At 58.0% G+C, this 119,248-nt stretch overlaps 7 protein-coding genes across 17 annotated transcripts; 3 read left to right on the forward strand and 4 right to left on the reverse strand.

Moving 5' to 3' along the window:
• The first annotated feature begins 1,380 nt into the window (after positions 1-1,380).
• NPPB (natriuretic peptide B) lies at positions 1,381-9,386 on the forward strand. The gene is made up of 4 exons (XM_026011870.1): positions 1,381-1,753; positions 1,976-2,231; positions 7,705-7,943; positions 9,240-9,386. The coding sequence occupies exons 1-4, from the start codon at positions 1,601-1,603 to the stop codon at positions 9,384-9,386; spliced, it is 795 nt and encodes a 264-aa protein (XP_025867655.1). The 5' UTR covers positions 1,381-1,600.
• Positions 9,387-11,476: 2,090 nt separating this feature from the next.
• On the forward strand, positions 11,477-13,174 carry NPPA (natriuretic peptide A). Its single transcript, XM_026011900.2, has 3 exons — positions 11,477-11,695; positions 11,796-12,122; positions 12,877-13,174. Exons 1-3 carry the CDS (start codon positions 11,579-11,581, stop codon positions 12,880-12,882), a joined length of 450 nt encoding a protein of 149 aa, XP_025867685.1. The 5' UTR covers positions 11,477-11,578; the 3' UTR covers positions 12,883-13,174.
• Positions 13,175-16,179: 3,005 nt separating this feature from the next.
• Positions 16,180-51,620, reverse strand: CLCN6 (chloride voltage-gated channel 6). Of its 3 annotated transcripts, none has more exons than XR_003236986.2 (23): positions 51,343-51,504; positions 50,474-50,533; positions 43,372-43,437; positions 42,948-43,013; positions 40,565-40,631; positions 36,988-37,094; positions 36,265-36,391; positions 35,554-35,621; positions 34,249-34,307; positions 33,309-33,441; positions 32,193-32,306; positions 31,705-31,871; positions 31,034-31,160; positions 27,208-27,334; positions 26,763-26,916; positions 26,499-26,658; positions 26,302-26,408; positions 25,120-25,306; positions 24,148-24,305; positions 23,808-23,930; positions 22,310-22,417; positions 22,034-22,159; positions 16,180-19,072 (listed from the first exon to the last, which is right to left on the reverse strand). XR_003236986.2 is itself a non-coding variant. In XM_026011929.2 (23 exons), exons 1-23 carry the CDS (start codon positions 51,427-51,429, stop codon positions 18,992-18,994), a joined length of 2,613 nt encoding a protein of 870 aa, XP_025867714.1. In that variant the 5' UTR covers positions 51,430-51,620; the 3' UTR covers positions 16,180-18,991. The 3 variants fall into 3 exon arrangements, 2 of the variants coding, with proteins under 2 accessions (XP_025867714.1, XP_025867715.1); XM_026011929.2 differs by having other exon boundaries at positions 23,808-23,964; positions 51,343-51,620; XM_026011930.2 differs by lacking the exon at positions 51,343-51,504 and adding an exon at positions 50,850-51,258 and having other exon boundaries at positions 23,808-23,964.
• LOC112929753 (large ribosomal subunit protein uL16-like) lies at positions 29,344-30,967 on the reverse strand. The gene has a single exon (XM_026011931.2). It carries the CDS (start codon positions 30,071-30,073, stop codon positions 29,429-29,431), a length of 645 nt encoding a protein of 214 aa, XP_025867716.2. The 5' UTR covers positions 30,074-30,967; the 3' UTR covers positions 29,344-29,428.
• Positions 51,570-64,845, forward strand: MTHFR (methylenetetrahydrofolate reductase). 4 transcript variants are annotated; one of them, XM_026011926.2, is made up of 12 exons: positions 51,570-51,787; positions 53,771-54,016; positions 55,755-55,993; positions 56,737-56,847; positions 59,295-59,488; positions 60,181-60,431; positions 60,706-60,840; positions 61,053-61,233; positions 61,491-61,673; positions 62,614-62,715; positions 63,527-63,646; positions 63,903-64,845. In XM_026011926.2, the coding sequence occupies exons 1-12, from the start codon at positions 51,585-51,587 to the stop codon at positions 64,116-64,118; spliced, it is 2,181 nt and encodes a 726-aa protein (XP_025867711.2). In that variant the 5' UTR covers positions 51,570-51,584; the 3' UTR covers positions 64,119-64,845. The 4 variants fall into 4 exon arrangements, with proteins under 4 accessions (XP_025867711.2, XP_072607282.1, XP_025867712.1 ...); XM_072751181.1 differs by having other exon boundaries at positions 51,576-51,787; positions 53,774-54,016; XM_026011927.2 differs by lacking the exon at positions 51,570-51,787 and adding an exon at positions 52,141-52,421.
• Positions 64,846-65,195: 350 nt separating this feature from the next.
• Positions 65,196-82,776, reverse strand: C2H1orf167 (chromosome 2 C1orf167 homolog). The gene is given in 19 exon segments (XM_072745291.1): positions 65,196-65,536; positions 65,609-65,712; positions 66,034-66,424; positions 66,427-66,564; positions 67,002-67,574; positions 69,009-69,228; positions 69,743-70,132; positions 70,588-70,732; positions 71,634-71,842; positions 72,214-72,407; positions 72,471-72,627; positions 74,291-74,477; positions 74,942-75,304; positions 77,277-77,459; positions 77,873-78,015; positions 78,992-79,128; positions 79,755-80,057; positions 80,565-81,787; positions 82,629-82,776. Coding segments are annotated over 19 exon segments (5,397 nt in total). The 5' UTR covers positions 82,654-82,776; the 3' UTR covers positions 65,196-65,224.
• A 15,975-nt stretch (positions 82,777-98,751) lies between these two features.
• AGTRAP (angiotensin II receptor associated protein) lies at positions 98,752-111,964 on the reverse strand. 6 transcript variants are annotated; one of them, XM_072751186.1, is made up of 6 exons: positions 111,167-111,250; positions 110,672-110,813; positions 104,712-104,746; positions 102,398-102,503; positions 101,488-101,683; positions 98,752-100,212 (listed from the first exon to the last, which is right to left on the reverse strand). In XM_072751186.1, exons 3-6 carry the CDS (start codon positions 104,744-104,746, stop codon positions 100,097-100,099), a joined length of 453 nt encoding a protein of 150 aa, XP_072607287.1. In that variant the 5' UTR covers positions 110,672-110,813; positions 111,167-111,250; the 3' UTR covers positions 98,752-100,096. The 6 variants fall into 6 exon arrangements, with proteins under 6 accessions (XP_072607287.1, XP_072607283.1, XP_072607286.1 ...); XM_072751182.1 differs by lacking the exons at positions 110,672-110,813; positions 111,167-111,250 and adding an exon at positions 111,837-111,964; XM_072751185.1 differs by lacking the exons at positions 110,672-110,813; positions 111,167-111,250 and adding an exon at positions 111,837-111,955 and having other exon boundaries at positions 101,509-101,683.
• Between the last annotated feature and the right edge of the window lie 7,284 nt (positions 111,965-119,248).

Consider the following 119,248-nt stretch of genomic DNA (forward strand, 5'->3'; position numbering starts at 1 on the left):
GACTGGCGTGGCACCTCTACAGAGCCCTTACCCTCCTCCATCCTCATCTGCAAAATGGTCATCTTGGCCACGCTTTACATCCTTCTCCTTGCACACACAGCCACCAACTTACGCATCCCTCATGCCACAGCTTTCTGTACCTTCAGAGACGACAGTGGATTAATCTAATTCTGTCTTGCAATCACCCTGGCAGTGATTAAGAGCATCAGGTCTGGAGTCAGACTGCCTGGGTTGCAACCCAAGCTTTACCACTTGTCAACTGAGAGCGCAGATTAATTCCTCTGAGGATCAGTTTCCTCATTTGAAAAATGAAAACCGGTAACAGTATTTCTTCTCACATATTTGGCAGATGCTATTTTTCTAAGGAAAGATTTGCTTCGAGGCCATAGCTTCTGCCTCTTGCTGCCTTTTCTCCGTCACCCATATCTCACTCTCTCATCCTGCTGCTTGTCAACACAAGGCATCTGGAAGGGGTGGTGACATCAGTCATGCGTGCTTTAGGGGAGATTTAATCTGCTGTGTCTCTTCCCAGGGCCATTTTTCTTTGCAGCCTCATTTGTGATCACAGACAGGAGGTCGGGACCATCTGCTAACGGGAATTAGGTCATGGATGGTCAGATGAAGGAGGCACTGGGGAGGGGTGCTCCCCACACTTCTAGTGTCCTGCCAAATAGATAACCATCTTCCGGTCATCTTTGCCCTTTTTCCTGTCCTATGTTGGCTTGGTGGGGGGGTGGGGAGAGGAGGCGTTGGCACCTGGAGGAGGTTTGATAGACGGCATTCCTGGGTGACTTCATCTCTGGGCTTTGCCTCTCAAAATTCCAGCCAAATCAAGCCCTACCGTTTAAGGGATGGAAGCAGGGTCAGCATTCCAGAAGTTCCTTGTCATGCTCAGGCTTTTAATCAGATGACATTGGAAAATGAGCATCCTTGTGCAGGCGGTGGGTGCGGGGGGGGGGGCGGTGTCTCAGGGTCTCGTCCCTACTCCATGCTTGTCTTCCTGGCTGGACCTGAGTGGGGAGCTAGGCCTGAGGGGAGAAGAGCCAAGACCTTTTGGGTTGAGTTTGCTCAGATGGCTCAGCACCACGGACAGCGGCCGGGCCCGGAGCACAGCGCAGAGGAGGCGAGGGGGGGACGCGGAGGGGGGCTCGCCGCGGGTGGGCTGCGGGCTGGGGCTCCTCTGCTCTGAGTCACCCGGCGCCCCGCACTCCTGGAGCTGTCTCTCCGCGCTCCAGGGATGCTTGGGGGCGGAGGAAAGGCAGGGAAGGAGGGAGCCGAGGAGGCCAAGGACCTGTTGGTGTCCCCCTCCGGCCCCACCCCCGGGGGCCAGGCCCATTTCTATACAAGGCCTGCTCTCCAGCCTCCACCCCGCGGCATGGTCGCAGGCGCGGAGGGGCGCATTCCCCCGCCCTGAGCTCAGCCGGCCGGAATGCGGCCGATAAATCAGAGATAACCCCAGGCGCGGGATAAGGGATAAAAAGCCCCCGTTGCCGCGGGATCCAGGAGAGCACCCGCTGCCCCGAAGCGGTGACACCCGACCCTGGTCGCAGCGCAGCAGCTCAGCAGCCGGACGTCTCTTTCCCCACTTCTCTCCAGAGACATGGAGCCCTGCGCAGCGCTGCCCCGGGCCCTCCTGCTCCTCCTGTTCTTGCACCTGTCGCCACTCGGAGGCCGCCCCCACCCGCTGGGCGGCCGCGGCCCCGCCTCGGAAGCCTCGGAAGCCTTGGAAGCCTCGGGACTGTGGGCCGTGCAGGTGAGCGCTCAGCCTGCCTGAAGGCCGCGGCGGGTGGCAGCAGGTCACAGGGGCTTAGCCACTGTCCCAAGTCCTCAGTCTCCCTTGGGAATTAGTGATAAGGGAATCAGAAAGTGACGAGATTGGGTGCCAGGACTCCATACCCAAGGCGGCGGCTTCACTTGGGTGCAAGGGTGGTTCCGCCCCGGCGTGGGTTCCTGAGGCTCAGGCCGTCCATTGCAGGAGCTGCTGGGCCGTCTGAAGGACACAGTTTCAGAGCTGCAGGCAGAGCAGTTGGCCCTGGAACCCCTGCACCGGAGCCACAGCCCCACAGAAGCCCCGGAGGCCGGGGAGGAACGCCCCGTGGGGGTCCTTGCACCCCGTGACAATGTCCTCCAGGCCCTGAGAAGACTACGCAGCCCCAAGATGATGCACAAGTCAGGGTGCTTTGGCCGGAGGCTGGACCGGATCGGCTCCCTCAGTGGCCTGGGCTGCAATGGTAAGCTGCCTCCCTGCCGCCTTGGCTCCCCCTCCCCAGGCCCCTGGGTTCGACCCTTGGAACCCCTTCTGGGTTTGTTGTCTCGGGGGATCACACTCTGAGGAAAGGACATCTGGACATCGCTCCTTCTTGCTGACAGTCCTAAGGGCCAAGGAGTACGTTTCTGGAAATACTATGTGTGGACATCGTTGTCCAGGGTCCCTACCCACCTCCTAGCCCCCTCCTGCCTCTCGCACCCAAAGGGGCAGAATCATCTTAGGATGGAATCCAGTCATTGTCTGGAAGCGTCTCCTTGGAGCAGAAAGAGTCCTAAACATCGTCCTCGTAGCTCTCTCTGTCTGTCTGTAGCCACGAAGGCAGAGGTCAGGGTCACCAGGGCAGTGATGATTCCCAGTTAACAGAGGAGGAGACTGAGGTCTAGAGAGATGGATTATTCCAAACCTCAAACATCCAGATCGGCTGAGGGTGGGGGTTGGTGGCAGGGATGGCCCCTGGGGTTGGGAAGCTCAGATCCTGCCTCAGTCTCCCACCTGACGCCATCATCCCCCTCTCTCTCCTCCCACAGTGCTGAGAAAGTATTAAGAGGAAGTCCCGGCTGCAGACATCTGCATCGGATTCTTCAGCAGCCCCCTGAGCCCCTTGGAAGCAGATCTTATTTATTCGTATTTATTTATTTATTTATTTCGATTGTTTTATATAAGATGATTCTGATCCCTGAGCACGGATTTTCCACGGTGAAATAAAGTCAACCTTAGAGCTTCTTTTGAAACCGATTTGTCCCTGTGCATTAAAAGTAACACATCATTTAAAAAAACGAAACCCCCAAACCGCAAACCCTTTTGTTTTCTTGAAGCTTCCAAGGATGTCTTAATGGCGGGGTGGGGACACGGCGTCAGGGCTGGTCAAGCAGGAGCGGGGGCGCCTTCCTTCTCCTGAAGAGTTTTTCATGCTCTGAAACGTCTATAAATACCCCAAGCACTCAAGACACTGCAGGAACTGCTCTTCAAAGCTGGTGGTTTCTCCCTGGGAGTGGAAATGGGCCCTGATACGTTCGTTGGTGCAAGCGAGGGTGTGTGTCGGCCTTTGCTTTACTAGTTTCCCCTCTGCCCGGAATTGTGCGATCGATCGATCGGACGCGCTCTCCCCGGTGGTTTTGTTTCCAGGGGGGCTAAGCGGAAATCTCAGAGATTAGGGGCCGTGTGTGTGGGTGTGAGACACGCTGGCTTGCACGCACCTCTAAATGGGGGTGAGCTCTCCACTCTGCCCCAAACCTCAGCTTCCAGTCTTCGATTCCTGATGTCATCCTGAGAAGGACTTTAAAACCCTGAGGTTAATGGTGTTCCCATGTCTCAAGCCCAGAGGTGTAGACGTGTCTGACAAAGGCCCAGCGTTCCAGGGCGCCCCTCTCTGCGGGCTCCGCATCTTTACTTCTCTGCCTCGGAGAGAGAAACGTCTCCTTCTAGGGCAGGAAAGGAGCAGCCACCAGAATCCTACTGTGTCGCCTTATTCAGCAGGGAGTCCGCGGGGGTCACTGTCCTGTCCTCTGTAGCCCCCCTCACCCCCGTTCCCATGCAACCTGCCTCCCAGGCATCCGGGGCTGCGCTCCCCTGCTTTCGGGCTTCCAGGACTCGGCTCACGCAGCCCATCTGCGCAGAATGCCTTTTGTGACCCTAGCTCTGCAGAGGGCACAGGACCATTCTTATCTCCATTTGGTGGGTGAGAAAACGGGGACCCAGAAAACCGAAGCCTCGTACCCGGCAGCGGGTGGCCACAAACACCAGCCCCGAGATGTGCGTGGAGAGGCAGAGACTCTGGAGCCTGTGCTCTTTCCTGCGCTCCTGGCCTTGACCTTCACCTCCTGACCTCTCTGCTGCTCTCAGCAGATGTTTCTCCGAGAGTGAGCAAGGGGAACCCCGAGTGGCGTGGGCTCTGTGTTAGTTCTCATTTCAATGCAGCGCCTGCCAGAGGGTATGGATAGCCAACGACATCAGCTAAGATTTTTCTTTTTTTTTTTTTAGATTTTTCTTTATATTTTACTTTATTTTTATTTATTTATTTATGATAGTCACACAGAGAGAGAGAGAGAGAGAGAGAGGCAGAGACACAGGCAGAAGGAGAAGCAGGCTCCATGCACCGGGAGCCCGACGTGGGATTCGATCCCGGGTCTCCAGGATCGCGCCCTGGGCCAGAGGCAGACGCCAAACCACTGCGCCACCCAGGGATCCCTTTTTAGATTCTTCAAATGAGGTTTAGGAGTGGGTTACTTTCTAATAAGACCTCGAGCCACCGTTGCCTGGCGTCTCTGACCCGGGGAAGGCGACGAGTGCTCGGTGTAGTCGACTTTCACAGGGGCCTCAGTATGCCACAGGTACAGTTCTGCTAACTCGTATAGTCCTTGCAACAAATCCTTTCTTTAAAAAATTTAATTAATTTATTTATTCATGAGAGGCAGAGACACAGGCAGAGGGAGAAGCAGGCTCTTTGTGGGGAACCCGAGCCTGGGACCCCAGGATCACGACCTGAGCCAAAGGCCGACAGATGCTCAACTGCTGAGCCTCCCAGAAGAACTCTCCCTCTCCCTCATTTTAACAGAAGGGGAAACTGAGGTACAGGGAGGTGATGCAACTTGCTCAAGACCATGCAGTGAGCAAGTGGCAGAGCCAGAGTTCAAGGCCACACAGCCCGGCTCAGCACCCAGGCCCCTAATCCCTGCACTCCTGGCCCCTCCCAGGTCACTGAATCAGGCTTGCGGGTGGGAGGGCAAACTGCCCTCCTAAGGGCCTCATTCAGGGCAGCGTTTGGCGCCCCTGCCTGCGGGCAGCCTCCCCCCTTGCTCAGGGGATGAGGGCAGACCTCGCCCAGAACACCCGCGCCCCCGATCCAGCCAGCACGCAGAGTCCTTGCCGTCGAGTTTGGCTCATCCAGGTGGGAGCGTCTGTTGTTTGTACCTTTTCCCCAAGCAAAGGTCTAGGGAAGAGGACCCCAGAGAGAACTGCGAGGGAGCCAAATGTGTGTGCCTGAGATGCTGGGAGCCTGCAGTGCCCGTGGCGTCACAGCTCACCGAGCTCCCCAGGTGTCTGGTGTTTGTGGGAAGTGGCACACGTGCACCGTCTACAGATGCCCTTAAACCCCGCCCTCCCTCACCGTGACCCTGGCACAGCCACAGCCATGGCCTCGACCTCCCTGGCTTCCCTATTACCAGTGTCGCCCAATGAAGCTGCCAGAGTTCGTCTCTCCACAGATGCTCGTCGCTACAAGCGTCCCAGAAAGATGGGCCCGTGAAAATAGAGCCCAGGGGGCCCAACCCCAGGCTTCAGAGCCGGAGGGACTCTCCGCGGAGGGTGGACGAGCTTTCCCGGGGGCCAAGTGTTGAGGCTACAGGAGTCAGGACAGCGCTGGGACTAAATGCCTTCTTGTGCCACCGAATCTGCACCCGTGACATCCTCCAGGGACGCTGAGCCCGCTCCATCCGTCTTGTGGCAGCTTCGACCCTCAGAGAAACTCTGACTCTCCTCCTGCAGAGCCAGACGTGACCAAGACCACAGACTCGGCCTCCTGGCTTGGTTCCCGCGGCAGGTCTCAGGCTTCTGCCTCCGCCTCGGGAGGACTTCTCATGTGCTCCCTTAGCTTGCACAAGCAGTCTTGTGTCACTAGGTGACCCATTTCTCCCATCGGGGCAGGGACCAGCCCCCTGGACCTGCCTGGATGTTCCGGAACGTTTCCGGGGTGCTGGCTCCCACCCTCACCAAGAGACCCTGGTGGCGTGCGTCTTCCACCTCTCCCGGGGGTTCTCTGTGGGACGAGGGCTCGAGCCCCGCTTGGCCATGGTGGTCATTTCCTCCTCCTCCTGCCCACGTCTCCTGGGATTGTGTCCAAAGTAAACTACTTGTGCTTGGATCCTTGTCTCTGGTTCAGGAGAACCCAAACCTAGATACTCCCCAATGATTAAAGCTCCTCCAGGAGCTCCACCCTGGGTGATTAGAGCCCCTGGACTCTTCCTTGACGTCCTTCCTGCCGGACCACCCAGGCAGGCGCCGGGGTCCACTCGCCTCGTTCCTAGCATCTCCTACACACAGCCCTTCACTTCCATTCCTGGCTTGTGTCCTCATCACTCCCGTTGACGTCCGCTCACCAGCCTTCTAACTGGCCTCTCCACTCCAGGCTCCCTCATCTGGTTCTTCCTGCATCAGGGGAGAAGCGGAACCTTCATGTTTTGGCCAGAGAGTGACGACTCCTCTCCGTGAAGGCCCCGGGGTGGGCGAGGTTCAGTCGTGGGCGCTCAGGCATGTACCTCGGAGGCCTGGGTGCGTAGGAGAGGCGCTGAAGGCACACGCGTGGATTCCACCGTTCGGAAAATATTTTCTTAAGAATCCGGATGCGTCAGCTCCGCGCTGGGCGCTGGAACAGCACGGCAGGGGCGTCCTGCGGCGACAAGCGCACTGCCGCGTACTCGGCCTGTGTCTCTGGCCTCCCAGAAATGCAGCCTAGGCATCGGCTGCCCGGTTCTCCGCGCTGCGGTCTGACCGCCTCTCTGCCTCCGTGTGCCACCAAGCCCCGTCCCCCAGCAGGCAGGGTCACCCGGAGAGATTGCCAAACCAGTTCCCGAATGGATGGAATCTCGGGTTCCCCCGCTACCACCTGAAGGAGCTCGGTAGTGCAGCCCAGAGGGAAGGGGAATTCCTGGCCTTGGGGCAGCGGTGGGGTGCGGGTACGGAGTTAGAAAGGAGCCCACGGATAAAGTGTTTGCAATGGGCTGAATCCCCTCTCCCTAAAAGACATGTTGAAGTCCTGAACCCCCGGAACCTCAGAATGTGACCTTATTGCAAAGTAGACGGGGTGAGTTAACGCGAGGTCAGACCGGAGCAGCGTGGGCTCCCAATCCAGTAGGACTGGTGTCCTTATACGAAGAGGACAGAAAAACACAGAGCGAGGATGGCCTCTGAGGGCAGAGGCCGAGCCTGGGGGCTGCATCCACAAGGCGAGGACGCCGAGGGCCGGCAGGTGCCGGAGGTGGGAGGAGGCAAGGAAGTCTCCCCATCACAGGGTTCGGGGGGAGTGTGGCCTCCCCGACACCTCGATTCTGGACTTCTGGCCTCCAGCACCGGGAGACAACAGGCTTTGGGCACCGGAAGGCCTCCAGTCTGTGGCACTTCGTTAGAGCCGCCCTGGGCACCTAACGTACTGCCCTCACCCTGCTCTCCCCTCATGCTCCCCCGGGCGCCGGGCTCCAGGAAGCTCCGTGGGGATGTCCGGCTGGACCCTCCGAACACTAAGGTGGCCAGCTTGGGAGCGTATCACCTTCTGTTTGCTCTCCCTCTTCTTCCGTGATGGGCAGCCTCTGAGGGGGCCCCGCAGCCCCCCACCTCCTGGACCCCAAGCCCTTGTGTAATCCCCGCGCAGCACGACAAAGATGTTGGGATGCCGCTTCCAAGGCGAGGTTACCGAGACTTTCCATAACCTCTGTCTCTACCAGAGGAAGTCAGCTGCACGGCTCCAGAGGGGCCCCGACTGCTGAGTAACGGGCGTCTCCGGCCAGTGGTCACCCCGGAGCTGAGGTCCGTCAGTGGACGGACGGGTGACCCCGAGAGAGATCGTCCAGCCGAGCCTGGCGCTCACTGCAGCCCCAGCCAACACCTTCCCGTAGCCCGTGAGAGCCCCGAGCCGGGGGCCCGCAGCTGGGCGGGCCTGATTCCTCACCCACAGGACTGGCAGGTGAAGGGCGTGTGTCCTTTCAGGTTGCTAAGGTTCGGGGTAACTTGTTACACAGCAGGAGTTAACTAATACCCGGCCTCGTGTCTCTTTTCTCCTCGCTCTCGCTTTCCTTGAACTTTGGCAACTGAACTTTGGCCTTGAGCCTTGCTTTCTAGGGAACCTGCCGCCAACTTCCAGTCCCGGTGACCTCCACGCTGTGCCAAAGAAACAGAACATCGTTTTCAAAGTCAGAAACAACCATCCCTAAGTATGCACCGGGGCCTTACCGACTTCTCCCAACTGGGGCTTCTGCTTTAGACCACTTGCGTCCGACACCATCACGCCGTGCCCGTGCCGGGTTTCTCACACCAGCCTTGTGCAAGTGTTACACTGCTGGGGTCTCACGGCCCCGGAAGCAGCCCGCGGCATCCCCACGGAGGATCCTAAAACAGAAACCCTGAGATGGAAACTAGAGACGCCCCAATTCTGGGCTCCCCCACCCATTTGCAGGGCTCATTCCATCCTATGACTAAGGCAACTTCTTTCCAGTGATCGGGAAATAAAGGCTCTTGACTTTTTGGCTAATGAGGGAGGTGGGGGTGGGAGGTGGATCTGGTTTTCTCTGCTTTTTGCTTTTCTTCCGTCTCACTCCTCCAGGCTGGCTTCCCAACGCTCTGTTAAAGATCGACTCCTCCCAGCTGAGGAGGGGCGTGGGAAAGAAGGGAAACTTGACGTCAGGCCATTTTCGGTTACAGGCACAAAGCAAAGCTTTGCGAGGGTCGGGGTGATAAGGGTATTTGAGGCTTGTCTTCCTACTAAGCCTTGTCAGGGCAGGAGCTGCTGTTGGTTCTGCGTGAAGTCCTCGGGGCAGCAAAACCAAATATTCTTTTTCTCGCCACCCCCCTTCCACACACACACAAAACCCCAAAACCAAAGCAAACAAAAACCCCCTCGCTAATAGAAGAAAGTCAACCACTGGGGCACCCGGGTGGCTCAGTCGGTTGAGTGTCTGCCTTGGGCTCAGGTCACGATCCCTGGTCCTGGGATGGAGCCCTGCATCGGGGAGTCCGCTTCTTCCTTTGCCCCTCCTCACCCCCCACCCCGTGCTCCCTCGCTCTCTTACACAAAAATAAATCAATAAAATCTGAAAGAAAGAAAGAAAGAAAGAAAGCAAGCAAGCAAGCAACTCAACAACGGGTACTAATGCCCTGCTCAGGATTCCGCCTGGAAGAGGATCATACAAGGAGCTGGGAAAATTCTGAGGTTCTCCTCCTGGAGCCCTGAACAGCATTTCCGCTTCCCTCGGGCCGCCGCCAGCCTTCAGAAGAGGCTCGGGGCAGAGGAGCCGCAGCGGCCCCCGGGGCCCAGCCTCCCCGGAGCCCACCTGCCCCGCCGCCCTTCCGGAAGCCGCCGCCCGCAGCCAGGCCTGTCGGAAAGGGCATCTCCAGGAGCCGGGCCGCGTGACGCACCCAGCAAGGAGCGTCAGTCCCCCCAGGAGGCCGCTCATGAATCCTCTGCTAATAATAACCCTGCCAACCGCGCCGTTAAGCTGTGAGCACATTCCAGGGACTCCTCTGCATCCAGGGGTTTGGCCCCCAGAGCTCCTCTTCGGCCTTGCACCCACTTTGGATTTGAAGCTGAGGTCAGCTGACCCGGATAAGGTTACCGGACAGGGCTCCTTTCTCCTTCTGCGTTAGAGTAACGTCACCCTGGGTGCCTCTTGTGACCCCCGGCCGCGTGCTGCCCCGACGTCCTGCCCCCACTTCCCCGCCCCAGGGAACAGCCTGTGCACCTGATCGGCCAGCGGGGGTCTGGCTGGGGCAGAGTGGGTCATTCCACGCACTTTCCTGAGTTCCGTGGGGTACGCCGAGGCACGGCAGGTGCGTCAACAGGTTGTGGGGCTTGGACGACCCCCTCCTTGGGGTGGTCCACGCACACTCACACACACGCTTGCCAAGCACCCGAAGCTACAGCCCCTAGGAAGGGGGCAGGTGAAGGAGCTTCTTCGAGGCCACCCGGGACAGGGGGTTCAGGGGTGTGTTGAATCAGATACCGCCCCGAAAGGGCTGGTAAGGAACCATCACGCTAAGAGGCAGCAGCAGCATCTGCGAAATGGGTAGGAGTGCGGGCATTGGCGTCAGACCTGGGGTTCGAGCCCTGGCTCTGCCACTTGGGAGCTGAGTGACCTTGGGCAGGGGACATAACCTCTGCCTCAGTCTGTGCCCCCTGAATGGGCGGTGACGGCAGTTAGGTCATCCACACGGAGCTCTCGGTACAGCGTCTGGCACATACAGCTGCTCAATAAAGGCAACCGTTAGTACCATCTTGCACACAGATGGCCCTTCATGGTGCGTTCACGCCTTAGTCAGTTCACCTGACAACCTTGGTGGGGGGAGCAGGTTTTTACAAATGGGGCAAATGAGGCGGTGATGATGCGTGTAACTCGGTTTGTCTGGGGCTACGATGCAGGCCTCTCCACCCTTCACACTTAGCATTTGCCTGGGGCATCGAGTAGGAGGCAAGCAATCCATCGATGTGGAGTTCGGTGCTCAGCGAATGGAAGCCACTCGTTACACGTGGACAGGACAGTCTTGCTGCCTGTAAATTCTCTTTGGGGCCAGGAAAGCAGAGGCCTTGGTGGCTCATCACTCGTGTGGCCTCGCAGCAGGACGCAGGAGGCATTAAGGGAAACCGTGTGCCACTTCCCCACCCGCCGACTCGCCAAGGGAGCTTTCCCGGGAGGGCTGGGGGCATCGGAAGCCTCACATTCAGAGCCTGGGGTTCCATGGGCAGCGAGGTGATGGGATGAAAATGTTGGCATCTCTACGAACCCACCTCCCTCCACACCGCAGAGGGGAAGAGGAGGGGCTTGGCGGAGGGATGGCTGTGTTTCCAAAACTTTGCTTGGTGTTTATGTCTGGGAGCTGAATTCTTGGGACACTCATCACATTTGGTTCCAGGCTGACTATTTAATACTCTAAAAAATAACTCTCTCTTCACCTGACCGCTGAGAGCGAGTGCCAGGAGCGAGGGCGGCCCAGCTGGAGGGGAGGTCTGCCCCCACGGCCGATGAGTCAGGTGTGAGGCCAGCGTGAGCATCTGGACTAATTTGTCCCGAGCTGCAGGCTTCCTGCCACTTCCTCCCCTCCCGCCCTTATTTGGAGCCCCTGACAGCTGAGCAGAAAACCAACCGGGGGAGCTGGGCGCCGGCCAACCGTCACCCTCTGCCTCCCTGCGTGGGTCCCGTTGCTGAGGAGAAAGAAGCCCCAGGCATCGCTGTAAGATAACCAAGGACTCTTTTTTGCTCTTCTCACACCTTTGAAGTGGGAACCTCTTGAGGCAAATCAACAAGAATGTGGCTCTTGCCGCTGAGGGTCCGGGGCTGTTGGGCTGCTCAAGGTGGAGGGGTAGTGACAGGCTCTGCGGGCCTGATAGCTTTAAAAGGCCATCTTCTGCTGCTCCTCATTCAGCTGCTTTATCGCTGCAAGTGACAGAATGGGGAGGGTTCCGTCCCTCTTGTGCTCTTGGAGAGCCGGGGGGCTATAAAAAGAGGAGGCGCAGGGCAGCTGGGAGACAGAGGCGGACGGAGGCTGAGAGAGGGAGGCGAGAGGACAGGGGGGCAGCAAGCACCGGGCCACTCCTCGAGCGACGCCAGCATGGGCTCCCCCATCGCCGCAAGCTTCCTCCTCTTCCTGGCAGTTCAGCTCCTGGGGCAGACGGGCGCTAACCCCGTGTACGGCTCTGTGTCCAACGCAGAGCTGCTGGATTTCAAGGTAGGGCCAGAACAGGGGCCACAGTGCGGGGCCAGGGGGCCTTGTGACGCTGTGCCGGTCAGTGGGACTCTCCCTTTCCCTGTGTGTTCCTTTTGTAAAGAACTTGCTGGACCGCTTGGAGGACAAGATGCCTTTAGAAGATGAAGCCGAGTCTCCCCAAGTCCTGAGTGAGCAGAATGCGGAAGCTGGGGCAGCTCTCAGCCCCCTGCCTGAGGTGCCTCCCTGGACGGGGGAGGTCAGCCCAGCCCAGAGAGATGGGGGTGCCCTTGGGCGCAGCCCCTGGGACTCCTCCGATAGATCTGCCCTCCTGAAGAGCAAGCTGAGAGCCCTGCTTGCTGCCCCTCGGAGCCTGCGGAGGTCCAGCTGCTTCGGAGGCAGGATGGATAGGATTGGAGCCCAGAGCGGACTGGGCTGCAACAGCTTCCGGGTAAGAGGAGCTGGGGATGGATACGGGATGGGGAGGAAGTTGTGGTTTCACCTTGTCAAAAAGTCCAGCCAGGGCATGCCTCCTGCAGCGGCGACCAGGGTGGAAGCTTACTTCCTTTGAAATGCTTGCCCCAACTTGGGGCAATGACCTCATCCGCAGCTGCAGGCTGCCAAGTATATGCTAAGGGAAAAAAAGGTACTGCCATGAACACTGGGAACTTAAAATGTTCATGGGGCCAAACCACCTTCATCTTGCTGATCGGTAGTTCATGTTTCTCCCCAGAATTGCCGGATCCTAAAGGATAAATGATCATGACCAGGTTGGGGTGCTTGGGTGGCTCAGTAGGTTGAGCGCCCGACTCTTGGTTTCCGCTCGGGTCATGCTCTCATGGGTTGTGGGATCGAGCTCCAGGTGGGGCTCCAGCCCTATGTCCAGCTCCATGCTCGGCGGGGAGTCTGTTTGAGATTTCTCCCCCTGCCCCTCCCCTCACGCACACATGGATGTGCTGGTGCTCTCTCTTTCTCTCAAATAAATAAATCTTAAAAAGAAAAAAAGCAAACAAGCAAGCAAGCAAGCAAGCCATCGGGGTTGACTTCTAACGTTTACGGAGCAACTTGTGCACCCATTCGTGAAACTCCTGGCGTTGTCAGGCTGGGGTGGGGGGTGCTGGTGGGAAGTGAACACAGTCCTGTGAGAGTGACCTTTCCAAAAGAGCCAGGTCACCAAGTCAAACTTGTGTCTGTTCTCTTTGTAGTACTGAAGATAATGGCCAGGGAGGAAAAGGAGGCCCTGGCCCGGGGGCAGATTCCGAGAGACCCTCATCCCTTGGGGTCTCTCACTCAACTTTGTCCCAGCTCACTGCCATCAAGTTGAGCCGTGACGAGCACCGAGACCGTATTCAAGCTGCAGCCTCTCGGCGATGTTTCTCACGTTCTGTGCTAAATGTAGATAACTTGGCTGAATTGTGGCTTTCCCACCCCTCCCACCCCACGCGTTAACATTTTAGCATAGACACTCACCTGTCACTGAAAGGGGTTTGAAAACGAATAAACTTCAGCACCACGGACAGCAGCCAAGTCTGGGTCGTGTGGTCCGCGTGCGGGTGGCCGGGTGGCGGGTCGGCGTGGTCGGCGTGGTCTTTCTTCTCCCAGGCTGAGGACCCGGTTACCTTTTGCCAGAGAGGAGAGTGCTCGGTTTCTTTCTTCTTCCTTTTAAACACAGTACGCTCTATTTCGGGGAGCAGTGTCAGGTTCGCTGCCAAATTAAGCAGGAAGTACAGAGGTTTCCCACAACCGCCTGCCTGCACACACGCGGGGCCTCCCTCCCTCACGGCCAGAGCCCGGCCCTTGCTACACACCATGACTCTACACCGGCACACTCTTACCACCAGAGCCCACACTTGACATTAGGGTCAAGCCTTGGTGTTGTGCATTCTGCGGGTTTGGACAACTTTTTTCTCCTTTCATTCCCTCCCCAGCCCTCACCCCCAACTTTTTCCTTGGTTGGAGGTGTGGGTGGAGCTCAAACTGCAGTTCACAATCTTGTTTCTTCACTCTGGCCTCATCACAGATCCCGAAAATGCCCCAGGAGACGGACGGAGAGGGCACTTATTTTTCAGATTTTGCTCACACTCGGGGCACTTATTTATTGAAGAGGAAACTTAACAAATATCTGGGCTTTTTTCATGGTGGCGTCAAATGTTGCTTGTACTCCATGGACAATTTTTTGTACGACCAAGTTCTTTTTTTTTTTTTTTTCCAGAGACATATTTATAATAAGTGAGGACCCTAACGAAATGTTTTCTTTTCTTTTCTTTCTTTCTTTTTTTCTTTTCTTTCTTCTTTCTTTCTTTCTTTTTTTTCTTTCTTTCTTTCTTTCTTTCTTTCTTTCTTTCTTTCTTTCTTCCTTCCTTCCTTCCTTCCTTCCTTCTTCTTTCTTTCCTTCCTTCCTTCTTTTCTTTCTTTTTCTTTCTTTCTTTCTTTCTTTCTTTCTTTCTTTCTTTCTTTCTTTCTTTCTTTCTTTCTTTTTTCTTTCTTCTTTCTTCTTTCTTTCTCTTTCTTTCACCCGGGCTGCCCACGAAATGTTTTCTGATGCATTTTGAGAGAGTTCATGGCTGCAGCTGAGAGAGTTGCACTTGAAGGTTTAAGAAGAGCAGTCACTGTATTTGGGTTTGAGAGCTGAGCAAGGTGTAAAGAAACATTTGCTTTGTTGACAAATGGCATGTTTGCGTGCCTTTTGGGTAATAACACATAATTAAAAAGTAGCCACCAAAAAAATAAAATAAATAAATAAATAAAAAGTAGCCACCCCCTTGCTCTAATTCAGGTCCCAGGTGCCTAGGCTGAGGGGGAGGCACTGGGGAAGACGCCATTTCTTTGTATCTGCTTCTGAAAAGCAGAGAATACCAGCCGCCAAGTTAATCTGTTTTCCCACCCTGCACGTCCCCCTCTCCACAGCAGAATCTAGGACATTCCTCCAACCGCCCTCCCCCACCGAGCATTCACTTCTCCAGCCCTCATTCATCCTGTCCCTTCCTCTTGTAATGCCATTTATCCAGGGCTCCCGGGAACATTCTACACATTCAAGGCCCGTGGAGAATGCCACGTTGTCCCTGAAGCCTTCCCCGATACCACGTGCCTGGCACGAGTTGAGCTCTGCCCCAGCAGCATTTTCCATATAACAGTTATACAACACAACTTGCCTGGGTTTGCCATCGCGTCTGTGCCTCTGGATTGCAAACTCCCTGAAGGCAAACGCCTGTTCAGAGCCACTGCAGTGCACGGCGTAGCCCGAGCTCTGTAAACGTCGCCGGAGATCTCTTGGTCTTGAGCAGAAATTAGGAAAAGGGGGAATAAAGTAGTAATTCACTCTTTGCAGGAGGGAGGCCGCAAGTGAATTGACGGATAGGGAGTGGAGGTGGGGAAAGACCTCTAATCTACTTCCTTTAAAAAAAAAATATTTTATTTATTCATGAGATAGAAGAGCGAGGCAGATGGGATCCCTGGGTGGCGCAGCGGTTTGGCGCCTGCCTTTGGCCCAGGGCGCGATCCTGGAGACCCGGGATCGAATCCCACATCAGGCTCCCGGTGCATGGAGCCTGCTTCTCCCTCCGCCTGTGTCTCTGCCTCTCTCTCTCTCTCTGTGACTATCATAAATAAAAAAATAAAAAAAAAAAAATTAAAAAAAAAAAAAAAAAAAAAAGAGTTTAGAAGAGCGAGGCAGAGACACAAGTAGAGGGAGAAGCCGGCTCACTGCAGGGAGCCCGATGTGGGACTCAAACCGGGGTCTGCAGGATCACACCCTGGGCCAAAGGCAGGCGCTAAACTGCTGAGCCACCCGAGCTGCCCTAATCTAATTACTTTCAATAAAAATATTCTTCACGTGGACTTTGAACACAGGTGGGCAGAAAACCAGGAGGCAGAGAGGAACCAAGGCAGGGACAGGAAAAAGTGTCCAAACTGGGCTCCTGAGGCCCGGGGAGTGGGAGCTGAAAGGAGGCAAGTGTGGTGGCCTGGGCACACTCCCAGGGTGTCACTGGGACACGGGGGCACAGAACTGACCGAGAGCACTTCTAGTGCTGGCGGGATGGTGGCAACTTGAAGCAGATCGACCAGAGACAAAGAAGATCCTATTTCCGGCAAAAACAGGGAGCAATGGCAGACGGCACCATGGAAGCTAGTCCTGAGGCCTAAAGGCCTGTGGACTCGGCACGGACTTTCCGGGAACCCGTGAGTGGGGCAGATGCCTACGCACAGTGCTGTCGGGACAGTCGGGTGGCCCAAGCCCCGCTGCGGCAGCAGCCCCTGAGGGAGCAGGTGGGTTCTGACAAGCAGGAGCACAGGAAACGGGATCGCACAGCGTCTGGAGGAGCCCGAGGCCTGGGAACCTCGTGAGGTTTGTGAAGGACTAAGCTGGTGGCAGGTGGACCCCTGGGAATGAAGCCTTGCTGGCGAAGCTCTGAGACTATGAATCTACTCTCCCGCTTTCCAATTTTTACACATTAGAAAGAGGAGCGAGTCGCTCTAAAGCAAGCACCGTGGAGACGTTGAGACGGAGGTTAAAGGAGACAGATGAAGACATTTTATTCCGACAGGTTACGGTTACAATGAGAACTTCCAAGTTCCAAAAGTTCAAATAAAAATAGAACTTTACAAATTAAAAAAAATACAATGTATGTACACCATAGAATTAGCTAGTGTTACCATATAAACCAACAGTGCAAACGGAACAAGGGAAGCCTGCGACTGTCGGGGTGGCCGTGTCCACGGTGCCGTGGGTAATACTGCACGTCAACACCACAGGGCCCGGGACGGGGCTTCCGGCCTTTCCAGAGGCTTTCTAGTCTCCAGCGGCTGCGTCAGCAATGTCATATAGTTGGTTGGATCAAGCAAGCGAGCGTCCATCCCAGCCAGGAACCGTTAGTTGAACAAGCTCATGAGCAAATCACTCCCGAGTGCCGAGGCCCCACGGTGGGGAGGGACCTCCCAGTCACCCCAGCTGGGAGCCTGACACCGCAGGCAGGAGACCAGCACGCGGAGAACCGTCCCCAGCCAGCCCCAGCGCCCCTGTGGCTTGTGTGTGTGGACGTACCCTATTGCCAGGGGGCAACGGGGCTGGAAATAGGTGGGACGTGGACACCGTGGGTTTCTATCAAGGGGGTGAGGCTTCCAGTTATTTTGTTACAAGTGGGGCAGTGGTTGTCTTTGGGCTTATCTGGTAAGGGCAGACACCCACGGAGGACAAGAAGCCATGTGCCTTTCCAGAGGGGCCTGAGTTTGGGTCCTTGGCGGCCGTGCGGCCGGTTCATGCGGAGGGAGGCGCCTGCCAAGCCAGCTACCTGTGGGCCGCACCAGAGGGAACGAGCATCCGGGGATTGCATGTGCACGACGGGAAAGTCCCACAACACTCACCCGGGGCCGCCTGGAGGCAGGCCGCTGCTGACCCAGACCCCGGAGAACTTTCCTTCTGCCAGTTTCAGGGACGGGCAATCCCGGTGTTCCCTGACCTGGGCGACTGGAAGGAGCAGCGCGGCCAGGCTCCGAGTGCCGCCGCAAGTGGCAGCTGGCGGAACATGAGCACGCGAGCAGGGCCTGCCTTTTTGGTCCTTGTGATCTCCCCAACTACTTGCCGGGGGGTCCCATCCACATTTCACAAGCCAAACGCATTCAAGGGAATTGAGACATTTAGAAGTCAAAGTATTTTTGGTCAGAGATGAGAAGTGGGAAGAACGGAGGCGGCCAGTCAGGAGGCAAAGAGCCTGAAGCAGCCCCTCACTGAGCTGAGCAAGCACGCCGAGCACGAGACTGGGCGGCCGCGCCGGGACGGGCGCCCACCCCCAGGCTGCGTGCCAGACTCGGGACGGAAGTCAGCCCGAGGCAGAGGGCGCGGGGACGGAGAGGCCGGGTGCCCAGGCTCTCAGGCGACTGCCAACAGTTTACACAAAAAAGCCCAACAGGAACTTAAATGCAGACGGATGCCGTCTTGGTGCGCCGGGCGCATCTGCCACGGGCTGTGCCGGGCCCAGGGTGTGGCTGCAGTGGGGGGAGAGCACAGAGCTCGAGAGAGTGAGTGCAAAACACCCGACACCGCGTGTTCACTTTGGGGGTCTAGTCAGAGGCCCTCCCGCCTGGAGACACCGGTCACGGACACACCGGGGCTTCCTTCCTGGGGTCAGTGCCGAGGCTTGGGCACGTGCGGCCAGCTCTCCCGCCAGCCCAGGGCCCCGGCGGCACAGTTTCCAGGTCTGGGCCCCTCGGCGGGCTGGGGACGGCCAGGACGGGAACACCCCTCCCCTCCTGGAATAAGCCACCTGCTCCATCCTGACCCGGGCTTCTCAGGCCGCGTCACGTTCCTACAGTGGCCACTGGCTCAGGACTCGCTTCTGCCCACCTTAGAGGTAATGGTACCATTTCCCAGAGTTGGGTGGAGCAGTTTTATCATGGGATGCTTAGCTTGTAGCTAACTTGGTCGGGGGGTGGGGGGACATACGAATACCCTCTGGGCTGTGGCTGCTTCGCCAGGAAGACACGTGTAAGAACTCGAGGGAAGTTATTAACTGCGCAGAGGGCGGGAGGAGGGACGGACCTCGGGAAACCGGAATCACCAGGAGAGAAGCTGAGATGCTCAAGACTAGGGCGGCTGTGAACCGGACGTCTCGTCAGACTTATCCTTCAGGGCCGGTCAGGGGGACATGTGCTTCTGGAGGGTGGCGCTTCCGAGGAGGCTGTGCCCACGGCGGCAAGCCTGAGCAGCAGCGCCCCCCGGGAGCAGTGTTTCCCTTCAGACGAACCGCTGAGCATGGCAAGAGCCCAGCGAGGGAAGGCCTCCCCGACACACGGGCAATCGTCTCAGCGCTCGGTCCCTAAATTTGGTGATTCACTTCAGTTCACAACTGGCCTTCCCCCCAGCGCTTGCCTTGGCAAAGCCTCCCCCATTGCGGTTTAAGGCAACAGCTGGGTTCCCTAGGAAAGCAGCAGGAGGGGCATGAAAAGTGCTCCGGGTGTCCCCCCCCCCGCCCCCCCTGGTGGCTGAGGCCTGGTGCCCCCTCTGGTCCTGGCACGAGTGGGGTGGAGGGGCCTGGGGCCTGAGCCCATGCTGGACGGCAGGAAAGCAGGGAGCAGGAAACAGGAAGATACTTGCTGAGAAAGTCAGACAAGTCCAAGCTCTTGCGGTTCAACACCATCCCCAGGACCTCTGACCGGCGGAGTGCTGGATGACTGTAGGCTTTCCGAGCGAGTGGGTGAGTGGGAATCTTCCGTGTCCTGGAACAGCCCCAGCCAGCCGTGGCGGCGGAGCACGAGCGAGCTGCCTCCCCGGGCAGCTCCGGGACAGGGAGGGCCGGCGTGTGGCAGTGAGGCCACGCCGGGCCGTCAGATGGTCTGGTAGTGCTGCCGCAGCCGGGCCTGCAGAAATTCGTAGGTCAGGTTGTGCCGAGTGATGATCCCCACGATCTAGGACAAGAAGAAAGAGATCCACGTCACCTGCAGGGAAAACCCGCTGGGGCAAGAAGGGGAGCGGGCTCAGCTTGCCTCATCCACCGCAGTAAACGCCGGGGACGGACACCCGGCCCACAGGGCGCTGTGACAGATGCCGACAAGCCGGTCACGCTATGTGTGTCCAGGCCACCCTGGTTTCCTGAGGAGGAGGAGATCCACAGGGAACTAGGGCTCCTAGAGGGCAATGGGACAAATCCAGCTCCGAGAGAAAGTTCAGGAAGGCCAGCTAACTCCGCATCGGAGTGTCTTTTTCAGCAGGCACACGCTCTCTGGGCTTCTCCGTTCCCACCACCTGCCCCCTGCTTCACACGTGTGTGCAAGAGACAGCCCAGTGCAGGCTCTGAGCCACTGAGACCCCTGAACCTTGCTGTGGTTCACGAACACCGTCTCTCCGCACTACCTGGGTCCTTGTGTCACGGTGACTTTTAACAGGAAATACGCATCCTGTTCTGGCACAAGGCCCTCAGAACTCTTGGGATGAAGTGATAAAGAGCGAGAAGGGTGTCCTTTGCCGTTCATGACAAGCCCCTTTCAGCTACATGAATGACAAACTTCTACAAAGCCCCTAAGGATGGAGGCTAGTTGCCAGGGCAACCAACCACGTGAGCAGAGGCCTGGCTGTTCCAGCCCCGAGCCCCATCTGGGGGTGGGGAGCGGCCGGAGGTCAAATCAATCACCAAAGGCCGCCATGTCTTCAATCACGTGTACGTACGTAATGAAGCTACCAACACTGAACAACGTCTGTGCGGGCGAGCACGTAAGGTGCCAGGAGCATCGTGTGCGGGAGACGGTGTGGAAGCTTGGCATCCCTTCCCCACACCTGCCCCAGGCCTCTTCCACCTGGCCGTTCCCGGGCACACTGGGAACCTGCTAAGGACACTGTTCTCCTGAGTTCCAGGAGCAGAAGAGCACGGGAATCTCCAATTTACTGCCACCTGCCCAGAAACACAGGCAACAACCTGGACTTTTGATTGACGTGCAAAGTGGCAGCAGCGGAGGTGGGGGTGGGGGGGTGGCCCAGTCCTGTCCGGCTGAGCCCCGAACGTGCGGGGTCTGGTGCCGTCTGCAGGCGGATGGTGTCAGCGTGGAGTCCTGTTGCGGGGCGCCCACCGACGTGCAGTCAGAACCGCTGGCGCAGGGAGCAGCCTGGCCCCTCTGGTGACAGGGCCTGTGTGCGCAGAAGCTGAGCTGCTCACGGCGGCCACTGACTTGGCGCTTCACGCCACAGCCTGTTAGAACCGTCAGCGGGCTCGTGTTTCGAGGAACCAAGTTTGATCGGCACAACCAGGCGCCCAGGAGAGCAGGGCAGGCTGCGCTGTGCCCGCGTCCTGCTGGGCGGCGCTTGTTTACTGAGGTTTCACTGCCCGGAGGGAAGACTGGCAGCGTAAGGGCATCAAAAGCCTCACGAGGGTGATGGCGACCCTTAAATTCCGCCCACCAGAGGGCTGTGGCCAGCAGGATGCCGGCGAGCCCACTAAGACACCGTCAGCGACTACTTCCTGCCGCGGAGAGGCATCTCCCGCAGCTCGCCCAGACCAGGAGGGTCTCCGTGCACACAGCGGTGACGCTCTCGTTAGGTCCTGACACGTAAAATCTCTCCTCGACGCAGAGGGAAAAACACCAAAGGATCTACCTTAGGAGGACTGTGGCTACCTGTGCGGTGTGCGCTTCGTACTGCTCTTTTGTTCATATTATCCTGCCCCGTATTTTCTTTTTCTTTTTTAACACCTAAACAGCCATGTGATGAGGAAAAAAGGAGTTCCAAGAAAAAAACCCAGGAAAGTCTGTAGCACTGACTGCTAGTTGTATCTAATTGGATCTTCTAAAATTCTGAGCGCCCTGCTGGAAATTCCCTCATTTACTGTCCTGGGTGCCCAGGACGGGTGGGGAGCAGCCCCTTCCTCCTCCAGGAGGCGCAGGCCCAGGGAGGCCCGGCGAGGCCCGGCGGGAAGAGCAGGAGCTGGCGGAGGACTGGAGGACGGAGGACGGAGGACTGGAGGACGGAGGACTGGAGGACGGAGGACGGAGGACGGAGGACTGGAGGACGGAGGATGGAGGACTGGAGGACTGGAGGACGGAGGACGGAGGACGGAGGACTGGAGGACGGAGGACGGAGGACTGGAGGATGGAGGACTGGAGGACAGAGGACGGAGGACTGGAGGACGGAGGACGGAGGACTGGAGGACTGGAGGACGGAGGACGGAGGATGGAGGACTGGAGGACAGAGGACTGGAGAACGGAGGACGGAGGACTGGAGGATGGAGGACTGGAGGACGGAGGACTGGAGGACTGGAGGACGGAGGACGGAGGACGGAGGACTGGAGGACTGGAGGACGGAGGACGGAGGACTGGAGGATGGAGGACTGGAGGACGGAGGACGGAGGACTGGAGGACGGAGGACTGGAGGACTGGAGGACGGAGGACGGAGGACTGGAGGATGGAGGACTGGAGGACGGAGGATGGAGGACTGGAGGACGGAGGACGGAGGACGGAGGATTGGAGGACAGAGGACGGAGGACTGGAGGACGGAGGACTGGAGGACGGAGGACTGGAGGACTGGAGGACGGAGGACGGAGGACTGGAGGACGGAGGACTGGAGGATGGAGGACTGGAGGACTGGAGGACGGAGGACGGAGGACTGGAGGACAGAGGACGGAGGACTGGAGGACAGAGGACTGGAGGATGGAGGACGGAGGACGGAGGACTGGAGGACGGCCAGGGACGCCCCGGATGCCCCGCGCTTGCGACACTGGCGACACCTGCTGGCCGAGCTGAGGGCGTGCAGGGGGCAGCGGCGGACGGGGTCTCCTGGGTCCTCTGGGGTCCTCCTGGGTGGGAAGCCCTGACTCCCACAGTGGGGACGGGCTCCTTCCAGAAGCAGGCACAGCCGCGGGCACGACTGGAAACCAGACTCACCTCTCCCACGGCATTCACCACGGGCAGGTGCCGCAGGCCCATCGTTCTGAACAGGTTGAAGACTTGGGAGACGTGGGTGTTGGGTGAAACGGTGAAGGGCGAAGGGTTCATGTATGGGGTGACATCCTGCAGAGAAGACAACACAAGTCACCTGTGGCCACTCACGCCCTGCCCTGGACGAGGCGTGAACACACGGACGAGCAGCGGTCAGCTCCGTGCAGGACAGGCTGCTGGCCACCTCCAGGGGCCCGGCCCCACGGGGACAGCCCTGCTCACCACAATCATGCGCGGGTTTAGGAGCGTCAGGTCCAGGTCGTGGATGTCGGGGTACCGCGGGTAATCCTCAGCCATCTCGGCGTAGGACAGGCGCGGCTGGCTGGCGCTCTGCAATCCCAACCGAGACACGTCCTTGTACCCGGTACAGCCACCGTCGGGGACGTTTACAGCCCCTCCCTCTCCACGTCCACAACCCCACCTGGTGCGAGGTGGTACAGAACGGGGGCTCTGCCGTGAGAGGCCGGGGGCCCAAGGCCAGCTCCCAGCCTCGCTGTGCCCCTCGGCGAACCTCCTACTCTCTCTGAACCCGCTTCTCTCCGTCTGTGAGGTGCACACGGCTTGCCCTGGAGTCTACATGAGAGCAGAGCTACCTACCAGCTCCCATGGGTTGACGTGTCTCTCAAAAGACACGCCTGACTAGCGCTAACTCCTGCTACCCTGTGGGTGAGGCCATGTCAGAAGCAGGGTCTCTGCAGACAGAAGCCAGTTCAGAAGAGGGCAGGCAGGATTGGGGTGACCCCCAGTCCACCGACAGTATCAAGAGGAGAGGCGCACAGGGAGCACACCACGTGACTCGGGAGCAGAGGCTGCAGTGGCAGATCCACGGTCAAGGAGAGCCAGGCATGGCTGGCAGCCTCCACGCACGAGGAAGCCAAGGCCCCGCTGAGGTGCGGGCTTTGTACTCCGGCCTTGACAACTACGGAAGAACCCGTTCCTCCTGCTTGCAGCCACCTGGTCTGTGGCAGTTGGACACAGCGGCTCTGTTCCTGCCCCTGCATCCCGCGTCTCCCGCATTTGCCCTCAACCCTCCAAGGGCACCCGGGCCACACCACAGGGTCTCAGGCTGGGCGCAGTGGCCACAAGTGCTGGTCACTGCTCTGCCCTGGTCACTCTCCCCACGGCTCCACTCTGCACGCTGCATTCTCCGCCCACCGCCCGCCCAGCGGCACGCAGCTCCCGCTGCTCCATCAGGCCAGCACTGGCTGGTTTCTGCCTCCAGACAAGGCCTCTAACGCAGCCCACCTCGGCCCTCCTGTGCTCCTGTGGGCAAGAGCTCAAGCAGGACAGTCTGGAAAGCAGGCCTCTGGGCAACTCTGCAGGCTTTGTCTACAGGGGGTGACGTGTGTGGGGATGGCCAGGCCTTCAGGTCACGAGAGGGACCACTTTCAACAACACACCCCCCCCCCCCCACTTGTCTCTACAAAACCCAAATGAAAGAAAAAGAAAATTAGTGGGGAGAACAGCATTTAAAAAAAAACTCAAAGTCTATTAAAAGCCTACAGGCTACAAGGGCAGCGGTTGTCAGGGGGCCTGGGGGAGCCCCCCACCGCGTGTCACCTGACAGGCACCGGCCACGGCCGAGGGGACCATGGGGCTGGCTGCACAAGCACGGGACAGCAGCCCGCCGGCACACAGACTCCCAAAGGTCCACTTCTGTTCCCCGTGCTCCTACCACCCGGTGCCTTCCAGAATCCCAGCGCAGACCAGAGAGACTCACTGATTGATTTTCAGAGTAACAAACTCCTCGGACGAGCAGGGTGACAAGCTGTGACCGCAGGATCAGGCCGTGGAAGGTCAGAGGGCGGAAGCGCTCCTCCATGGTCCAGTCTTCGCTCGGGGACTGGTCAGGGTATAGGTTGGGGTAGGGAGTGTATCTGTTATATAAAAACCAGACACTGCCTAGCACACCCTCAGCAGGATTGCTTCTTGCTTTGCCCCCACATCCCTGACCAGCTCCCCGAATCCCCAGGGAGCTCGGGAGCTGCCTCAGAGCAAAGCGCTGGCCCTTCCTGAGCCCTGTGAGCAGGTGCCTGTGCGGCGGGGGGCTGTGCTCTCACCTTCGCTCCAGCATCTGCTGCAGGAGGTCCTCCTTCTCGGCGGGCTCCTCGGAGGCGAGGTGCTCGTCACACACGTTTCGTAGCTCACTCGACGGGTACGACTTCATGGACTGGCTCCGTCTGCGCTGCTCGCCAGCCCGGGTGAGGATGCTGGATTTCTGTGCGTGGGAACGGGTGATGGGGACAGAGGTTTCTACCAGGGGGGCCACGGATTGCTGGGCATGGCACGCCACCGCGGCACCTCCGTAGCTTAAGGATGCGGGTCCAGTGGGGCCAAGCCTATGCCGACACAGCAAGGGCAAGACGTCTTCGCCGTGGCTCACGGGCCGGGGCTGCAGGGAGCCTCTCCGCTCTCAGGGCGTGCAGACCAGCCCAACGTCCCCCCTCCGTTGATTTGAGAACAGCACCTCGACTCTCCAGGGGGAGCCCTTTCCCATGTGATGTCATGGTGGGACCGTCTATGTGCCCGGCCCCCAGAGCCAACGGTGGGCACACGGGACTCTCCCTCTGCCTGGATTTCAAATCAGGAACAAAGGCTGGTGGCCACGCCTCCCAACACCCTCCGGGGTCTGCCAGACGCCTGCACACCCAGCGCACCGCTTCTGGCCCCCCAGCTCCCCGGTCAGCCCTGCAGCTTCCAGCTGATTTCTCTTTGTCTTAAGAAGGCCAGAGTCCCTTTCTGCCTAGGCAACTCTAGAAAGCTCCTGAAACCACTTACACACCACAAACAATGCCGACTAAGACAAAAAATTCCATCCACGCATTTACTTGGGTGAGAATGGACACGTGCCCTGACGGCCAGCAAAGTCCACACTTGCAGTCACGTCTACACTCACTGCCACACAAACAAGGAGGCAGATGCTCCCTGAGAGCCCACCAGCGCCCCCCATCTACGGGGTGTGGCAAGTACTAGCAGGTGCGTGCGTCAGGGAGCGCCTTATTTCTCGTCCACCGTTCCCTCCGGTGCCGTACCTTGAACCTGATGTTGTTACTGATGAGCTGGTTGCCCTTCATGAACTCCTTCTCGTTGCCCCGGTTCTCCGTGACCACCGGGAAGGCGTGGTGGACCGTGGTGCGCAGGATGCTCACTAGAGACTGGATGCGGGTGTGTGGGTAGACGTAGGTGAGGTTGGGCTCCATGATGTCACTGGCTCTCAGTCTGGGGGAGGGAGGAAAGCCGTCCAGCCTCACAAGAAGAGCCCACAGTGCCCCAGGAGCGAGTCCTGGCTCTCCCGCACACCTTCTGAGCCTCCTCTAGCAGTTACTTGCACACGCGCGTTCCTTGGTACTTCTATCCTTTGGCAAGTGCCCTTCCCCGTGCCTGGAATGCCCTTCCCTGCTCTGCCAAGCCGGTGGGCCTTTCCTCACCCCTCAGCTCAACACAAAATGTCCTCTCAGCACAAACTTCACCTACTTGCCCGGGTGACTGGCCATCCCTTCCTCAGCCCTCTGTGGCAATTCCTCATGTTATCACGGATTGCTAATGGTACTACCAGAATTCATTAAAAAAAAAAAAAAAAAAAAAAAGGCAGGGGGGCTATCCCTTTAGACCAGGGGGCAACCGCAGGTCCCAGGTCAAATCTGGCCTCTCCCGCTCATTTACCACGTCCACGGCTCTGTGCACTGCGGTGACAGAGCTGAGGAGTTGTGACAGAAACCACGTGGCCTGCAAAGCTGAAAGGATTTACCAGCGGCCCCTTTACAGAAGTTTGCTGATCCCCCTGTTGGACTGTAAGGGCCTTGTGGGATCCCCAGACACGGGAGGCCCAAACCATTTGCAAGCTGATGGATAAATCGGCGACTGTGCCCAGAATAGTCACTGCTGATGGCATGACACTTCCTTGGGCACGCGTGGGGCAGGCTGGTTCTCACTCACAGGGCTCAGCAGACCCTTAGCGGAAACATCCGGTCGTAACGCAGACCTGATCAGAACCTGCCTTCATGTTGAACCAGGCGGCCATGGGAGCCACACCAAACCATGCAGCAGCTGCCCACCTCTGGCCCTCAGCTCCACCACACTTCACTGCTTCCATAGTTACCTACCAGTTCACTGGACTCCCACCCCACTCCCCACCCTGATGCACACCACTCCCCACCCTCGGGCCCGAGGTCATACATTCTGCAACCAGGACAGAAGAGAAGGGCGAGCCTCACTTGTCCATTTCTGCCTCCGTCTCCCATTCCAGGAGTGGCACGCCCCGCAAGCCCACGTGGATATCATAAATGCCTTTGTTGAAAAAGTCCCCTGTCCATTTGGCCACCTGAAACACAGAGGAAAGACTTGAAAAGAGGCTGCTGGGGGGCTGAGCTCGGCCCTGTGCCTGAGAGAGGCCCAGAGGGGGAGTACTCACCATCAGAGTGATCATAATGGGGAGCCCGTACGTAATCTCGTTGGTGGATTCGATCAGGATGACCGTGAGACTGATGGTCATGCGGACCACCCCGCCCAGGAAAGCTGCGGCACCAATCAGGGCGAAGGTCCCCGAATAGATGTGGCCCAAGCCGATGTAGCTGGGCAAGAGAGAAACCAAGACCACGGCTTAGAGTGACAAGGTTTGCACACGTGTGCACATGCACACATGGCCATGCTCGCACACACACATGCACACACTTACCTTTTGAGGACATTGGCCACTAAACGTCCAAAAGCAGCTCCGCACAGCAGGGAAGGCACAAAAAGGCCACTTGGAACAGAAATGCCATAGGTCCAACATGCGAGCAGGAAGTAGAGCACGAAAAACAAGGCCAGAGTGACTGGGCTAAAAGTACCTGCGAGGCAAGAACCAACCTGAGTTCCACTGCCAGGTGCCACCAGGTCCACCGGGCTGCCCTGGCCCATCCCAGGTCCTTCCCCACCCCAACCAGTTCACTTCCAACACTGGAGGCAGAGACTCTAGCCTTGTCTGGGTTGCTAGTACAAAAGAAAAGTCCTATTTTGATCAGAATTGAGGGCAAGCCTGGCTGTGTCTATGGGCCAACAGAAGGTGTAGAGGAACCATCATCTGTTCCCTGCAGAAAGAAAACAATCACCCAAGAACGGGCAGGCTCCCAGATACTCACCATCCTGGTGGAAAAGCTGAAGGATGGCAGACTCCTGGGGATTGAAGAAGAGTGTGGCCATGTCATTGTAAGTCTCATTGGGGCAAAAAAAGGTCTTGATACTTGAATTGACATTTTCTGACGAGACCTAAGACACAGGGATCAAAAAGTCAGCACAAGGGCAGTACAAAGTCCGCATACGTGACCAGGGTGCTCAAAGTCTTGGAGTGGCAGGTCTCTGCTGAGGTGGAGAAAGTCTGGCTTGCAAGCTTTACTGGGAGATGAGACAGGTGGCAAAAAAAATACATCTCTAGCCAAGAGCAGTCAACCATGAGACTATATTCCTTACACTTTGAGGAAGAAAGACCTGGGATGAGGGCGCTTGAGTTATGACAATGCAACACCATGGATCTGGCTCTGCTTCCCCTCCCAGTGCTAATTTTGTAAGTGATACCACTGGAAGTCTGGCCCAACAGCCCTGTGCACTGTGGGGGAGACGAGGCAGGTGACAGGTGAGTAGCTGGGAGCTGACAGGTGATGGTGGAGGACAGGCCCGGGTACTGCCTGACCCCACACCCCAACTTTGGCTCCAAATGGAAAAGGCCTCTGCCCTGAATTTTCTGCAGAAGAAAACACTCCCACATGGGGCCTGGATGCTCCTGCCTCTCCCTCCAAGGCCCAGCTGGCTGAACAAAACCCAACCTGGGAAAAGAGGTTATTTCTCCATATCTCAGACCTCCTGTTCTCTCCACCATTTTGTGTAGGACAATGGAATACTGATACTTGCCTGACTCATCAGAGGCAAAGGCGCTGGAGTAGGACAGTCCTTATTTTTTATTTTTTTTATTTTTTGCAAACACACGAGGGCTTATTTACAAGCTCGAGCTTGGGTCCAAGTGTACCCGACACAGCAGAGCAGGACAGTCCTTATCTTGTAGCTGACAGTGTCCTACGGTGGAGCTGGTATACTTCACATTTACCACAGCGCACACACACACAGAGTGTTACTACACGGTTCACTAAAAGGAATGGACTTTCCTGGATTCAAGTCTATCGGGGACACTGTAGAGATACCCTTATGTGGACACTATCACCACACTAGGTGATGGGGGTGCAGGCCTGCCAGGTGGGCCTGCCTGGGCAGGATGGCTGAAGACCACCAAGGGAAGCAGGTCAGTGCCCCCTCCTGGTGGAACCTGGCAGAGACGAGCAGCCAAAGGAGAAACGTGTGTGGCTCGCAATGAGGCGACCACGGGATGATCCACACGTGCAGGGTTTCCCAAACCACGTTGGGGGGTACACCAGGCCCAGGGGCTCCCTGGAAAGAGTCCTGCGTCGAATGCGCAGAGATGCATCACAGCACTTGCTGGAGCTCACTTGAAGGCAGAGCAGAGGCTCCAGCATCAGACGGCTGCTCTACAGCGACCGTGGGAGCGGCACTTCATTCTGCAACGCTCTGGCTGCCTCACCTGTGAAATAGGTTAATGCTGACCTCATGGCATATACTATCCCCTGTGAGAGCAGGTCAAGACCTCACTTTGTGGGGCGCCTGGATGGCTCAGTCGGTTAAGTGTCTGCTTTTGGCTCAGGTCATGATCCTTGGGTCCTAGGATCGAGTCCCACATCGGGCTCCCTGCTCAGTGGGAAGCCTGCTTCACCCTCTGCCGCTCTCTCATGGACTCTCAAATAAATAAAGAAAATTTCAAGAAAAATAAAAAGAGAGGCCTCACTTTGTTTTCTCCTCTGTAAACGTGGATAATAACAGCAGCCAACATGGCGGTGGTAAAGACCACACGAAGTCATGTACGCGAGTGCTTGGTGGGACAGCTGGCGCACGAGAAATACTCCAAACACTTGTAACACTTACAGAATTTTAAAGGCCCTAGAACGTCCTGTATTAAAGCAATTCGTTTAATTTTGGCTAACCCCTTAGACCACAGGATCCTTTTCCATTTGTTTTTGAATCATATGCATCAGGGTTCCACAGAACGCGTCTAGGAAATACTGCTCTGTAATGAGGCAGCCTCAGTATTAGCAAGTAACAGGGGTTGGTGAATTTTTTCCATAAATAGCCACATAGTAAGAATTTTAGATTTCATAGGCCACAGAGTCTCTGCTGTATATTCTTTTTTTCCTAAACACTCTTTAAAAATGTGAATACCATTCTTTCTTTTTTTTTTTTTTTTGACAGGAAGCAGGATTTATTGGTGGGCATGAATAGGGTTCGGGTGGTGCAAGGTTCTCATGAGTGGAGAGCCCTCCATTTGTCCAAGGGGCCACGATTAGGGATGTATTTGACCCCACAGCCATCTGGGATGAGCCGCTTTTCGGCCACCATATCTTCAAATTCGTCCGCATTAAACTTAGTAAAGGCCCACTTCTTGGAAATGTGGATCTTCTGGCGGCCAGAGAACTTGAACTTGGCCCTGCATAGGGCCTCAATCACATGTTCCTTGTTCTGCAGCTTGGTACGGATGGACATGATGACTTGGCCAATGTGGACCCTGGCAACTGTGCCCTGGGGCTTCCCAAAGGCACCTCGCATACCTGTCTGCAGCCTGTCAGCTCCAGCACAGGACAACATCTTGTTGATACGGGTAACATGGAAGGGATGGAGCCGCACTCGGATGTGAAAACCATCTTTGCCACAGCTTTTCACCATGTACTTGTTGGCACAAATATGGGCAGCCTCCAGGGCTTCGGAGGAGAGCTGCTCATGCTCATCTGACACCATGTGGCTACATAATGGGAACTCATCCACTTTTGCCTTCTTCCGCCCCAGATCAAAGATGCGAATCTTGGCATCAGGGACACCTCTGCAGAAGCGAGACTTTGGATACGGCTTGTTCTTACAGTACCGGTAACACCGGGCGGGGCGGCGACCCATGGCGACACCAGATCTTCAGTGGTGCGCGAAGGAAAAAGAGCGTGAATACCATTCTTTAGCTAGAGGGCTACAGAGAAACAAGCAGTTGCCAAAGCCACATTTGGCCAACGGGCCACAGTTTGGCAACCTCCGATCTAACACTTGTTGCTCTTCATGGACATTCCTGGGGACACCAGAGGGGCAGCCATCCACGACAAAGTCCCCACGAAGCTCCGCAGGGGCAAGAAGATGACAAGAAACTTAGGGACCGTTCCTGAGCCTCGTCCCTAGGGGCCAGAACCACGCATCTGGCTGACCACAGGCAGCTCTCAGAGCCACTAGCTTGGACCAGAGATTATCAGGGCAGAGTAAGCTGGAATGCCTCCCTCACTGCCTCTGCTCTTTCAAGAAAAGGTTCTAGAAAGTACTACATATTCCTAGGAAGAGAGGAGAAATAGAAAAAGAGCATAGGCCAGAACCTAAACCCAGTAAGAACAAGATGCCCAGAGAGCCAGAGCACTGATCACCCTGAGGCAGACATTCCTTTCTGTCTCAAGAGTGATGCTCACAACCATGGGGGTGAGGCTGGTGGGCACCTTTCAGGGGTGAAGAGGTAAGAGTAAACTGGGGTTTGGTGAAGAAGCGGTCGTCTGCTTCCTGAGCTTGTCTCCAGTTACTTTTGTTCAACAAAGAGAGAGAACGAGAGAGAGAGAGAAAGAGAGAGAAAGAGAAAGAGAGGAGCTTCCTTCTATGATGACCATGACTCTTCATAGAAGTGAAAAAGACAGAGAAAGACAAGAGGAAGACGGTCTTTTCTCTTCAGTGAAAAGGCTCCTGCGGATTCCTCTAGCTCTTAGCAACCGGATACAGGCACAGAGCAAGGAAACACCTCTCCCAGCTGTAAGCAGAGGCCAATCACACGTTTGTGGAATCATCTTCTTTGTGGGAATAGGGCAAAGGCGGCAGGTGCGCAGCGCTTACCTGGAGCTGGAAAGAGTCATTACCGATTTGACCCGAAGCAGACATCTGTCGGCACTCTCCTAACACCATCGAGGCCGTAAACACCACCACGGTGGTTACCACAGACACCAAGAGGCTCTCGAGGACTCTAGGAAGCAAAGCACAGCTGTTACTACAGAACAGAAAGACCCCCCAGCCTCGGGAACTAAACAACACAGCCTTGTCTACCCCCAACCCTCATTTCCCCCAAAGAGCATGCACAGCAGCCCGAGTAAGAGAGCACACGTGCAGAATTTGCCAGCGACTTGCTCTATCCTGGCAATTTGTACATCACCTGTGGGTACCAGTGACATGGGCTGCTACACCCACTTCCTCTCCCTCTGAGGAACACAACGGCCTTCCATTTTAGGTCCCGGGGCAAGAGTCTCGTCAACCCTTCTGACTCTGCCGTGTGTTCTCGTGGCTGGGAGGCAACCAGCACCTCTGATATAAATTAAGCTCAGACTCAGACTTTTGGCCTGTCTGACAAATAGAGTAGATCTAGGACCCGGTCTACATTTTTAGGCTTAGACATGAAATCAAGCCGGTGTGGGAAGCAGAGTCAGCTCGCACGAGTGCCTTCCTCGGGAGAGATGGCCTGGTCCACAGGAAGCTCAGGGAGCCACAGCAGGCTGGGGGAGGCGACCAGGTACCTGACGAGCTTAGGTTTCGGGTGCACGTTTCGCATACGGTACTTTGCAAGCCTCTTGTTCAGACAGTTGAATGTGGCTCCCAGGAGGCCCCCAATGACCCCCATCACGACGAAGAAACCCAAATCCATAGCTGTCCAGAGATGACATTTTTTATCAGAGTCAGAGCACTGAGAGAAGGGGCAAGGGAGGGAGAGAGAAAAACCAGAGTGCCCATGAGAACAGGAAGGGACAGAAGCAGAGAAGACAGAAATGAGAGGCGAGCTTTCCACCTACGAGAGCCAATGCAATGCTGGAAGCCTGCCCGCACCGAGCACTGAGCATGCACAGGCGTCTAACGAGGCAGAGAGGCCCCACTAGAAGCTCTACCTACCCTTCTGACAACTGCCCTCAGGTACTTTGCTTATTAATAAGAGCATTTTTCATGGGTCAAGTAAAACCAAAAAACCCCCCATGACCCCAAAAACTATGGAAGAAAGGATGAAACATACCTTAAACTCGCCAAAGTTCAGCAATCCGGGGAGCTGGAAGGAACCCCAACTTCCAAACTGAATCCCAGAACGAAAGAAGTTGAGGGTGAAGGTGGCAGACATGGAACAAAAGAGCTAGGAGACAGGTGACAAACACAGGAACACTCAGTAGAGACAAGTCCTACTTCCTCCTGGGCGCTCGGGGCCTCAGGAAACCTCCTGCTCCCCCGCAGAAACCCCGAAGAAACTCCAGGTCTGCATGGAGACCTGGGACCCCCCTCAGCGGGTGCACCGGAGGTACAGAAAACTGCGAATCAGGCTGTAAGGGGTGTGCACTCAGCAGCCTACCGGAGAGCCTATTTATCTAGAGCCTGTTACGGACTAGATCTTGTGGCCGAAAAGGAAGAGCAGCTACAAGAGGAGGAACAGGGTAGCCTCAGGTCGGGGACTGGGCAGGGCTCAAGTCCACCCTCTGCCACTGCCTGTCTGCCTCTGCCCCCAGCTGGTCTCCTGTTCTCATGCCACGTGGTTTCTCAAGAGACAACGGACGGGAGGCCTTAATGTGAAAAGTACAGAAAAGCCTATAGTTTGGACTTACTGGTCTAGAGCAAAGGAATTTTTTTTTTTTGATTTTTAAAATTCAAATTCAATTAATTAACATATAATGTATTATTAGTGTCAGAGATAGGCGAGACCCATCCGTCTTATAGAACACCCAGTGCTCCTTACATCTCGTGCCCTCCTTCATGCCCATCCCCCACTTACCCCAGCCCGCCCCCCCCTCCAATGACCCTCTGTTTCCGACGATTAAGAGTCTCCTGTGGTTTGTCTCCCGCTCTCTCATTTTTCCCTCCCTTCCACTCTGATCCTGTTTTGTTTAAATTCCACATATGAGTGAGATTGTATGGCAATTGTCTTTCTCTGATGGACTTAATGTCACTTAGCATAATACCCCCTAGTTCCATCCACATCTTTGCAAGTGGCAAGACTTATTTTTTTGATGGCTAAGTAGTATTCCATTGAACAAAGATATTTCTAACAAAGTCAACTCTCCTGGTTTCATCAAAACGAGATGTCCAGTTTCGTTTTGGAGGCAGTGGCTAATTTAGGAGAGGCTTCACTGCAAGGGCTCCTTACCACTTTCCACGTGAGCCCCTGGTTCCAGAAGGACGAGCCCTCTTCCAGACTGAACAGGGTACCCCCAATGGGAGCCCCGAAAGCTGCAGCAACTCCAGCAGCCGCCCCTGCTGATACAAAGTCTCGCTTGTCTCTGAGGGGAGAAGATGGAGAGGTGATTTACCCAGAAGAGCAAGAGTCCTCAGGAGGCAAAAGGCAGTTGTTCACTTCCTTGTCCACCAACACTGGGACCCATGACCCAGGAAGAGTCAGGGCTTACGAGGGGCAGGTGTCTGGTAGGCAGACTCACCAGCAAATATGGTTTACCCAAACCCTCCCCTTAGAGGGGCTCCCTGACGTCAGTCTGCTCTGAACGTGGGATCTCGTCACCAGAGCACAGACTTCTGGCCATGTGAGCTGTGCTCTTACCAGATCTTTCTCCTGGAGAGCCACAGCATCAGTGACAACGTCAGAGTGCTGGTTACACGCAGAGGAGTGGGTAAGTGATCTACGGGAATCCCAGTATGAGTAGGAGGACAACTCTGAACTTGGGGCCCTGATTCCAAAGGCCGAGCAGGATGCGCACGTCAGTACACACGGAAATCCCACTGGGCGAAAAAGTACCCAGACAAGCACCTTCCAACCCAGAAAGGCGGCTGACCAAGAACATCACTTTGGAATATAAAACACATTATTGATAATATGCCTGTGGACTTTCTTGGTCGTGTTTTCAATATTGGACCATCTTCATTGTCTGAGATGGTTCTAGGCCTCATGTCCTGACAAAATAGAAGCTACGATGCCAGCCTGACCCTCGTGTTTATTTTCAGAAGCATCAAAGTCCCCCCTCCATTCTGACAGGTGGGCCTTGCAAGCAGCCTGCCCAGCAGGCAGCCGGTGAGCCAGCTACTGTGTAGTCGGATCCGAGGAGCAGGAAATGAACTGGATTGAGTTTCCATACCTGTCACTTCGGAAGTAGGGGAAGTTAAACTGGATCTTCCGTAAGGAGATGCTCTGAAACTAGAGAAAGAGAAAACAAAGTGTGTGTGTGTGGGGGGGGGGGGGGGGAATGCCCACAGGGACCAGAGCTGCAGGAAGCCAAGGCACCAGAAGGTCCCCTTTGCTTGAGCACACCCAGGCAGATGTGTTGCAAGAAGGAAGAGGCCAGAACAGCAACGTGGAAAAAAAAATCGTTACTTCTGGGAGGAACTTCTTTTCTTGCCCCTCAGATTTCTAGGATCTTTGGAAATTACATTTGGTACACAGTCAACACATCAGACAGAAAAAGGGGAAACTGCTGGGTGGAAGGAGGAAATGAAAGCTGCTGCTGAAGATGAAGTGGGCTCTGATCAGGGGATGTGGGTGTGGAAGGGGCTCAAGGAGCCAGCGTCCGATGAGCCCAGCAAGTTCTCACGCTGCCACCCGTCCTCCCCTAGCCTCCCCTAGCCTCCTTCGGCCTCTCAGCCCACTTCTGGTAGGCCAGGTGCTTGACATAAAGGAGAGGATGCAGTCACAAAAGAGAGACAAACAGATGGACTCTGGACGAAAGAGTCTTCTCTCCTTTCCGTCAACGGCCCACAGCCACAGCGACTCCCTCCCATGATGGCCCGAGAACTAACCATCTACAAGGGGCGGTTCAAAGGAACAGAGACGTCTCAAACTTGCAGCCAGGGATCTGGAATAAGCCTTAAGAAGGGGCGCTCTGCAGGCCCGAGCCAGTGCTAAGCCCTGGTTTCCTCAACTGAGAATGGGGAGGATGAGGACAAGCAAACCCCTGCAGTGACTCCAAGGAAGAAGCTGCTACACGGAGACTCTGGCCCAGAAAGCACTTCAGCAAACAGCAGCAGCTAATATTCCTGTGCTCCTTCCAATGACCTCACCATAGACCCGGGTCTGGAACCGGCCCGGTCCGCGTGTCCAACCCCTTGGGGTTCGGCAGCACGTTTTGGCAGCTGAGGTGATCTATCAACTGCCTGATGGGCCGGTGCTCAGTACTGGCCTGTGGTACCAGGTGACTTTCATTTGAACACTTTCTCAGTGTCCTGTCGCCGCTCCAAGTACTCAGCAGGGCCTTGTTAAAACCCGGGGGTACCGGTAACCCACTCTCCTGGGTGACCAGAGCAGTTTCACGTCAACCCAAACCGACATCAGCTCCCGAGGCCATGTTAGGTGCTCCCCATGGATCTGTTACAAACTTAACTGTGGACCTGGCCCTGCCCAGAGACCCTTGCCCAGGGACCTGTCCTCCCAGCCCACCAGCTCTTACCTGAGGGAGGCCAGCTCCCACCACTGCTCCACTGTGGATCATGGGGCCTTCCTTCCCCACAAAGAGCCCTGGGGACAGGTGGAAAACGGGGAGACCATCAAGTCAGCACAAAAAGCTCTCTTGGTTAGCAGACCTTTGCTAGGTAGACCTTTCTCTCGATCACTATACAACAGAGGCGATGACGTGACTTTGTAAGATAAAGAGTCAAATTCTCATCAAATCAGAAGAACTACTCTTTAAAATGAGGAGTCTGAAAACTCTAGTCTGTGGGCCAAGACAGGCTCGATGCCTGTTTCTACAGCCTGGGAACTAAGAACGGCTTTTACGTCCTCACGTGGATCTATTTCAAATGGTTATATACGTTTGAGTGCCTACGTCGTACCTCCCATTTTGCCTCTTGGCCCAAAAAGCCTAAGATATTTACTATCTGGCTGTTAACACAAAAATCTTGCTGACTTTGCTAAAAGCTAACTCCACTAACCAAACGGTCATTCCACTTCAAAGCTAAGTGTGTGTTGGTCAGATATCTCTGACCGGCAACTTACTAACATTGTCTACGTTTAAAAAATAACCCATCAATCCGCAGGGCAGAGCTCTGTTTGGAGGCAGGCCTTTCAAATCCAAATCTCCTTAATTTATGTGCGCAGTACCTCTTGTCATCTTCACCTCTTGAATACTTGGAAGACTAAAGGTCAGAAAGACCCTCCTCACCTCCAGCCACACTGAACAGCACTCCAAAGACTTTGCAGAGCAGGGTCCGGAGACGGACGATCCCGGGCACCTTCACACCATTCAGATAGCACTTGATTTCGGGTATCCCGGAGCCTGCTGCCACCGGCTGATGGGGGAGAGAAGGATGCCCGTGAAGTCGAAATAGAAGTCCGCCGGTTCTGTGGCTTGCCCGCAACAACCCTGCTAACAAGGGGGAACTGCCCGTCTTCCTTAAGCATCAGCATCCCCGGTGGGTCTGTTAGACGGATGCTGGGCCCCACCCTGGGTTTCTGACTCGGCAGGTCTGAGGGGCAACAGGAACAGCTGCACCCCTAACAAGTTCTGGTGATTCGGCATCACCTGGGGGCCGTGCATCTACTAATGCAGACACTCGTGCTTCCGGAGATTCTGATCTCACTCACTAGAGCTGGGTAGCAGCCGTTTTTAAAAGTATTTTAAAGTTATTTAAAGTCACTTTAAAGTTGCCCAGGTGATTCTAATGTGCTCCTGAGGTTGAGAACCACCCTCCTAATCCAGACTTTTCCTTTGTCATTTCACCAGAGGCCGGAACTTCTACTTTCAGAAATAACTCTAAGTGCAGGAGGGGCCGCTTTCTGCAGAAATCTATATCCCAAGGCTAATTCAGTTTCCTGACATTCCAGAAGCGAAGATAGAGGAATCCCAAACCTCATCGGCCAAAAGGCAAAACCCACAGCACCTCACCTCAATCAGGACAAGAAGGCTTGCCAAGAAGACAAAGGTCAAGTTGAAACCCAAGAGCTCAAGGAGGGACAGCGCAAGGCAGCCTTTCTGGCTGCATTCCTCCACCGCTACAGACCCGGGGTTAAGGAAAACACGCTTGCCAGTCAGGGGCACCCCTCCATCACTGGTAGGAAATAGTGCAGTGTCTCTTCTTCTAAAACATGTTGGCTGCTTACTGCACATCTTCCTGTTCTCCAATGTAAACTTGAATAAGAAAACCTGAGGGTGCCTGGGTGGCTCAGCTGAGTGTCAGGCATGAGTCTTGATTTCAGCTCAGGCCATGATCTCAGGGTGGGGAGACTGAGCCCCACAATGGCTCCATGCTCAGCGGGGAGTCTGCTTAAGATTCTCTCTCTCCCCCTTTCCCACCCAGCTGTCAAATAAATAAATAAATCTTTTTTTTTTATTTTTTTTTAAAAAATTTTTATTTATGATAGTCACACACACAGAGAGAGAGAGAGAGAGAGAGAGAGAGAGAGAGGGAGGCAGAGACATAGGCAGAGGGAGAAACAGGCTCCATGCACCGGGAGCCCGACGTGGGATTCGATCCGGGGTCTCCAGGATCGCGCCCTGGGCCAAAGGCAGGCGCTAAACCGCTGCACCACCCAGGGATCCCTAAATAAATAAATCTTAAAAAAAAAAAAAAACTATCTGAGAGTTCTTCTACATCAGGAACCATTTATGTTTATTTTTAAAAAGATTTTATTTTTTAAAGATTTTATTTTAAAATAATCTTTACACACCCAACATGGGGGTTGAACTCACAACCCTGAGATCAAGAGTTAACATGTTCTACTGGCTGAGTGTTTGTCTGCCTTTGGCTTGGGTCATGACCCCGGGTCCTGGGATCGAGTCCCACATCGGGCTCCCTGCAGGAAACCTGCTTCTCCGTCGGCCTGTGTCTCTGCCTCTCTGTGTCTCTCATGAATACATAAAAATCTTAAAAAAAAAAAAATTATGACAAATACTTAGGCAGGCAGAGTGACCTTTCTTATGGAACTCAGCGGCCTCCATGCTAATGCTTTGCTAGCTAGAGGGGGAAAAGCAGCTTTAGCTTGAAGTCAGTGGATCCCCAGGATCCCATAAGTTGTCTTTAACATATGAAAATCCCTTGGAAACTTCCTTTATCTCTATCCACTGTGCCCCTCACCCCCCTCCCCACCTCATCAAGATACAGGTTAGCAATCATCCTCCAAGCACATGGCCCAAGTGATATCCATCTGACTAGGATTTTACTAGACAGTACTAAATAATCTTATCTTAGCAGCTAGCCCCGCAAGGTCCTGCAGACCTTGCTTCTAAATTCCTTAAAGACTTAACACTATCCCTAACCTCTCCCAAATTAATAGAATATAATCAATCACTCCTCACAATCCTGGTACAGCTCTTTTTACCCACGGGTCCTGTCCCTGTGCTTTAATAAAACCACCATTTTTGCACCAAAAATGTCTCAAGAATCCTTTGACCATTTGCTCCTGGACCCCAACATTTCAAATCAATACTTCAAATGGTATAAAAAGCAACAAACATCCTTCCCCCTACATGCCTCTCTTTAACAAATCTTGACGTTATGCCGTATTTGCCCCAGATTTTTAAAAAAAATTAACATGTTAGATACCACAAAACAAATCCTGTTTCCCTCCCTCTCTTCCCTGGGAGAAACCACTAACCTAAAACTATGGTAGATCTTCCTTATATGTATTTAAAATTTTATTTTTAAGTAATTACTACACCCAACATGGGGCTCAAGCCCACAACCCCAAGATCAAGAGCTGCATGCTCTACCGACTAAGTCTCATTCCCTGTGCATTTTTATACATAGCCGTATTGTTGTGTCTCTAAAACTAAAATGGGATTGCACTTTATGCACATTCTACAATTTCCTTTTTTCTCCTTCAACATCAAGTTTCTGAGAATTAGCCATATTGATCTACACAGTTCTGGTCCATTCATTTTAACTTCTGCATAGGGGATCCCTGGATGGCTCAGTGGTTTAGCACCTGCCTTTGGCCCAGGGCGTGAACCTGGAGACCCGGGATCGAGTCCCATGTCGGGTTCCCTGCGTGGAGCCTGCTACTCCCTCTGCCTGTGTCTCTGTGTCTCTCATGAATAAATAAATAAAATCGTTGAGGAAAAAAGAAATTATACTGTATGTGCACACTACAATTTTTCTGTTGTCCCATTTGGTGTGATTTCACCTTTCTGCAATCACAAAGCTGTAATGAACATCTTTGTATATGTCCAAGGTCCACATGGGAAGGAGGGCTGGGGAGTCAGAAGGGGTGTATCTTGCTATTTAATTTGCATCTCCTTTGGTTAGTGGTAAGAGGGCTCCCCTTACCTCTTCTACAGGTTGATTTACTGACCATTCCATTTCCCTCCTCTGAGAATTGCCTGTTCACATCCTCTGCTTATTTTTCTATTGGGCTGTTTGGGCTTTTTTCTTACTGATCTGTAGTTCTTTTGGTGTTCTAGATACTAATTACTTGTCTCTTAAATATACAGTGAGTAACCTCTCCTAGGCCGTGGACTTGTATTTCACTTTCTTTATGGTGTTTTACTGCTGTGGTTTGGGTTTTTTGCTTGTATGAAAAACAAACTTAATTTGACATGGTCAAGTTTATTGATCTCTTCCCTTTCACTTTGTGCCTCCTGGAGTTTTAAGAAACTATTCCCTACTCTTGACATCACAGTCTCTGAAAGTTTTGTTTTGCCTACTTACATCTTCAATCCATCCGGAATTAATTTATAGTACAAAGTAGGAATCTATATTTTTCCAGATGGATCACCAAAACATCCCAGCATCTTTTATCACGCCCATCTCTTCCTCACCGACTTAATTCTGTCATTCACCCTACTTCTTCATATGCACAAGCCAATTTCTGCTCCTCTGTTATCTTCCATTGACCTAATTGACAATTCCTGCACCAATAGGGCAGTTTCAGTGACCATATCTTGAAGTATGCAGGCCTTGACATTGAGTAGGGCAAGCGCCCGTGCTTGTTCCAAACTGTCTCAACTACTTTTGGCCCTTTTGCTCTTCCCAACAAATTTAGGAAGAGAATTTTCTGGTTCCATGAAAAACTCGATTGGGAGTTTTGATTGGAACCACACTGAGTTTATAGGTAATTGGGACAAACAGGCATTATTGTGGTATAATGTGAGTCTCTTTCTATTAAAGTCTTCCTCTTGTGTCCTTTTTTTTTTTTTAAATAAAAAAGATTTTATTCATTTATTCATGAGAGACACAGAGAAGGGGGGGGCACAGACACAGGCAGAGGGAGAAGCAGGCTCCATGCAAGGAGCCCAACGTGGGACTCAGTCTCGGGATCCCAGGATCATGCCCTGGGCTGAAGGTGACGCTAAACTGCTAGGCCACCAGGGCTGCCCCTCTTATGTCCTTCAATGGTAACTAAAAAAAGAAACCGAATGATTAATAAATAGCTCTTCACTAGATCATGTCTACTAGTCTCTGGACAAGAAAGCAGAGGCAGAAACTGCTGACTTCTGGGAACACCAAGAGCCATGAAAAGGATACATGTCTGTACCACTCCAAACTTGAGCTGGGTGAAGAGGCGCACGAAAAAGTCCACAAAGAGACCCACCTGTGAAGAGCAAGTGAACCGTCATACAGCTTTTCCTCACCGTGGTGCAGACACTTCACTCAAAGGCTGTGATGTCCCCCTGGCCTTTCCTGGCTGGTACATGCACCCGTGTTACCAAGAGACAATGAGTGAACAGGTTTCTTGCTCATCACTCTGACTCACCAGGAGACTTCCTGCCAGCCTGGCCCCACCGCCCTCCAGAGGACAAAGGAAGAGGGCATAGCTAAGCTGAGAGAAGGAGAGTAAAACACAAGGAAAGGATGCAGGAAATGCTGTGAAAGCAAGGAAGACCATCCGGTGCCTAGGAAAATAATCTGGAATCAAGTGAGGAGCTGCTCAGCATTTTCCAAAGGCAGTTTCAGAAAAAGAACTCCAGTAATATCTTCAGTGATGCTTAGCTGATTAAGCATATAGCTTAGGATGTTACTTTGAAAGACAACATTTACTCAGGTATATATGGCTTTTGCATGTTTGTTATTACTATTTTATACTTTGTAGGGCACTATTCTGATTTGCAGCCAATGGTTACACCCTGGTGAGTAGAGAAAACCACTCAGCCCACCTGCCCACTTTAAGACCCAAGTCTTTGCTCTGGGCTTAAGGGAGAACTGGACAAACCCATGATTTGGCGGATTCAGGATCAAAGGCTTCAGGCCTTTATCTCCAACCTTCCCTCAAGCCAATGCCCGGAGGCTTTTAAATACTGAATGAAGCAATAGGTTGTGACAGATGGAAGGATAAACGAGCCAGTAGCAAGAGGAGCTAGTTGCTAAGGAATAAAGGGAAGTCGGCCTTCCAGCAACGTGAGGGGATGTGAGGGGATGATGTGAGAGGACTAGTGAAGTTGCTAGTATTGATAAATGGCAGTTCCAAGGAGTTTGGTATGAAAGTAGCAGAAAGACTAACAAGTAGACGGCTTGTGATTATGCTTATTACAGGGAAATTTGCAACCAGAAACCTATATATAGCAAAACAAACACTGAAATTTCAATAAAACAATTAAACCAACCCAAGTTTTAACCCACAACAGAATGTTACCAAAGAGGCCTTCTGAATGCCATTTGTCTTAACTAGTAGAATGTTCCTTGACCTCTGAATTTACTACAGTAAAAATCTGACAAATGCCAGGAAAATAAAAACTGGTCAGCCTTTGTGGCTATATTATACTAAATACGTGCTTACAGTTTATGGGTATTATCACACAGAATCAAGAATGAGACTTGTAGTCAGTTCCGGTGAGATAAACAGGCTGCTGCTTAGAAATATATATAACCCGTTACAGGCCGAACACTGTGTCTCCCTCAAATTCATCTGTTGAAATTCTAGCCCCCACTGTGATGGCATTAGGAGGTGGTGCCTTTGGGGAGGTGATTAAGTCCTGAGCATGGAGCCCTCATGAATAAGATCAGTGGCCTTATGAAAGACCCCAGAGAGCTCTTGCCCCCTTCTGCCCTGTGAGGATAAAGCCAGGAGCCAAGAAGCAGGCCCTCACCAGAAACAAATCTGTTGGCACCTTGATCTTGAACTTCTGGCTTCCAGGACTGGGAGACATAAACATCTGTTGAGTAAGCCATCTGCAAGTCTACGGTATTTTATTACAGTAGCTCGAATAGACGAAGACCGCAGAGTTGAACACTGTAATCATGGAAAATCAGATCTGACGTGGATCATTCTGACTGCTGACTTTTCCAGTTTCTCTTCCCCAGCTTTAAGTGTGGTTAGGTCAGCAGTGAGGACTCTGGGCCGTGTGCTACTACACAATTTGGCAGTGTTTCATAATCTTTTCTTGTCTGTGATTCATCTGTGAGCAAGCTGACCCCAGAACCCTGTGCATTCAGGCTATCCACAGCCACCAGCTCTACCTTCTAGATAAAACAAGCAATGTGCAGGAAAGCAGCCGAGGACATTACAGTAAATTGACATCTACGGTGTCCTGTTTACTGGCATGCCATACTAAAGGAAAGGGTGTAATGGCTGGTTTTATCCCACAATTTTGTTTTTTCCCTACAGAATGACCTCATTTTCCACGAAGTGCTCCCCCCACTTTATTGTCCACCTGACAGGACCATACTACGTCATAAGAGCTAGGTCCTGACCAAGCCTTTGAGAGCTTAAGGAGTACCGGTGTTGTATGATTCACTTTCATAAAGCAAAAGTAAGGTAAATACGAAACAGTATCAGGATTATTACTTTAAAAAAAAAAAAAAAAGGAAAAAAAAAGAAAAGGCAGTCTCTGTTAATCAGGACAAATAACCTGCCCTCTGACTCACCAGGCCCCCACCCACCCATCATGCCTCCCGTGTGCCCTCTGCTCACCAGCCCAGTGCAGACTCCAATGGCAAACACCATCATCCACTTCACCGCCTCATACTTGCGACCTTTCTGTTCACATAGGGAAAGACAGACTCAGCTTGTTACACGGTTTTCTTGGCAAGAGGGAAGGAACACATCTCGGCCAAACAGTTTTAGATTAAATTCCACAGGGACAGCAAACACGACAATGGTGTCTGGGATGGCAGGTGCTTTATAATGCCAAATGGATGAGCTCTAAGAGCCTGGGCCAGGTGCAGTGACAGTGGGTACTTTGGTTGGCAGGATGAAGATCTAAGGAATAAATGCGGATTATCTCATGAAACGGGTTAAAAGCCATGGGGTATGGCTATTTACAGGAGAATTTGGATGGGAAAAAGAAGCTGCTGGTAAGATCTATTCGGTCTCAAGAGATCAGTAAGGGACTCACCTTATTGTCCATCGTCTCCAAAACTTCCAGGTAAGGGTCATTGATACAACGATCATAATCCAAACTCTGAAAGAGAAATGAAGAAAGTCACAACCAGATAGGAAGAATTATGGAAACCTGGAAAGCATTGAAACTTTAGGTTGCTGTTACTTGAAGTGTGGATGGGCAGGGCAGTGGACCTGCAGCACCTGAGACGAGTTGGTTAGAAATGCACAATCCCAGACCTTCTGACCTGCCACATTGGCCTGCACTTGACACACATGAACATCTGGGCAGCAGTTCATGCTTTGGGAGAAGCTTTCAATTACCTAAGCCCTAAAGCTTCTGCAAAACATGAAAAGACTGGTGACCCGTGGGTGGCTCAGCGGTTGAGCACCTGCGCCTGGCTCAGGGCGTGATCCCCGAGTTCCACATCAGGCTCCCTGCCTGGAGCCTGCCTCTCCCTCTGCCTGTGTCTTGCCTTTCTCTCTGTGTGTCTTTCACGAATAAATAAATAAAATCTTGAAAAAAAATAAAACATGAAAAGACCTTTGGCTACCACCAGTGTTACCCAATTAACTTACCCTTTACGGGAATAAAAGTTTCAATTATCCAGAACCAAATTAATTCAGAAAATCAGTTAATCCTAAGTATCTTCTGTAGTTAGCTTCTATGAATAAGTGGTTAGTCACAAGACTAACCAACATGGACACTATCTTAAAAAGCAACTTTCAGTTTATGTTAGGAAGAGGCACGATGCAGCATAGCTCCTAAAACTACGTCTACAGCAAGGTTCCTTCAACTAGAACATAGAACATAGAACACAGCTACTCTGGAAAAAAATCTGCCTGTGTGCCAGAGACATCTTGAGAAATAATTCAAAGGAACTAATTTTATTTCTTCTATGTTTTGTAAGAGAAGCAGCAGTCTGGCAACAGAGGAAAATGGTCTGCTGTGTGCTCTCTCCTTCCTAAACCTGTTGCTACCTACATATCAGCTGGCAAACAAGCTAGACACTGGCCTGGTGGCTGCACTCCCATGCAGGAGCTAGCCGTCAGCCAAACACGGGTGGGATGCGTGACAACTTATTCCATCTATATCTATATTCAAAGTCCAAATCCCTTCTGTAAAAGGGTCCAAGGGACATCAACAGGCAATTTATTAAATCAATGATCAGACATCCAAATATGGAAGGCTATATAATAATAAAATAATTACAAGTCCACATAGATAGATGTGGAACAGATATAACTATTAGGAAAAAAACAAACAAACAAACGGGGCACCTGGGTGGCTCAGTTGGTTAAGCATCTGACTCTTCGTTTTAGCTCAGATCATGGTCTCAGAGTCATGGGACGGAGCCCTGTGTCAGGCTCTGTGCTCAGCAGGGGATCTGCTGCAGATTCTTTCTCCCTCTGCTCCCCTTCCCCCAGACTCTGTCTCTCTCTAAAATAAATCTTTAAAAAAAATAAGTAAAAAAAGATACAAAATAAAGCCAGATGCAAAATAAAATGTGTAATAGGATCCTATTTTGATTAAACAAAATTAAGATGATTTGGATGTCAGCATATAACGTAAAACATCTGGGAAAACTGTTAACAGTGCTTATCTCCGAAGTGATACTTAGGAGTTATTTGCGTCTGGGTGTTGTTTGAAATTCTTACAGCAAACATGGTGTACATTTTATATTTTAAAAGAATGGGGTTTTTCTGATTATGAAACAAAATACCACAGTCAGTAAAAAATACTTCTGCTGGAAAACTGGACTCATCCATGAATGATTAAAAATATATATGTATTTAGTGATTGCATACATATAACATACTATCCATATGTTGAGCTTTTTTTTTTTTTTTTAATCTTTTTTTAAAAATTTTTTTTATTTATTTATGATAGTCACAGAGAGAGAGAGAGGCAGAGACACAGGCAGAGGGAGAAGCAGGCTCCATGCACCGGGAGCCTGATGTGGGATTCGATCCCGGGTCTCCAGGATCGCGCCCTGGGCCAAAGGCAGGCGCCAAACCGCTGCGCCACCCAGGGATCCCATATGTTGAGCTTTTAATAACAGATTTGAACTGAGCAAGTTCACTTATACATAAATTTTTTTTCTCTTTATTTATTTATGATAGTCACACAGAGAGAGAGAGAGAGGCAGAGACACAGGCAGAGGGAGAAGCAGGCTCCATGCACCGGGAGCCCGATGTGGGATTCGATCCCGGGTCTCCAGGATCGCGCCCTGGGCCAAAGGGCGCCAAACCGCTGCGCCACTCAGGGATCCCTACATAAATTTTTTTAAATGAATACAGTACAGTACTGTATGTATTTTCTCTTACGATTTTCTTTTCTCTAAACTCACTTCATTGTGAGAATACAGACTACTACACATAACACAAAATATGGAATAATTGACTGTTTATGTTGTCAATAAGGCTTCTGGTCAACAGTTGTCCATTAATTCAGCTTTTGGAGGGGTCAAAGTCATATGCAGATTTTTGACTGTGCAGGGGTGCGGTATACAGTATATACACATAACATATATTTTATCTCTGTGCTTATAAAAATATACACATATTTTTATTTTTATTATTGGCATTGTATATACATTTTTTAATGTAAGCTCTACATCTAACGTGGAACTTGAACTCATAACTCTGAGATCAAGAGTCACTTGCTCTATGGACTGAGCCAGCTAGTCACCCCACATACACTTGTTAAATTATTAAAATGACATCACATTCTAGGAACGGGACAAAAAAAATAAAAAGGTTGAAAAATATGAATCCTTCTTATCAAATACATAAAGAAATTACTGGTCAATTATTTGCTTGCTGGCTTTGTCTAATAATGCTATGGCTTCATAAACATTGAAGAGATTTTTAAGATGTCCAGAACAGGCAAACTATAGAGACAGAAAGTAGATTAGTGGTTGCTTAGGGTAAATATACTAAATATACTAAAAAAAAACCCATTGCACTGTATACTCTAGATGGATATATTGTATAGAATATGAACTACAGCTAAAAAAAAAACTGTTAAAAGGGACATTTTGAAAACAATTCTAACACCAGAACATCAATCTATTCTTTTTTTAAAACTGAATTTGAGGGCAGCCCTGGTGGCTCAGCGGTTTAGTGCTGCTTTCAGCCCGGGGCCTGATCCTTGGAGGCCCGGGATCGAGTCCCATGTTGAGCTCCCTGCATGGAGCCTGCTTCTCCCTCTGCCTGTGCCTCTGCCTCTCTCTGTCTGTCTCTTGTGAATAAACAAATAAAATCTTAAAAACAAACAAACAAAAAAAACCCCTGAATTTGACACTTTGAAAATACGTACCAATCATACAATGTTCTTAAAACTGAATTTGACGCTTTGTAACTATGTGCCAATGGAGTACATAACCTGTTTTCAAATCCAGATACTGCTTACTTCTCCTTTGTGAGGACTAACTTCCCTTTGTTTCTGCTGTATTGTGCTATTTGGCTGGAGGGTGGCTAATAACGTTTTTTTGTAAAATACAATTTGTGTAAGTGTCCTGCAGGCCTGCTGCCCAAGGTTACCACCCAAACGGCATGTGGCCACGGGGTAAGTGGGGCTGAAAGGCCACCCAAGTTCAACCAAGAAGGGGACCTCAGTGCTCCCATAAGCAGCACCTTCAATGGGCCCTGAACTAGCAGAGTTGCAGATGCCCACAGAGGCCTTTTATTCCAAGTCCTGTTCTGAGGGGTGCTGAGCAACACAGGCCTGAAAACATCACCGTTAACAGCCCCACCCCACAGATAGTTATTGTTATTCAAACCATTTATTTTTTTTTAATTTTTTTTTTTTAATTTATTTATGATAGTCACAGAGAGAGAGAGAGAGAGGCAGAGACACAGGCAGAGGGAGAAGCAGGCTCCATGCACCGGGAGCCTGATGTGGGATTCGATCCCGGGTCTCCAGGATCGCGCCCTGGGCCAAAGGCAGGCGCCAAACCGCTGCGCCACCCAGGGATCCCTATTCAAACCATTTAGAATGAGAATGGGAATCAAACCAGGAATTCTAACATCTTGTAAGAACCCAGACTTATCAAAGAAACAGTCAAGTAGGTGCAGTGAATTCTTAGTAAGGCAGGAAGGAGAAAGAGCACATTTCAGAAAGATTTTAACAGAAGGGTTTTCTAGTTGACCCCTAGTAAAATCTGAGCAGACTTTTCTGAATAAGCGTCTAGCTAAATTTGCTCTTACATAAAGCAAATGTCCTGAAGCTCATACTTGAAGAATTGAGAAATATTAATGACTCACATGAAACATTAACACATAAAATTGACATAGATATGCATATCAGGTACAAGTAAATGCATTACAAATATAAGTGCAATTTAGTAAAAGGAGTGAAGGATCCTTGGAACAGCAGGGTCAATGGAGCAGAGAAGCCATGGTGAGCTCCAGGGAGTAGATGAAGGCTGCCAGAAAGTTCCAGTCAAGGTGACATCACTGGGCTCAACAAGGGAGTGTAAGGTGATAGCCCAGTATGGGGCTTCTTATACTAATTCTTGTAAACCTCTCAACTATGTGCAAGGAGACAGATATTTTAGAAATATGGGAAAATACATCAGTAGATACCGCGCTTTTTAATTCTGATTCTTTAAAAGTATTCCCATCAGTGTAGTATATTAAACTATATCATGGTGGTCCAATTGGCAAATCCCAAAATTCTGTTCTGTTAAGTAAATTGCAAGGGGAAAAAATGATGAAGGCGGAATCTAAAGATTAAAAATTTTTTAAAGGGGGCACCTGGTGGGCTCAGTTGGTAGAACCTGCAACTTTGGCCTTGGGGTTGTGAGTCTGAGCCCCAGGCTGGGGGTAGAAATGACTTAAAAAATTTTTTTTTTAATTTTTATTTATTTATGATAGTCACAGAGAGAGAGAGAGAGAGGCAGAGACACAGGCAGAGGGAGAAGCAGGCTCCATGCACCGGGAGCCCGACATGGGATTCGATCCCGGGTCTCCAAGATCGTGCCCTGGGCCAAAGGCAGGCGCCAAACCGCTGCGCCACCCAGGGATCCCTAGAAATGACTTTAAAGGTAAACAAATGCAATGTGGATTCAAACTGGATTCAAACTATTAAAAAATTATAGGACACTAAAAAATTGTATGACATAAGACAACTGGAAAATCTGAACATCAGATATTTAATATCAAGGTGTTATTGTTAATTTCTTAGGTATGAAAATGGTATTGTGCTAAAAAAAATCCTCATCCTCTGAAGATGCACGTTTAATTACTTATGGGTGAAATGATGTCATGTATAGAACTTTCTTCAAAATAATATGGGAAGGGGAGGGGATGAGAGACAGATGAGGGCTGGGCATGAGTTGAATGACTGCTGAAACTGATGAGTACAGGGGGTTTCCATTTACTATTCTGTCCATTCTTTTTTATCTTTGAAATTTGCTATAATGAAAGTTTTAAAAACAATTCCATGGTATACTAATAAATCCTAATAGCTCCACTAAATTTTACAGCAAAAAATATTAAAAAAAAAAAAGAAAATCAGCCTGAGTATGTTATTGCCCTAAAATACTGAATTGTTTTAAGTCTACTTGACATTTTAAGAAAAGCATTAAACATACAAGATTAATCACACTTTTTGAGATTGCTTAAAGAAGCAATTAAGGATGACGAAGGGAATGCCTGGGTGGCTCAGTGGCTGAGCATCTGCCTTTGGCTCAGGGTGTGTTCCCGGGGTCCTGGGATCAAGTCCAGAATTGGGCTCCCTGCAAGGGGCCTGCTTCTCCCTCTGCCTGTGTCTCTGCCTCTCTCTGTGTCTCTCATGAATAAATAAATAAAAATCTTTTTTTTTTTTAAATTTTTCTTTATTTATGATAGTCACGCAGAGAGAGAGAGAGAGGCAGAGACACAGGCAGAGGGAGAAGCAGGCTCCATGCACCAGGAGCCCGACGTGGGATTCGATCCCGGGTCTTCAGGATCGCGCCCTGGGCCAAAGGCAGGCGCCAAACCGCTGCCCCACCCAGGGATCCCAATAAATAAAAATCTTAAAAAAAAAAAAAGGATGAATAAAGGATGGTCAAAACTAGTTCATCATATAGTAAAGTCAGATAAAATAAATTGTAGCATAATAAAAGAGTATTCCTCTATTTAAAAAGATACCGTAGAAATATATTTAACAATACAAAAATTGTTTTCAAGTTGAGAAAACATGATAAAATGGTTAATGTAGCTGAATCTCACTTCTGTTATTTCAAAAAAGCAGGAATGTAAGCATGGAAAAGGATATTCAGTAAGGTTTACAGTTATCTTTTAATGAGTGAGGTTATGGATTTTTCTCTAGCTTCTTTTCATAAATGGTCTAAGAATTCTCAATCATAATCATGGCTTGTTTTTGTTATCTCAAAAATCACAGAAACAGGGGCAGCCCAGGTGGCTCAGTAGTTGAGCGCCTGCCTTCGGCCCAGGGCCTGATTCTGGAGACCCGGGATCAAGTCCCACATCGGGCTCCCTGCATGGAGCCCGCTTCTCCCTCTGCCTGTGTCTCTGCCTATCTCTCTCTCAGTGTCTCTCATGAATAAATAATAATAAAAAAAAAAAACACAGAAACATTATCAGGAACTGATTAAATGATTAAAAAGGCATACTTGTTTGGTTTTAGTCCAGCATCACTGGCCTTACTGAACACACACTCCTAGAATCCCATACTTGAACCAGAACTTGCAATCAAGAGCCCTTCAGAGAGATGCTGCTTCAGCAGGAAACAATCATCTGAAAACTAAGTTCTCCAACAGGAGAAGGAGAGTCTCCTGTCCCACACCTGTTATGAGCACAGACTGTCAGCGGCTTTGACTCTGGGTCTCCAGCTGTAAAAGCAAATAGTTCAACGGTGAACATACCCTACCCAGGTTACGGTGCCACAGATGTATGACCGCACGTAGAGACACCAGACCCTGTTTGGGCGTCAGGATGAGGAAAGGGCTTGTTGTTAAGCAGACCCTTTCGAGGGAAAGTACCTCTTACCCATTCATTCCCTGGGAGAGACATCACAGAGCATCTCCCGTTGGAACCCTAATGCTTTGGTCTGCAGTGACCGGGTCATTACTGCTCTTGCGAACCAAAGCAGCAAGTAAGAATCTCACCTCATAGTCTTTCCTCGGAAGGATCTCATCATCCTCCTCCTGGGTTTCTCCAAGGATGGTCTAGAAAAACAGATCCACAGAATGGTTAAATACTTACAAGGTTCAAAGCAGAAAGAAAAAGACATTTCTTTCTGAAATCCGTTGCTAATTTCCAAATCATCAGGAACGATGATCAAATGCGAACGAGATCTCAAAATTAAAAAATTGGGGGGATGGGGGGGGATGGCGGCGGCTATCCATGGTCATGCAGTTGAGCTCTTTGGTTCTACGGACACGTCCTCCAAACAATCAACTCTTGTCTTCAGGACACCTCAAGCATGTCCCACGCCAGATAAAGGAGGGAAAAAAAAAAAAAAAAAAAAAAAGCAGACTCCACCTGACAATGTGCTGGGTCTGAGAACAGAAGGGACCTATCAACTCTGGGTCACAGCAACTCAAGTTTTCCCAGGGTGCTTTGCAGGGAGAACCGGATTATCAATGACCCAGAAAAGGTGAGAAAGGGCTGCAGGAGCTGGACCGGCGGCTGGAGGAGCACGAAGCGCAGGGACGGGGCTCATTCTGAAAACGCCCGTTTCGGGCAAAACTCCTTTCATATGCAAATAAAACACGGATGGGCTTCGCTGCAGCGGGCCTGGCCTCTCCCTCGCCTCCCACGGAGCGGTGATGAGGAAGGACCCCGGACTCGGGCCGAGAGGCCGCGCGGATGCTGCGCCAGCCCAGGACGCGGGGCCCGGGCCCCACCCGCGGCCACCTGGGGCCCCAGCGCGGCCGGGCCCCACCCCCCCGGCAACGCCTCTCGCCGCCGCGGCAACCGCCCCCCGCCCAGCTCCCAGCTCCCAGCTCCCAGCTCGGCTCCGCCCGCTGCTCACCAGCTCCTCGGGGGTGCGGGTCTCACGCTCGCCGCAGCAGCAGCACCACCTGCAGCAGCAGCACAGGGCGCCCCTGCACCCCGCCATCTCCCTCCTTTACTGCCGCCCCGGAGCCCTCCGCCGCCCCCTCCCACCAGACGCGCGCCTCACGTGACTGGCCCCGGCCGCGTCACGTGGTGCCCCCGAGCTGGGGACGGAGACAGGGAGTGGCTGCGGGCGGGTGGGGCGAGGGCCCGCGTCACATGACGGTGGAGGGGGCCGCTTCCAACGAGGCCTCTGGGCGCCGCCATGTTGGGGCGGGAGCTTCCGGTCGCCCGCGCGGAGCGTTTCCGCCCGCCGTCTGGCCCCGCCCCCACCCCGGCCACCTGACACCTGCGCCGCGCCCCGCCCCCCGCAGGTCTGGCCGCCGCTCGGGCGCGCGCGCTGAGCCCCCCGCGTCGGGAGGGTGAGTGCGGGCGAGGCGTGGGGTCGCCAGGGAGGGGGGGACGTCCGGGAGGTGGGGGCCGCCCCCCTGCAGCGCGGTTCGCCCCGCAGGGGATGGGCTCATCACCCCTGGGGGGGGGCGGGGGGGCAGGTGCGAGCCCCGGGGGCTTCAGCCCTGAAGGGCCCCTCGGGTCAGCCCCCGGCCTGGAAGCGGGGGGCCCCGGGGAGGAGGCGGCCCTGGGCCCCGTCTGCACCCCCACCTCGACCCCGTGGCCCCGCCGCGCAGGTGTGCGCCGGGCTGCGCGCAGGTGTCCGCGGGGCTGCGGGGCCCAAGCCGCGGTCGGGATGGCGAGGGCTGCCTGAGAGCGCAGTGCGGCCGCTGGGCCCGGGGACCTCGGGGCGCCGGAGGACGCGAGACCTGGAGCCCCACGGCGACGCAGGTGGCGGGGCGCGGAGGAGCAGGTGCACCGCGGGCGGCCGCGCTCCCTCCCGGCTGCGGGCTCTGTCCTCTGTCCAGCGGACGGTGGGCCAGCCCCGCTCCCAGGGAGGACCCGGCCGGGCCGCCCGTGCCCTGCCCGTCCTCACCGACAGCCCTGCGGAGAAGCTGCACTCCGAGCCCGGGATCGAAACGGGCATCCCTGGGGAGGAGACCACTGGTACGGGTGTCATCGCCCTGGTCCTGGCCCCTCGACTCTGGACGTACAAGTCTGTGTTGTGTGCACTTGTGTCTTACGTGGGTTTCGGGCCAGCGGAGCAGCGGGAAGGTCATCAAGGTCATCTAGGTCTCGGGAGTGGAGGACCCCAGGCGCGGTGGGGACACCCACTCAGCCGCGGCGGTTGGAGTGAACTGGGCCTGGTGGCCCCTCTGATGCCCCATGTCCCCACGCGATGGATTTTTCACTACGAAAGAAGCGTGTTTGCACCCTTGTAAAAGTGTGCTTTTAAGTATTTGTCTTATTTTCCCCCACTGACTGGCCGGCCACGCCGTGGGCGTGCCCTCTGCCACGCCGGGGGCCTAGGGCGTGGGGGCCCTGCGGTCTCGGGGGTTACTGTGAGCGACCTGCGTGGCCTGAGGGAAACAGCCTGGAAGGCAGGCGCGGACGGGCCGGCTTTTGTTCCGAGGAGGACGTGAATTCGTGCCCTTACCGAATTTGAATCTGGTTACTCCCGGAAGCCAGCCAGTGTCGCGTTCTAACCCACGACAGGGTCTATTTTGGAGTCGCATGAACTCGGGAGAGACGTGGCTGCTTTGTCATGCCCACGCTCCTTCCATCCTGTGCGCAGGCTGCTCCGAGTAACAGGAGATGTGCGGGCTGGGCCAAGGCCGAGCTCTGCCTTCTTTGGAAGGAATCCGGTGACCCCAGCGTCTGCTGGCCTCCTACCCACCGAGCCCTGCCGTCCCCTGTCAACGCCCCCTCCTTCCATCCGGCTTCTGCAACTGGAGCCTCAGCCCTCCCTCTGGCCGGGCAGCCTTGCCCCCGCCCCCTTGCGCAGGGCCCCAGCCCTAGCTCTGGGCTCTTCCCGAGTCACTGCTCCCTCCGCCCAGATGAACACACCCGCTGGGGAAGTTTCCTCTCGTTTCTAACCCACCCACTCGGGGACCTTGCTGGCAGAGATGGACCAGCCAACACCCCGGGTTCTCCCAGCCAGAGTCCGCAGCTCCCGCCTAGGACTGTGGACTCTGGAGGCCGGCAGGGTCGGGTTCTCAGTGCCACCCTCCATCAGGTAGCTGTGGCTGAGATGCCAGGGCCCGAAGGAGCATGTTTCTGCGCCGGGTGGGGGCTGGTTGATTTGGAGCCAGGAAGCGGTGGAGGGCAAAGCCTCGAGTGAGGCGGCGTAGACAGGCACAGCTGTGGTAGGTGGAGCCCCTGGGCTGGGGCACTGCCACCCGACCCCCGCCGGCCCTCGCCCTCTTCCTGCGTGGAAATGCCGCATCTCTCACTTGACCCTGCCCCCCGGGACTTGGCTGCCGGTCCTCTGACGCTCCTGCCCCCGCTCTGTGCAGCAGGAGCCCGGCCATGGTGAAGGAGCCCCGAGGGGACGGCGGTCCCACTCCCCGCTCGGAGGGCAGCAGCAGCGGCAGCGAGAGCTCCAAGGATAGTTCGAGATGTTCCACGCCGGGGCTGGACCCTGAGCGCCACGAAAGACTCAGGGAGAAGATGAGGCGGAGGATGGAATCCGGTGACAGGTGGTTCTCCTTGGAGTTCTTTCCTCCTCGGACTGCTGAGGGAGCGGTCAACCTCATCTCAAGGTGAGTCGGTGTAGTGAGGGAGCAGGCTCGGAATGAGGGGGCCCGGGGGAGGCAAATTGGCCGCTCTCCTGCAGAGCCACCCTTTGACCTGGGAGGAAAAGGCAGCCAGAGAGGGTGGAAAAGAGCAGGGTAGATCATTAGAGCTGCAGCTTCTCCGCTGTGGGTTAAAGTCCCTGCGAGCATCTGGAGTTTTTAGACACACTCTTCAACGGGTTAAAAGTGTTGATTCTCTCAGGCTGCATTCTGTGGCGGAACTTGGGGTGGACAGGAACACGGTTTAGGAAGTCATAAAGCAGCAGCTTGGAGAACATTTTCACATTTTCAGCGAGTTTAGGAATTTGACTTACGCCTCTCAAAATCTAAAAATGCCGAATGAATTTTGTTAGCACATTATGTGTTGTGGTTCCCCCACCCCCCGCTTTTTTTTTTAAGATTTATTTGAGAGAATGAATGACAGAACACGTGGGGGTGCAGAGGGAGAAGCAGACTCTCTACTGAGCAGGGAGCCTGATGTGGGGCTCGATCCCAGGACCTGAGCCAAAAGTCGACGCTTCACTGACTGAGCCACCCAGGCGCCCCTTGGTTCCTTTTTTTATCTTTCCTAAGTTTATGCATTTTATCATTTGCATCTTTCGTGTGTCACCCTGAAGGTTTTGAAGTTGAAAGGCAGGAGGGTGTTTAAATGCCCTGTTATAGCTGGTCAGACAGGCAGACAGGCACGTGTGCGCACCTGGGGCTCTTGCGTCTCGTTCCGGAGCTGTGGCCGTGTTCTGTGAGATTGCTGGCTGCTGCACCACAACCCCCGGGGGTGGGGGGGGGTGGCTGGAAAGAACCGTGTCTGCTGACCCTCCTTTTTCCTCTTCCTAGGGCGAGCCTCTGCTTGCCACTCTGAGAATTCCCTGTACCTTTGACCATCAAAATATCTTATCACCTAAGATAACAAACTGCAAGCACTTTGGAAAGGCTGCAGTGCTGCTCTCACAAAAGGGTTGCATTGTTGACATCAGGTATCTCTGCGATGATCATCATCGTCATTGTCATCGTCAGCGTGGGGGGGGGCCGGGGGCTCAGTCCGTTAAGCATCTGACTTCAGCTGAGGTCATGATCCTGAGGTCCTGGGATCGAGCCCCACATCAGGCTCCCTGCTCAGTGGCGAGTCTGCTTCTCCTCCCTCCGCCCCCCCCCCCCAATCTCTCGCTCACTCTCTCAAAATCTTTATTTATTTATTTATTTTTAAATGTTTTTTGTCACAGAGAGAGAGAGAGGCAGAGACACAGGCGGAGGGAGAAGCAGGCTCCATGCACCGGGAGCCTGATATGGGATTCGATCCCGGGTCTCCAGGATCACGCCCTGGGCGAAAGGCAGGCGCCAAACCGCTGCGCCACCCAGGGATCCCTCTCAAAATCTTTAAAAAAATCATCGTAACAGCAGCTCACACTGAGTGTGTACCAAGCGCTGCTCTAAGAGATGTGGAGCCATCTATCATAGTATTTTTGGAGTTATTATTATAAAGTAAGTACTGTTCTCTGGCACATGTTTGAAATGAGGAAACAGGCTCAGACGCATTAAGTGACTTACCCGAGAGCGCGCAGCTAATAAGTAGCAAAGCCAGGACGTGAACGTAGGTCATCTGACTACAACCTGCGCGTGAGGTTTCCCTAACTCCCCAGGCCCATGGGAAGGTGGTGAAGGGCCGTGTGCTCTCAGGAGCCTTTCTTCAGAAAGAAATTACCCGCAGGTTTGATCGGATGGGCGCAGGTGGCCCCCTCTTCATAGATGTGACCTGGCACCCGGCAGGGGACCCTGGCTCAGACAAGGAGACGTCCTCCATGATGATTGCCAGCACCGCCGTGAACTACTGTGGCCTGGAGACCATCCTGCACATGACCTGCTGCTGTCAGAGCCGGGAGCAGATCACAGGCTATCTGCACAAGGCCAAGCGGCTGGGCCTGAAGAACATCTTGGCGCTGAGGGGAGGTGTGGAGCAAGCACTCTACTCCCTGGGACCTCACTCCCTCGAAGGCCTCTTCTGCCCCTGGAAGGGTCCCACACCGAGCACGCTCAGGGTCCTCTCCCTGGCAGTAGTGTCAGTGGGCATTGTGGGTAGTGGGTGCCGCAGGGACCCCACAGGAGCCACTGCTCGACCTCCAGGCCTCGAGGAGGAGTTCCATCAGGAGTGCAGCCGGTGCCTGGTGGCTCCACACGGCCTCATCGATTGCTGGCTGTATCCAGCTCTGGGTCCAGTCAAAGAGCATGGTTCTGGCGCTGATCCCAGGGCTGAGGCAGCTTCTGCAGCCTCTGGCACCTGCCATCATCAGGCACGCGAGTGTGGGAAGAGGATGTGGATGGGTGGGATTCTGTGGCCTCATGCTTCCTGCAAGGACTCCCGGGAGGGTGGGAGGGTGCGGGTGTGCGACACACCCAGATCTGGGTAGGGCAGGGATCTCAGATGCTCCGGCTAACTGAAGAACAGCTGTCCCCTGGTTATACCGGCAGCTCGTTGCCCGTGGGGCTCAGTAAGTGTGTGACAGGACGGCCACCGCTGCCCGGCCACCCCTTGCCAAGTGCCGTGCTGGGAGGAGGAGGCACATGCTTGGAGAAGCTCAGGGCCTCGTCTCTGAGGAGCCCAGGGCACCGGGTGTGGGGTAAGGACAAGGAGGAAGAAGGGCAGCTGGAACGCGGGTGAGACCCAGGGACCGTGACCTCTACCACCCCCGCAGACCCCGTGGGTGACCAGTGGGAAGAGGAGGAAGGAGGCTTCAGCTATGCCGCAGACTTGGTGAGGCACATCCGAAGCGAGTTTGGGGACTACTTTGACATCTGTGTGGCAGGTGAGTGGCCGGGCCTTCCCCATGCGTGGGGACAGGGAAGGGAAGGCGGGACACACCCGGAGAGGCACAGGAGGCCCCCACCAGCGTTCAGTTCAGGCCCCGGTAACCCAGGGCACCTGCCAGGGAGGGAGCCTCAGAGGCGCATCATACAGCGCCCTTGTTCCCGTGGGTCATCTGCTCCCGGCTCGGCTGCCGTCACCCCTTACGTTTCTGTCCCTCTGCCTTCTTGGGCTCCCAGCCTGCTTCCCAGTCCGATTCTTCTTTTTTAAACACAAAAGGGGTATTTGTTACAATGGCAGATGTGGGACCAGGGGATTTCCGAGCCCCTATCAGGAAATGGCACTGGGCCGGGCAGCAGTCTAAAAGGCAGGCCTCCCTCTTCTGTCTGGAGCCATGTAGGCCCTCAGCTCTGCGTCCACTGCACGCGTGCTCCAGGCGTCCAGCACACCCGATCTGCTTTTCCCTCCACCTGACCGGCCGCCTGCCCTGGGTGGGCACGCCCGCTTCCGGCCCCTGGTCCAGATGGTTGGCAGGTCTCAGTGTCAGTTGCAGCTTCTCCGGAGGGAGCCTTGGGCCGGCTCAGCTCCAGTGCCACGGGCCACCACCGAGAGGCCAGGTTCACCTGCTAGAAGGCGTGGGTGGCCTTCCCTCTTACCTCCACTCGCTGGGATCGGCCTCAGCTGCTCAAACCAAGCTTGGGCCTCAGACCAGCACATGCCAGGGACGCAGGAAGTCCGGGGATTAATTTGACACATCATCTTGGTGTGACAGTTTTTCTCAAGATTTTTTAGGGAAAGTCACATCATTTTTATATCAAGACAAACACGGCTGCGCTCTGGAGTAGCATGTCAAGGTGACCTGAATGCACCGCGGCCTCCTGGAAGGGAGTTGGTGGTGGTGGCGTTGAACTTAGTCCCAGCCCCCACGTACCTGGCCATCACAGTCAACGGGGGTGTTCAGGGGCGTCTGGGAGGCCCCGATGAGGCATTAGGAACAGAGCCAGCATTTCCACCTGTTCAGGTGTTCGCTGCTTGCACGGGCCACCATTTGGTCAGTTAACCGGGGAACGTGCGCAGGTGCAGTAGGCACTAGGTGGTCGTGCGTGGAGACTGGCCAAGCCGTGAGCTTGCAGCTGCTGGGGGACCTGGGGCTTGGCCTGTCATAAAACAGACAAGCAGGGCGATTGGGGTGGAGAGACAGCACGTTGGCTGAGACAGAAAATACAGTAACGGAGCAAACTCTATAAGCAAATGCTACATTTGTTTGGTGACGTTGAGGACTTACAGCCGCGGTTTGGGCTGTTAAAGCCTCCTTGTGTTGGAAACTCCTGCTGGAAAAATAGCCTCGTTATTGGAAGTGAAATTGTGGTGCTCAGTCCTTCCTCCCCTCTGCCCCTTGGGACAAGAGTTTTTATATTCATTTTTGATGACTTGGGGTTTCTTCAGAACAGAAGTGCCTTATCACAGCCAAGCAGCTTGGCCTCCCAGCAGCCCCGCTCAGGGTCCTGCCCAGGGCGCAGGCCCAGGCAGCCGGCGAGCCCCCGAAGCTTCCCGAGGGCCCGCTGTCGTCCTTTGCAAGCGCGGCTGCCCGTGAGTTCAGGCGCTCGGGGAAGCAGGCGGCCCCGGGGTTCACGGCGCTGGTTAGGAGCCGAGGCGACACGTAGTCCTGCCTCCCAGGCAGATCTGGAGCCCGTCCTCAGCCTCCCCGGCACGTGCTCACCCCGCAGCCAGTGCCGCACACTCCGGGAGCTTGGTACTTGGTGGGGCCGCTGCTTCCAGTGTTAGGCAGCTCCCCGGGACCGATCCTGCCTCTGTCATCAGAAGCAACACAGACTGTGACTAAGAAGGAAGCTGATGAAGGTCAATCCCTTTCCCCTCCGCGAGACCTCTGAGCTTTTGGAAGTAGTTCCGGTGTTCGCTCCACTCTCCCCTCGGGTGAAACATCCCCACTATCTTCAGGTCTCCCCTGGGTAATGAGGTTTCCAACTGAGTCTCTTGGCTCCCTGAGTAATTTTCGTGTTAAATTAAAAGCCTGGTTTTGAATCCAGGGCCCAGACTCCAGCCCAGGACCCCAGATGCCGCCCGACCCACGCTGAGGGCAGCATTTTCTCTTTTCTGTGGCCACAGAGTGACCAGGCCTGATCTGCCCCGGCTGCTTGCCAGGGACCTGAGGCAGAACAGCGTGGGGAGTTTGGTGCCACCCCCCGCCCCCAGCTCTTGCGCGGGTGGCCCTAAGCCACCTCTCACCAAAGGTCGTGTCCAGAGTGAGAAGCACATCGTTGTGAGCTCAGCCACTCACTGCCTCGGCCTGCCCGTGCTGCGGTATTACAAGGGCCAAGTCCAGAACCCCCGAGGCAGAGAACTCTTGGCCCCCAGCTTTCTGGTCTCTTCGTCACTCACTTGAGCACGTGGGAGCCAGCCTCTCCCTACTGTCATCCCTGCCGGCAGGTTACCCCAAAGGCCACCCCGACGCAGGGAGCTTTGAGGCCGACCTGAAGTACTTGAAGGAGAAGGTATCCGCAGGAGCCGACTTCATCATCACCCAGCTTTTCTTTGAGGCTGACACATTCTTCCACTTTGTTAAGGCTTGCAGCGAGATAGGCATTACCTGCCCCATCCTCCCCGGAATCTTTCCTATTCAGGTGAGGGTCCCAGGAGGGCCGTGGACCCCCTCGCCCCCGTCCCAGCACAGGCCAGGGCCCTGAGGCGAAGTGCCAATCTCTGATGCTCAGGAGGTTTCCCTTCAGACAGATGCTCTAGTCCTTGCAAACGTGCCACCCCATTTTGGTCACCTTTAGTCCACCCCCCCAAACAGCAGCAGTGTGTGTTGGGGGGCTTGCTGACAACTGTCACTAAAAGGGATTATGGCTCTCATTTTAAATCTTGGTTAAATCCATGTTTCCTAAACTTAACTGTTATCAAAATTGTTTGAAAAACCTTTTTGAAAGTTAGATTTCCAGATTCCCCTGTCTAGAGGTTCTGATTTAATAGGTCTGAGGTGAGGCCTGGGAGCTTACACATCACTTCTTAGGTTTTACAGTTGGTGCTGACGATCAGTGCACCTTGGGAACCACTGGCCTTGATGCTCACCAGGTTATCAGTAAACACACCGAGGGGCGGAAGGGCAGGAATGCTGTGGCAGCTGCTGTACTCTGTGGAGGGGAAGCAGCAGGACAAGGCGAGGGTCCTCCTGCAATCTAGACTGACTTTCCCAAGTCACTCTGTGAGACTGCAGTTGGCCTGGAGGCGTGGTGGGGATGGAAAGGGCGGTAAGTATTTCAGGGGAGAGATGGGCTGGGAGGTGGCACCCCACAGCCCCCCGTGTCTCGTACAGGGCTACCACTCCCTTCGGCAGCTCGTGAAACTGTCCAAGCTGGAGGTACCGCAGCAGATCAAAGATGTGATCGAGCCAATCAAAGACAATGATGCCGCCATCCGTAACTATGGCATTGAGCAGGCTGTGAGCCTGTGCCAGGAGCTTCTGACCAGTGGCTTGGTGCCAGGCCTCCACTTCTACACCCTCAACCGCGAGATGGCCACCACAGAGGTGCTGAAGCGCCTGGGCATGTGGATCGAGGACCCCAGGTAAGGCCAGTGGTCCTGGATTTGGGCCCGGGAGGCACAGAGGAAAGTGAGATGGGCGGAGAAGTCAAAAAGAGGTCATAGAACCAGCACGCCCTAGCAGTGCTGGCCACCACGGTGGTACAGACAGATGTCTGCCGTGGCTAGCAGTACACTTGCGTTCTGTCTCAGTGGGAACTCCATGCAGAGTCTAATCAGAGAACTCAGGCTGAGTGGTGTCCCCACTCCTGCTTCCTCTAGCTAACCCCTTACTCATCCTGTCTCCATTCTCACCCAGGCGTCCCCTACCCTGGGCTGTCAGCGCCCACCCCAAGCGCCGGGAGGAAGATGTACGCCCCATTTTCTGGGCCTCCAGACCAAAGAGTTACATCTACCGTACTCAAGAGTGGGATGAGTTCCCCAATGGCCGCTGGTGAGCACCTGCTGGTGGCAGCCTGTTGCAAGGGTATTCTGTTGCTTGGGGTGGAGACGGAGGGAGTTTGCCTGCTTATTTATGTGCTTTTTTGGGAGCAGCCTGGGATAGGATTCACAGGAATGTCCCCTAAGTGGGTGGGTGCGACCGTCCCTCTGTCGGGAGCCCCAGGTCAGGAGTGTGCCTTGCCCTCTGGGCACGTCCTCTGCCAGGGGCAATTCCTCCTCTCCAGCCTTCGGGGAGCTGAAGGACTACTACCTCTTCTACCTGAAGAGCAAGTCCCCGAGGGAGGAGCTACTGAAGATGTGGGGGGAGGAGCTGACCAGTGAAGAAAGTGTCTTTGAAGTCTTTGCCCGCTACCTCTCTGGAGAGCCCAACCAGCAGGGCTACAAGGTGAGTGATGTGGGCTCCTCGGTTATACTCCCCTACGCTTTCTCCCTGTGGGCCCGACCTCAGGGCCGTGGCTCTCAGTGCTCCTGCTCACTCAGGCCTCCCCTCTTTCTGCTTGAATGTGACAGAGGGAAGGGTGAGCTGGGAAGATCCCACCTAGGGCGCCTAGAAGGGCTGACATAGTCGTAGGCAGAGCCCTCAAGAGGGAGGAGCCTAGGGTGCCCTGTGTGATCGCAGCTTCAGCCTGTCCTCTCTCCCAGGTGACTTGCCTGCCCTGGAATGACGAGCCCTTGGCGGCCGAGACCAGCCTGATGAAGGAGGAGCTGCTGCGAGTGAACCGGCAGGGCATCCTCACCATCAACTCCCAGCCCAACATCAACGGGAAACCATCCTCTGACCCCATCGTGGGCTGGGGCCCCAGCGGGGGCTATGTCTTCCAGAAGGTGCGGTAGGGACACACAGGGCTGCCCCACCTCCACCGGCACCCAGGGGTTCCCTAGAGATGGGGACAGAGAAGCCTTCCTCCCTGGGGTCTCTTCATTCTAAGGGGCAGAGGATCAGAGTGGCCAGGAGCCCACACTTTGAGTCCGGCAGCCCTGGGGATGCAGGTCGCTTGCCCGCTCTGAGCTTCAACTGGCTCTTCTGTAAAATGAGTTTAGGTCACGTCATGTTCTGGGGCCAAAACATGACAGAGCACATGGGAGCAGGTGGGAGGAACGCAGGAAGCGTTCACCTACTGGAGCCGTTACTGGTGTCCTGAGTTGGCACCTTTCTCCTGGGGCTGCTAGAGTTAAGATTACATTCTAGAATCGCAGCCTGTGGGCTTGAGTTTGAAAGGCCTGGGTTTGAGGACCAGCTCTGCTGTTTACCTTCAGCACAGCCAAGTTGCTCAGCCTCTCTGAACTTAGTTTCCACATCTGTGAGATGGGGATCAGTGCGCTCCCCCTGCAGTTTATTAACGCAGCCTACTCCCTGACAGGCAGTGGGTGCCCCGAGAAGCCCTTGGTGTCCGTGTTGCCCTCCAGTGAGTGGGGAGGATGGGATGTGTCAGGCCTCTTTCCCAGGTCTCCACTTACCAAATGGGGCCTCCCGTCCGGCTTCCAAAGGGGCTTCTCCCAGGAGCCTTCCCTGGTTGGAAGAGTGGCACAGGTGTCCCTCAGGCCTGTCCAGACAAACCTCACATAGCTGCTCCCCTCCCCTCTGCTTGTATTCGCCCGCTCTGAGCTCCTGATTCTATCCACGTGGCCACACCAGTCCCAGTGTGTCGAGTCCTGCCATGCTTGTCTGCGGGGCACCTCCCCGGGACAGTCGGAGGGCAAGGGTCTAGGGTCCGGGCATGCAGGGACTGGGGTTGATGGGGCGGTGCCTGTCCTTGTCCCACAGGCCTACTTGGAGTTCTTCACTTCCCGTGAGACGGTGGGGGCGCTTCTGCAGGTGCTGAAGAAGTATGAGCTCCGGGTTAATTACCACATCGTGGACGTGAAGGTAGGCCGGCTCCCGGGGCTTAGGCGGCGCTCCGTGGCCCAGGGTCCCAGGCCGCAGGCACCGCGTGTCCTGCTCCCCTCAGCGAGCGCTGAGCACCTGGCCCTGGCCAGCGTGGTGGAAATGGGTACATGTACCCAGAGCCAGGCCCCTGCCCTGGCTCAGAGCCCCCAGTGTAGTGAGGGGGCCCGGTCAGGGGGTAATTACCAATCCAGTTGCACTCTTAACAGTAAGGCTCATTAGAGGATGCTGGGGACCCAGGGACGGGATGTCTAACCTGGGAGGCCAGGGAAGACTTAAGGGGTCCCCTGTGGCTGGAATCTTTGAGGACAGAGGGTGTCACAGGGAAAGAGCAGGGGTGTGTGAACGCATTGTCTGCACGGCCTGTGGGGGGACATGCCGAGTGGGTTCAGAGGAAGGCTGACTTGGGATTGACTGTCCTGCTGGGCGTCTGGGTTTTCCCCTGAAGGCGAGAGGGAGCCTTTCCCAGCAGTGGTGACTAGGCTCCGTGTTGTCCTAGGCGGTGGATGGCAGTGGGGTAAGAGCTCCAGGGAGGACTGGAATCAGAGGCCCTGCGGCAGCCCGAGTGGCAGAGAGAGGCCTGGCTGGGCAGACCCGAGGGCAGCCAGCAGGAGCCAGCAGGCGTGGGGGATGTGGAGCTTGGGACACATGGGGGAGGAAGGAAATGGGCAGCCCCCGGCCTTTCACGGAGCTGTAGAGCGAGGAGGGCAGCTGAAGGGGGTGAGCTGGTCCAGGCAGTGAGGGGGCTGCAGTGGCAGCGGCCAGGTGTGCTCTGACCCCCTCCTGCCCTCAGGGTGAAAACATCACCAATGCGCCTGAGCTGCAGCCCAATGCCGTCACTTGGGGCATCTTCCCGGGGCGGGAGATCATCCAGCCTACTGTGGTAGACCCCATCAGCTTCATGTTCTGGAAGGTAAGGGGCGGGAAGGTGTCGTCGGGGCCACACCCCCGGGGCCAGTGGCTCCGCCTTCCTGTCTGGGCCCTGACTGGACTCCCGGTGGATTCCTGCGGTGGAGGATGGGAGGCGGCTTGGCAGCTTGGCAGCTCGCCTGGTTCTATTCCTGGAAATGGCCTGCTGAGCAGCGGGGAGGCCCTGGGGCGCTGAGCATGGAGCCCTGCCCCAAGGGCAGCCCCGTTCACCTTGCCTGCGTGTCTGTGGGCGTGTGCAGGATGAAGCCTTCGCCCTGTGGATCGAGCAGTGGGGCAAGCTGTATGAGGAGGAGTCCCCGTCCCGCATGATCATCCAGTACATCCACGACAACTACTTCCTGGTCAACCTGGTGGACAATGAGTTTCCGCTGGACAACTGCCTGTGGCAAGTGGTGGAAGACACGTTTGAACTTCTCAAGGGGCCCTCACCAGAGCGAGAGGCAGAGGCTCTATGAGCCCGCACCCCGGTGTCCTTGGCTCGAGGCCACCTGTGTCCTGCCCTCCTTCTCCCCAGTCCTGGTTTTCTGGGGGACCCCTCCCCTCCATTTCTCCCAAGCCCTGGCCTCCACTCCTCATGTGACGGCAGCTAGACCGTGTGAGGCTTCCGGGCTCGGGCCGGACCGGAGTCGGCCCCACACGGGAGCCTGGTGTCCTTGCTCCGCCCAGACCTGTGCTCTTCGGTGAGGAGCCTCTCCCTGCTGGCGAGGACCACGCGGGTAGAACAGCGTCCTCCGCGAGGGGGAGAGGCCGGGCTGTTGCCCACTGGGCCCTTGAACCAGAGCAGCCCCAGGGAGATGCTGGCCTGGGGCTGCTGGTGATGCCGTCCCCAAGGGCCGCCCGCTGGCCTCTGAGGCGGGGGCCACCGGCTCTTCTGCCCATGACTGGAGGGGCAGAGCGCTGCCCGCCCACCTGCTTGCACAGGCCTCGGCTGAAGCCCGTCGGTGCGAGAAATCCCCGCCCCCACCTGCCCGAGAGCCAGCTGGGCTTTCACCTTCCTACCATGCTGCTCTTCGAAAGAACAGTTTCTGTATTCCGGTGGCTCAGGAGGGAAGGCGCCCCGTACAGGATGAAGGCATCTGAGCCTTTATACCTTCCCTGCCCCCCCACGCCCCACGCCCCCGGCCACGGACGGATTCCCTGCCTGTTCCTGTCAGGGCCAAGATAAGACTCCTCTGAGCAGAACTTCTTTCTTCGGGCTTATTTTTTTCTTATCAGGTGGGACCTCTTAGTACCAGCCGAGTCCTCCCCTCTGCTCACCCTGTTCCTGACGCTCTGCCCGGCACTGCTCCCTGGGAGTCAGCCCTCGAGCCCCCCTGCCCAGGGACAGGGACCGGTAGATGCATAGAAGCTGGTCTGGGTCCCTGCCTGCTGCTCTCCGCTAGCTCAGCAGGTGGGGGGGTGGGGGTGGGTAGCTGTCCAAGGAGCAGCCTGATGGCAGAAGAGGCAGGTGCAGCCGTGGGTGTACCCTCTTCACTTTTCCCGAGGGGGGCAGGGGGGGCAGTATTTAGAAGAGACGGAGCAAGGGAAGCAGCTAGGAGTAAGGAGGGTGTTTTATTGTCCTTCAGAGCTCAGAGAGCAGTCCCCTGTCACCAGGCTGTGGGATGAGTGCCGGTGGCCTGAGCCTGCACTCCCCAGACGGGTGGGGCATGGTTTCCTCCTTCGGGAGGCTGGGCTCAGTGTTGTTTTTCTTTCCATGGGAACAAGTCACAGCTGCAGCTGGGTCCCCTGCTCCGCCCCAAGTCCACCACACACACACGGGCTCGGGCAGCTTGCAGCCGCTCCTAAGACTCCTGAGGCCTGCGGTTATCAGGCTGCTGGTGGCCCCTCTCTTCTGGCCCCTGGCTGCCAGGTGCTGGCACCACTTCTCAAAGGCCTGGAATCAGGGAGGAGGAAGGAAAGGCTATTTGGCTCCCTCCTGGGCCCGCTGTATTTGCCAGGCCAACACCTGTGCCCAGCGGGAAGAGGAGACCCTTCCGTCCACCCCAGCCAGCCAGCCAGCTCTGCCCCAGGCCAGATGCACAGGCTCAGAACAGATCCGGACCTGGGAAGCTATGCCCAGAGTGGGGCAGATAAGGGAGGGGGCACTCAGGGACTTGTACCCATGGGCTAGTGTGAGTGGTAGCCGTGCTGTAGCCAAGCCTCGTTCCCACCCCAAGTGGCCAGGTAGGACTGGGCTGAGCACGTGATCACCAGCTAAGTCAGGATCCAAGCGGTGTTTTCTGTAGTGGGCCTGCCCCCTTCCCCTGAAAATGGAGGGGCCCTGGGGGTGGTGACAGGGAGGGCCCCCAGCTCAGAAATGACCAGGCCTGGTGCTGGTTTGGGAAGAGCTGCTGCAGGGGTGGGGGTAGGAGAGGGGGACACCCTCTGTACCTGGGAAAGGACCCAGCCACCTTCTTGTTGCTGTAACCGCTGAGCCACCCGCAGCTGCAGGACCCGCCGCCGCCACACACGCCAGGCCCACTTCAGGTGCCACTGCCTCAGCTGTGGGGGCAGGTGGTGAGCGGGCCCAGTGCTGCCCCCCGCCCCTCTGCAGCCTCAGGACGGAGGGGCTGTGACCGGCCGGGGCGGGGGGGGGGGGGGGGGGGGGGGGCCCTGAGGTGTGTTCATGCAGATGCCTGCGCCCGACCCCAAGTTGTTCAGACTTGGTCCGTACAGAGACCGAGATGCTTTGAGAGACCTCATTCCTTGGGGTTAGGGCTGAGGAGAGGGGCTGCGGCATCAGCCGGAGGCCGGGGGGGGGCTGGGGGGGGGCTGCCCCCACTCACCAGCGTCCGTGCCAGCTGCTCCCCGCCCTGAGCATCTACCCAGCGCTGCCATGTCGCTGCCAGGCGCCTGGCCCGCTCCGAGCCCTGGAGCCGGCGAAGCAACGCCTCGTGGCGCCAGCGCTGCCCGTACTTCCTCCTGGTGGGGGGAGGCCCTGGCGTGCACCTCGATAGCCGAGAGCATCGGGACCCCACGCCCCGGAGGAGGGCCGGAGCCAGGGATCCCCGCATCCTCCGGGAAGGAGCGCTGGCCGGAGACGGCCCCGCCCCCGGCCTGACTCGGGCCCCGCCCCCGGCCCGGTTAGGGCCCCGCCCTGGCCTTAGGCCACGCCCCCAGCCTGGCCCCTGCCCGGTTCAGGCCCCGCCCCCGGCCTGACTCGGGCCCCGCCCCGGCTCGGGCCCCGCCCCCGGCCCGGTTAGGGCCCCGCCCCCGGCCCGGTTAGGGCCCCGCCCTGGCCTTAGGCCACGCCCCTGTCTCGGCCTGGCCCCGCCCCCAGCCTGGCCCCTGCCCGGTTCAGGCCCCGCCCCCGGCCTGGCCCCGCCCCCGCCGGCCCGCGCACGCGCAGCCGCGCTTACCCCAGCCGCCTCTCCGCGGCGTCGCCCAGGCGGCGGGGGGCGCGGACCTGGGAGCCCGGGGCCGCTCGGGGTCCTGCGGGCCGCCCTCCGCGGAGGGCCCGGCGGGGCGGGGGCTGGTCGCCGCCAGGAGAGAGGGCGACAGAGGCCAGTGCAGAGGACGGCGGGCCGGGGCCGGGGCCGGGGCCGGTCTCCTTGCTGTGCGCGCGGGTCGCCGGTCTCCGCTCCGGTCCGCCGATGCTCCGGGCGGGGCCGCGCCGCGGGCCGAGGCGGGGGGTCTGGGGAGCAGCCGGCGGGGCGCCTGAGCCCGGGCCCGCCTCCCCGCCTCCCCGCCTCCCGCCTCGGCCCTGCCAAGGGAAGTGGGAACCGGGCCCACGGCCGCGGCCCCTGCTGCCCCCGGTGCCCCCGGTGCCCCCCCGAGGCCGGGCCGGCCTGTGCGCGCGCGTGCACCTGCCGCGGGTTACCCCGCCCGCGGGTCAGCGGGTCTCGGCCCCCCGCAGCGCCGGAGCCCTCCTGCCTCGCTGAGCACGCGGCGCTGACGTTCTTCACCAGAAAGGAGGTTGCCCCGACACAGACCTAGAAGTAGGATCCCGAGGGCCGCAGAAGCTGCTGTTGCCAAGGCCCCCGCGTGCCAGTACGTGGGTTCTGCAAACGGCCCAGCTCGTCGCTTTCGATTCCATTAAAAACAACAATGTAGGGCGCCAGGGTGGCTCCGCCTATTAAGCGTCCGACTCTCCATTTGGGCTCAGGTCGCGGTGTCAGGGTTGTGGGATCGAGCCCCGCGCTGGGCTCCGTGCTCAGGAGGAGGCGGCTTGGGATTCCTGCCTCGCTCTCTGCGCCTCCCAGCCCGGGCACACGCGTGTGCATGCGTGCGCTCCCACTCTCAGTAAATGAGATTGAAAAAGCCAAAACAGGGATCCCTGGGTGGCACAGCGGTTTGGCGCCTGCCTTTGGCCCAGGGCGCGATCCTTGAAGACCCGGGATCGAATCCCACGTCGGGCTCCCAGTGCATGGAGCCTGCTTCTCCCTCTGCCTGTGTTTCTGCCTCTCTCTCTCTTTCTCTCTTTGACTATCATAAATTAAAACAAACAAACAAACAAACAAAAAAAACCCAAAACACAACGTCCTCTTCTTTCTTAGAACCGTCCTAGAATCTACTATGCGCCTCCTCACATTCTGAAACAGGATTCTGAACGATTCCAGCTCATCCTCAGGAACGCCGCGTGGCCTGCCAGTAACTCCGGGGCTGCGTGTCCTCCAAGGACGCGTCACTACACTGCTCTGCGGTGTCCCTCCTTGCGCCTGGCTTTCATTGTGGCCTCAGCCCTGTTTGCCACCAAGCTCTTGTCACCATTTGCGGGTGTCAAAACTAACTGCTGCTTTTTTTTTTCTTCTTCTTCTTCTTCTTTTAAAAAGATTTTTACTTTCAAGTACTCTCCACACCCAGTGTGGGGCTCGAGCTCACAAGCCCGAGAGCGAGAGTTAACATGCTCCACCGACTGGGTCAGCCAGGCAGGCGCCCCAGAACTAACTGCTCCTGGTCCAGAGAGCGGCGGCGGGTGGTTGTCTTTGGGGAGAGGGGGTTACGAAAGGAACCTTTCGTTATATTTCCCAATGTTCCTGTGGTGAGCATATTTAATTTTTCCAATAAGGAATAAAAAGGACTTGGCAAGCAGCTGCTCCTGCCCCCTGGGCCTGCCCCTAGGCTGCACCAGGACTCCTATGTGAGTTCAGGTTGTCTGTCGCCCTAATAGCCTGTGACCCCAGCACTCGTCTCCGTGGCAGACCTGTGCTGCGCTGGCACTCAGTAGTGCTCAGTACGTGTTTGCTGATGGGCCCGGGGATGGCGGTCCTCCAGAGCCAGCAGGCTGTCCTAGGCTGCCCTTGAGGCCACTGGGCCCCACGGATAAGCGTCCAGCCACTTGCCACCATCAGCCTAGGCAAGCTGATTCTGAGGCCACCTGCCCTCGGGTCATTTGGGGAACTGGCACCCAACCTAGGCTGCCTCACCTGCTTCCGTGGGGCTGGAGTGTCCGGCAGCGCTGGGAGGCACCCCTTGTTGGCTACCCCTGGGTCCCCCGCAAGGGCCTCCTGGGTCTCTGCCTGCGGCTCCAAGTGCAGGGCCCTGTGGGTCCACAGGAGGCGTCTGGACCCAGCCTGGGGGAACTGGGTGACGGCGGCTCGCTGGACACGGCCCTTGGCTGCCACCTGGGCCCAGGCCCCCAGGGCCCTGGGAGGGAGGGAAGGAGGAGCCCTTGTCTGTGCTGGGCTCTCGGGAGCCCTGCCCGGCCGCCCCTGCGCTCCTGCCCTCATCCCTCCTCTGGGGAATCTGGTGAGAACAGGCCCGGGAGCAGCAGCACGTCACGCTGGGGGGACAAGCATCCTGTTGAGGGGACAGACAGTGTGCGGTCCTGCTGCCATACTTGGCCTCGCCCTCCCTTGTCAGGACAGTTTACGGCGCATCTGCCGTGCGTCTGACCCCCGAGCTGAGTGCTCGCAGGCCTCATCTCTGTAAGGCAGGCCTCTCATCGTCCTCTGGCCTCTAGAATCTTGCTCAGAGAGGAGTCGCACTGCTGGAAAGTGCAGGTCTGGAACGTGGCCCGGGGACCAGCGGCAGGGCCTGGGATCGCGCCCCTCTGACCCCAGCCTCCCGAGCCCCGGCACCAGCCAGCGAGAGCTCAAGGCCGCAGAAGCAGCCTCAGCTGGGGGCACAGTGGGGCTGCCCTCGGGTCACGGGCACCCACCTGGCGCTCAGCTTCCGGGCGGCCTGGGCTCGGCTGCCCCGGTGCAGGCAGGACCCCTGCGCCCTCGGTGCCCGGGACAGGTCGGCTCTCTCTTCCACCAGCTGGCGGACCCTGCAGCGCTGGCCCAGAGCCACGCGCCACGCCGCAAAGGCCTGCTGGGCCCGGGCCCTCCGGAGCTGTCTGTCTGCCCGGCGCTCCTGCACGCGCTTCCTCCAGCGGCCCACGGAGGCCCAGGCCACACGCCGCTCCCGTGCCCAGGCTTCGGCTGCTCGGGCACCCTGCCACACAGCCCACGCCGCCCCGCGGGCCTCTCCCGGGCCACCCCGAAAGGCTCCCGTGGTTGGGAGCGCCCCTGCGTCTCTCACAACTGCAGGCCAGGCCAGGGAGTGGCTGCAAAACAGGGACAGAGGAGGGGTCCAGCTGGCCTCAGATGCAAAAGTCACATTTCAAAATCGCACCCGCAAATCCCCTGCCGAGTACCATAGGTTCTACGTGGCTTGGCACACACGCCCCCCTGAAGAATGTATGACCCGCATGGAGAACGCCCGAGCCGGTGTGTACCGGGTCCAGGTGCTGGCTCTGCGGGCCTCGGCAGGGGCGGCCGGCCTGGTCTCCCCTCGCAAGCCCAGTCTGGGGCAGGAGGTCGGCCCAGGAGTCGGAGGTGCAGGGCTCCCCGGGGCACCAGGTGGGGTTGAAGGATTGCCACCCCCACCACTCCAACGAAGCAGGTCATGGAAGGTCGGCGGTCATGGCCCTGGGGCTCCGCCCTGAGGTCCCCTGGGCTCTCTCTCTACTTTTTCCAGAGTGGGGATGACCCTCACCCTCCTACCCCCAGGCCCACCCACCTGTGCAGTAGAAGCTGCTCCGGCGGGGCCCCTGGGCGTCTCCGACGAGCTGCTGCCCGCCGCCAGCGCTGGAACACCGACCTCCTCAAGCCCTGGCGGTGGACCTGCACCCACCTCTGGTACTTTCCATGCAGGAACTGCTGCCCTGTGGCCAGAGAGATGCTGAGATGCCCCCCAGGCATTCATCCCAGCCTCACCGCTCGGCCTGGGGTAACTGGGGGCCCCTCCTCGGCCACAAGTAGGGGACAGAGGAGGCCCCCCAACCATCTGGGTTTAATCGCTTCGGTTATAAGTGTCCTGTGATGACCGGGCTAACCCAGCTCATTGTTTTTAATTTCTTGGAAATGTTTACGAATCAGGAGAATTCATGCAAAAATCTAGATTTCCAGCTTTTTTTTGAAAACTAGCTCTGACAACACTGGGTCAGCTTCACTGGGCAGTGATTGGGCTGGAGAAGCAGCTGTCGCCAGAGGACGAGGATAGGAACTTTCCAGAACGAGGTCCTCGCCTGCCAGCTCACTGATCCGATGTGTTGGTGTGGTGGGAAGCCTCTAACACGGCCCCCAGAGATTCCCCACCTCCCACGCGGGGCTTTGAGGGCACCATAACCCAGAGCTCGGGCTCGGGCCCAGGGCTCCTGAAGGCCAGGTGAGGGTGAGGAGGATGAGGATGAAGACGATGCTGGTGACAGGCACACACTCTAGGAGCTGGGCTGTGAGCCAAGATGGTGGCATGGATGGTGGCATGGATGGTGGCATGGACGCCCTACAATCACCCTATGAGGCGCGTGCAGCACGATCCCATTTTACAGACGAGTAAGCTGAGCCTCAGGGAGGTTCTGTAGGCTGCGTAAGGTCCTCACGGCCGGACAGCACTGGCGGTGTCCCGCCCCGGTTCTGCTCCGTCCCACCCCGTCCTGGCGCGCCCTGCCCCTGCAGAGGTCCCACCCCCGTGCTCTGCGCCAGGGGACACAGGTCACGCTCCCCGCCCCCCCCCCCCCCCCCCCCCCGCCGGCTCACCCTGCCAGCGCCCGGGCCCAGGCTCACTCTGCCAGCAGGTGCGCCAGCGCTGCAGGGCGCCTCGAGCCAGCGCGCGACCCCGAGCCCGGACCCGCTGCTCCACCTCCAGCCGCTGCGCCAGCCGCTGCCGCCACCAGCGCAGCGCAGCCCGGCCGCACCGGCCCCGGGCCCAGCCGACGGCCACCTGTCTCTGGGCCCCTTGGGCTGAGGCCCAGCGGCTCCAGCCAACCAGGACGCTAGGAAGGGGAGCGCCCACCTGAGGAGGCTTGGCCACCCCGGGCCCGCCCGGCCACCACCCCCCACCCCCCGGGAGCTCTAGCCCGCAAGGGGCAAAGCTGGGGGTAAGCGTGGCACGGGGGGTGGGGGGTGAGTCAGCGGGCCCCCGGGAGGAGCTCTCACCCTGGAGCCCCTCGCCCCCACAAGGCAGGCCGGGGGGCAAGAGGTGTCGGAGACCTGAGTCTGGGTACCAATGGCCTGGGGGGTGACGTGGGAGCCCTGCGGGGTGCAGACCCGAACAGAGGCTGCTGTGAAGGTCAGGGTGGGCGGGAAGGGGGCTGGGAGGCACGGTGACCGCGGCGCGGCTGGCCCACGCGGGGAGGGTCCCTACCGCCTCTGGAGAGCGCGCCGGCACCACGTGGCCGCACCCCGGGACTGCCGGGCCTGCACCTGCCAGAGCCGAAGGCACCGCCCCTTCCGCCGCTGCCCAGATGCCCACCGAAAGCTCAGCCCGAGCGTCTCCAAGGGGGCGGGCACCCTGAAGGCCTGGGAAGGGGGATGGAGTCCTGCACCCCCGGCCCTGCGCTGCCCCACCACGGCCCCCCGCCTGCCCCTACCGCCCCCGCCCGTCCCCCACCTTCCCCTCACCTGCTGCGGTGAGCTTCGAAGTGGGCGGCCGCCCAGCCAGGGCTCCCCTCCCGGGAGGCTGCCCAGGAGCTCCGGGGCCGAGGCGCTCAGACCCTGCGCCGTCAGGTGCCCCCCGCTCAGCATGTGTTGAAGCTGCCGCAAGGCCCGGTCCGAGATGCTGGGGAAGGAGCAGGGGCGTCCTGCAGCCCAGCCTCACCCCCGGCGGACGGGCTGCCACGCGGGGGCCCCCAGCCGGGCCTCTGCCAGCTCGCCGCTCTGGAAGGGCCACCTCGCCCACACCGTGTTGGCCGCACACGGGACGGCTGGTGGCCGAGATGCACCCGTGCCCCTTGGGGTCCCCCCCACTTGAGCTCAACCTGGGCCTCCTCACTTTTCCAGAGTTCCCGCAGGGACTCCCACCAGTGCCTGCCTCACCTGGCGGATTGGAGCCAGGCTCCCGAGGGGAGGTGGAGCTGGGCCCCAGGCCCGAGGACCCCAGACTCAGGGGGAAGCCACATCGGTGCTCTGCCTCTGCTCGGGTGTAAAGATGGGGAAACAGGCCTGCGGGAGGTCAGTTCCCCAAACGGCAAACAGCGGAAGACGTGGGACCCAAGTACGTCGTTGAGGTCGCAGGGCAGCCCCAGCTGTGTCCTGGGTGGACGGGGACGGTTCCCCGAGGCCGGGGCGGGAGCACACACTGAGGAGGGAGAGCTACATTCCCAGGGATCACGTGAGCTCACCGACCCTCCCGGGGGTTCTGGGGCTTTCATCAAAACAGACGAGGGTCCAAGTGGACCAAGGGGGTGTGGCATGATGGATGCTAGGTATGTGGCTTCCTTTTTAAATTTCTTTAAAAAGGTTTTATTTTGGGCAGCCCGGGTGGCTCAGTGGTTTAGCGCCGCCTTCGGCTCAGGGCGTGACCCTGGGGTTCCGGGATCGAGTCCCACATCGAGCTCCGTGCATGGAGCCTGCTTCTCCCTCTGCCTGTGTCTCTGCCTCTCTCTCTCTGTCTCTCTTATGCATAAGTAAATAAAATATTTTAAAAATAAAATATTTTATTTTATTATTTTATTTTATTATTTTATTGTTTTGAGAGTGAGAGACAGAGCACAAGGGTGGGAGGGGCAGGGGGAGAGGAAGAAGCAGGCTCCTCCCTGAGCAGGGAGCCCGACGCGGGGCCCCAGGGCTGTGGGCAGGTGACCTGAGCTGAGGGCAGACGCTTAAACCACTGAGCCCCCAGATGCCCTGGTGGGTGACTTTCCCCGAGAGAATTATTGGCCTTTACCTGCTGGCGAACGTTCCACTTGTGTCCCATCAGCGCAGCGGCCCCCTGCCCCCCTGACCCCCGCCCCCCCTCACCCACAGCCACCTGGACTCTGAATCCCAGCACGACTGTCTGTGGAAAAGCACCGGGACCTTCTTGCCCGGATTCGCAGTGTGATTTGGAGCGAGCTGCTCCACCCTGAGCCTCAGTGGGCCTGGCTGCGCAGTGAGGCCGCCAGGGCGTCTACACTAGCCTGCAGGGTCTACGCTGAGCTGCTAACTTGCAGACACTTGCCGGGCGCTGGGCGGCAGCGGGAGGCACACAGGCTTCCCGCGAGGCCAGTTTCCCACACCTGGTAGAGGCCCGTGCATGTGGCCCCAGCGGCCCTCTGCTCAATCGCGTCCCAGGCCCCGGGCCACCTCCCCCGGCCCCGCACCTGCCGGGCACCGCAGCCCACGCAGAAGCCACCGGGGAGGGCGGGATGGGGCCCGTTCCCGGAGGGACGCTCTTCCCAGCGCTGAGCTCTGCCCACGGCCCGCCCCGTACGCACCCGGGTCCCAGGCTCGTGGACACCTACTCAGGCCTCCGGCGCTGGGACAGCCGCGTCCTCCAGAGCAGCAGCGCCCGCTGGAGGGCCAGTCTCCGGCAGGCTTCCTGCAGGGAGCCCCGGCCCTGCTCCTGGGCCGGCGCCTGGACCCAAGCCACCACTCCCAGGCCACGGGCTGGGGCCACCCCAGGGGCTGGGCCGCAGAGAGTCACACTCCCTGAGAAGCAGTCAGAGGGTAAACCAGCCAGGTCCCCAGTGACCCCACCTCACCCCCCTTAGGATCCCGCTTCCAGGCACTGCCCCCCGCCCACTGCCTCCAAACCCTCCCCTCCAATACACCTCAAAGATCCCACCTTCCCCTGTCAGATCTGGGGGACAAGGGATGCACATTATCCCTCCACCCCAACCAAGAGCTTCCGAGAGCAGAGGCCACCCCCCTCCTGCCGGGAGAAGGAAGTCTCTGGCCTAGAGAAGCCCATGACTGGGAGTGAGGAGGCGGCCCTGCAAGCCTGCCACCCAGGGCACCTCCTGGACCCTCCGGGCCGACACACCGCACCCCCCGAGTGCTCCGGGTTCCATCTCATCACAAGAATTCGAACCATCCCCGAGGGAGCTTTGGTGACACTGCTGGCAGGGGTGGGAGGGGAAGGGAGCTCCTCGGCGTGCCACTGGCTCGCTCACCTGCCTTCTGCCGGCAGAGGGACAGCTGGGTCACCTTGGCTCCATCGGAGGCCCGGAGCCGCCTCATCCGTAGCCACTGCTGCAGACACAGCCTGAGGGTATGTGCCCGGCGGTGGGCCAGCCACTCCCGGAACCCGGCCCCTCGTTGTGCGAACCGCTGCCAGGCCCCAAAGCACCTGGGGAGCCGGGGAGGTGCTGGTACTAGTGATGACGGCAGTGACAGCCACCTGCCCCGTGCCACCGCGGAGGCCTTGGACAAGCCACTTGGCCCTCTGAACCTGTTTGTCATATGTAAATGGGGCAGCTGTCGGGACAGCGTGGGTGCCCCCGGGCCTGGACGCCCGCGTCCACCCTGGCCCCACACTGATGTTTCTCAAATCCCAGGTGCGGGCGCTCACGGCCCTGCTGAGAACCCCCAGCGGCCGCCTCCTTGCTGGGGACAGAACGTCGCCTCCTCTGCACCTGGACTGCCGGGCGGCGTCCTCCGGGCTCCCCGAGCTCCCGCGTCACAGGCGTCGCGGGCCCAAGCAGTCACCCTCGGGTCTCGGCGGAGCCCTCAGCGGCTCGGCGTCCTCCGCCCCGAGTTCTCCCCGGAAACCACCGGGGTGCCGTCAGCGGGACGCAGGCCCCGGGGGATCCTACGGGACCAGCAACCCGGTTTCCTCCCCTGACAGGCGGCAAAGACCAGAACCGGAGGGGACCCCGCAGCTCAGACAGACCGTGGCGACTTGTCCGCCGCCGTTAGCGGGGAGCCCCGTCTGGACCCCGGTTCACACGAACTACAGCGGGATGTGCGCGCCGGGAGCAGCTGCACACCCGGGCCGGCCACAGATTTCTCGGTGTTCGGGAACGAACGTTCACTCTGAGGCGTGACCATGGCTCCGTGTGCCTTGTGGGGAGTCCCTACCTCCACAGACGCTCTAGAAGTATCTACAGGCGCAGCGGTACGAAGGGGGCCCTGCTTCAGACAACGTAGGCGGAAGCAGGTGGGGTACGTGAAACAAGCTTTTCAGGAGGTGATTGTCTTAACTTTTTTTTTTTTTTTTTATGATAGTCACAGAGAGAGAGAGAGGCAGAGACACAGGCAGAGGGAGAAGCAGGCTCCATGCACCGGGAGCCCGACGTGGGACTCGATCCCGGGTCTCCTGGATCGCGCCCTGGGCCAAAGGCAGGCGCCAAACCACTGCGCCACCCAGGGATCCCTGTCTTTACTTTTTTTTCTCTTTTTAAGATTTTTTTTTAAAGGGTTTTTTTTTTTTTTTAAGATTTCATTTATTTATTCATTAGACAGACACAGAGAGAGAGAGAGAGAGAGAGAGGCAGAGACACAGGCAGAGGGAGAAGCAGGCTCCATGCAGGGAGCCCAACGTGGGACTCGATCCTGGGTCTCCAGGGTCACGCCCTGGGCCAAAGGCAGGTGCTCAACCCCTGAGCCACCCGGGCTGCCCTCTTTTTAAGATTTTTTAAATTCATTTTAGGAGAGAGAGAGAGAGAGAAAGAGAGAAAGAGAGAGAGCATGAGAGGGAGGGGCTGAGGGCAAAGGAGAGACTCTCAAGCAGACAGAGCAAGGAGCCTGAGTCAGGGCTCGATCCCACGGGCCCTGGGGTCACTCCCCGAGGACCCTGAGGTCACTCCCCATGGACCTTGGGGTCACTCCCACGGGCCCTGGGGTCACTACCTGAGTTGGAACCAAGAGTCAGATGCTTAACCGACTGTGCCACCCAGGTGTTCCCAGGAGGTGACTTTACTGCAGCTCGGTAATGGGGACACGGGGGTCAGCATCTATTCTCTCTACTTTTGTGTAAGATATAAATGTCTCATCATAAAACAACACAGGAAGAGGCGTCTTACAGATCTGAGCTCTCTCCCTTCCCAACACGTGACTCGGGCGGTACTGGCCCGCACCCTGTGTGACCGCCACGCTTCCAGGAGGGGAGCGGGGGCACCCAGCTTTGCTTGGGACCAAACCCCAGGCTCTGGGTGGCGTCTTGGGCTCTCAGCAAACAGCAGGTGTTTTCCTTTCTTATTTTTATCATCGTTTCTTTCTAAAAAATATTTTTTTTATTTAAATTCAATTTGCCAGCCTATGTATGACACCAGTGCTCAGCCCGTCACATGCCCTCCTCGTGCCTGTCACCCAGTCACCCCACCCCCTGCCCTCCTCCCCTTCTGTAACCCTGTTTCTCAGACTCAGGAGCCTCTCGTGATTGGTCTTTATCATCCTTTCTTGACACCAGGAGTCCAGAGCTGCCTCAAAGGGTTGCTCCAGCTGCACCTCGCCCCCTGCCTCAAGGAAGGGTCCCCAGTCTCACATTCTCCACGTCTCCCTACCTGCCGAGCCAGGCTCTCCGTGGCTGAGTGTCCGGCGAGGCCGCCCTGGGTGCATCTACAGCATGAGAGCGCCAGGCTTCGGGGGGTCTCCCCATCCCCTGAGTCCTCAGTGGGACCCGGGGGTTCTCTCTCTGGGCCCCCCTGTCCTGCCTGGCCCATTTCTTCTGGTGGCACCACAAGAGGAAGACTGTAGAGCGAGGAGAGAGAGCGAGAAGAGAGAGTAGGGAGGCCCAGGACAGGAGGAGGCTATGTCATTCCCTGTCTCCGGGCCTCAGTTTCCCCGTGAGTGAGTGATGTCTGAGAGACCTTCCGGTTCACTCAAGCTTCCGCTGGGGCTGTACTACCCTCAGCGGCACACTGAGGCAGGACATGCGCCCATCCCGTGTGCCCTCGAGCCGGTCACTTCTCTGTGCCTCCCCTCCCCGTCCGTGAACGGGCACAAAGCCCTGCCCAGGTCCCACGAGGCTCAAATGAGATCGTGTCTGGGAAGCGGACCGAGTAGATGCTCAGGGAACACCCGCTCGGGAGCCCGTGCCCTGCCCGGTGTGGGTGCTCGGGTCCCCACCCCGCACCCCCCGCTTCCCGGGGCCCACGGCTCACCGGCCAGCTGTCCTAAGGCCTGCAGCATCTGCGCTCCCCCATCGCCTCCATCTGGTCCCGGCCAGGCTGCCGCCTCCTCCCTCTGACTCTCTGGACCGCGAGGGAAGTTGCCCGGAGAGAAACCGATGCCGCCGCGGGCCGGGCTGAGGGACAGCGCACAGTCCCAACCTGGCCACCCGGCGCCGGACAGGTGCAGAGGTGCCCTGAGCCGCCGCTCCCCACCCCGTTCTCCCCCAGACGCTCCGTCTCCTCCCCGATTATCTGAGTGACGGAGGGAGGGCCGCGGGCCTGCTCTTGCTTCATTCTCTTCCAACGCCGTTTGGACTCTTACAGCAAACACGTACAAACCATTGGTATTTGAATGATCGTCTTAGATACGTGGGTCTCGATTTACAAATAAGAACAAACACCACACTTTGCCGCAGTGGAAGACCGAGCAAATGGAGGGAGGAAGAGTCACCCTGAATTTCACTGCCCCAGAGATGTGCACTATTTATTATTATGTATTATTTCAGCATGGGTTGTTTTTTTTTTGGATGAACTACTTATTTATTTTCCTTTTGAACACTGGTAAAAATACACAAAACATAAAACTTACTGTCTGAACCACCTCTAAGTGAGCGGGTCAGTAGTGCTAAGTAATGGTGCCACATTGCACCATTTTTCCTTCTGTACCATTTCATGTGCGTAAAAAATATCTTATACACCATTTTTTTAGTTCCTCTCCCCCCATTTGACATGGCATATAACCAATTTCTTCTCGTCACTAAAAATTCCATGCAAATACCCATGAAACTCTTCTAGGAAGGGGGATACCTGGGGAGGGGGTGAACCTTCCAGCTATTTGGAGTGTTTTTTTCAAGTCAAGCACACATTACTGTTATAATTAGAAATAGCCCCCAAAAGTTACTGAAATAAAAAAATTAAAAAAAAAAGAATGGGGAGGAATGTTAAAATCTTGATGAACATCGTATCGAACGGTTGCCAAATGCTCATCACACTGTTAAACCATAATTTTCTCACTCGCCCCGTGGGCAGAAAGCGGGGGGGCGGGGGGGCGACCCACCAGCACTGCCCAGGCCACACTGACCAACGGACTGCTGGGGGGACCCGGACTACCTGCTGCTCCTGGCGGGGTCCACCTCGGGCCCCCTTCCTGAGGGGTCTTGGCCTCCTCCTGGCCCAGGGCGTGGGGGTCCCGGCCCAGCCTGGACGGGGCGCTGCCCCTGCTTCTGCCGCAGAGTCTGGTTTCTCCACTGGGGAGGAGGGGGAAAGAAGGCTGTCAGCTGAAGCTCCAAGCGTGCCCCCAAGAGGGGACAGGACAGGGACGTCCTACTCCGAAGCCTTGGGTCTTACCCAGATGCTTTGGGAATAAATGAATGAAAGGCGAGACGGAGCCCACGGTGCGGTGCCTTCCTCAGGAGGCAAAACCCGGGGCTGCGCCCCCCCCCCGGAGCCCCCCTTTCCTCAGGACAGAAGAACACAGATGTGTCCTGCCAGTCCCGGGGGGCCGACCGCTCGTAGGAGGTCGCGAGCACTCACGCTAGAGCGCTTGCTGTGTGCTGAGCACGGCTCCAGGTCCTTTATGCTTATTAATCGGACCTCACAGCAACCCAGAGGTATGTACTCTTAGTATTATCCCATTTTGGAGCCAAGGAAACCGAGGCGCAGAGAGGTTAAGTAACCTGCCCAAAGCCACACGTGAGAAGTTGTGGAAAAAAGAAAGTAGTGGAGGCAGGATTTGAACTCAGGCAGAGCTGGTTCAGGTGTGCGGGTGGCCCTGGACCACTCGGGAGGTAGACGACAGGTGCCCCGGGAACCTCCTCCCCAGACCTACCAGCCTTTCCTCGCCTCCCCACGCCCCAACCTGGAGGCCGCTGACCTTTCGGAAGCTCTGGGCCAGCAGGGCCCGAGTGTGTCGCCCCCACGCCGCGTCCAGCTGGGCCTGCCGGAGCCGCAGGGCCCCCCGAAGCGCCCACAGGCCTCTGCGCAACAGCTGCCGCCGGCCCCCCGCCACCACGGCAGCCGCTGCCCGCCGCCTCTGCACCCAGCGCCACCAGGCTCTGAAACATGGGGCCAGACCGGGGCTGATCAGGGCTGGCCTGGCCCGCGGCCCCAGGAAGCGACTGGGGCCTGGGCAGCCCCCGCGGCACCGTCCACGCCGGTGGGTGGGTGAGGCCTCCTGCTGCAGCAGGCCCGGGAAGCCCCACGGGGAAGCTCCCGCCGCCCGCGGTGCCCCGACGGCCGAGAGTGCCGAGCCTCAGAAGCTTCGGATCCCAGCAGCGACAGCAGCCCCCCCCCCCCCCCCCCCGTCCCTGTCCTTGGGCCCTGGGGCCCCCGCATGCCCCAGCAGGGACAGTGTGACCCCCCCACCCTGAGTCCTGCGTGGGTCTGCCTCCAGGGCCTGACCTCAGGTAGGACCATCACTGGCCCAGGAGTGTGGCCACCCCCTGTGCCCCCACAGCCCACGGCCTCACCCAGCTGTCTCAGACTCCAGGCTCATGACGTTTCGGGCTTTTTCCTTGGAAAGCAAAAGGGCAGGACAGAGTTCTCAGGCTGAGAGCAAGCAGGACAGGACACCCTCTGCAAAGCGGGCCTGCCCAAGGTCTCCCTTTCTGGGGGGAGGAGCCAGCTGGCAATGAGAATCCCAGGGTCCCCCCGGCCCCCACGCCCAGCCTCCTCTGGCCCCTACCTGCAGGCCGCTCCCTGCTGGGGCTGCATCTGGGGGCCAGGAGGCCGTCCTCTCCTCCTCCCTACTGCTCTGCTCCTGCGGGGCCACCTCCCCACCTCCCCACCCAGGTGGGGCGCCCCGGGCAGCACTGGACCGGGCCCACGAGCAGCGTCTGGCCTCCCTGCTGCCCGCCCCTGGAGGGAGCTGGGGGTCTCGCCTCTGCCAGCTGCCACGTGGAGGCCCCGGGGAGCTCTCTCCTTGCCTCTGGGGGGTGGCCGGAAGGACGCCGTCCTTAGGGGCAAGGCAATCCCCAGCCAGGGTCCCCAGCGTGGCCTCCAGTGACGACGCAGGCCGCCTGCTTGCCTGAGAGCCTGCGGGGCCAGCCTGGCTCCCTCGAGTCTCTGGGCAATCTGCGCTTCCCCCGAGGCGGCCCGGGTGCTCCTTCCTCCCACCCCAGGGAGCAAGACCAGGTCGGCCGGGCTGGCGGGGGACGGCGAGAGCCTGGCCCAAGCTGCTCCAGGGGGCCCGCTGAGCAGGGCCCGGGGCTTCCTGGGACGGTCGGCACCGGAGACGAGCTACCGCTCGCTCCAGGTGTCGCACGGAGGCCAGCAGCTGGTGCACGGCGGTGTGGGACGGGGCCTGAGCCCGGCCGTGGACAGGGACGGTCAGGTCCTCCAGGGTGAGCGGCTCCCCCGCGAGCCGAGAGGGCCCACTCCACAGGCCACCCCAGGGCCCGGAGTCCGGCTGTGCGCGCCTGTTGAAAGGGGCCAAGCCTGCCGCAGGCGGGACGTCTGGGCAGGGGGCATCTGTGGCCAGCAGCCGGGGTGACCTCAGGGTGGAGGACGGGCAGGCCAGCGAGCCTGGGGGCCAAGGGCTCCCCTGAGCCCCGATGCTCTCCTGAAGCTCTGGCGGGGGGCGGGGGCTGCAGCGCCTTCCCCCAGCCAGGCCGGCGCCCCTCGCGCTCAGGTTGCTCTGCTGGACGGCAGGGTCTCGGGCTCTCCCCTGGGGCCTGGCGGGGGGCAGCAGGTTGCTCTGCTGCTGCGGGCTCGAGTTCATGAGCCGGTCCGCGCCGTCCGTCGGGACGAGGCTGGGCACAGCCAGGTTGCTCTGCACCCGGCCGGGCTCCCAGCGCAGCACCGCCCCCGGGGAGGGCGAGGGGAACCTCTGCGCCCCGCACGTGGGCGCCCCCCGGCCGGGTCCCCTGCCCGGGCTGGCGTCTAGGCTCTTCGGCCATCGCCGCTGTTCTGAAGGGAGGAGAGACCGTCAGGTCCCGGGGGAGGACGGGTGGCCAGGGCTTGGGCGGCTTGGGGGCCCCAGGTGGGAGCGGGCCAGGGCTCCCCCCGCGGACGGAGGGGCGGTATGAGTCGGGGCCTGGCTGCGGGGTGCAGGCGCAGGGAGGGCACAGGGAAGCAGGGGGACAGTAACGAGGCCGTTAGGGCGTTCTGTCCCGGGTGAGAGGCGACAGGGCTGGGATCGGGGGTGGCAGTGACAGGGGAGAGAAGGACTCAGATTCAGATGTGCCGAGACTCAGAAGGGGCGGTGGGGGGGGTCAAGGGGGCCCGATTTCTGGCCAGGGCAGAGGTGACAGGGACAGCACCCGGGGTGAGACCCCCCGCAACCAACAGCCGCAAGGGAGTGGTCTGGGGCCTCGGGGTGGGGGTCAGGCTCCCCGCCCCCCAAGGCCGTCCCACAGCGGAGACGAGGCTCCCCGGGGCTGGGCAAGTGCTTGGGAGGACCCCGCACCCAGAGCGGGCTGCACTTGCACCTTCGCGGACACCAACCAACGCCCAGAGAGGTCTGGCCACTCGCCCCACGGTCACACAGCTAGAACCTGGAGAACTCGCCCCGAGGATCAGGATCTGCTCTGATTTTGTGTGGGGGCTGCTTCCCCTGCGGCTGTGCCAGCTCTGGGCCTGGCACAGACCGCCCGGGGCTCCCTTCTCAGCCGGGCCCCCGCCAGGCCCAGTGCTGCTGCCCTCCGTGGGGAAGTCAGTCCCCGGGACTCGGGAGGCCGGCCTGGGCTGACGGGCAAGGAGCCCCGGGCCCACGGCTGCCCAGCTGCCCCGTGCCCCCACCCAGACCCACCTGACCTGCCCGGCCCCGGGGGCATCGCGGGCCCGAGCAGCACAGGGTCCTTGCGGCTGCTATCGCGTCTCAGCTCCACGGGCTCCAGGGCGAGGCCAAGGCCACGGCGTCCGTGGTCCACGTGGCGCGTGGTCCGGCCGGTTTGATGGGACGGGTCCTGAAGGGCGAGGACGGCAGGCGCGCTCCCACCCGCCTCGCCCCTGCCCCAGGCCCCCCGCACTGTACCCCTGCACCCAGCCGCCCTGAGGCCCGACCCCCGCGGGCCTGCTCAGGCCCCACACCACCCCCTTTCCCTTGAACGTGACTCGTGTCCTCCGGCTCCGCTCCTTCCAACGCCGACCACAGCCCCCAGGGGCCCTGCTCTCGGGGTAGCCCTCTCAGGTCGGGGCCTCCCAGACTGCTGGGGCCCACTGCTGCCTGCAGCCGCTTCCCGCCTTCTCCCCGCTCCAGGGGGGAGCACTCCGCCGAAGCTCCAGGCAGGCCCTGACACCAGCCCAGGGCCTGTCCCCTCGTTCCTTGTAGGCTTCAGCCCTGGCCCCTGTTGCAGTCTCCGACACACACCTCCGTCTGGCGCTCGCACCGTCCGCATGGCCACGCCTCTCACTCCTGGCCTGCGGAGTCCTCCATGTCCTCCCCTCCCACCACCCTGGCCTTCGTCCTGCCTCAACCACCTGCTGCCATGGTGCCCCAGGCCCTGCCGTCCTAAATAACTGCACCCACCCCATAATTTCAGTTCCGGGGCCTGCTCCCATCCTCTGGCGCTCAATGCGGTGCTCTTTGTCCCATCAGACGCCCCCTTCGGGTCCTGCCACCCTCTGACTGCCCCTCACCACTGCTGGCTCACCCTCCTCCCACAGTTTAACCGTCGGGCGGGCGTGTAAGCGCCCCTTGGCACACCCCGGCCCTGGCCCCGCACCCCTGCTCTCTCTGCACACAGCTGATGAGTGGTTTTCACCCTCCTGCTGCACCGACCGACGACCTTGCTCCAAGTGACCACCTTCGATCCCAAGTGGGCGCACGGGCTGCTGGAGAATCAGACTCTACTCCCTTTCCCCTCCCTCGTAGAGGCCAGGTCACACTTCCTGGCCTGTCCTCAAACCCGGGCCACCCTTTCTCCCCTCCCCGCCCCCCTCCAGCAGACTCACAAAATAGGGCAAAATCAGAAGAGAAAGGCATTTGTTACCGCCTCCTGGCCCCTCCCCCGTCCTGTGGTCCCCTTCCCAGCTGACCACCCCCCTGCACTCTGGGCGCCATCCCAGGGCCACCACGGTCTCCGAGGGGTCCTTCTGTGAGTCAGGAAAGGCACCTCTGACCCCATGGCCCCACCGCAGACTTAGGTCTGAACCGGGGTGCAGAGCCCGGGGGTGGGACACACACTCTGACGTCCTTGCTCCAGAAACCACCCCTCCCCCCATCAAAACTTCCCTCTTCTTTACTGAATCATTCCCATGAGCACTTAAGCAGGTGGTTGTTTCTTCCAGCTTTAAAAGACGGAAAGCAAGACCCGCCACCCAGAAAACCCAGCACCAGCCTTCCTGAGCCTCTAGGTCCCCGGCTGCCTCTCCCACGGTCCCCACACTCAAATCCCAGTTCCTCTCCCATCCCCACCTCCGCTGACCTCACCACAATTGGCTCCCCCCGCCCCCACCTGCCCAGAGCTGCCTTCCTCCCTCCCGGTGATCCCCGAGATGCCACCCCCACCCCGGCCACCCCTGGGGCAGCGGCAGCACTGGGACGGTGGTCATTCGCTGGTCCCCTGGGGAACCCAACCTCCCTGGCTCCAGGATGCCCCCTTCTTGGATGTCGAACCAAACTAAAATGGAGCCCCTTCTGTCAGGGGCAGAACGGAGATGCTCAGCGCAGGTGCATAAAGGACGTTTGGCCTAAACTTAGGGGAATTTACAGGGGAATTTTTTCAGAAATCAGCACAGGGCCCCGGGGAAACCCCAAGCACCAAGCCGGTCCGCTCTCTCTGTGCTTCCTCCCTCCCCTCAAGTCCCTTGAATCAGCTCCCTCGATCCAAGTAAGAAATAAGAAAGACCATTAGGTGACCAACCGGCAACAAAAGCCAGATAACTTCTGTATTTATCCCATAAAAACCCCTTACCTGCGAGCAGTGGGAAGGCATCGCCCGCAGCCCTGAGCGGACAGCCTTGCAATGAGCCCGACTCTCTGCTTGGTTTTATTCAGTGTGCAGTTTGGGTTTTGACTGGGTTTTCCTGCCCTCCCCTCCTGCCCACCGGCTTCGTCCCTGCTCTTCCGAGCTCGCCTGAAGGCCCAGTAGCGGGGCCTGTTATGTGAGGGAAGTTCTGTTGGAACACAGCCCCGGCTAGGGATTAAGGCCTTGGTGCTTGCTTGCTTGCTTTAAGATTATTTATTTGAGAAAGACAGAGACGGAGCATGAGTAGGGGAGAGAGGGAGAAGCAGAGTCCCCGCCGCTGAGCAGGGAGCCGACGTGGTCCCTGAGACCCCAGGACCCTGAGATCACGCCCCGTGCTCCACCCACCGAGCCCCCGGGTGCCCCCCATGGCTTGGCCTGGCTACTCTCTTGGTACCAGGGGCCGGAGAAGTTAGAACAGAAGCCTCCTGGACCTCGAGGCCTAGACATGTGCTCCCTGGCCTTTAGGGATGTTTGCTGACCCCTGTCCTGTGCTATCTGGCCCCCAGTTAGCTCGTGACCTCACCCCGAGTCCCTCCCTTGCGCCGTTCCCTGCGCCCAGGCCTCTCGCTCTCGCTCTCTCCTTCCAGGCAGGCCTGCCTTGGCCCTGGCACCGAGCCCTTCCCCGACCGTCATCCCCGACGCGGCCGCTCCCTGAGGAGGACAACAGAAGCAAGAGAAACGTAGCTTCATCCGAGTCTCCAGCCTGCAGCCCCCGCGGAATACCTGAGCCAGGCAATAGGACGTTCCTGTAGGAAGGCCCGGCTGCCCTCATGGTGATGCTGCATCACAGACGTCCAACAGCCAGACCCCCAAGGTCCTGCAGACGTCGGAGGACCAACATCTCAGCGACAATTCCCGACACACTGACGTCGTCTCTACCCCCGTCCCTCCGCAAACGTAAAAGTCCGTCATCAGCCACTCCTCACAGTCCCGGCGCAGCTCTTCCTGCCATGAGTCCTGTCCCCGTGCTTTAATAAAACCGCCTTTTTGCACCAAAAATATCCCAAGAATTCTCTCTTGACTGTTTGCTCCCAAACCATATATCAAATCACGTCATTCTGGTGCCCAGCGTGGGGCCTGAGTCATCTCATCTCCACCCTGAGTCTCGGTGCCACCTTGGTATTTTCTCTTTCTTTACTTTCATTTCAGGGGCTTTCCAAGGAGGTCGGTCTTCCTGGAACACTTTCCTGTGGATTGCTCAGGAGGCAATCCTCCAGCCCAGGCCGTCCTACGCCGAGCAGAGAGCCTGCCTTCCGGCTGGGAGCTACACCCCTGGCCAGAGTGGTAACAAGACCCAGAAACTCGATGCCTTCTCTTTATTCCTATTTTTATTTTTAAGATTATATTTATTTACTCATGATAGACACAGACAGAGAGAGAGAGGCAGAGACCCAGGCAGAGGGAGAAGCAGGCTCCATGCAGGGAGCCCGACGTGGGACTCGATCCCGGGACCCCAGGGTCATGCCCTGAGCCGAAGGCAGGTGCTCAAACAGAGGCATCCAGGCGTCCCTCTTTATTCCTATTCTTCAAAGATTTATTTATTTATTTGAAAGAGGGAGAGGACACACACAAAGGGAGAAGGAGAAGCAGGCTCCCCACCAAGCAGAGAGCCCGACATGGGGCTCGATCCCAGGACCAAGAGATCGTGACCTGAGCGAAGGCAGATGCCCACCCGACTGAGCCCCCCAGTGCCCCTCCTTTATCCCTACTCTTATACACAGTTGTCTGTCTTGGGCACAGGACAGCCACCTAAGGGACCAGCACGGCAGCCAGTCTTAAGACTCCCATGTGAGGTTTCCTCCTCACCGGGGCTCACGTGATCCCCTCCGCATCCCAGGCCCAGCCACTTCTGGCTGCGAGAACTCCCCCGGGAGCCAGCTGAAAGCAGCGCCTGATTGAATTAAAACCCGGCGGGGACCATTTCCTAGGGAAGTTGGCTACAGGGACTGGATGTGTGGGGATGTCGCTTAAACCACATGGATTCCTATCTTTACCGTTTTCTCTCAACATCCTCTAGCACTTCAATTACGTTGGCTAATTTCCTCTTGTAAAACTTTTCTAGCATGTTCCACGGGTTAAAAATGGTGGGTTCTTTGTGGCACAGCATGGCAAGGCGAGGACCCATTTGTAGCCTCGGACGCAATGGGGAAGCAGGGTGGGGGGCACCAGCATCCCTCCTACAGGGCAGGGATCATAGCAATTTTGTTAGAGGGACACTTTGGGGTCGCTTTGACACCAGGTGGCTCGGATACATCCTATGTGGGATGCCACCAGGGAGTGGCGGGGGGTGGAGGGTTCTTGGTAACAGGCCTTCTAGGCTTCTTTTTCAGTTCCCAAGGACCCTCCCTTGGGAAGCCCTTTTACCCACTGGAAACAAATGGGACTGCAAGATTTAAGAAAGGAGCGGTCTTCCGGAACACTGCGTGGCCTCTCCTTAGGAGACAAGGGAAAACGGTCCGTTAATGGGACCCTGAGCTTCAACACAATCAATCTGCTGGGTCTCTTCTGCAGGACACAGGGTGAGCGGATGGAGGTACCCGGTGGCCAGGCCTTCCTGGCCCTCAGTCAGGGCCCCGAGCTGCGGGCCTCGTAGGATGTGTTTGGTTTTCTAGACTGGCCAGTCTCCTGACACACGGGATGATGTCGTCTACACAGGCTTCCTCCGACCAAACCCAGTTTGCTGAAGGAAACACGGGCAGTCGCTGACGAAGGGGACGCTGCCTCACCGTTGCTCCTGACCGTCCCAGATCCCTCCAGCGGTGTGGGGGGGCCTCTCCCCCCTTCATTGCCTGGGTCACTGGCTCTGATCATTGGAGCCAATCGTCTTGGGACAGGGCCTTCACTAATATTCCCAAGCAGGTGCCAAAATCCCTTTTGTTTTGGGGAAGTTCCCTGTCTTCTCCGGCCCGACATGGAACTCCTGTTTCCACTTGTTGGTGGAAAGAAAATCTGTCATTTCGTCCGTCCAGGCTGAGGGGCTTCAGGCCCGGGAATCCTCTTTCCCTGCCCCCTGGGCTTTCGTCCACCGCCAACCCTCCTGGAGGCGCCTTGGGGGCTCCTCTCCCGCCCTCTCCCGTTCCCCCTGGTTCTGCACCCCCTCGGGGACCACCTGGCTCCCGTGCCCTCCTGGCGCCTCCACCTCCCTGGCTCCTGCCCCTTCTGTCAAGGGGCGAGGAGCACCCCAGCCCTTGGACTTACACCACCCCCTTCAGATTTCCCGCCACGGCCCCACGTAGACCCTGACAATGGAGAACAAACTGACTTTGAAGTGGACCCAGGGGGAACATATTTGATATTTAAACTCAATTTAAGTTTGCTGGGTGAGTGAAGACGTGCCTTTAGAGCTGTCAGCACTAAACCTAAGACTTCTATCCTGCTAAGGTTTACGAAAAGTCAAATAAGCTCGTGATCTCTGTTCCAATCTGTCAGCAAAAAGAGGACTTAAAACGATGGTTGATTTTGTCTGTCTCAAGGGTTTCATGGGTAATCGTTAGGATCACTTTCAAAGGCTCTGGCGACCTGAAGCTTTCAAGTCTCGCTTGGATGAGAAATGGGATTGAATGCCCTGGACATCGAGGTCTTTTCCAAATGAGAAAATACTAAAGCAATGATTACTGGACGCAGGTTTGTGCTTTTGGCTTCATATTGCAGACAAGCTGAGGATACTTGGGTCTGTGGGTAAACACGCTTTGTGCTTTACTGAAAGATTGTACTTCGGCAAAACATGTTTTTAAAATTCTGAAAAGTAAAAATAAAATAAAATAAAATAAAATAAAATAAAATAAAATAAAATAAAATAAAATAAAATAAAATTCTGAAAAGTATGCACAAATTTGCCATCTAGAGAATTCTGGTGTAGTTCATAATTGGTGAAGACTAAAGTTCCTGAGGGTTAAAGTCTTGCTAAATGTAATTAAGACTGATTGAAATAAAGGAAACAACTATGACTAGAAGAGGTTACAGGGGGGATCCCTGGGTGGCTCAGCGGTTTAGCGCCTGCCTTTGGGCCAGGGCTGGTCCTGGAGTCCTGGGATCGAGTCCTGCATCGGGCTCCCTGGATGGGGCCTGCTTCTCCCTCTGCCTGTGTCTCGGACTCTCTCTATCATGAATATATAAATAAATAAAAACAAATCTAAAAAAAAAAAAAGAAAAGGTTACAGGGGGCCTGGGTGGCTCAGTCGGTTAAGCATCCAACTCTTGGTTTCGACTCAGGTCACGATCTCAGGCTCCACACTCAGCAGAGTCTGCTTGAGATTCTTTCCCTCTGCTTCTCCCCAGGGTGTGCACGCACGCTCTCTCAAATAGATAAAAAATTAAATCTTAAAAAAAAAAAAGAAAAAGTTGGGGCATCTGGGTGGCTCTGTCAGTTAAGCATTTACCTCTGGTTCAGGTCGTGATCCTGGGGTCCCGGGATCGAGTCCCGCATCCCTGCAGGGAGCCTGCTTCTACCTCTGCCTGTGTCTCTGATTCTCTCAGTGTGTGTCTCTCATGAATAAATACATAAATAATCTTTTTTTTAAAAAATGAAGCAGTCTAGATTTGGCTATCTTTGGTAAAAATGACAGTGATTACAGAGAGAAAATAGGTTTCAATAACATCTTTGTAGATACTAGATTTTAATATTATTTTCTGAATTCTTCTGGTTTCCTCAAATATGTAGCTGAAGGGGTCCCCCGGGCACACCCTCCCTCCCCCTGACCCGATGGTTACTAGCAACCCACCCCACAGAACCCCAGGATACATGGTTTATTTAGAGGCTTGCAAGTCTAATACAGCAGGGGATTTAACTCCAAAATGGAAGGGCCCCTACCGGGCTGTATCATGTTCTCCTATGGCCATAGAATCAGCAGGACATTCCTCATGGACTCCTACACCACGAATGCAACCCGTTCCTTCCTCGGAGGAAGCCAGAGTGCCAGCTAACGTGCCTTCTTGTTCCTGTGGACCCGTGCAAGACCTCACGCTTCTCTCCAAACAACCATGAAGGACTGGAGGAAAATTTTGGCCCACCTTGGGCTTCTCTTTCACTTAATAATATTGATCTCCTTCTCCTTCTTCTTCCTTTTTGGTGTCTCCCTGCCTGGTGCCAAGACTCCTTCACTGCCCTAACTTCCAGCCCACAGATGATCCTTTCTTTTTTTTTTTTTTGATCCTTTCTATTCAGATTCGTATGTGTTTTCTACCTTGGATTGGCTGCCTCTGCCTTTGGAACCTTCTCTATATAAAAGTTCCCCAACTGGGGCATTTGGGTGGCTCAGTCGGTGAAGTGTCTGCCTTTGGTTCAGGTCACGATCCTGGGGTCCTGGGAACGAGCCCCGTGTCAGGCTCCCAGCTGGGTGGGGAGTCTGCTTCTCCCTCTGCCTCTTCCTCCTCATGCTCACTATCTGTGTGTGTCAAATAAATAAAATTTTAAAATCTTTTTAAAAAATAAATTTAAAAAAAGTTCCCCAACTCACCAGTGTTGTCCCGTAGGGAGGGACAGCTCTATGTCCCTATTCAGCAGGAAGAAGTTACAGAGATGAGACCTTCCTCCCTCAGCAACCTTAAAGATTTAAGCGTCAAAATTGGGGAGGAAAGGATGAAGAGAACTAAAGCAAGAGAACTGTAGCTTAAATTAAATCTCTGGGCAGCGCGGCTGGCCCAGCGGTTTAGTGCCGCGTTCACCCCAGGGCGTGACCCCGGGGTCCCGGGATCGAGTCCCACGTCGGGCTCCCTGCAGGGAGCCTGCTTCTCCCTCTGCCTGGGTCTCTGCCTCTCTGTGTGTGTCTCTCATGAATAAATAAATAAAATCTTTAAAAATAAATAAAATAGGGATCCCTGGGTGGCGCAGTGGTTTGGCGCCTGCCTTTGGCCCAGGGCTCGATCCTGGAGACCCGGGATCGAATCCCACGTCGGGCTCCCGGTGCATGGAGCCTGCTTCTCCCTCTGCCTGTGTTTCTGCCTCTCTCTCTCTCTCTCTCTTTCTCTGTGTGACTATCATAAATAAATTAAAAAAAATTATTTAAAATAAATAAATAAATAAATCTCTTTACTGCTCGCAGCCTGCTGCTGAGTACGTGAGACAGAGGGTGACGTTCCTCAAGCAACTCATGGTGATGTTGCATCACAGACGTACAACAGCCAGACCTCCAAGGTGTTGCAGACGTTTCTTTCAGCCACAATTCCCGACAAACAGTCGCCTCTACCCCCTCTCCCCCGGCCCGGCCCTCCACAGAGGTAAAAGTCCATCATCAGCCACTCCTCACAATCCTGGTGCAGCTCTTTCTGCCCATGAGTCCTGTCCCTGTGCTTTAATAAAACCACACCCCGTTTTCTGATTTTTGTTTTTCTGCACTGATAACATCTCAAGAATTCTTTCTCCAGGGACACCTGGGTGGCTGGCTCAGCGGTTGAGCATTTGCCTCTGGCTCAGGTGTGACCCCGGGGGTCTAGGGATCGAGTCCCACGGCAGGCTCTCTGCATGGCGCCTGCTTCTCCCCCTCCCCCTGTCTCGGCCTCTCTCTCTCTCTGTGTCTCTCATGAATAAATAAATAAATAAAATAAAATCTTTTTTTTGTTTGTTTTTTTAATTTTTATTTATGATAGTCACAGAGAGAGAGAGAGAGAGGCAGAGACACAGGCAGAGGGAGAAGCAGGCTCCATGCACCGGGAGCCCGACGTGGGATTCGATCCCGGGTCTCCAGGATCACGCCCTGGGCCAAAGGCAGGCGCCAAACCGCTGCGCCACCCAGGGATCCCTAAAATAAAATCTTAAAAAAAAAAGAATTCTTTCTCCAGTGTTCGGCTGTCGCTCCTGAACCGCACAGGGATGACATCATCCCCACTCTGTCCTCTCTTATCCTGCAGGACTTTCTCCCCGAACAAGCCAATGCAGCGGGGCTGCGAGCCAGTCCCCCCCCCCTCCCCCGGGCCCAGCCTCTTTGCTTCCACCCTGCGCGCAAAGAGCCATCGGACGCGCCGTCAAATCCGCACCGCGCCCGAAGCCCTGGGTCCCTTGTTTTAGAGACGAGGCCCTGGGACTCCACGGGGCCACCTGCCCAGCAGGGGCTGCGGAGCGCCCAGGCCTCGGGCCCAGCTCCACGGCGCATGCTCAGAACCAGGACCGCCCCGCCCCCACCTCTTTCCGAGGGAGCCCGGAGGACCCCCGCCCCCGCGGGATCCCTTCCTGCCCTGTGCCTGCCGGCTGAGTGCTCCTCCCCCCGCCCTGTCTGCCCCCCCCCCCAGCTAGGGACCTCAGAGCCTGCCCTGTGCCCCCCTCCCCTCACCCCCGGCGCACCTGCCCGGCTGAGTGCTCCTCCCCCCCCCCCCCCGGCTGCCCCCCGCCCAGCTAAGGACCTCAGAGCCTGCCCTCCCCCTCACGCACCTGCCAGCGGAGTGCTCCTCCCCCCCCCCCCCCCCCCCGTCTGCCCCCGCCCCCCCAGCTAAGGACCTCAGAGCCTGCCCTCCCCCTCACGCACCTGCCAGCTGAGTGCTCCTCCCCCCCCCCCGGCTGCCCCCCCCCAGCTAAGGACCTCAGAGCCTCCCGGTCTTCCCACCCGAGAACCGGGGCGGTGTTCCTGGCCTCCTGGACCGGCTCCTGCGTCCGTCGCCTCTCTCAGGGCCTCCTTCACCCCCTGGGGCTTGAGCCCCGGGCGCCGTCCGCGGAGGGCTAACGACCCCGGCGGGGGAGGGGCGCCAGGGAACCACGGAGCCTGCAGGTGCACGCGGGGGCTCGCGGCGGGGGCCGCGGGGCGCGATGGGGCGACCAGCCGAGCGCCAGGGCCTCCCCGAGGGTCCCGGCCCCGCTGCACATCCGGTGGCGAAGCGCGGGGCCTCGGGCAAGGGCTGCCCTTGCGAGACGGGAGACGCTGCCCGCCTCGGGGTCCCCCTGAAACGGCCCGGAGTCCCCCGTGCCCACTCCTCCGTGTCCCAGAGCCCGGAGGTGAGCCAGGCGTGCCCACCTGCCAGGCCTTTGCCCAAGCTGCTCCCAAGGAGCCTGCCTTTCTACCCTCTGTCCAGATGCGTCGCTTTCCCGGTTCCAACCGAGACAGGTAAAGGGCACTTGGCCCGGGGTCAGAGGACCTGTGAGGCCATCGTTCTGCTGCTTGTGCCCTAAGGCCGGTCCCTAACTCCTAGGACCCTCACTCAGCTTCTCATCTGCAGCCGGGGGGTGGTATCGCCTCCTCTGCTGTCCCACCTGTTTGAGGCGAGCCTTTACCAAGTAACTGCCGAAGAGCCTCCTAAAAGTGAAGCAGTTCTGGAAGGAGGAGGAACGATTGCCTCCTGCCCGAGTCTGTGGGTCTAACGTCTCCTAGATCTCGTCCACCGCCCGCCCCTTCCGTTCTTCGGATCTTGGTGCTCTTTTATCTCAGGTAACACTTGATGCCTTGAAGGCAAGTTGGCCTGATACTAATGCGGCTACACCGGCTACACCAGCTCTCTTGGGTCATCATTTGCCTGTTCTGACTTCTTTTTTTTTTTAAAGATTTATTTTTAGGTAAACGCCACACCCAACGTGGGGCTCGAACTCAGGTCACCGAGATCAAGCGCGGCGCGATCCACTAACTGAGCAGGTCTGGCGCCCCCGCCTGCTTGACGCTCTTTCCTTCTCGCAGGGCACCCTCCTGTGTCTGTGTACCTCGGGCGTGTCTTTCGTCAGCACAGGCAGGGCTGGGGGTCTCTAGGGAGTCATTTACAAAGGAATGATCGTGACGTGCATATACAAAAACCATCTTATTTTTGTGTTTGCTAATGGTCCAACTTCATGTTTCTTTTTCCTCCTTTCTCAACTTTTTAAGAATTGATCAAACAACCGCCACAACAACTGGGGAGTTGATCAAGGCTCTCTCTTCCCCACCGGCCCAACACTGTCCTGGAAGTTGCACATTCCACCTCTATTCTTTCATGGTTCTCGAGACACTAATTTGGCAGAATCTGAAGTTAATCCAGTGTTTACCCTCCTTGCGGACAGAAAAGGACTTTATCACACTGCGTGCCTGGCCAGCTCCTCCCGCCGTGTACCAGGACGGTTTTGATCACTAAATCGTGTTTACTGTTTCCTTGTGTACGTCAGCCCTTCCTTATGGAAAAATGCCTTCGGAAGATGCTTCAGATGTTTCTGTATCAAAGGTCTGTTGGTGACAAACTCTGTTGTCATTTCTCTGAATAGGCCTTTATTTTCCTCATTCCTGAAAGGTAACTCCTAGCACACAGCTGCTTCCGCACCACTCTGACGATACCAGCCCCCTGTCTTCTGACTCCTTTTGTTGCTGTTGAGACATCGGTTGCCCATGTAATTGTCATTTCTTTTAGGACAACATCTTTTCTACCCGGTTGCTTTTGGGATATTTTACATTTAATTTTTAAGTTAAAAAAAATTTTTTATTAAAGTGATCTCTACAGGGATCCCTGGGTGGCGCAGCGGTTTGGCGCCTGCCTTTGGCCCAGGGCGCGATCCTGGAGACCTGGGATCGAATCCCACATCAGGCTCCTGGTGCATGGAGCCTGCTTCTCCCTCTGCCTATGTCTCTGCCTCTCTCTCTCTCTCTCTGTGTGACTATCATAAATAAAAAAAAAAAAAAAAAAAAAAAAATAAAGTGATCTCTACAGTCCGACACGAGGCTTAAACTCATGACCTTGAGATCAAAAGTAGCCAGTCAGCCGCCTCCGCTCTCAGGATCTTAATGTTCATGTCTGGTGTCCTGAACCACTCATTCTATGTTTGCTATAAAGTGGTGCCAGAACCCTTCCAGGTGTCCAAGATTAAGCAATGCTGAACAAAGGGCCACCAGGATGACTATCAATGTGGATTTCTTACGTGCGGGGATTGTTTGGCTTCCCAAATCTGCATTTGGTGTCTTGTCTGTTCTGGAAAATTCTCTGCCATTATTCCTTTGAGTATTGCCTCTCTCCCAGGGGCTCCTCCCGAACTCCAAGGGAGTTATGTTGGATCTTGTCCTGCTATCCTCTGTTTCTTTACGAACTTTTCTTATTTGTGCTTTTTGGTATATTCTGAGCAATTTCTTTGAATACATCTTCAAGGCTACTATTCTTCTGGTGTTTCTATTCTATGAATTAACCCATCCATTGAGTCTCTAACTGTTCTATTATTTCTGGAAATAATAGAGTCAACGGGTTATTATAGAACATTACCATGTCAACAATCCTTTTTTTTTTTTTCCTATTTGTGGAAGTTCTATTTATTTCCTTTTAAATTCTACTTGGCTCCCTAATCTCCACATTGGCACATTCTGGCCCTAAAATCAAGAAGTCTCCATGTACCCCTTGGCCAAGTCTCCTCTTTGTGGGCCTGTGTCCCGAGCTATGAAATAAGGTGGATGTAGAACAGTTGTGCCCTACCTCAGAGTGGCGGCAGCGGTGGTGGTGCTGGCGTGCTCTGCCAGACCTGCTCTGTCTTATTCCCTGGCCAAGATTTCTTTTTTAATCAAGGGTTTGAAATTAAAACTTTCAAACTGCTGGGCTGTGGGAGCTCGAAGCTTCTCTTGAGTTCAAGTCTGTGAATCTGCGTGTAGATTTTTGATATGGGGGCACCTGGGTGGAGCATCTGCCTTGGGCTCAGGGCATGACCCCAGCGTCCCGGGATCGAGTCCTGCATCGGGCTCCCTGCATGGAGCCCGCTTCTCCCTCTGCCTGTGCCTCTGCCTCTCTCTCTGTGCCTCATGAATAAGTAAAATCTTTAAAAAAAAAAAAAAAAGAACGTTGACATGGTAATGCTTTATAAATAACCTTTATAATAACTCTGTCAACAGTCTCTACATTAATAGGTATGAACATGAGCCCTCAACTACCCGGAGAACTGGACCCTCAGGGCTCTGCTGTTGCCAGTGAGGAAAACTTCTGTTTTATAATTTTTTCAAAACTTGTAGAAAGCACTCGATAAATTATTATGGAATTGATCATGAATGAATAAATGAGTGGATGGTCAGACAGACTGATGGGCTCAGGACATGCTACCCCCAAGGCCTGGCACCGTGGCGTGTTGAACATCTTACCCTGAGCTTTTGGGGGGAAAAAATGCCTGAAGCAAGAAAGTCACTCTGCCCCCGTCCCCTGAACTTCCCTGAAATAAGCCCTAAATCCCCTACGTGAAAGGTATCCGCGTGCCGGGGAGAGAGGACATCCTTATCACCAGAGACGGGGGTTCCTCTCCGAGAGATCTGCCTGAACCAACCTCGCTAGACTAACCCTGATCTTCCTGCTGCGTCACCCTCACTACCCCAGCCTGGTCCCCGCCTCTCAATTCTTCACGCGTTCATCGTCTCGTTGTGTGAAAGGCACGAAAACGTCCTTCTGTTGTGAAGGTTCTCATGTACGTGGGAAAGTTCGAGAAAACGCACATGCTTTTCTCCTGTTCGTGTTTGTCAGTTTAACTTTCAGACCCAGCCAGGGACCCTCGGAGGACGGAGGAAAGCTCTCTCCTCCCCTACGCTCGTCACCCCCTCCCTCCCTCAATGATTAACACGGTCACAGCACAACGAGAAACACTGATGTCACACGTTTTCAGATCTCACTGGTCCCGGGGCCAGGCACTGGGACAATCCCCACTTCTCAGATGAGGAAACTGAGTCACGGTGAGGGAAGGGGCTGTCCTGTGTCTCGTACAGCCGGTCACAGGGGGCAGTGGGGATTTGACCAAAGCTTTCTGGCTCTAGGGCCGTTTTGGAGGGGGAGGCGGGGAGAGTGGGAATTTCCAGGCTGTTCTGGAGACTCGAGGCAGGATGAGCCTAAGGCGGGGGCCCCTGCGGGGACGGCTGGCTCTGGTCCAGTTCCGGCCAACAGGACAGGACAGTGACCTCTCCCGGGACCAGGGCTTATCTCCAGCTCCCTCATCTGGAAAGCTCAGCTTTGTGAAAACAAGAAACACAAGAGTTGGGAACCGGACAGGTGGCTTCAGCCCTCACCAGCAGGAGACCGGAGGCAAGAGGAGTTGGCAGCCTGCGGTCGAGTGTCCAGAGCGGCAGACGCTACAGACTAAAAGGCGGAGGCTGGCAAGAGTCTACAGGGACGCCGGGGTGCTCAGTGGTTGAGTCCCGCGTCAGGCTCCCCGCAGGGAGCCTGCTTCTCCCTGTGCCCGTGTCTCTCATGAATAAACAAATATTTGAGAAAAAGAGTCTACAAAAGCTGGCCTTTCTGGAAGAGCAGGCTGTTGAGACGGTCGGTCGGAAGCTCCATTCCCGTCTGGCCCTTCCCTGGACCCGGCCTTCCTGCCGTCCGCCCCCAGCCAGGGGCAGCTGGAGCTCCGAGCTGCTCGGGCCCCAGGCCTTCTCCTTCTTACACCCCGGCCACGAGTGAATCCTGCCGCTCTGCCTCCAGAACACAGCCGAGGGCTGCCCTGTTGGGAAAGGCCGCCTCCTGCAAGCTGGCTGCATCCCACTCGCCGGTCACAAAGGGGCCTTGAGGCTGGAACACTTCCTTACCCAGAGATGCAGAGCCCACGCAGGCGGAGCTGACCTTGTCACCCGTGTGGGAATATCTTACTCTGTTTCAAGTCCAAGGTTTGCTCTCTTGTTCTGCTCAAGCATGCGTGTCATGTGGCCCCCGGCCCACGCCACTGCTGCGCCTGTCCTCGGGGAGCGTCCTCCCACCGGGGCCGGAGAGGGGTGAGAGTAAGGGCGCGGGGGTTACTGCTGGCCAGGGGGGACTGACCCCCCTCCCCCCCATCCCACCGAAGCTGGTCTTGTCCTTTCTCGGTGCGAGTAGAGCGTGGTCCGTCCAGGGCGCGCCTGCCCCGCTGCCCTCGGTGCCCCGACCTCCAGCACGCAGTGGGCAGGACTCGGATGTCCCTCCTGGGACCGAGAACGGGTGCGTGGTGTTCTGTTCAATGTGGCCAGCAGCACCCCCACCTCTCCCCGCCCACCCGAGCCAACAGGGGCCTTTCAGAGTGTAGGTCAGACCGTCAAGCCCTCCAGCGGCCCCAGCGCACTCAGAACAGGCCAAAGTCCCCACATGCCCTCCTAACCCTTTGCTACCGGGTCCCTGCTGCCCTTCTGACCTCATTCTTTCCTCCCTCCCTTGGTTCCAGCCACGCCGGCCTCCTGACTATGCCCGGAAACAGGCTGGGCAGGCACACACATGCTCAAGCCTTCCCGCGAGCTGTTCCCCTGCCTGGAAGCTCTCACATCAAAGGGAATCGCCTGGTACTTGGGGCTTTTTCCCCGATGTTGGCAGCCCCAGCAGCTAGAGGACTCCCAGCTCCCACAGGCTCTTGGTTGCTTGTTGAACGAATGCTAGAATGTCAGTTAGGAGACCTGCTGTTTGGAGAGGGGGCACCCCACTGGGGGCCCTCGCTGTCCCTGGGCCTCGGATCAGGGCCCTGCTCTTGCAGGCCAACCGTCCGGCTCCCGGGGCCACTTGGCCTGCGGGTTCGGGGAGCCAGAGTAGCTGGGAGGTTCAGTCGCCGTCCCCCGAAGCCAGAGCAGCCCCTGGCCAATGACCAGAAAGCCCAGCTCCCCTGCTTCGCCTCAAGCCAGACACTGCATTCAGGGTGTGCTTCTGGGGACCCCTACCTAAGACAGGGGCCCTCTCTGCACACCCCCCCCCCCTGTAAAGATCTGGTCTGATTTGAGGATCTGGGACTATGAGGACCCAGAGTCTCTGAATATACTCTTCCCGCTGCTTGACACAGGCAGTTAGCGGCCCCCCCACTGCGTCCCCCTCACCTTGTCATTCCCCTTGAAAACCTGATATATTCACAACATACACACGGGCATGTGCGGCGCAAGCCTGCCATGTGCCAGGGGCTGGTGTAAGCAGGGGACCCAGAACTTGCCCCGGAGGCCCCACCTCCGCCCCCCAAGGCTGCCCTGACCACGAGCTTGCAGGGTCCTCCCTTCTAGCCCACACTCCTCTAGTTCACCACCTACTCGCTCATGAACGACACACGGGCTCGCTTGGCGGGTTTCAAGTTCATGCTAACACGTCGCAGGGGCCACTCTGCAATCTGCTCACACGGGGGGACCGACGTTGACAGAAACAGGTGTGGTTTATTCACACACGCGGGCTGCTGAGCCACATCCAGAGTGCACGTACCACGGATTATCTATTCACCCGCCTGACGGTGAAGCTGCCCCCGCTCGGTGTCCCTGGGTGCCAAGTGCAGGTCCCTCCCCACAGGACCCTTGCGGGGCTCCTGCCTCCTGACAGAGACTCCTGAGGTCTGTTCCCTGAGAGCAGGCTCCAGGTTCAGCCCCGCAGCCCTGGCTCAGCAGCAGCAGGTCCTGAGCGCCCTCGGATGGATGGACACGGGGCGTGGGGGGTGCGTGCCGGGGACAAGTGGGCCGGCCTGGGAGAGCGCAGGCACTTGGTCCAGTCGACACAGGGTAGGAGCCTGGCTGTGGGATGCTCGGGGCTTCTGGGTGCTGGTCCCCGTCCCCCTGACGGCAAGACCCAGGGTCTGCCCAGAAGAGGTCACCCCCCGCCTACGGACCCCACAGCACCCCAGGATCAAGGAGCAGCCCACCAACTGTGCCGCCACTTCGGGAGCTTTCCAAGGGCCGGACACTGCACGCTTCCCCTGCATCACCACCCCGGCAGCATTATTAGCTTCTTTCCAGAAGACACTGAGGTCAGAGGCGTCAAGTCGCTCGAGATTCAAGCCGGTACCCGAGCCCTCTGACTCAGACACATGGAGGCCGCTGGCACCACGCAGCGCCCTCCACTGCTGGGCCTTCGCTGGGCCAATGCGGGGTGCAGGGTGGGCCCGGCTGCCCGTGAGGCCACGTCCTCCCACAGCAGACAGGGCAGCTGAGCCCCGGTTCCCTGTGGACTCAAAGGGGAAATCGCAGGCAGGTCCAGGCACGGCCCGGCTGGGGGTTACAGGCTCAAAGTGCACGTAGCCACGTGCCCCGACGCCAACACCGGGCTTCAGGAAGGGCCGCCCGAGGCTGTGGTGGGTCCCAGGTGCCATCCCCAAGCCCAAGAACCCCATGCCGCAAGCCACCAGGCAGCGAGCCGGGCTGCTCCAGGGCTGAGTGCAACCCGCAGGCAGCTCAGAGGCCAAGAGCCGCGGGCAGAGCCTGGCTCGGGCAAGACTGGGACGGGGCTGCACGGGGCAGCTGTGGGAGGCGACGAGACCCCAGGTTCCCGGCCCTGGCCCAGCGAAGGGAGAGGCGGCTGCAGGGAGCCTGGGACGGGTGAGCACTCAGGGCACCTGATGGGGGTTGGGGACAGGGGAACGTAGTCCAAGACAGGGGCGTGGGGTCAGGAGTGTCTCTGGGATGCCACCCGCGGCGCAAGGGGGGTGATGCCGCTGGGCCATCTCCGGGCTCCACCACCCTCGCCCCTGCGCTGCGGCCAAAGCCGGCTGGCCTCAATACCCTTGCGGGGAGTGGCCCCTGCCCTCTGAGCCTACAAAGGGGTCCGCAGGCACCTCTGGTGACTCAATCGTCTGGTAGTCACTGCGCTCCTGTGACGGCCCAAGGAAACCTGGGGGGTCACAGGGGAAGGAGAAAGATGAAGGGTGAGGACTCGGGACATTCTACTGAGCCCCAACCAAGATCCACCCCCGACCAGGAGGGCACTGAGACGCCGAGGGGATGACAGTCCCCAGCTTTTGGCCGGTGCGCTAGTCTTCCTGTAACCCTACAGAGTAGGTGTTCTTTTTATCTATCATCTATCTATCATCTATCTATCTATCTATCTATCTATTTTATTTTATTTATTTTTCGAGCGGGTGCTCTTAACAGATGGGGAACCTGAGGCTCCAAGAGAGAACCTGACTGGCCCCGAGCGCAGAGCCTGAAGCTGAGGGCATTATGCCAGGGTGGCGTGAGCCCGCAGCCAGTGCCCTGGCCACCCTGCACTGGCCTTCCCGGAGCAGCCCGCGCTCAGCGCTCTCTGCCCTGGGCCCGCAGGGTCCTCCCCGCACAGTGGACACCACATGACTGTGCAGAAGGCCCAGAGCTGGCACTCGCAGAGCCCAGGGTGCCGGGGGGGGGGACTCCGTGTGCCCATGCTCTTCGCTCCCATCCTGCCCTGCACACCGTCCTGTGACCCAGCACAAGTCCCAGGGGCTCTGGGCGCCCACTCCCTCATCTGTCCCATGGCAAGAATGTTCCTGGCCGTCCCCAGCTGCAGGCCAGGCCAGGGCAATGCTGAGGCCACAGGCCGCTGCTGCCCAGATCCAGCTGCTCCTGTGGGCAGGTCGTGGGCCCATCAGGCCTCTCTCGTTGGGAGGGGACAGTGGAAGGCCACCGCCTACCCTCTCCCCGCCTCTGAGAGAAGGGACAGGAGAAGCACGGGAGGGAGAAGAGGAAAATGGGCTAGCCACCACGAGGAGGGGGGTGGGGGCAGCGGCGGGCCAGGGGATGTGGCCGGGACGCCCCCAGACAAAGCGCCTGTGGTTCCGTGCCCGCCGGCCGAGGCTCCGTGGCCCAGGCCAGCAGCTCCCGTCCCTTGGCCGCGGAGCCCGCGTGCTGCTAGGGGGGCTCTAGGCCCGGCGCCCCGCAGGAACCTACCCGCCTCGGGCTGCAGGCTGCCCCGTGGCATCCGAGCTCCGGTTGACACGGGGTCTGGGCGCGCCCCCAGCTCTGCCCGCAGCCTGTGCGCTGCGACACAGGAGCCTGCATTCCCGCCCCCCGGCACTCAGGGGCCCCGCTCCCCGGCCCCACCCTCGGACCCCTGACCCCGGGGCCAGGCCCGCTCGCTGGGGCAGGGGCTGCGGGTCAGGCGGGACAGAGGGGCCGGGGGTGGCGGCCTCACCCGTATACAGCAGGCGCTCACCGCCGCGCTCCCGGTACATGTGGTAGACGAAGCAGCAGGACAGGGGCTTGAGCAGCAGGCTGAGGATGGCCATGCCCGCGCCGAAGCGCTGCGTGTCCGAGAAGCCCGTCCGCTGGTAGAAGATGCTGAGGTGGACGATGTCCAGGAAGACGGTGGCCGCCAAGCCGCCCAGAAACTGCAAGACAGAGGCACGCGGGCCTGTGCCATCCGCTGCCACGCGCGCCAGCCCGGGCGCTCCGTCCGCGCTCCCGTGTCCCCGGGCTGTGCTGGACGGCAGGTCGGGCCGCGGGCAGGAGCCGCGGGTGAGACGCCCGACCGAGGGCGACACCGTCGAGCGCAGGGTGGACCCGGGTCTGGACCTAGCCCGTCACCACTCCTGCTCTTCCCTGTCCCTGAGGCCAGGATGGGGCACAAGACTCGGTTCCAGAACCTTTGGGATAGAAGGTCCCTCGGGTTCCCCAGTCTGTCTCCGCCGTGGGGAGCTCCGTCCTCTGCAGTCACCCTGACGGGCCCTTGGGGCACAGCAGGGCTGGGGAAGCGCCCCCGGGACAGAGTTCAGCACGGCTGCATCTGCTCTGACCTCATGACGGAGACGAGCTCCCCGTTGGTGGGGCTCCCAGCCGCACCGCTCCCTGGAGAGGCGGGTTACTGGGCACGTGCTCCAGCGCCCCCGAGGAGCGGGACGCTGGGGCCCCTGGGGGACCCCACCCATGCTTCTGTTGGGGTGGCCACGAGGGACTCCGGGCTCTCGGAGCCAGGCAGGCCGGGTGAGACACCTGGGAATGGGGGGCGGGTGGGGGCGTCAGGATTGGGATGGGATGGGTGGGATGGGATGGGATGGGGGGCTGTGGCCCCCCAGGCCAGTCACCTCCCGCTTCCCCCGCCTCACCAGACTTATGGCATCGATGGAGTCCCGCTGAGCCACGGCCCACACGCCCACGGCCAGGACGGTGAAGTTGGCCCAGGGATAGGGCCCCGAGAACGTGATGCAGCCCCTGTGGGAAGAGGCCCCGTCAGGTGCCCACCCTGCAGGTGCCCCCCCTTCCCGAGGCCACTGCGCCGGGGTCCCCGGCCCCTGTGAAGAGGCTGGGGTGCTCGCTCTCCTCCCGCCCAGCTGGGCGCTGGAACCGGCAACAAACCCCGTCACCCTCACTTCCCAAAGGGACCCCGCTCTGGCCCCCGCTGGCCGCATGGTCCCCCCCCCCCAGGACCCATCACCGGGGGCCTGGCCCCGTGGGCCCCGGACGCCCACTCCTGCCCTCTGGCCCTTCCCTCAACAGAGGCGACTAACGTCACCGGGTGCCGCCCCTCGTCTGCTGAGTCTCCCACAGCTTCCTGCCCACGTGCCATGAAACACAGACCCGCCCCGTGGCCCGAGGAGCCCCGTGACCCGAGGGGCCCCGTGACTCGCCGCCGGCCGCCTGCGTGCGCCGCCCTGAACGCGGGGCCTGCTGTGCCGCTTGAGGCTGGGCCCCGCGTGGACGCCGGGCCCTCGCCCTGACCGCCCGGTGTGACGCGCCCCTCGGCTCTTCCTCACTCGGTGCCGCCCCGTGTGGTTCCCGGGGTGTCGTCACCCACTACCTCTGTGGTCGTCAACCCAGTGAAAATAGTTAACACGGAGCCCCCGGGGGCGCCTGGCCCGTTTAGCCACTTTACGTGAACTCAGGGATGCGCGTTTATGGTAACGACCCTAGAAAGGAGGCGCGAGCAGCGCCCTGGCTCTGAACATGAGGAACCCAGGGCCCGGGCGGCTCGGCTGGGGAAGCATCTGCTTTGGGCTCAGGTCACGATCCCGGGGTCCTGGGAACGAGCCCCAGGCCAGGCCCCCTGCGGGGCACGGAGCCTGCTTCTCCCTCTCCCGCTCCCCCTGCTTGTGCTCGCTCTGGGTCAAATAAACAAAATGTTTAAAAAAAAAAATGAAGACGAGGAAGCTGGGCCACGGGGAGATGACGTGCCTCGGCCCAGGCCGCACAGCCCCCAGGCGTGGGCTCAGGGGCCGGGACGGGGCTCGGGGCCGCTGCAGAGGCCGCTCCAGTTCAGAGCAGAAGGTGAGCGGCGCCGCAGCCTTAGAAGTCACCTGACTTCCTGCTCCTCAGAAGCGAGTGCGGCCCCGACCACAACCCGGAACCCCGGGACTCCTGACCCTGCTTCCCGAGGTCATCCGCCGTGACCGTGTGCGACACTCGCAGCCGCCCCACACGGGCAGCGTACTTGGGGGGCTGCCAGAGGCGCGGGAGCTCAACGGTTCCCAGCGCTGGCTGGACAGGGAGGTCGCCCCGGCAGCCCCACGGCGATCGTGGAGTCGCCCGCCACCCTCGGGCCCCCCTTGGCGGCAGGCCCCGGGGGCTGGATGGCACGACACGCCTCCCCCCCCAGCCCCATAGGCAGGGGTGTGCCGTCCTTACAGATGGAAACCGAGGCCCCAGGGGGCGGGACACTCGGTAAGGTCACCGGCTGCACCCCGGCTGCGCCAGGCCCTGCTCAGATGCGTGTGAATCCTGAGTCGGCCGTCTCTGGGCAGGACTTCGATATGGGAAAAGGGGTCCAGCCCTGCGCCTCGGGTCGTGAGCATCTCCTTGAGTCACCCACAGGTGCTCGGCCCGGTGGCTGCTCCCAGACACCCTCAGTAAGCCATCGTGCCTATTAGTGTCTGAAGCTGTGCGTTCACCGCCCGGTGACCTCACACGGGTCAGTTATGCCCTCGTCTTACGGGTGAGAGAACGACGCAGGGAGTCCCAGTGACTGACCCGAGGTCACAGACACGAGGAGCTCTAGCCGCCCCCCACCCCCAGCTGCCTCGGGGAGTCCAGCTGCCCACGAGACCAGCCCCCTGGCTTTAGCACCTCACGCCCTCCAGACACGAAGGCCTGGGGAGGAACCAGAGTCAGCCAAGCCCCAAAGGGCAGTGCCTGGAGGAGGGTCTGAGCCGTGGGGACTGCCCTGGGCCGGCCACCTCCCTGAGGATGACGGCTTGAAGCCTCGATGGAGGGTGGGGGGGGGGTGGCAGGGATGGCAAAGGCCTCTGGAAGTCGCCTGCCCCACAGACAGTCTTGGAACACGGGGCGCTTGCTGATGACGTTCTTGACAGAGGGGCTGTTTAGTCTTAGACCTGGCCGGGAGACACGCGGGTAAGACCAGGGGACGCGTGGACAGGATCCCGGGAGATACGTGACCCAGGACCGGGCACCTGCGGAGTCACTCACCAGACCGTCAGCAGCCAGTGAACCAGCAGGATCATCTGTGGGAAGGAAGGAGAGAACTGTGAGTGAGACGCCCCCCGGGGCGGGGGGGCTTGTGGAGCCAGGAAACACAGGAAGCCCCTGCCTAGGACCTAACAAGCTTTGCAAACACCTGTTGAAATACAAAAACCCACCAGCCACACTGAGCGAACCAGGCTCAGGTGAAGGACGAGTGAGGCCAGGCCTGGGCTGCCGCGTCCCCTGGGGCAGCAGACGCCCACAGCCCCACCTGCTCCCAGAGGCGGGGGCTCCTCGGGGGCACCTGCCAATCGGCTCTGGCATCAGTGGATGCCTGGACTAGGAATGGCTGGGGGGGGGCGTGGGACTCCATCCACCGAGGCTGCTTTCTTGGCACAGCAGAGCTGGGGTACGGTGGGGGGGGGCCACCTGCGTGCAAGGAGCAGGAGAGCACCGGGGGGGCCGGGGGAAGAGCCAGGGGAGGGCGGCGGGGGGCCCGGGAGGAGCAGGCCTTGGGGCCTCAGCGGAGCATGGATTTTATCTGAAGTGCATGGAGGGAAGCCACAGAGGGCTTTGTGCAAGGAAGTAACTTGCTGCGGTTTAAGGAAACAAAACACAACCCCCCACCCCCGCTTTTTTCTAGATTTCTGCGCTATCCCATCCCTTTCACCGTCCCGGATGTGTTTAAAATAACAGCCCTCTTCGTGGAACTTGTCTCCACTGCTGGTGACGGCAAGGGCCCGGCTTGGAAGTGGAGGAGGCGGCGCAGATGCCATGGGGAGGGCAGGGTGCTGCCGGCGGCGGGCGGAGCTTCAGGAGGAGGGCGCTGGGTGCCAAGGGACAAGCAGGGCCCAGCCTGGCAAAGGGGAGGGGCAAGGTGTGCGAGAGCCACAGGTGGAAACACAGATGGGGAGGCAGGAGCCAGAGCCCGGGCGGGGGGCGGGGGGCAGAGAGCAGACCTGGACCAGCAGGGGGCCAGGGCCCCCCTGACCCCCACGGGGGCTTCCCCGGGGTCCCTGTGGTAGAGGGGGGCCTTGGAGGAGTCACTCAGGGGATTGGGGGGTCGGGCTGGGGGGGACGCCGAGAGCCCGGGGGAGGGCACATAGGGCGAGGCCGTGCAGGGAACAGCCCAGGCTTCCGAACCCCACAAAGGGCAGAAGGGCACCTGCTGGAAGGAGTCGTGGCCGCGGAGGGAAGAGCCCTGCGAGAAGAGCCCCGCTTGCTGCGCACCCCGCGGCACCCAGCCCGCACGCGAGCCTTTGGAACAGACGCCACGATCGCGCCCCTCCTACAGAGGGGAAAACCAGACTCAGGAAGCTGAGGCTGCCCCGGGCTCCCCGGACGGCGGGCGGTGGGCCTAGGGGTTGGCGGCGAGTGTGACCCAGGCTCCCAGGGTCCAGGCTCCAGGGGAGCTGCCTGAGCCGGTGGCGACCAGGGCCCAGCACCCGCCTCTGGGGAAGCCGCTCTGTCCACCCGGGGGGCCGGGCTGGAGCTCTGGGCGCGTCCTGAGGGCCGCACACCCTCCATCCTGTGCGGGGAGCGGAGGAGCCGTGTGCAGGGGAGAAGGCCGAGGCCCCTGACCGCCAAGCCTCTGGGGGCCCAGTGCACTCCTCGCATTACAAAATGGGGACACCGAGGCACAGGAGGCTGAGGTGCTAGGGTGTCCTTTCGCAGAGGCTTACGAGACGTGACCAAATGGGGCTACGTGTCTCAGACATCTAGACTGTCGGCCGGTGCCCCTGGCATCTGCTTGGCACCCGCCTGGGGACCCAGCGGCGAGTGGGGCATACGTGGGGCTGGGCGGCCCTCCCAGAACCTCATGTGGCGGGAGACACCTGCTGAGCAGATCATCACCACAGAGTGAGGGGTCCAACGAGACCACCTTTTTTTTTCTTAAAGATTTTATTTATTTATCCATGACAGACACAGAGAGATGCAGAGAGAGAGGCAGAGACACAGGCAGAGGGAGAAGCAGGCTCCGTGCAGGGAGCCCGATGTGGGACCCGATCCCGGGTCTCCAGGATCACACCCTGGGCTGAAGGCAGTGCTAAGCCACCCGGGCTGCCCCAGTGAGACCGTCTTTCCGAGGGAGATTCTAGTAAAGGAAGAGGAGCCTCCTGTACAAGGGGGGGGCAGGGGGGTTACGAGGCCGGTGAGCGAGGTGGGCGTCAAGAAGAGATTTCACGGGGCACCTGGGGGCTCAGCTGATTAAGGGGTCGGGTCACGATCCCAGGGTCCTGGCCGGAGCCCGTGTCAGCTCCCAGGTCACGGGCGTCTGCGCCTCCCTCTCCCTCTGCCTGTGCTCTCTCCCTTTCCATCAAATAAATAAAATCTTAAAAAAAAAAAAAAAAAGGAGAGCATTTTAAGCAGAAGGGGCAGCACCTGCAAAGGCTCTGTGGCAGAAGGCAGCACGGAACATTCTGGAAACTGGAAAGATGCCAAGGTGGCTGGACAGGAGACCGTGGAGGGCACACAGGAAGCGGGGGTGGGGGGCTGGGGCTTGTGGGGAAGAGTTCTGATCTTTATCTCAAGAGCCAACCACTGCCCCCCCCCCCCCCCAGTCTTGACAGGAAACCCTGCCCACAGAGGGGAGCCTGCCTCAAGGCCACACGTGACCGGCCGCAGTGGTTCTGGCGTCCGCCTTTCCCACTAAGAGCAGACCCCGGGGAAGGAAGCACAGGGCAGGGGCTCCTATCACCACCTTCCGCCTAAGACTCAACACCTGAGCCTCCCCCCTCGTTGGCCTTCATTCCAGAACCGTCTCCATCTCCAGGCGCTCTGGCTCCCACCTCCAGACCGCGCACACGGCGGGGCTCCAGCATGGGGCGCTTCTGGGCCCCAGGGCGCCTGCGTGATGAAGGGAGGGTGAAGGGCTGAGACCCGCAAGCCCGCGGGGACGCGAGCTGCCGGGGGCAATCGCGGTGTCACCTGTGAGACAAAGACTTTGCCAAGAGCTAGAAAGACCTGGAATACGCAGTGGGCCCCTGCCCGAAGCCCAAACCTCTGCCGTCTGTCTCGGGGAGAGAGCGACCCGGAACGGGGCCGCTGGGTGCCCTCCACGTGACATCACTTTCATTTTATAGTTAAGAAACTTGGCAGCTTTGGATCGTGTCTCAGCCCCCGGGAGAAGAAAGCCCCAGAACACTACGCCTCCTCTCCCAGGGTGTCCCCATCTTTGTAAGGGGAGGGAGGGCACAGCCATGCAGGCCCGCAGAGGCCCGACGTCCAGGAGAGCTCCCAGCAGAAACCGAGCAACGTGGGCCGGCCCCTCCCGACCCACGAGGGTCCCCCGACTCGTCTCAGCACAGAGAGCCACGTGCCGGCTGCTGGGGAGGTTTCTGGTAACCGGGGGGACACCAGGGATCCCCAGGTACCCCCTGAGACCGGGGGAGGGAGGCACTGGGCTCTGACAACGCGCCCGGGCAAGAGCAGAGCTGGGGGCTCAGGACTCTTCACACAGTGCTCGGCCCGGGGACTGCCCGGCTGTTCCCCAAGAGACCGGGGGCGGGGGGAGCCAGGGCAGCTGGGGTCGTGGGGTGCTGCCCTGGACGCCTGGGGTCTGGTCCGGAGGCCGCGGCTCTGGGTGTCTGTGCACTGGGTTCGTTCTCTGTGCAACAGAGGCCACCCTGTCCCCCCCATGTCCCAGTGCGGTGCCTCCCGCGCACAGACATGGTCCCGCAGGCACCGCGCATCCACGCACCGACCACGGGTCCCCACATGGCTCAGGCTTCCTGCACCAGCACTAATGACGTAGCTCCCGCCCCTGACCAGGACCGCTGCGTCTGCACTGCCCCGAACACGCATGTGTGTGCGTGTATGTGTGTGCACGTGCATGTGCGTGCGTGTGTGTGTGTGCGTGCGCGCCCACCGACGCTCTTAGCCCCGAGGCAGCGGGACATCCCACGGCCCACACCCCAACGCTCAGATACACGGCGCTCGGTGCAGGCGTCCGACGGCTCTCGGGTCTAATAAAAACGCCAACGCCCCCCCCCTCGTGGAGCGCGGGATCCTCCTCTTGTCACCCTAGGACGGAGCGTCTATTCTGATCCTCTTCTTACGGGGAGCAAATGGACACTCCGGAGGTCGAGGCCTGACTCACACAGCCGGTGAGCCGCAGGTGTGCCCACGCGCAGGGCCTGGAAGAGCAAGGGAAGGGCGGCGCGCACAGGAGGCTGAGCCAGAGGGCAGGCCGAGGGCAGGCCCGGGGCCCAGGGCAGGACCCAGCCCCGCCCTTGCCACAGAGGGCCCCGGGCTGACCGGCGCGGGAGGGGCACACTTCCTAGGCAACCTGTTTGCATTAGTCCTGCGTAAACGTCCAGCAGCCTGCGGAGGGGGTGGCAAGCCCCCCAGGGTGGCCGGGCTGAGAGGCCCACGGCAGCACCCCCCCCCACCCGCGGCGGCAGTCAGGTGGGGCTTCCCAGCCTGGCCCCGGGGGGCAGGAGCCGGGACCCTGAGCAACTCGCCGAGCCCTCGAACTGCTGTTTGCTCTTCCAAAAAGTAGGGCCCATCGTGCCCGTGTCGTGGGGTTGTTCTGTGGAGCCTGGGGCCCAGGGCGGTGGAGGGGGGCGTCAAACACAGGACACAGAGGGCACCTGGGGGGCTCAGCGGTGCAGCGTCTGCCTTCGGCCCAGTGCGTGACCCCGGGGACCCTGGATCGAATCTCACATCGGGCTCCCTGCAGGTGGCCTGCTTCTCCCTCTGCCTCTGCCTCTCTCATGAACAAATAAATAAAATCTTTAAAAAAACAAAAAACCACACAACAATAGCCTGCCAGGTGGTCAGCCCCGTGCACGGCCCTGCTCCCTACTACCGTCAGGAAGTCGGCTCCCGAAGTCCTTAAGCCCGCAGGCTACCCTACAGCCTGGACCTTCCTCCCACCCGCCTTTTCTGGAAAGATCTCCCAGACCGAAGCCTATTCCTTTCTAAGCCTGTCACAATGTCACGTCTCCGGCTCAGGACCTGCCTCACGGATGGGCCTCGGTTAGGGACGGCCCTTTGTGTGAAGGGCCTGGGGCAGCTGTTGCTTTCGCCGGCACCACACTGGCCACTCTGGCTGGGCTGGGCACGACAGGCATTCAACCAGTTGCCAGACAATGGAGCGGGTGCAGGCCCACAGGGGCGCATTTCCCCAGTCCCCGAGGGGACCTGACTTCAGAACATCCCACTGAAGTGCCTACGAGCAAGGAGTCAACAGCCACCCCCCAGGATGCCCAGATTTAACGACACAAACACAGAACGCTCAGTTTCGAATGTTGGTTAATAAAGCCTCTGTTAGGGTGCCCCAGACCCTGCCTCGGATATACTTATGCCAAAAAATTATTCATTGTTGACCTGAAATTCGAATCCAACTGGACGTCCTGTATGACACCAGGGGCAACTCTGGCCCCTCGCGGTCTCTCAGCACTTATTTGTCTCTGCCTGGTACCAGCTAAGATCTTTGGAAACGTGGGGTCCTGTTGCCTAAGCCAAGGGAAGGGCCGCCCGTCTCACTCGGGGGCACAGAACGTCGGCACAGCCCAGACCTGTGGGTGTGCTTGGCCTGTCAGGCCCATAAAGTTGCTAAAAAAAAAAAAAAATTTTTTTTAAAGCCCCAAAGACAGCCCCCGTGGCTCAGAGGTTTAGTGCCGTGTACGGCCCAGGGCATGACCCTGGGGTCCCAGGATTGAGCCCCAAGTCGGGCTCCCTGCATGGAGCCTGCTCCTCCCTCTGCCTGTGTCTCTGCCTCTCTCTGCGTCTCTCATGAATAAATAAATAAAATCTAAAAAAAAAAAAAAAAAAAAAGCCCCAAAGAGACTAAACCCTCCCGATGGATGGAAGCCTTCAAGGCTGAAGTCAGCCCTAACTGGTGGCCAGGAAAGGACCTGGCCTTGAAGTCTGCCCCAGTGGGTTCAAAGCCTGACTCTGCCACTTAATCCCGGTGGGACCCTGGCAGGTTACTCATCTGACCCGAGCTGAAGTTCGCTCACCTGCCAGGCAGGTGACAGTATCAGCTTTCTCGGGAGGCGGCTGTGATCAAGTGAACAACCTGGCAAGCCACAGACGCTCCAGGAACGGGTTTCTGCAGCTCTGCCTCAGCGGGTGCTCCCCCGGCAACGGCTTTAGGCGAATCTCGCATCAGAGAAAAGGGCGTGGGCACGGCCCCTTCACTGCCTGGTGCCCCGCTGCCCCGACCCAGGTGAATATTGATACCCCTGCCCCTCGGATGCCCTCGGGGAACCTCCCCGGCTGGAAGCTTCTGATTAGAGAAAAATCTGCCCCTGGGGAGTCGTAACACAGATGCCCCCCCAGTACCCAAGCACGGGTCTCGTGTCCTTTCCTGGTCCCCCGTGTCTCCCTTTTCCATGCTGGACACCACGGGGGCTAAATGCTTTGTCACTGGTGAGTACGAGGGCGTCCCTGGGTATAGTGTCAGAGGGGGCGGCCCGACACCCCGAATGGCAGGTCTGGGCCGAGCTCCCCACCTTCCTGGGCCGCCGATGCTGCCCGGGAGCCGCCCGGAGCGGAGCCCGTGGGGCCAGGGGCGGCGACAGAAAGAAGAAGCCGCTGGCATCTGGAGGGGCGGAGGACAGGCCACAGGAAGTGAAGACACCCCAGGAAGCCTCGCAGTGTCCTCCTAGGGGCCCAGGGTCGAGGTCTGCTGCTTTTAAGTAACTTCTATCCGCTGTTCCGGTTCTTAGGAAATAAGGGCGCGGGAGCTGCAGGCGCTGGAGACCACGTGTCTGGGAACTGCGGGTTTTCTTAACCCGCGGACGCCGGCGAGGCGGGCGCCCCGGGCCTGCGGGCCGCGGGCGGGGTCGGGCGGGTCGCGGGTCCCCCAGGGCAGGCAGGTGTCCGCCCGGCCCGCGGGGCTCTCGGGGCCCCTCCCGGCCCCTGGTGCAGGCCCAGGGCGTGCAGGCCCAGGGGTCGGCGGGGTCAGCCGGGGGAGGGAACGCGCCGCCCCGCCCGGCCCCCGCGGGCCGCTCCCCGGAGCCCTCGGCCGCGGCGGCCGCCTCCCCTCGCAGCCGGGCCCAGCAGCCCTCGAGCCCACCGCTCGGGGCCCGCACCCCGCGCCCCGCACCCCGCGCCCCGCACCCCGCGCCCCGCACCCGGCCGGAGGACAGCGACGCCCCCGCCCTGCCCCGCCCCCGCCACCTTGAGGTTCACCGTGGGCAGCTCCATCCCGACGCCGGCCCAGGGCACCTGCGCGGCCGCCCCGGCGCTCCCGAGCTCCGGACTCCCGCGAACTAACTTGGCGGCCCCGCCCCTGCGCCCCGCTCGCCCCGCCCCTACGCCTCGCTCGCCCCGCCCCTACGCCTCGCTCGCCCCTCCCACCCTCCCTGCCCCGCTCGCCCCTCCCGCCCCTCCTGCCCGCTCGCCCCGCCCCTCCTGCCCGCTCGCCCCGCCCCTCCTGCCCCGCTCACTCCTCCCGCCCCTGCTGCACAGCTCGCCCCTCCCGCCCCTCCGTCCCGCTCGCCCCGCCCCTCCTGCCCCGCTCGCTCCTCCAGCCCGCCCCGCTCACCCCTCCCGCCCGCCCCGCTCACCCTTCCCGCCCCTCCGCCCCGCTCGCCCCGCCCCTCCTGCCCCACTAACCCCTCCCGCCCGCCCCGCTCACCCTTCCCGCCCCTCCTGCCCCGCTCGCCCCGCCCCGCCTGCCCCACTAACCCCTCCCGCCCGCCCCGCTCACCCCTCCCGCCCGCCCCGCTCACCCTTCCCGCCCCTCCGCCCCGCTCGCCCCGCCCCTCCTGCCCCACTAACCCCTCCCGCCCGCCCCACTCACCCTTCCCGCCCCTCCTGCCCCGCTCGCCCCGCCCCGCCTGCCCCACTAACCCCTCCCGCCCGCCCCCCCGCTCGCCCCCCCGCTCGCCCCGCCCCTCCTGCCCCGCTCGCCCCGCCCCCACCACGTGAGGCGCGTCACGTGGTCCGGCCCCCGGTCGCTAGGCGACGGCGTCGCGCCCTCCGGGTTCCTGGCTCCGCCGCCTCCCGCGCAGGCCCGCAGAGGGCGCGCGTCTTGCCCGGCGCGTCCCAGCAGGTGCATGGACGGGTCGCCCTGCAGCCCAGGACCGGGCACCGTCCAGGGGCGGCGGCTGATGCCTCCTCCCGAGGGCGCCCCCGCCTCCCCGCCCTCTCACCCCTCCCCATCCCAGCCTCACCCATAACCTGCCCCTGCCCCTCGGGAGCCCTGCGGGGTTAGACGGACTCCTCCGTTGGTGGCGACAGAAGCCTCTGGCCCTGGCTGGAGCGGCGAGGGGGACCTGGTTCAAGACGGTTGGCGCAGGGGCATCGCCGTTAGGGGGACAGGGAGGGAGCCCGCCCCCCGGGGCACCAGGCCGCCTTGGGAGCTACCAAGAGCAGCGGTCAAGGGCGGGGAGAGTCTCCCTACACTGAGCAACAGGATTCCAGCACCGAGACACCAAAGATGGGGGTGGGGACGGTGCCCCGGGGGCAAAGCCGGGGATCCCCACTCAACTGAGTGCGATTCTTGCTAAAGCTGGATCCTGCGGGCCAGCAAGGACAGGGGGACACAGGCCAGGCCTGGTCGGGAGGGAGGAGGGCTCGGAGGAGCCTAACTAGAATAAGGTCAAGGAGAAGGGGCGTCTTTGTCAAGGTGAAGTGCCCAGAACAGTAGGGGGGGTACACATGAGCTGCTGTCATCGCTGCGCAAGGTCATCACCATACACTGGGGGGAGTCCGCTCAAGTCTCCTACCAAAAGCTGCAGGAAAACGTAGCTGGAAAACAGCAGAACATCTGTAGGACGCACCGGTCTCCAGAAGGAGGAGAGAACAGAAAGATTTTACCTAAACACTGTCTGCCCCTTGTAATTGTAAGCGGGAAGAATTGCGGAAAGGAAGGGGGGGAACCGGCACCTCTCTTAGCGATTAGCCTCTCCCCACCCCAAATAGGAGCATTGATTCCCACTCCCTCCCCTCACCCCTCCCCAGCCCACCCTTCACCCATAACCGTAACTGTAACCGGAGAACATTTTCATCTGGAGAACACCCGCTTTCCTGCTTTCCTGAGCATCACTTGGGGTAGGGGTCCCCCCTCAGGGTGGGTCTGAGTGCTTGCTCCCGTTTCTGGGAGGGAGAAACCAGGTGGGAGGCTGTGAAACAGCCTGGGACTGGCCGTGGGGAGTGGGAGGGTCCGGAGAGCCTATCAAGACTCACAGACTCTCTCTGGACACAAAGAAAGGGGGACTTTTTGCAGGGCCTCGGGGCTCACGGGCCTGCTTCGATGCTCCAGCCCAGGGGACAGAGCACCGCAGCACCTGCCACTGTGATCGAGAGCTGGGAAATGGCCACACACCGAGCTTGGTTTTTCCAGAGTCAGCACACAGGGGAACAGGTGTCTGTCTCCTGGCTTTGCCACTTACTGCTTGAACTTGGGCAAGTTGCTTTGCCTCCCTGTGCTTTCGTTTTTTCACAGTAAGATGAGGATAATAATGGTCCCCTCCCTCACAGGGCTGTTAGGATTTGCTGATACATAAAAAGCCTTTAGAACAGCGCCTCGCAGGTAGTAAGCACTACATCAGGACTGGTTACTATTGTTATCGAGTGGTAGGCGTTTTTTTTTTTTTTTTAAGATTTTATTTATTCATTAGAAACAGAGAGAGAGAGAGAGAGGCAGAGACACAGGCAGAGGGAGAAGCAGGGTCCATGCAGGGAGCCTGACGTAGGACTCGATCCCGGGCCTCCAGGATCATGCCCTGGGCTGCAGGCGGTGCTAAACCCCTGAGCCATTGGGGCTGCCCACAGTAGGCGTTATTAATGATTGGTTATGTGATATCTTAGAAGAGAGTCATTCCCAAATAAATGGTGGATATTATAACATTATATTATTTATTAATTTTCTTCGTTAAAAAGGTTTTAATTTTATTATTTTTGGAAGGATTTTATTTATTTGACAGAAAGGACGAGCAAGTACAAGCGGGGGGGGCAGCAGAGGGAGAGGGAGAAGCTGGCTCCCCGCTGAGCCGGGACCCTCCCCCCCCCCCCCCCGCCGCCCCCGACGTGGGGCTCCATCCCGGGACCCTAGGATCATGACCTGAGCCGAAGGCAGATGCTTCGCCCACTGAGCCCCCAGGTGTCCCTATCAGTCCTCTTCTAGGAGCTAGTCCCCTTGCCCCGCAGGTCCTCGCCGTGTTTCCTCCAAGCCTCTGGATGTGTAACGAGACCGCCGTCGCCTCAGGAGCACAGTGCACCCCGAACAAGCCCCGGGAGTACGGGCGACATTAAGTACTTCATCGGTGGGAGGCAGTGAGACCCGCTCAGTCACAGTGACCCCGCGGTGTAGGTGTCATCCCCGCCCTTCGGTCCAGCAGGGCGACTGAGGTGAGGACGCGGCAGGGTTTCCCGAGGCCCCGGTTGGTGGGCGCCTGGCCTGGGCCCCGGAGGGCGGGCTCCGGCCTGACGTTCGGCCCCTCGGGCTAGAGCCTCTGTGTCCGGGAGACGGCGCCCAGGCTGCGCTGCGAAGGCTGGGGCGAGTGGGCAGCGGAGGGCACCAGGTGGGGGCCGTGCAGTGTCCCCGCGGCTCCCGCGGTCACCCTGCGTCCATCCTGGGCTGGCGGCCTGGGCGAGGGCCCGGCCTGGTGGCTGGACTTGGCGGGTCGCTCTGGGGCAACAGAGGAACGTGCCGGCTCTCCCAGGAGCCCGAGTTTCTGACCCGAGCCGCTCCTGATCCCCCGCAGAGCGGATCCCCGGGGCTCTGGGGTCGTGCTTGGCGAGCAGGCGGGCGGAACCGGGGGCTCGTTTCCCGCGCCCGCACGGTCCTGTGTGCCGTGGCCAGGCCTTGCCTCTGCGCCTTCGACCCAGAAGGACGTGCAGGATGGACGCTTTCATCCGCTCACCCGCCCGGGCCTGTCACCCAACACCTATTTGGGAAAATATCCAGGAGCAGAAGGACCGGGTCACGTGGCTGGTGTCGAGTCACCTTTTTTAAGAAATTGCCAGACCGTTGTCCCAGACGCCGGGCACCCTATCCTATTTTCTTTGTAGCGCTTATCGACGTCTGAAGGTGTGGGCCTCTCGGGCTACCTGCGGGCTGGTTCTTATCTGCCGCCCGCCCCCCCGCCCCGTGTGCCACAGGGGGTCTCGCTCACGGTGCTCAGACGCCCACCTGGCGCGCAGCAGTCCCTGGGGGTGAACCGACCCACACACCAGCCGACACGTGCGTGTGCACCACTTCCTCCCATCACAGGACCTGGACGACCTGCCACCCACCCCTCGGCCTGTGCTCAGGGTCCCGCTGGGAGTCAGGCTCTGCCAGGGCGTTGGGGGGGGGGACCTCGGGCGGGTGGCCCTGCCTTTAGAAAGGCTCTCGGCTCCCTTTTCACATCTCACGTGGCGGGGCGGCCACTCCTGCTGTGTTACCGGAGAGGCTGTTGCCACTCGGATGACTTGGCCAAGGTCCCAGAGAGCAAAGCCTGCCTGGGGGCCGGGTAAGGAAAACGTGCCTTTGCCCTGTCTGCCCACGGACGCCAGGCACTTGGTGTCAGGTCCAAGCCCTTCCGCGGTCCCGGAGGTGAAGGGGGCGTGAGGAGCCGCGAACTCCCGCTGCAGCGACAAGTGCGTCCCGGAGAGCCACGGGGGCAGCCAGTGGTAACGACTGGCTCTTAGCTTCCCTGCAGTTCCCTTGCGACACGGGTACCCCGGGAGGTCACTCCCTGTGATGCAGGAAACAAAGACCAGAAAAATTAAATTTCCTTCCTACCTACAGCCCACGGACAAGTCCCGGACACGGGCGGACGGACCTTCCTCCGGTGACTCAGCTGCCTCACTGTCAACACTTTGCTGAGGGCACCGGGCGAGCTTAGCCCGACCCCCAGGAGCCTGAGAGTCTAACATGTAGAGACTCCTTTGGAGGGGGCGCTGGGGGGCTCAGCGGGTGAGCATCTGCCTTCAGCTCAGGGCGTCTGACCCCGGGGTCCCGGGATCGAGTCCCGCATCGGGCTCCCTGCAGGGAGCCTGCTTCTCCCTCTGCCTGTGTCTCTGCCTCTGTTCTTTCTCATGAATAAGTAAAATCTTTAAAAAAAATTCCTTTGGAAACTTCCTTTGTCTCTACCCCAAGATATGTGTGGGGTCATCCCCCAAGCACATGGCCCCTGACATACATCCGAAGGGTCTCATGACTCAGGTTTTATCAGCTGGTAATAAATGACCTTTCCCAACACTAGCCAGCCCCTCAAGGTCCTGGAATCCTTGCTTCCAAAATTCCTTAGAGGCTCACGCTCTCCCTAACTCCCCCTCAACTTGACAGTCTACAGTGGGCCCCTCGTCACCCCAGTGCAGCTCATTCCACCCACGGGTCCTGTCCCTGTGTTTTAATAAAACCACTTTTTTGTACCAAAGGTGCCCCAAGAATCCTTCCCTGGCCGTCGACTTTGAACCCTAACGTCTTTCCTAGAACACGCAGGCGCGATCCAGGTGACGTAGGGGAGCACGGGCTCGGCCCCGTGACGCGCAGTCCTTTCCCACGGTGTTGGAGATGCCGCCGGGTCTGCCGTCTGCACCTGCACATTCCCGTGGCTGCTCAGAGCCCCATGGACAGTGCCCGAGCACACGAACCACGCAGGAAACACCTAAAAAGAAAAGAAAAGAAAAAGACATAGAGTAACAACAAAAAAATAGAAAGGCCCCAGGCCTATGCGGCTCCATTTACTCCTGGTCTACCCTCGCCTCTGAACAAGCCAAAGAAATGATATTCCCACTTTCAGGGGGGAAGCTACAAGGTTGACCATTCTCTGAGTCTTGTTCCAGGCCCCAAACGCCTGACCACACCCGAGAGGAGCCAGACCCCAAACATCGTCCGGGACATTGGCTTCGACAAAGCTCGGCGGACGCGCATCAATGCCCCTGTTTGGTGGTTTATGGAATAACACCTGTTACTCACCCGTCACTCGTCTTTGGTCGGACCCTACCCTGGGTTCCCGAGGGAACTCGTACCCCAGCCTCCTTTGCGGTGTAAACCCCTGCCCCAACTGACGACGGGCTTTGTCTTTTCTGAGTCTCCCAGACGCCCCGTCTGCTATATTCTGTGGCTCACGTTGTTCGTTAAACTCTGCTTTCGCTTCCCTGGCACATGCCTGGGTGAAGCCAGGGACCTGCTGGTGGGTCCTGCGGGGACCCTGCTCTGGGTCCTCGGACGCCGGCATCACAACCGCTGTCCCATGTGCTTCCCGTGCATGCCGGGGTCCTCTGGGCAAAGGTGTGTGTTTGGACGCCTGCCCTGCCTCCTCCTGTAGCAAAGCGATTTGGGCCACACCGAGCCGCAGGGTGACCGCAGGGCTCACGTGAGATGATTTTCGTAGCACGCCTGGCGCAGCTCCTGGCTCGTCATAAATGCTCCGTAAGCAAAGAGCTGCCCTGCTGCTATAAACACAAAAACAAAAATAAAAACAAAAACAAAACCCCAAACGAACCCCATAGCATCTTGCAGCGTCTCCCAGCAGGTCCTGGTCCACGATACATCCTGCTGAATGGAGGCACAGGGGCGACCCCTCTGATGGACAGAAGACGCCCATCCTCCTTTTCCTATTAGAGGCCTCTGCGTTCCGGCCCATGGCCACTCCCCCCCCCCCCCCCCCCCCCCCGCTGCCACTTTGCATCTGTCACTTAATCTGCCACCTAATCCCTCCAAGTTTTTCTCTGCATCCTGACAATGAGGACAGTGATAATCAGTCCCGGGCGCCGAATATGAAAAGGTTTTTGAAGCTCCTTCCCACTAAGGTCCTTTGGTTCTCAAGGCGCGGGAGGCCCACAGCTGTGATGCGGCCCAGCCACTCCCTTTCCGGAGCCGGCAAATCAAACTGGGAAGGAAAAGAGCTGAGAGCGTCACCAAAACACCGTCGTCGGAGAGTCACACATGCCTGTCAGAAAGCAGGACCCTCCGCTAGATCCGAGAAGGGCCTGGACGCAGAGCCGTGGGCCCTGGTGGCACAGGGGCTGTTTCTGGGGTCTGACCTGAGACCTGTCCTCCAGGGTCTGTGTCAGCTAGTGTCCATCATGCTGGCTCTGTGTTTCTCGGCCTAAGGTCCGGGGTTAGGGAAGGCCTGGGGTCTGTGGGTCAGTGTCGGCCTTGGGATCTGTGCCTGTGCTCTTCCTTTTTTTTTTTTCTAACATTTTATTTATTTATTCCTGAGAGACACAGAGAGAGGCAGAGACACAGGCAGAGGGAGAAGCAGGCTCCCTGCAGGGAGCCCGATGCGGGACTCGATCCCAGGACCCCGGGCTCACGCCCTGGGCGGAAGGCAGATACTCCACCCCTGAGCCCCCAGGCGCCCCTGTGGCTGTGCTCTTCTTTCTCCTCCCGAGGAGCTGCCGTGAGCAGACGGCCGGGCACGGGCAGGGGCTAAGGGCCCCAAGTGGAGCCCGGTAGGACTGGGGTCGGGTGGCTCTCTTGGGCTCCCAGCTTTCACTCGCTGTCCTTCAGCCCAGAGCCTGGTTGATGCCAAGACACCGGAAGCATCAAACACCACTGTGACTTGTCAGGACAGTCACCACGTCGCAGCTTACTCGGATCCAGGAAGGGGACACGATCCTGGGGCAGCACGGGCCCAGAGGGAGTCGGG

Source organism: Vulpes vulpes, chromosome 2, assembly GCF_048418805.1.
Source record: "Vulpes vulpes isolate BD-2025 chromosome 2, VulVul3, whole genome shotgun sequence".
NCBI lineage: Eukaryota > Metazoa > Chordata > Mammalia > Carnivora > Canidae > Vulpes > Vulpes vulpes.

Coding starts and splice junctions, on each gene's coding strand:
- NPPB (XM_026011870.1), top strand. CDS start 1,601: ATGGAGCCCTGCGCAGCGCTGCCCCGGGCCCTCCTGCTCCTCCTGTTC. Junction 1,754..1,975: donor CGGGACTGTGGGCCGTGCAG/GTGAGCGCTCAG, acceptor CGTCCATTGCAG/GAGCTGCTGGGCCGTCTGAA. Junction 7,944..9,239: donor CTCACCCACAGGACTGGCAG/GTGAAGGGCGTG, acceptor GGCCGCCGCCAG/CCTTCAGAAGAGGCTCGGGG.
- MTHFR (XM_026011926.2), top strand. CDS start 51,585: ATGACGGTGGAGGGGGCCGCTTCCAACGAGGCCTCTGGGCGCCGCCAT. Junction 56,848..59,294: donor CTTTGACATCTGTGTGGCAG/GTGAGTGGCCGG, acceptor CCCTGCCGGCAG/GTTACCCCAAAGGCCACCCC. Junction 59,489..60,180: donor CCGGAATCTTTCCTATTCAG/GTGAGGGTCCCA, acceptor TGTCTCGTACAG/GGCTACCACTCCCTTCGGCA.
- AGTRAP (XM_072751182.1), bottom strand. CDS start 111,863: ATGGAGCTGCCCACGGTGAACCTCAAG. Junction 101,684..102,397: donor CCATCGATGCCATAAGTCTG/GTGAGGCGGGGG, acceptor TCTGTCTTGCAG/TTTCTGGGCGGCTTGGCGGC. Junction 100,213..101,487: donor TGAGCGCCTGCTGTATACGG/GTGAGGCCGCCA, acceptor GTGACCCCCCAG/GTTTCCTTGGGCCGTCACAG.
- CLCN6 (XM_026011929.2), bottom strand. CDS start 51,429: ATGGCGGGGTGCAGGGGCGCCCTGTGCTGCTGCTGCAGGTGGTGCTGC. Junction 37,095..40,564: donor GTTTGGAGTGGTACAGACAT/GTATCCTTTTCA, acceptor CCGGGTCTGTAG/CGGTGGAGGAATGCAGCCAG. Junction 32,307..33,308: donor AGGGGCTCACGTGGAAAGTG/GTAAGGAGCCCT, acceptor CCTGTCTCCTAG/CTCTTTTGTTCCATGTCTGC.
- NPPA (XM_026011900.2), top strand. CDS start 11,579: ATGGGCTCCCCCATCGCCGCAAGCTTCCTCCTCTTCCTGGCAGTTCAG. Junction 11,696..11,795: donor CAGAGCTGCTGGATTTCAAG/GTAGGGCCAGAA, acceptor CCTTTTGTAAAG/AACTTGCTGGACCGCTTGGA.
- LOC112929753 (XM_026011931.2), bottom strand. CDS start 30,073: ATGGGTCGCCGCCCCGCCCGGTGTTACCGGTACTGTAAGAACAAGCCG.